This window comes from Oryctolagus cuniculus, chromosome 19, assembly GCF_051225735.1.
Source record: "Oryctolagus cuniculus isolate XC-2025 breed Fujian yellow rabbit chromosome 19, ASM5122573v1, whole genome shotgun sequence".
Taxonomy (NCBI): domain Eukaryota; kingdom Metazoa; phylum Chordata; class Mammalia; order Lagomorpha; family Leporidae; genus Oryctolagus; species Oryctolagus cuniculus.
The window spans coordinates 8912420-9056598 of NC_142885.1; the positions used below are offsets into that span (position 1 = coordinate 8912420).

The 144179-nt window shown below is 41.4% G+C and overlaps 3 protein-coding genes and 2 pseudogenes across 4 annotated transcripts; 4 read left to right on the forward strand and 1 right to left on the reverse strand.

Annotated features, from left to right (window-relative positions):
* Positions 1-6597: 6597 nt before the first annotated feature.
* Positions 6598-22697, reverse strand: LOC138848082 (vomeronasal type-2 receptor 116-like). The gene is made up of 6 exons (XM_089321949.1): positions 22564-22697; positions 15075-15366; positions 12229-13035; positions 11156-11383; positions 9154-9283; positions 6598-7520 (listed from the first exon to the last, which is right to left on the reverse strand). Exons 1-6 carry the CDS (start codon positions 22695-22697, stop codon positions 6598-6600), a joined length of 2514 nt encoding a protein of 837 aa, XP_089178075.1.
* Positions 22698-48855: 26158 nt separating this feature from the next.
* Positions 48856-72391, forward strand: LOC103345258 (cytochrome P450 3A19-like; annotated as a pseudogene). Its single transcript, XR_016226348.1, has 7 exons — positions 48856-48876; positions 52057-52116; positions 54140-54219; positions 57807-57963; positions 59258-59482; positions 60914-61070; positions 72171-72391. The product of XR_016226348.1 is annotated as a cytochrome P450 3A19-like (transcript).
* A 10896-nt stretch (positions 72392-83287) lies between these two features.
* Positions 83288-97890, forward strand: LOC138846889 (vomeronasal type-2 receptor 116-like). Its single transcript, XM_089321950.1, has 6 exons — positions 83288-83505; positions 90107-90398; positions 92452-93332; positions 94141-94348; positions 95578-95701; positions 96983-97890. Exons 1-6 carry the CDS (start codon positions 83288-83290, stop codon positions 97888-97890), a joined length of 2631 nt encoding a protein of 876 aa, XP_089178076.1.
* A 37-nt stretch (positions 97891-97927) lies between these two features.
* Positions 97928-109885, forward strand: LOC138846890 (mitochondrial inner membrane scaffold 2 pseudogene; annotated as a pseudogene).
* An 8128-nt stretch (positions 109886-118013) lies between these two features.
* LOC100350790 (vomeronasal type-2 receptor 116) lies at positions 118014-130771 on the forward strand. Its single transcript, XM_089321951.1, has 4 exons — positions 118014-118054; positions 123252-123543; positions 125223-125974; positions 129729-130771. Exons 1-4 carry the CDS (start codon positions 118014-118016, stop codon positions 130660-130662), a joined length of 2019 nt encoding a protein of 672 aa, XP_089178077.1. The 3' UTR covers positions 130663-130771.
* The last annotated feature ends 13408 nt before the right edge of the window (positions 130772-144179 follow it).

A 144179-nucleotide genomic window follows, 5' to 3' on the forward strand; every position in this document is an offset into this window, starting at 1 on the left:
TTTTTTTCACAGTCCCAGTTCAGAAGCTTCAATAGTCACAAGCTGCTAGCCCACTGTTATTTCTCCCCACCAATGGAGTCCCACCGGCTGGTTGCTAGGTAGATTCATGAGCTGGCACTGCTTTTATGTATGTCCAAAATGATGCCCACTCTATCAGCTTGTAAAGTACACATTTTAAAAGTGATTAGAGGCCAGCACTGTGGCTCCCTAGGCTAATCCTCTGCCTGCGGAGCTGGCACACTGGGTTCTAGTCCTGGTCGGGGCGCTGGATTTTGTCCCGGTTGCCCCTCTTCCAGGCCAGCTCTCTGCTGTGGCCCAGGAGTGGTGTGGAGGATGGCCCAAGTCCTTGGGCCCTGCACCCCATGGGAGACCAGGATAAGTACCTTGCCCCTGACTTCAGATCAGCGCAGTGTGCTGGCCGCGGCGGCCATTGGAGGGTGAACCAATGGCAAAGGAAGACCTTTCTCTCTGTTTCTCTCTCTCTCTCACTGTCCACTCTGCCTTTCAAAAAAAACCAAAGTGATTAGAGAGAGAAATGTGAAATGTGTATGTCCTGTCCTTTTTTTTTCTGCTCTAGTTTGTTACATTTTCCCCCATGGAGCTTCAAGCTTCATTCCCTCTAGGCTCTTCCTGCTGCTTTTTCACCTGTGGCTTGGGCTGCTGTGGCCTAGTCTCACCTCACTTTCCAGCGCTGGTGTGTAGGCTCCCTGCTGTTGCAGTTCCAAGCCATGGGCACCCATGCTTTCCATGTAGGTCCACCATGTTCCTCTAAATTCAATGGTGTTTCCTCTGCTGTTTTCTCGCTAACACTTCCTGAGACAACACTCCCTCCAATTTTTTAAAAAACTATCTTCCCTTGGGCTAGAGCAGTAAATTCCTCCCTACTCTGCCATCTTGGAAACTCTCCCAAGATTTTTTCAAAAACAATTTAAAATAAGCCAAACCATGAGAAACTTTGTAAAGATAAACATGTATTGACAAAGAACCACAATGACGAACATATTCTTCAGCTATTAGAACATGCTTGTTTTGTTATTGTTGAATTTCTTGAGTTCTTTATAGATTCTTTATATTAATCCTGTATCAGTTGCATAGATTGCACAAAAATCAACAGTCTTTGTATACACAAGCAATGCCATGGCTGAGAAAGAACTGCTAAGATCAATCCCATTCACAATAGCTACAAAAACAATCAAATACCTTGGAATAAACTTAACCAAGGATGTTAAAGATCTCTACGATGAAAATTACAAAACCTTAAAGAAAGAAATAGAAGAGGATACCAAAAAATGGAATTATCTTCCATGGTCATGGATTGGAAGAATCAACATCATCAAAATGTCCATTCTCCCAAAAGCAATTTATAGATTCAATGCAATTCCAATCAGGATACCAAAGACATTCTTCTCAGATATAGAAAAAATGATGCTGAAATTCATATGGAGGCAAAAGAGACCTCGAGTAGCTAAAACTATCTTGTACAACAAAAACAAAGCCGGAGGCATCACAATACCAGATTTCAGGACATACTACAGGGCAGTTGTAATCAAAACAGCATGGTACTGGTACAGAAACAGATGGATAGACCAATGGAACAGAATTGAAACACCAGAAATCAACCCAAACATCTACAGCCAACTTATATTTGATCAAGGATCTAAAACCAAGTCCTGGAGCAAGGACAGTCTATTCAATAAATGGTGCTGGGAAAACTGGATTTCCACGTGCAGAAGCATGAAGCAAGACCCCTACCTTACACCTTACACAAAAATCCACTCAACATGGATTAAAGACCTAAATCTACGACCTGACACCATCAAGTTATTAGAGAACATTGGAGAAACCCTTCAAGATATTGGCACAGGCAAAGAATTTCTGGAAAAGACCCGGGAGGCACAGGCAGTCAAAGCCAAAATCAACTATTGGGATTGCATCAAATTGAGAAGTTTCTGTACTGCAAAAGAAACAGTCAGGAGAGTGAAGAGACAACCAACAGAATGGGAAAAAATATTTGCAAACTATGCAACAGATAAAGGGTTAATAACCAGAATCTACAAAGAGATCAAGAAACTCCACAAAAACAAAACCAACAACCCACTTAAGAGATGGGCCAAGGACCTCAATAGACATTTTTCGAAAGAGGAAATCCAAATGGCCAACAGGCACATGAAAAAATGTTCAAGGTCGCTAGCAATCAGGGAAATGCAAATCAAAACCACAATGAGGTTTCACCTCACCCCAGTTAGAATGGCTCACATTCAAAAATCTACCAACAACAGATGCTGGCGAGGATGTGGGGAAAAAGGGACACTAACCCACTGTTGGTGGGAATGCAAACTGGTCAAGCCACTATGGAAGTCAGTCTGGAGATTCCTCAGAAACCTGAAGATAACCCTACCATTCAACCCAACCATCCCACTCCTTGGAATTTACCCAAAGGAATTTAAATTGACAAACAAAAAAGCGGTCTGCACCCTAATGTTTATTGCAGCACAATTCACAATAGCCAAGACCTGGAACCAACCTAAATGCCCTTCAACGGTAGACTGGATAAAGAAATTATGGGATATGTACTCTTTAGAATACTATACCACTGTAAGAAACAATGAAATGCAGTCATTTGCAACAAAATGGAGGAATCTGGAACACATCATGCTGAGTGAAATAAGCCAGTCCCAAAGCAACAAATACCATATGTTCTCCCTGATCGGTGACAACTGACTGAACACCACAAAGGAAACCTTTTGAAGTGAAATGGACACTATGAGAAACGGTGACTTGATCAGCATAGCCCTGACTGTTAATGAACAACTTAATACATTATCCCTCTTAGTATTTTTTTGTCTGTTCTACTTAATATGACTGGTTTAATTCTGTAATTAATACACAGTTATTCTTAAGTGTTGATATTTAACTGAAATGTGATCCCTGTTAAACATAAGAGTGGGAATAAGAGAGGGAAGAGATGTATAATTTGGGACATGCTCAAGCTGACTTGCCCCAAATGGTAGAGTTAGAAACATACCAGGGGACTCCAATTTAATCCCATCAAGGTGGCATGTACCAATGCCATCTCACTATTCCAAGTGATCAATTTCAGTTCACAATTGATCATAATGAAAGGACTAAGAGTCAAAGGGAGCACATAAACAAGTCTAGTACCTGCTAATACTAACCGATAGAATAAATAAAGGGGAGAGTGATCCAACATGGGAAGCGAGATACTCAGCAGACTCATAGAATGGCAGATGTCCTAAACAGCACTCTGGTCTCAGAATCAGCCCTAAAGGCATTCGGATCTGGCTGAAAAGCCCATGAGAGTATTTCAGGCATGGAAAGCCAAGACACTCTGGCAAAAAAAAAAAAAAACAAAAAAAAAACACAAACAAACAAACAAACAAAAAAACAACAAACAAAACCCTAAATGAAAGATCTCTGTGAGTGAGATCCCAGTGGAAAGAACAGGTCTTCAAAGAAGGAGGTACCTTTCTCTGAAGGGAGGAGAGAACCTCCACTTTGACTATGACCTTGTCTAAACAAGATAAGAGTTGGAGAACTGAAAAGGCTTCCATAGCCTTGGCATCTCATGACTGGAGCATAGGGAGATTACTGATGCCATAGACAGGAGTGTCAATTTGTAAAGTCAACAACAGGAGTCACTGTGCACTTACTCCTCATGTAGGATCTCTGTCCTTAATGTGCTGTACATTGAGATTTAATGCTATAACGAGTACTCAAACATTATATTTCGCTTTGTGTTTCTATGGGGGTGCAAATTGTTGAAATCTTTACTTAATGTATACTAAACTGATCTGTATATTAAGAGAATCGAAAATGAATCTTGATGTGAATGGAAGGGGAGAGGGAGTGGGAAAGGGGAGGGTTGCGGGTGGGAGAGACATTATTGGGGGGAAGCATTGTAATCCATAAGCTGCACTTTGGAAATTTATATTCATTAAATAAAAGTTAAAAAAAGAGCAACTGGTTTTGTTATTGTTGAATTTCTTGAGTTCTTTATAGATTATTTATATTAATCCTGTATCTGTTGCATAGTTAGCAGATATTTCCTCCACTCTTGGTTGCCTCCTGACTTTGCTGAGAATTTCTTGTGTAGTGCAGAAGCTTCTTAGCTTGAGTAATCCTGTTTATCTATTTTTGTTTTGATGTCTTGTGCTTCTGCAGACTTGTCCAAGAAGTCTTTGCCTATGCCAATGTATTCAAGAGTTTCCTCAATGTTCTCCCCTAGGAATTTGATGGTATCAAGTCATAGATTTAGATCCTTGATCCATTTTGAGTTGATATTTCTATAAAGTATAAGGTAAGGAACTTGTTTCACATGCTTCTACAAGCATAGATTTTTCACAGCACCATTTGTTAAAGAGACTTTCTGTTCTCCAGTGATTGATTTTAGATCCTTTATCGAGGATTAGTTGGTTGCCTTGAGCAGTTTTTTATATTTTCAATTTCTTTTTCTTTGTCTTGGTCTGAATAATATATTTCCAAAGATTTGTCTTCTAGGTCAGATACTCCTTTTTCTGCCTCATCAAGTCTGTTGTTAAGGCTTTCTCAGTATTTTTAAAGGTGCATTTGTTTATTGGAAAATCAGAGTTGCAGAGACAGAGAGAGAGAGACAGAGAGACAGAGACAGAGAAAGAAACAGAGAGACAGAGTATGCTTCAATCCACTGGTTGACTGAGCCGGAACATGAACCACCACCCATGTGGGATGATGGCACTACAAGTCTGTTGTTAATGCTTTCTCATGTATTTTTTTAAAAGATTTATTTATTTATTTAGTTATTTGAAAGGCAGGTTATGGAGAGGTAGAGACAGAGAGAGAGAAAGAGAAGTCTTCCATTCACTGGTTCACCCCCAGATGGCTGCAACACATGGAGTTGTGCCAATCTCAAGTCTCCTCCTGGTTTCCCACACAGGTGCAGGAGCCCAAGAACATTGGCCACCTTGCACTGCTTTCCCAGGCCAAAGCAGAGAGCTGGATCAGAAGTGAAGCAGCGGGGACTTGAACCAGCACCCATTAGGCATCCTGGCACTACAGGTGGTGGCCTTGCCCACTATGCCACAGCGCCAGCCCCTAAATTCTTCATTTCAAATGTTTCATTTGATTTCTCTTCAAAATCTCAATCTCAGGGCATAATTTTTCATCCACGTCATGTATTGAGTTCTGTAACATAGATTTGCTTCTCATTGCTTCTGAGTAATCCTATGATCATTGGTTGAATTGCTATTCAAGTGTTTCATCAGTCTCTTTTTCTTCACATTCTAATATTGAAATGTTGTTGTCTTCTTTGGGGAAGTCATGTCTTCCTATTCTTGTTGAATTTCTGTGTTTACTTTTAGATATTTGTGTAAATGCTTGTTGGTTGTCTCCTGAGATACCTTTTATCTTGGAACTGTGTCTTAGTGGGGCATCTGCTCTTTCAGTGAATACCCAGAGATGTGTGCTGGGAATGGCCAGGGAGCTCTAGTAAATGCTCTCTTATGGTTCGAGAATCTAGAGTGACACTCCAGTTAGACCTGGAAGATCTCCTTTATTTACAGTAAGGCCGAGGGTATGATCATGGCTGCTGGTATAATCCCAACGTCACCTCCTCTCTTCCAAGGTGATCAATACCTAGGGTTAGCCCACTGTGTGTACAACCCCCCATCCACCCTGGCACATGAGTTATTGACAGGATCTGTGTGGTCCTGAGTGTGCACGAGGAATCTCTTCATGACACACCCCATGTTGTCAGAGGTTGTGAAACATGTGGATTCATACAGAGTGATTGCCCAGAGATCCAGCTGCATCCTGTGCCCTATTGTGCAGTTACAGAATTCCCACAGTCACAGATGGCAGGGCTCCCACAGTCACGGGATACAGAGGATCTGCTCAGCCCCTCGAGCCTTCTCCATCCAGGAGAAGAATAGAAACATTCCCAGAGACAGCTGCCTGTGGGAGCTCTGCCTTGGCAGTTTGAGCCTTGGAGCCTGTGATATGCTGAGAGGACGGGGACCACGCACAGTCCTACATTGGTGCCCAGCTCCCTGTCAACCCTCCCAGCCAGATGCAGAGTCAGTGGAGAACACAGCTTTTTCCCTCTGGTCAATTCCTCTGGTCAGAGACATGCATAAGAGCTGCCACAGGCTCCATTGGTGTCAAAATGGGATCCTCTTCCTGCCAGTTGCTTGAGTGCCCTTATCGGTGTATGGCGAAAGATATGTGCTTTCTTTCCCTGGATTGGGCAGGTACTCTGCCCGCACTAGGGATCCAGGCTGGACTGAAAGGCAGTGTGGGACACAGGGCCCTCCCTCGGGCAGTATCACCATTGACAAGGGCTGCCACAGTCTGCCCTCCCCTTGCTCTACAATGCTGGCATCTCTTCAAGCTCCTGGCTGCAGGGTTGTGGGTGGTGTCTCTGATCATCGCTGTGTGTCTGCACCTTCCACACAGCTCAACGGCATCCGTCTTCCTCTGTAGAATTTCCACTGCAAGCATCTCCAACTGTCCCTGAGAATTCATTTCTTGCACTTTGCTTCTGCTATTTTCCCTAGTTTAAGAGCAGCATCTCTTGGGATCTCGAAATGTTTCATGAAATCGTTATACTGCTTCTTTTTGTCGAGACTTTGCTTTACTTCTTGATCCTAGCAGGATATTCCTCTCTGACTTGAGAAGAATAAAATAGCACTTGGGGGCAAAAATGCATACAAGTAACCCAGCACTGGAAGCCAAGATGGAAAAGACCTCCACAGCCACCATGAACTTCCCTTTGGTGCTGTTATACACAGGGAGGAATGCAATCCAAACGCTGCAGAACACCAGCATACTGAAGGTCAAGAACTTGGCTTCATTGAACGTGTCTGGCAGGCTCCTGGCCAGGAAGGCCAAAGTGAAGCTCCCCATAGCCAAGGAGCCCAAGTAGCCCAAGAAAATGTAGAACATAATCACAGAGCCCTTGTTGCAAACCATGATAAGGAGAGTAGGCTCAGAATGTGTGTCGGTGTCAATGAAAGGGGGAGCGATTACCATCCAGACAACACCGAAAGTCACTTGAACGAGTGAGCAGAGGGGAATGATAGAATTGGGTGCCCCTGATAGCAACCATTGCCTCATCTTCATCCCTGGCATTGTGGACTTGAAAGCCAGTACCACCGTGACGGTTTTAGCCAGAACAGTAGAAACAGCCACAGTAAATAACACTCCAAATGTCATTTGTTGGAGGATGCAGGTGGCAGTGTTGGGTTGGCCAATGAAGAGCAGGGGGCAGAGGAAGCACAAGATGAGGGACAGGAGCAGAATGTAGCTAAGAGTTCGGTTGTTAGCCTTGACTATGGGAGTGTCTCTGTGCTTCACAAAGACTCCAAGAACCACAGCTGTGAGGATAGACAGGGAAAGAGCTGCACAGGCAAGCACCATCCCCACAGGATCTTCATATGCCAAGAAAGTTACAACCTTTGGCAGGCAGTGATCTCTTTTGCTGTTTGGGTATTGGTCATCTAGACACTTGATGCATTGCTTCATATCTGGAAGAAAAGCAAAGTGCCATTATCTTGGGTTCCAGAATTCTGTAGAACTCTCAGAATTTGCTCAATGGCTGAGTTGCTGTAATTAGACGACAAATACAGGAATGTTCCAGAGAGGAAAACTACAAGTTCAATGATGTTTATTTTTTCTTGGCATATCAAGGAATAAAGAGCCCTAATATCACATCTTTTTTCATATTTCACGTGTAAGGCATTAGATTTTTTTTTTGACAGGCAGAGTGGACAGTGAGAGAGAGAGACAGAGAGAAAGGTCTTCCTTTGTGGTTGGTTCACCCTCCAATGGCCTCTGCGGCCTGTGCGCTGCAGCTGGAGCACCGCACTGATCCGATGGCAGGAGCCAGGTACTTATCCTTGTCTCCCATGGGGTGCAGGGCCCAAGCACTTGGGCCATTCTCCACTGTACTCCCTGGCCACAGCAGAGAGCTGGCCTGGAAGAGGGGGCCTGGAACAGAATCCAGCGCCCTGACCGGGACTAGAACCCGGTGTGCCGGCACCGCAAGGCAAAGGATTAGCATAGTGAGTCACAGCGCCAGCCTAAGACATTAGATTTTTCTTACAAACAAAACTTGTACTCAGTATCATTCAAATATCAGTATTAGGACATATCCTGGATTCAGTTACTCAAAGCCAAGTATGCATTGATAACCTGAGATGTAACCAGAAAATTTCCCACTCCTGCAGGTATAGAGATGACTGAGACTTCACTCTAAGCTTCCCAGTCAGATTCCAATCTGCCTTCTTCCATCTGCCCTCTTCATGGTCTCATTATGTTTCTTTTTTAATCCTGTCTAGGATTTGTCGATAGAAAGAAAAATAGGGAAGAGTCCATCTGCTTGGTCTTTTCAGAAGTGGCAGTCTATGAGCACTGCATGTAAATTATTTAATAGATTTCTATCCATTCATTTACGTTTCTATGGACTGCTTAAGTGCTCTTCTTCCTTGAGATATTTGGTCAATATCAACATTCATTTTTTTTCTGTTAGATAGTCCCCTACGTCATTACACTTACTGCACTTGAATCATGACCCTTGCCATGTAGCCTGAAATTTTTCATCACGTTTTTTCCTCTCCTTGCTTTAGAACTCTAGGAGCAGGGTCTCTTACAGCAGCTGGATAACTCTAATGTCTCCTCAGCACATTCCACAGTGGCTGACTCATAGCAGTAATACAGGATGTTCATTCATTTGTTCAACTGTGGAGCTTATTTCTGAATGCTTTGTGTCATGAATGGTGCTAGATGCTAGAGACATGAAGTTGAGTAGGATTCAAACCTTCAGTGTTCAGAGTGTAATTGAAATGGATGTGTACATTAAACCCTAGATACTCATAATACTGTGTAGTACGTTCTATGGTAGAAATAAATGCAGGTCACTCAGATTTGATCCTTCAAAATATTTTCTTGAAAAGCTAAAACCAAGGGCCAAAATGGAAAGTAGGTACAAGCAAGGTCTAAGGAAGAGTATCCTTCTCTGGGAAGGGTTGTTAATTTTTAATGAATTGATGGAAGAATTGAAAGAAGGGCTGAATTTTCAGTCTATTCCAGTTCCTCATTTTTTTGGACCAATGGGAATGTAAGCGGGAGGAGGAGGTGGGAATTCCTCTGAATCTATACCTGTGTCATTGGAAATCTCCCTCTCTGGGCAGGGCGTGCATTCAAAACAGCAGGCAGCCTTTCCCTCCTGAGGACTTTGCCTGAATCCAGGGCCACAGTTCTTGCTGCACAAAGAGCGAGGAGTCTGAAAGAATCAGACGTGTTAACCATCTCAAATATGGTCCAGTCTGTGGATAAGCAGATGTTTCCGACAGTACCTACAAGTCTCATTTACAGAAAAAGAGAATAGAGCAGTGGTCACTAGAGGCTAGACAGTGTGGCTGTGGGAGGATAACAGGCTACCAGAATACTCTTAGATGAGAAGAGTAAGTTCTGGTGTTGTGGTGCAAAGTAGGGGGACCATAGTTTATAATAATCTGTTATATATACACACATACACAGACATTCACATATATTTGCATTTTTTTGACAGGCAGGGTTAGACAGTGAGTGAGAGAGACAGAAAATTCTTCCTTCCATTGGTTTAACCCAAATGGCCGTGATGGCTGGTGCATTGCGCCAATCTGAAGCCAGGAGCCAGGTGCTTCCTCCTGGTCTCCCATGCCGGTGCAGGGCCCAAGCACTTGGGCCATTCTCCACTGCCCTACTGGGCCACAGCAGAGAGCTGGACTGGAAGAGGAACAACCGGCACCTGAACCAGGACTCGAACCTGGAGTGTTGGCGCTGCAGGCGGAGGATTACCCTAGTGAGCCGTGGATCTAGTCTACATGTAATTTTTAAAAAGACGTATTTATTTATTTGGAAGGCAGAGACACACACACACACACAGATCTTCCACCCACTGGTTTATTCCCCAAATGGCCACCTTGGTCAGAATTGGAGTGATCCAGAGCCAAGTTCCTGGAGCTTCTTCAAGATCTCCCACATGGGTGCAGAAGCCCAAGGACTTAGGTTGTCTTTTACTGGTTTCACAAGCCATAGCAGACAACAGGTTCTGAAGTGGAACAGCTGGAACTCGAATGGATGCCCATATGGGATCCCAGAACTCTGGTCATGGCATTAACCCGCTGTGCCACATCACTGGCCCTGATAATTTGTTATGTATTTTTATAAAGCATTTGAGAAGAGTTTGGAGGCCAAGAACCAAACATAAAGAAATTATAAATGCTTAAAGTGATGACAAAGCTAACTACCCTGATTTTTACATTGCATTTTGCATACAAATCAGATTATCACACTATATTGCATGTACAATTCATTATATGTCAGGTTAAAAAAAGTAACCCAGTTACTGGATTGGATGCTATTATTTGGGGTATTTCCAAAATATTTATATGCAAACGAATTTATAAGATAAATATAGTGCAGAAATTTTTTGAAAACCATGCATTCTTCAGAATATTCATGGGAGTTGCATATAATAAAAACTGCATGGATTACAAAAATTTTGCACACAGATATTTCTTTCCATCCTCCACAAAGCTTTTTTTTCTTTTTGAAAGGCAGAGTTGGACAGTGAGAGAGAGAGACAGAGAGAAAGGTCTTCCTTCCATTGGTACATCCCCGAAATGGCTGCCATGACTTGTGTGCTGCACCAATCTGAAGCCAGGAGCCAGGTGCTTCCCCCTGGTCTCCCATGTGGGTGCAGAGCTAAAGCACTTGGGCCATCCTCCAGTGCATTCCCGGGCCACAGCAAACCCCTGGACTGGAAGAGGAGCAACCAAGACAGAACTGGTGCCCCAACTGGGACTAGAACCTGGGTGCTGGCACCGCAGGTGGAGAATTAGCCAAGTGAGCTGCGGCGCCGGCCCTCTACAAACCTTTTGAAGTACTCTCCTGCTTTATGATGTGAACTCTCCCAGATTTTAGAAGCATGTGATTGATTATATGCAATTTTCCCAGGTCTCTGACACTGAGAAAGAAAGGAAAATTACTCAAGTTGTAACAGGCAACTGTGTTCTTTCACTGAGCGGAAGGAGATCACCAAAGTCCCCATGACTGGGTTCTTTTCTGAGTAGCTATGTGTCATACATATATAGCCAAGAAACTCTGTCCAACTAACCTCTTTAAACTCAAAAGCCCAATCTATCAACTCTTCATGTATGGAAAAATCTTGATCACGTGGAGCCAGTGGGACAAAATGTCCTACTTTCACTTGAAGCCCAAGTCCATCAGGAAAATTCCAGAAGTTGAGGATATCGTATTCTTCCACAAGGGTTGCTTGTTGGTCTAAAATTATCTGGTCGCCAGCACTGTTATTAAACTGCACTCTCTTCAGAATGGAGTGGAGCTGGAACAGATGCAGTTAGATGGTAGAGAGAATTCTGGATGTGGACTCAAGCTCTGTTAGCTGTGTGACATTGGATAACTCCTTTACTCTTTTATATATATATATTATATTATATTAGCCATAGGCATACCCATGAAATCAATTAGGAAATTAGCTATGAAAGCACCAGATGCAATAGAGTCACTTCCCTGTCAGTCACAACTTTTTGCTTCAGAACATGAGAACAACAATCACCTCTAGGTATTAAATTCAGAAAATACCACAAAGTCAAATTTAGCATGACCCATTTTCATCAGAAATCTTTCAAAACTCCTCTTTATTCATCTTCAAAATGGGGATAAAGTATTGCCTAATTATTATATAAAAAAGTCATACACATATACACAGGTATATCGCTTATTTCTCCTTTCTACATCTGTACAATGGATCAAAATACTAAATCAGTCACTCCATTGACAGTCTTGACATATTTACCTGAAACATGTATTCTCTTTACTGTCATTAAGAGCATCAGGAAATATAGACATATAATATTAAACTGAAAAAATCAGATTGGCAGGACTTGGAGCTTCTTTGTGACTACAGAGTCACATTGGCTCACAAATTTGAAAATACTGTGCCATTGGCACTTTCTCTTTGTGGCTGTTCCTACACAAGTTGAGTGTGAAACTATGTAGGCATCCCTCCCATGCAATAAAGCTCATAGGATACTGTAACCCTGAAGAGGAACTCAAAATTTTATTTCCTGTTTTTAAGTTCTGAAAAGGTTACATTTGATTATGTATTTGGGCTGAGTTGAGTATCAATAGATCATCAGGAAGCACCCGCCTGAACTGGAACATTACCTGCCAAGGGTGAACCACTGGCTTCTCTCCATGTCCAGGTGATTGCATTTCTGACAGTTGAAAAAGAAGTTCATGAAGGGTTTGGGCCACAGCATGCACAGCATTGTATACATAGTAGCTCCCATCAGACATGGTCATATCAAAGGTATGCAAAGGGAGAGACTCCAAAGAGACATTTGGGGGGCAGCTCTCCAATTTTCCACAGTCAATCTCAGAAAGCAAGCAATTAAAATGCAGGAACCACAATTTAGCAAGATAAAAGTCTTGTGGGTATTTAGCAGGGTTAACCCCCTGAAGAAACTGCTTGAAACCTGGGATCTCCTTATGGGATTGTGAAAAAGTCAGAGTCCCATGGAATGAGTCCAACAGGGAATAACTGTCAGAAAAGACAAAATCCCACTGTGACGTAGTGATCCAGACTTTCCCTGTCATCAGAATGTTCCACTTTGAAAAACTTAGTCCTAGAAGTGAGTCCGAGTCACCATAAATGACCACCACATTTGCTGAGGAATCTCGTATTCTGTAGTGGTATTGCCAGGCCAATGAGAAATACGCCCTCTCAGTGATAGGGATCATTTCCACAAAGGCCACACAGATGCCATTCTTGTCCATCTCTCCTGTCAAGTCCCAGAGAAACTGAATACTCTTCATGTCTTCTGAAATAGCCAGTCCAACCCAGGTCCACCCAAAATGTAGCATTAGCCGGACCATGCCAAGGGCCAGGGCTGTGTTTCTGGGGGCCATCTGATAGATAGATGGAAACTGGCTCCTGTCACTCAGGATGGGATCAAAAGAGCCATAAGTGAGCTAATTGGGAAAAGAAAAACATGGACCCATCAGCGAATCCCACTAAAGGTTAATGGTTACAAGAACTCATGGAGATTATCTGACTACTGTTTCAAGTGTTACTTGTGTTTTAAAGTAATCCTAGAGAAGCTTGGCTTGTTGCATTTTTTGCATTACTCTTAGTATGAGAGTTCCCTATAAAATGATTGTTCAAACTCAAAAGTCCCAGAAATTTAGGCAATTGTAGCTTCCCCCAATTATTCCTTCTTCAGAATTTTCAATAGGACATTGAATTACAGACCCAGGTTCTTAACATCTCACATATGAATGGCATTTTGATGTAATTTTGCATATTTTATTAATGGAAATATAATTTACTTCCCTATCCTTGACTGATACACATGTGACATGATTATGTCAAAGCATGTTAATGAACAAAATCAGAAACTTGCAATGTGTTCACTCAATTATGAAGGACTTTTTGCATTTCTTCTATTAGAACGGAAATTTCTTTCCTCATGTATTTGCTCTTCTTTCAGTCCAGGCTTCAAAAAGAACACATGTAGAGCAGACTTGAGCATGACCAAGAATAGAAGCAAATCCAACTACACCTGCACTTATCTTAGGCCAGCCTAGATCAGGTGACCACACCATCAACCCATAGATATATAAATGAAAATACATGTTGTTTTGAGTTAGAGTTTTAAGTATAGTTTTTTGATGCATGATTTATCATAGCGATAACACATTGATGTAGTAATTATTATCTAGAAGTAGGGTGCTGTTATAAAAAATGTAATAGTGCTTTGGGAAAATAGTCATATGGTGAGAAAAACTGTTATGGGATTTTGGAAAAACAGTCATAGAACTTCTATGTCTAAAAGATGTTTCCATGTTCTGTTGTAGAAAAAATGTGATAAAACTGGGGCTGGCGTGTGCTGCAGTGGTTAAGGCACTCCTTATGATGCTGGCATCTCATACAGGAGTGCTGGTTCAAGTCCTAGCTGTTCTGCATCCTATCCAGCCCTGCTAATGCACCTGGGAAAACACTGGAAGATAGTCCAAGTACATGGGCTCCTCCCAGCCATTTGGGAGAGCTGGATGAAGTTCCAGTTTACTGCCTTAGGCTTGGTCTAGTCATGGCTCTTGCAGCCATTTGGGGGAGTGAACCAGTGAATAGAAGATCTCTCTTTCTATCTCTCCCCACCAGTCTCTTACTTTGACTTTCAAATAAATAAATAAAGATTTTAAAAACTGTGGTAGAAGTGCCACCTATCATAACTAGGAAGGTAGAAAATGTACCATAATGAACTTATGGGTTTGGACAAATAGTTTTCCAGGCAGAAGGTTGAATTAATGAGATGACTTATAAATGTATATAATATGAAAGAGAGGGGCCAGTGCCGCGGCTCACTAGGCTAATCCTCCACCTAGCGGCGCCGGCACACCGGGTTCTAGTCCCGGTCGGGGCGCTGGATTCTGTCCCGGTTGCCCCTCTTCCAGGCCAGCCCTCTGCTGTGGCCAGGGAGTGCAGTGGAGGATGGCCCAGGTGCTTGGGCCCTGCACCCCATGGGAGACCAGGAAAAGCACCTGGCTCCTGGCTCCTGCCATCGGATCAGCGCAGTGCACCGGCCGCAGCGCGCCGGCCGCGGTGGCCATTGGAGGGTGAACCAACAGCAAAGGAAGACCTTTCCCTCTGTCTCTCTCTCTCACTGTCCACTCTGCCTGTCAAAAAAAAAAAAAAAAGAGAGGAACTTAGAAAAGAACTGGTAAAATTGCAAAACCAGGATTCATAGGGAATTAACAGGGTCTAAGAATTGCACTTTTAGAACATTCATCTACTTCTCACCAAATCAAATATGTTGCTATTATCATAGAGCCTCATAAAAATGTCCAAATCCCAATAAACATGGCTTCCAGGAAAGTAAAATGTGTGTGTTTAGGTTTGTTTTTTTAAGACCTCTGAAATGTAAGGTGGTTACTAGGCTCATTTTTTAGACATCCAAAAATGGCATCACAGCAGATAAGATTCCATTCTTCCCCACCCCATGGCATCTTACCTGTGGATATTTGTAGAGTTCCAGTATTGTTCCCATCTGAGCTGAAATCGCCCACGTGGTTCCTACAGTAACTGCCACAGACTTGCCCTCTCTCACACAGGAATAGTTAGGGATCACCTTGCCTAGTCCAGACAACCACATCAGGCAACTTTCCAAAGTCCTTTTCTCACTGTGCAATGCATTGTAGAGATCAAATCCTAGGGATATGTTGGGTAAAAGGTAGGGGTTCCTGTTGATCTCTTCAATGGCAAAAACAAAGGCTAGAACATACTGGTAGTTTGATGAGTAAAACCTGCATGGAAATCATAAATGTATTTAATAAAAGGTTCAAACAATGTGATTTAAGATTATTTTTTGAATTCAAGAAAAATAGAAAGAAATGGGAAAGAAATCCTAGTGTGCTTATTCACTGGTAGGAAGCAGATGTGTCTCCTCAGGCCTGAGAATTTGGACTTCAGGAATTATTTAACTGGGGCTCTAGAAGACCCTAACTTCATGGCATATATTCTAAAAGTAGGTATCAAAGAATAGGCTTAGTGAAGATTCAGTTCACAGTATAAATTTGACCCAAGTTTTTTTTTAATATAGGATAGTAAATGTATTATGTTCTAGTTAATGATCATGAAACACTGTGCTGGGGCCAGTGCTGTGGCATAGTGGGTAAAGCTACCGCCTACAGTGCTGACATCCCATATGGGTGCTGGTTTGAGTCCCAGCTGCTCCACTTCCAATCAGCTCTCTGCTATGTCCTGGGAAACCAGTGGAGGATGGCCCAGATCCTTGGGCCCCTGCAAGCGCCTGTGAGACTCAGAAGAAGCTCCTGGCTTCTAGCTTCAGATTGGCATAGCTCTGACCGTTGCAGCCAGCTGGGGAGTGAACCAGTAGATGGAAGACCAACCGACCTCTCTCTGCCTCTCCTGTCTTTGTAACTCCAACTTTTCAAGTAAATAAATAAATCTTTTAAAAAAAAGAAACACTGTGCTTTGGTGATGTATTAGCATAAATTTGGAGGTGAACACGTGAGGAGGCTATTTTTGAGTTACTGTGTATGGAGCTACATTAATTCAGTGCCAATGATCCAGGCAGAATGAGAAAGTTAGAACTAGAAATGAACTAGTTAATGAACTAGAAAGATATGAAAAACAGAGGTGGAGACCAGAAAAGGACCCAGGAAGAGGCAACAATCTCCTGCCTAAGTATTTGTGTCACTCAGAGGTGTGTAAATCTGCCAAGTACTAAAGGTGAAAAACTCAGGCAGTATTTCGTAGTCACCATGAAAGGAGTTGTGCAGTAACAGAGACTGTGAGGTAAGCATAAATAGGCACTGAAAGATTATGACCTTTTAACTAAGAATGTCAATTTTTAAATCAACAAAAAGAGTCACTGTGCACTTACTCCCCATGTAGGATCCCTTTCTTTAATGTGTATAGTATGAGAATTAACAGTATAACTAGCACTCAAACAGTACTTTATATTTTGTGTTTCTATGTTGTTGCAAACCTGTTGAAATCTTCACTTAGTACGTACTAAATTGATCTTCTGTATATAAAGATAATTGAAAATGAACCTTGATGTCAATGGGATGGGAGAGGAAGAGGGAGATGGGATGGTTGCGGTTGGGAGAGTGGTGGTGGTGGGATGCCACTATAATCCAAAAGTTGTACTTTGGAAATTTATATTTATTAAATAATAGTTTAAAAAGATTATGGTGTTTTTCTAGATGTAGAAGAGATAGGAACAACTGGGTGTTTCAAGCCAACACACTGTTATTTTTTCTATTGTTTATAAAATTTTATTTAATAAACATAAATTTCCAAAGTACACCTTTTGTATTACAGTGGCTCCCCCCCATAACTTCTCTTCCACCCACAACCCTCTCATCTCCCGCTCCCTCTCCCATTGCATTCACATCAAGATTCATTTTCAATTTTCTTTATATACAGAAGATCAATTTAGTATATATTAAGTAAAGATTTCAATAGTTCCCATCCACACAGAAGCACAAAGTGTAAAATACTATTTGAGTACTAGTTATACCATTAACTCACATTGTACAACACATTAAGGACAGAAATCCTACATGGGGTTCAAGTGCACAATGACTCCTGTTGTTGACTTAACAATTGACAATCTTATTTATGGTGTCAGTAATCACCCTAGGCTGTTGTCATGAGTTGCCAAGGCTATGAAGCCTTCTGAGTTTGCCAACTCCGATCTTAGTTAGACAAGGTCATAATCAAAGTGGAAGTTCTCTCCTCCCTTCAGAGAAATGTACCTCCTTCTTTGATGTCCTGTTCTTTCCAGTGGGATCTCACTCACAGAGATCTTTCATTTAGGTCTTTTTTTGCCACAGTGTCTTGAAAGCCAACACATTATAAACTCTTGCTGTCTATAAGTTAACCCCTTATAAAATAAAAAACCAAGCAAATTGAAAACTAAGCTAATTAATTGTAAATAACCCATTGGTTACAGAAGAAATTAGAAAATATTCTGAATTGAATATGAGAACATAGAACATATAAAACCTTTTGTGAAACAATTAAAACTGAGGTAAAATATGGCTGACACGTGGTGCTGTAGGTTAATCCACCACCTGTGGTGCCGAAATCCCAAATGGGCACCAGTTCTAGTCCCGGCTGCTCCCCTTCCAGTCACTCTCTCTGCTATCGCCTGGAAAAGGAGTGGAAGATGGCTCAAGTCCTTGGGCCCCTACAACTGCGTGGGAGACCCAGAAGAAGCTCCTGGCTCCTGGCTCAGATTGACGTAGCTTGTGGCCATTTGGGGAGTGAGCCAGTGGACTGAAGACCTTTCTCTCTCTATCTCCCTCTCACTGTCTGTGACTCTACTTCTCAAATAAATAACTAAAATCTTTTAAAAAATTGTGGTAAATTTCTCACCTTAAGTGCTTATATTAAAAGAGAAGTTCTCTGTGGTGAGCAGAATAGTTACCTCTAAAGATGTTTACATCCTAATCCCCAGAAGACCCCAATGTAATCTTACATTACATATGGAATTCAGATTGTTACCCAGTTGACCTTAAAATGGGAAGATTATCTTGTACTATGCAGGGGTCCAATCTAATCATAAGAGTCCTTGAAAGTAGAAGAGAAAGGCAGAAGAGTAGGTTAGAGGGAAACCAATGAGACAGAAAGAGGGGGAGAAGAGATTTAAGGTGTCAGAGGGGGCTGGTACTGAAGCATAGGAGGCTAAACCTTCATCTGCGATGCCAGCATTCCATATGGGCACCAGTTCATGTCCCAGCTGCTCCTCTTCTGATACAGCTCTCCTTTATTCTACTGCCTGGGAAAGCAGTAGAAGATGACCCAAATGCTTGGGCCCCTGCACCCGCATTGAGACCCAGAAGAAGCTCCGGGCTCCTGGCTTCAGGTCCCAGCTCTGGCCATTGCAGCCATTTTGGTATGAACCAGCAGATGGAAGATCTTTTTCTCTGTCTCTTCAGCTCCTCCTCTCTCTGAGACTTTGTCTCTCAAATAAATCAATGAAATCTTAAAAGTGTCAGAGGGACTCAAGTTACCTTTGCCTGCAAGATGGAGAGAGGAGGCCATGGACCCAGGAATGTGAGTGGCCACAAGAATCTGGGAGCAACCCTTAGCTCGTAGCAAGCAAGGAAATCGGGAGATCAGTTCTTCAACTACAAAGAACTGAATTCTGCTAACAGCGCAAATGAGCAAGGAAATGCTTCTTCTCTTAAGGCATCCAGGAAGGAACAGAGTTCTCTCCACATCCTAATGCTGATGCAGTGAGACTCACGTTGGGCTTGGACCTACAGAACTGTAATATGATAAATTTGTGCTGTTTGACTGTTAAGATTGTGGTAACATTAGAGAAGGAATAATTAAATTAACACATTCTCAATTGAATTATTATTTTTGTACCTGAAGGAACAGGAAAAGGAAGATCAGCTTAAAGTCAAAGCAAGAAGGAAGAAAGTAATAAAGAAGCAGCAATTAATGAAAGAGAAAAAAAAGAAAGGTGGGATTTTGAAAAAGGAAATAAAACTGTGAAGCCTCACATTAGCCTTACGGAGAAAATAAGAGATCAAAATTGCCATTAACAGGAGTTAAATGAGAATAGAAGATGCTACAGAGATAAAATGATAACGAAGGGATAATATGAACAAATTTATGGCAACATAATAGGAAAAATCTGTGAACAGGCAAATTCCTTGAAGACTCAAATTATTACACTTACTGAGTAAGAAATGGGAAACCTGCATAGCCTTGTATCTATTAAAGAAATTCAATTTATGGTTAAAATTGTTCCAACCCAGAAAGATCCAGTGTCAGATGGGTTTCACTGATGTTAAAAATTATGTACAAACTCTTAAAGAAATTTGAGAACATGTTCCAGTTCATCTTGTGAGGCCAGCATAGGCCTAATCTTAAAATCAGAAAAAATGCATTGTAAGAAAAGTAGAGACTAATCATCTATGTAGAGACTATCTTTCATGAACATAGATTAAGAAATCATTGATGAGATACTAGTCAATTGAATCCAGCAGTGTTTGCTAGTATTAGAAAACCAATCAACATAATTCAGCATCACAACACAATAAATGAGAAAAGTCATACAAGTTCTATCTCAATAGTGGCATTAGTTCAATGAAGGATTTGTTGCCCCAACTTCTTTTTTTTTTAACTTTTATTTAATGAAGATGAATTTCCAAAGTACGACTTATGGATTACAATGGCTTCCCCCCCCATACCATCCCTCCCACCCACAACCCTCCCCCCTCCCACTCCCTCTCCCCTTCCATTCACATCAAGATCCATTTTCAATTATCTTAACATACAGAAGATCAGCCTAGCACACATTAAGTAAGGATTTCAACAGTTTGCTCCCACACAGAAACATAAAGTGAAAAATAATAGATGATTTTTTTAAATGATGATGAAATCAAATCAGACCTATTGTCATGTTTAATCCCAGTGAGAGTCAAGTTGGGAATTGATAATTTCTTTTTTTTTTTTTTTACAGAAGATCAGTTTAGTATGCATTAAGTAAAGATTTCAACAGTCTGCACCCCCATAGAAACGCAAGGTGAAATATATTGTTTGAGTACTCGTTATAGCATTAAGCCTCAATGTACAGCACGTTAAGGACAGAGATCCTACATGAGGAGTAAGTGCACAGTGACTCCCGTTGTTGACTTTACCAATTGACACTCTTGTCTATGTGTTGCCCCAACTTCTGAGAGTGCTGTCATTCCCTTTAGGGATTGCCTCAGCTCCAGAAAGCCTCCTTATCCAAGGTTTCTGGGAATAAGAAGTAAAACTAGTAGCGATTAGTTGTGGAAACACATCCAAAGAATAAAGGGCATAAAGAGACTATATATATATATTTTCACAAACAGTAATCCTTAAAAGCAATCACTGTAAAAAGTAATCTTGCTTGAGTGTAAATGAAGCCCAGATATGAAAGTCACTTCATGAAGATCTCTGCAAGTGAGATCCCAGTGGAAAGAACGTGCCATCAAAGCAGGAGGTACCTTTCTCTGAAGGGAGGAGAGAACTTCCACTTTGACTATGACCTTGTCTAAATATGATCAGAGTCGGCGAACTCAAAAGGCTTCCATAGCCTTGGCAACTCATGAAAAGAGCCTAGGGTGATTAATGATGCCATAAATAAGATTGTCAATTGTTAAGTCAACAACAGGAGTCACTGTGCACTTAGTCCTCATGTAGGATCTCTGTACTTAATGTGTTGTACAATGTGAATTAATGCTCTAATTAGTACTGAAACAGTACGTTACACTTTATGTTCTGTGTGGGTGCAAACTGTTGAAATCTACTTAATATATACTAAATTAATCTTCTGTATATAAAGATAATTGAAAATAAATCTTGATGGGTATAGAATAGGAGAGGGAGCGGGAGATGGGAGGGTTGTGGGTTGGAGGGAAGTTATGGGGAGTAAGCCACTATACTCAAAAAAACTGTACTGTAGAAATACATAATTATGAAATAAAAGTTAAAAAAAAGAAACCAAAAAATTCACTTCATGAATGAAAACTTTTTTCATGCTGAAAGATGTAAAACATAGATGTAAATTTAATTTCGTTCTTCGTGGTTAATTGGTACAAATGGCAAATTATTTTCCTCAAGTAAGAAGAAAACAATTAGGTAAATAGATTATACTTTTTGATCTAAAGTGTCTAATTTAGTAGTTCACTAAGGAGAAAATCAGATTTGATATCTAATTTATTAAGTCATAAAAATAGTTTATATTGTACCCAAGATGAAGGAATTAATCTAATGTCTTGTAACATAAGAGTAAAATATACTATACTAATATATACTATACTATACTATACTATACTATACTATACTATACTATACTATACTAAAATCAGTTCTTTCATGAAGAACTCTTGGATTGGAGAGGAAACAAACAGAAGAATCAGCAAACAGTGTCAAAAAAGCCAGTAGAGAGAGGGGGAGCTGAAAGGTGGGTAGGAGAGGTACTGAGGGAAGCCACAATCTCACCAGTCTTCACTCACCCTTTCAGCAGCTCCAGCCAAACCTGGGGAATTGAGTACATGTAAATCAAACACAATAATCAAGATATATCTGAACTACATTTTATAAAATTATGGAGAGAAAGAAGTCCAAGGCAACATTGAAGAATGAGAGAAGGTTCAGGCAAATAATTGTTAATTTGAGGAGATGGTATCATTCTCAAGTGTGTCCCTATCATTTTATGAGCAGAACAAAATGTTGCCTCATCATGACATTAACGGTCCATAGATACAGATCTGTTTGAAAAAATATAGAAAGAAACAAAAAAGGAAGCTCAAGTTCCCATTGTCCCTTTACCCCTCAGTGAAACAGAACCTAATTGGAAAGATATTTACATATCTATTTATAAATGCCTCCCAGGCTATTTAGTCCAGGTTCCTGTCCAGGCCTCCCAGGTTGGAATCATTCCTGGTATGATATAATGAAAATCTAGAATCTGACTAAAAGTTGATATAAACTTATTCTGAAGGTAGCATTTTGCACTGAGTACTTTCCTGTAAGGTTATTAGCAGTGATCTTCCATGGCTTAGAAATATTATCAGATGTCAGCCTGTTGGCGAGCGTTTTAGGCAACCTGTCAGCACTGTGCTGTTGCCTAAGGACTGTTTGTGAGGATCACCAGGAAGGGATGGATCAGGGATAACAGTGGTTGATGGGGATTCCCTCTTCTCACTCATACCCTGGCCATGCAGTGAGGCAAGAGTTGTGAAAAGAGTTCTAATGTGTGTTTGGGGGGGATGGAAAATAGAAAGGAAGTAGGGCTGAAGGAAGAAAAGTTGATTTATCTCTCCACCTTTGAAGGACAAGAAGTCAGAGGATGAGAGAATGATAGGAGAAAGCTAGTTCAATGTGATTGGTTTAACCACCATAAGCTTCCCTAGACATTGTCCATAATTTTAAAACAAGTACACTTTATAAAAAGAAAGAAGAGGAAAAGAAAAGCCACTTACTTTGAAAAATGCACATTTTTGCTAGGGCGGCGTTGGAATTCCATCCAAACTCCTGGTAAGTCACCAATAAATGAGTAAATTGTGAAAAAACCACCTATAATCAGGTCTCCGTCCTGGTATACACTGGCATTCATCTTCGAAGCACAGGAGGCATACTCTGAATCACACACCAAGAGTGGAAAGTGCAGGGCCAGGAAGAGAAGAATCAGAAAGCTCATGACAGTAAAGTCTCCACCAGTTATAGCCAGAAGTCTGTGAGTGGAGATGAGCAAGCTGAGCAGCCGTGGTCCTCTGCAGGGAGGTAAGAGCTGATGGCTAAGTTTCCCTCTTCTGAGGAAACACAGTGGAGTAGATATGTGGGTCCATATCTAAGGCCAAGGCATATATGACTGCAGAAAGCATGCACACAATATTGAGTTCCCATAGAGGACCCTCTCAATCCTCTTATTGTGGATTAATGAAGCACCAGCTCCTCCCCAGCCAGTTAGGACTGAGACCATCTCTGTCCTGAGGCTACACATCTGAGGCTCTGTGCTCTGCTGAAACTCCCCAGGATGACAAACATGTTTGGCTGTCACCCACTCCACCTCTTGGCCCTATGATTTCATCCGAGAACCCAGAGGGCATCCCCAAGGACTGTCTTGTTCTGAATCAAAGGATCTTCCCTGCTGTGTTCATGAGCCGTGTTCACAATGATTGGCGCAGTCATCACATTTCAAAGTCAGGAATCATCAAGGAGAATCCCCACTTCATCCACATTCAGCTCCCAGCTGTCCTAACACAGTGACACTGGATAAAGAAGTGTTGAGTGGTCACCTGGTTAGGCAGCAAGTCTGGAATCACTCTTCAGTGTTAGCCCTTCTCGGAAGATACATAGTGACTTTCTTTTCCTTTTCATTCACTCTCTTCCTCATTCCCTTCTGGCATAATTAAGTCTTAAAGCCATCAGGCAGGGCAACACCCAGGTTATTGCCATATGTGTGGCAGAGTAATTCATGTTGGCTCCATGTTAGAGCTCATCCAGGGTGGGAAAGGTATCCAAGTAGAGGGTAGTTTTGAGAATTAAATGAGATGTACAAGAGGAAATTAGAAATCTAAAACATATTGTCAGGAATCTTCAGGATACTATTAAAAAAAACCAACATTCAGGTTCTAGGAGTTCCTGAAGGCATGGAGAGGGAGAAAGGATTAGAAGGCCTTTTTAGTGAGATACTAGCAGAAAATTTCCCAGGTTTGGAGAAGGACAGAGATATCCTAGTACAGGAAGCTCACAGAACCCCTAATAAACACGACCAAAAGAGACCCTCACCACGACACATTGTAATTAAACTCTTCACAGTGAAACATAAAGAAAAGATCCTAAAATGTGCAAAAGAGAAACGTCAGATTACTCTCAGAGGGTCTCCAATCAGACTCACAGCTGACTTCTCAGCAGAAACCCTACAGGCTAGGAGGGAATGGCGAGATATAGCCCAGGTACTAAGAGAGAAAAACTGCCAGCCCAGACTATTATATCCTGTAAAGCTATCATTTGTGAATGAAGGTGAAATAAAGACCTTTCATAGCAAACAGAAATTGAAAGAATTTGTCTCCACTCGTCCAGCCCTGCAAAAGATGCTTAAAGATGTGTTGCACACAGAAACACGGTCATCAACATGAAAGAAGGTAAAGGAAGGAAACCTCACAGCAAAAGATCACAGGGAATTCAAATCATATATTAGAAAATATCTTTGCCAAATGGCAGGGCAAAGTTACTACTTACAATAGTCACATTGAACGTTTTTTTTTTATATTTTATTTAATGAATATAAATTTCCAAAGTACGACTCATGGGTTACAATGGCTTCCCCCCCCCAATACCGTCCCTCCCACCCACAACCCTCCCCTTTCCCACTCCCTCTCCCCTTCCATTCACATCAAGATTCATTTTCGATTATCTTAATATACAGAAGATCAGCTTAGTATACCTTAAGTAAGGATTTCAACAGTTTGCTCCCACACAGAAACATAAAGTGAAAAATAATAGATGATTTTTTTTAAATGATGATGAAATCAGATCAGACCTATTGTCATGTTTAATCCCAGTGAGAGTCAAGTTGGGAATTGATAATTTTTTTTAAAGAAGATCAGTTTAGTGTACATTAAGTAAAGATTTCAATCGTTTGCACCCCCATAGAAACACAAAGTGAAATATACTGTTTGAGTACTCGTTATAGCATTAAGCCTCAGTGTACAGCACATTAAGGACAGAGATCCTACATGAGGAGTAAGTGCACAGTGACTCCTGTTGTTGACTTTACAAATTGACACTCCTGTTTATGGCATCAGTAATCTCCCTATCCACCAGTCATGAGTTTCCAAGGCTATGGAAGCCCCTTGAGTTCTCCGACTCTTATCTTGTTTAGACAAGGTCATAGTCAAAGTGGAGGTTCTCTCCTCCCTTCAGAGAAAGGCACCTCCCTCTTTGAAGACCTGTTCTTTCCACTGGGATCTCACTCACAGAGATCTTTTTGCCAGAGTGTCTTGGCTTTCCATGCCTGAAATATTCTCATAGGCTTTTCAGCCAGATCCGAATGCCTTTAGGGCTGATTCTGAGGCCAAAGTGCTATTTAGGACATCTGCCAGTCTATGAGTCTGCTGAGTATCTCACTTCCCATGTTGGATCACTCTCCCCTCTATTTATTCTATTGGTTAGTGTTAGCAGGTACTAGACTTGTTTATGTGCTCCCTTTGACTCTTAGTCAAATTATACCTCTCTTCCCTCTCTTATTCCCACTCTTATGCTTAACAGGGATCACATTTCAGTTAAATTTCAACACTTAAGAATAACTGTGTGATAATTACAAAATGAAACCAGTCATATTAAGTAGAACAGACAAAAAAACTACTAAGAGGGATAACGTATTAAGTTGTTCATTAACAGTCAGGGCTATGCTGATCAAGTCACCGTTTCCCATAGTGTCCATTCCACTTCAGGAGGTTTCCTTTGTGGTGTTCAGTCAGTTGTCACCAATCAGGGAGAACATATGATATTTGTCCCTTTGGGACTGGCTTACTTCACTCAGCATGATGTGTTCCAGATTCCTCCATTTTGTTGCAAATGACTGGATTTCGTTGTTTCTTACTGCGGTATAGTATTCTAAAGAGTACATATCCCATAATTTCTTTATCCAGTCTACCGTTGATGGGCATTTAGGTTGGTTCCAGGTCTTGGCTATTGTGAATTGTGCTGCGATAAACATTAGGGTGCAGACCGCTTTTTTGTTTGCCAATTTAAACTCCTTTGGGTAAATTCCAAGGAGTGGGATGGCTGGGTCGAACGGTAGGGTTCTATTCAGGTTTCTGAGGAATCTCCAGACTGACTTCCATAGTGGCTTGACCAGCTTGCATTCCCACCAACAGTGGGTTAGTGTCCCTTTTTCCCCACATCCTCGCCAGCATCTGTTGTTGGTAGATTTCTGTATGTGAGCCATTCTAACCGGGGTGAGGTGAAACCTCATTGTGGTTTTGATTTGCATTTCCCTGATTGCTAGCGACCTTGAGCATTTTTTCATGTGCCTGTTGGCCATTTGGATTTCCTCTTTCGAAAAATGTCTATTGAGGTCCTTGGCCCATCTCTTAAGTGGGTTGTTGGTTTTGTTTTTGTGGAGTTTCTTGATCTCTTTGTAGATTCTGGTTATTAACCCTTTATCTGTTGCATAGTTTGCAAATATTTTTCCCCATTCTGTCGGTTGTCTCTTCACTCTCCTGACTGTTTCTTTTGCAGTACAGAAACTTCTCAATTTGATGCAATCCCAATAGTTGATTTTGGCTTTGACTGCCTGTGCCTCCCGGGTCTTTTCCAGAAATTCTTTGCCTGTGCCAATATCTTGAAGGGTTTCTCCAATGTTCTCTAATAACTTAATGGTGTCAGGACGTAGATTTAGGTCTTTAATCCACGTTGAGTGGATTTTTGTGTAAGGTGTAAGGTAGGGGTCTTGCTTCATGCTTCTGCACGTGGAAATCCAGTTTTCCCAGCACCATTTATTGAATAGACTGTCCTTGCTCCAGGAATTGGTTTTAGATCCTTGATCAAATATAAGTTGGCTATAGATGTTTGGGTTGATTTCTGGTGTTTCAATTCTGTTCCACTGGTCTATCCTTCTGTTTCTGTACCAGTACCATGCTGTTTTGATAACAACTGCCCTGTAGTATGTCCTGAAATCTGGTATTGTAATGCCCCTGGCTTTGTTTTTGTTGTACAAGATTGCTTTAGCTATTCGAGGTCTCTTGTGCCTCCATATAAATTTCAGCACCATTTTTTCCAGATCTGAGAAGAAGGTCTTCGGTATTTGATTGGTATTGCATTGAATCTATAAATTGCTTTTGGGAGAATGGACATTTTGATGATGTTGATTCTTCCAATCCATGAGCATGGAAGATTTTTCCATTTCTTGGTATCCTCTTCTATTTCTTTCTTTAAGGTTTTGTAATTCTCATCGTAGAGATCTTTAACATCCTTGGTTAAGTTTATTCCAAGGTATTTAATTGTTTTTGTAGCTATTGTGAGTGGGATTGATCTTAGAAGTTCTTCCTCAGCCATGGCATTGTCTGTGTATACAAAGGCTGTTGATTTTTGTACATTGATTTTATACCCTGCTACTTTGTCAAACTTTTCTATAAGTTCCAATAATCTCTTAGTAGAGTTCTTTGGGTCCCCTAAATAAAGAATCATGTCATCTGCAAAGAGGGATAGTTTGAGTTCTTCCTTCCCAATTTGTATCCCTTTAATTTCTTTTTCTTGCCTAATAGCTCTGGCTAGAACCTCCAGAACTATATTGAATAGCAGTGGTGAGAGTGGGCATCCCTGTCTGGTACCAGATCTCAGTGGAAATGCTTCCAACTTTTCCCCATTCAATAGGATGTTGGCTGTGGGTTTTTCATAGATTGCTTTGATTGTATTGTGGAATGTTCCTTCCAAACCCAGTTTGCTTAGAGTTTTCATCGTGAACGGGTGTTGTGTTTTATGAAATGCTTTCTCGGCATCTATTGAGATAATCATATGGTTTTTCTTCTGCAGTCTGTTAATGTGGTGAATCACATTGATTGTCTTGCGCACATTAATCCATCCCTGCATACCAGGGATAAATCCCACTTGGTCTGGGTGGATGATCTTTCTGATGTGTTGTTGTATTCTATTGGCCAGAATTTTATTGTGGATTTTTGCATTTATATTCATCAGGGATATTGGTCTGTAATTCTCTTTCAGTGCTGCATCTTTTTCCGGCTTAGGAATTATGGTGATGCTGGCTTCATAGAAAGAATTTGGGAGGATTCCCTCTTCTTCGATTGTTCTGAATAGTTTGAGAAGAATTGGAGTTAGTTCTTCTTTAAATGTCTGGTAGAATTCAGCAGTGAATCCATCTGGTCCTGGGCTTTTCTTTGTTGGGAGGGCCTTTATTACTGTTTCAATTTCTGTCTCAGTTATGGGTCTGTTTAGGTTTTCGATGTCTTCCTGGTTCAATTTAGGTAGGTTGCATGTGTCCAGGAATCTATCCATTTCTGATAGGTTTCCCTGTTTGCTGGCATACAAGTCCTTGTAGTAATTTCTGATGATTCTTTTTATTTCTGTGGTGTCTGTTGTTACGTTTCCTTTTTTCATCTCTGATTTTATTGATTTGGGTCTTTTCTTTTTTTAGTTAGTGGTCCAATGGGGTGTCAATTTTATTTATTTTTTCAAAAAACCAGCTCCTCGTTTGGCTGATTTTTTGTAATGTTTTTCTTGATTCAATCCTGTTGATTTCTTCTCTGATTTTAATTATTTCTCTTCTCCTACTAGATTTGGGTCTGGTTTGCTGTAGGTTTTCTAGATCCTTGAGGTGAATTGAAAGCTCATCTATTTGGTGCCTTTCCAATTTCTTGATGTAGGCACCTATTGATATAAACTTTCCTCTTAGCACTGCTTTTGCTGCGTCCCATAAGTTTTGGTATGTTGTGCTGTTATCCTCTTTTACTTCCAGAAAATTTTTGATTTCTCTTTTAATTTCTTCTATGACCCATTGTTCATTCAGGAGCATGTTGTTCAATCTCCATGTGTTTGCGTATGCTCTAGGGATTCCTGAGTTGCTAATTTCCAACTTCATTCCTTTATGGTCTGAGAAGCTGCATGGTATGATTCTAATTCTTTTGAATTTGCTGAGACTTGCTTTATGGCCTAGTATGTCGTCAATCCTAGAGAAGGTTCCATGTACTGCTGAGAAGAATGTAAAATGTTTAGCTGTAGGATTGAAAGTTCTGTAGATATCTGTTAGATCCATTTGGGCTATAGTGTCGTTTAAATCTACTGTATCCTTGTTGATCTTCTGTCCTATTGATCTGTCTATTTCTGAGAGTGGAGTATTGAAGTCCCCCAGTACTATTGTATTTTGGTCTAAGTCTCCCTTTAAGTCCGTTAACAAATCTTTTAGATAAACTGTTGCCCTGTAGTTAGGTGCATATACATTGATAATTGTTATATTTTCTTGTTGTATTGATCCCTTAATCATTATATAGTGCCCCTCTTTGTCTCTCTTAATAGTTTTTGTGGTAAAGTTTATGTTGTCTGATATTAAGATGGCTACGCCCGCTCTTTTTTAATTTCTGTTGGCATGGTATATCTTTTTCCAGCCTTTCACTTTCAGTCTGTATGGATCTTTGTTGGAAAGATGTGTTTCTTGTAAGCAGCAAATAGATGGGTTTTGTTCCTTAACCCAATCAGCCAATCGGTGTCTTTTAACTGGACAGTTCAGGCCATTAACGTTCAATGTGACTAATGAAAAGTGGTAACTTTGCCCTGCCATTTGCCAAAGATAAGTTCAAATATATGCTTTGAATTCCCTGTGATCTTTTGCTGTGAGGTTTCCTTCCTTTACCTTCTTTCATGTTGATGACCGTGTTTCTGTGTTTCTGTGTGTAACACATCTTTAAGCATCTATTGTAGGGCTGGACGAGTGGTGACAAATTCTTTCAATTTCTGTTTGCTATGAAAGGTCTTTATTTCACTTTCATTCACAAATGATAGCTTTGCAGGATATAATATTCTGGGCTGGCAGTTTTTCTCTCTTAGTACCTGGGCTATATCTCGCCATTCCCTCCTGGCTTGTAGAGTTTCTGATGAGAAGTCAGCTGTGAGTCTGATTGGAGATCCTCTGAGAGTAATCTGACGTTTCTCTCTTGCACATTTTAGGATCTTTTCTTTATGTTTCACTGTGGAGAGTTTAATTACAATGTGTCGTGGTGAGGATCTCTTTTGGTCGTGTTTATTAGGGGTTCTGTGAGCTTCCTGTACTAGGATTTCTCTGTCCTTCTCCAAACCTGGGAAATTTTCTGTTAATATCTCACTAAAAAGGCCTTCTAATCCTTTCTCCCTCTCCATGCCTTCAGGAACTCCTAGAACCTGAATGCTGGGTTTTTTAATAGTCTCCTGAAGATTCCTGACAATATGTTTTAGATTTCTAATTTCCTCTTATTTTCTTTGGTCTGACTGTATCCTTTCCTGTTCTCTGTCTTCGAAGTCCGATATTCTCTCTTCTGCTTCACCCATTCTGTTTGTAAGGCTCTGTATTGTGTTTTTCATTTGATCTATATATTCTTCACTTCAGTCACTATCCCAGTTTCCTGTTGTACTAGTTGTTTCGTTTCATTTTGATTCCTCCTTAATATTTCATTTTCACGAGAGAGATTTTCTATCTTGTCCATTAAGGATTTCTGTAGTTCAAGAATTTGTTTTTGAGAACTTCTTAATGTTCTTATCAATTTTTTGAGATCTGCTTCTTGCATTTCTTCTATCTCATCATCTTCATAATCTTGAATTGGGGTGTCTTTTTCATTTGAGGGCGTCATGGTGACTTCCTTTTTTTTATTACCTCGGTTTTTGCATTTGTTATTTGGCATATTGGAGATATTTGGTTTCTTCACTGTGGTGCTTTTTCTTGTTATACTATGACTCTAGATTAAGTGGACTATCTGTTTTTGATGGAGCCTTAGGGCTTGAGATGGGTGTGGCCTGAGAGCTCTGTTTGGTGTGCCAAAGGTGACACTCCCAGGTTAGGCATGGTAAATCTCTCTCTCTCTCTCTCTTTCTTTTTTTTATTCAAAAGGGAAGTAATTCTGCACAGCTGAATGAAGTTGGAGGTAGTTAGCAGGCAAATGATATACCCACAGGAGCCAGAGATCAGAAGCTCTTTCCCAAGGACCACACAGGGAATCTGTTCGGCCCTCAGAGTGGGCTCAAAGTCTCCTTCAGTCTCCCACTGGGTTGCCAAAGTTACATAATTGTAGCGTCTCTGGAGAGTGCTCATGTGAATTCCGTGAGTTCTCTCCCCCACCGTCTCTTTTTTCACAGTCTCAGTTCAGTAGCACCACAAATTTACTAGGTCCTAATCTCCTGTTAATTTGCCCCACCCAGAGTCAGGTTTTTCTGCTAGGCTCAGGGCCGATGCAGACCTGAGGTCGCTCTGCTTATGACGTATGTCCAAGATGGCGCCTGCTCTTTGTCTTGCTCGCCCTTGAGAGGTGAGCGGAGAGAGAGAAACCCGTGTCCGTAGCAGTCACCTTTTTTTTTTCTCTCTCTCTCTCTTCCAGTTAGCCTGGTGAACTCCCCACCCCCCGGGGGTCGTTCCCTCTAGTCTCCTCTCTCCGCTTGCCTGCCGGTGTCTCGGGCTATTGAGGTTTGGCTCACCTCGCGTTCCAGCGCTGGTGTGTTGAGTCTGTCGCTGGTGTCCTGAACTGTGGGCTCCCACGCTCTCCACGCAGGTCCGCTGTGAATCACGCGTTCTGGAAGAGTTTCTTCTGCTGTTTCCTCCCCTACTCTACCTTGAACCTGCAGTTTCTCCACTTTTATTAAACTATCTCTCCCCGGACTATCAGTGTGCTCCCTTCCTATTCCGCCATCTTGCCTCTAGTCCCTCGATGATCTTTTTGATGCGTTGTTAGATCCTATTGGCTAGAATGTTGTTGAGGATTTTTGCATCTGTGTTCATCAGGGAAATTGGTAATACTTTTTCTCTGTTGCAGCTTTATCAGGTTTAGGAATTAAGGTGATGCTGGATTCATAGAAAGAATTTGTGAAGATTCCCTCCCTTTCAATTGTTTTGAGTAACTTGATAAGAATTGAGGTTAGTTCTTTAAATGCCTGGTAGAATGCAGCAGTGAACCTTTCTGGTCCTGGGTTCTCTTTGCTTGAAAGGTCTTTATTACTTATTCAATTTTCATCTTGATTATGTGTCCGTTAACTTTTCTATGTCTTCATGGCTCAAGTTAGGTAGGTTGTATGTGTCCAGGTAGCAATCCATTACTGCTAGGTTTTCCAATTTCTTGATATAGGCACCTGTTGCTGTAAACTTTCCTCTTAATACTGATCTTGCTGTATCCCGTAAACTTTGATATGTTGTGTTGTCATTTTCATTTGTTTCCAGAAAGATTTTGATTTCTCTTTTGATTCCTTGTATGACCCACTGATCATTCAGGAGCATGTTGTTCAGTCTCCATGTGTTTGCTTGTGTTCTGGAGATTCCTGAGTTGCTGATTTCCAGGTTCACTCTGTTGTGGTCCGAGATGATGCATAGTATGATTTTGATTTTTTGAATTTGCTGAGACTTGCTTTATAGCCTAGTATGTGGTCAATTCTAGAGAAGGTTCCATGCACTGCTGAGAAGAATATGTATTCTTCAAGTGTAGGATGAAAAGTTCTGTAGCTATCTGCTAGGTCCTTTTGGTCTATAGTGTCAATTATTTTTTTTTTCATTTTGCATGTTAGAATCACACATTGAATTTGACCTTTTTATGAAATAACCTGTGGATAATATAATTGCCTATTATAATGATAATAGTATATGTTTATACTATTTGATCCTAGACTATCTGATAGTAAAACCTGGAATATATAAAAGAAATTCACACAGCATGTTTTTGCACTTTAAATTAATCTAAGGATGCACCACATAATCCAGGCTTAGAAATAGTTCTTGATCTGATGTATATCATTGACTTTTTTTTAAAAATATTTTTTATTTTATTTTATTTAATGAACATAAATTTCCAAAGTACAGCTTATGGATTACAATAGCTTCCCCACCCCCATAACTTCCCTCCCACCCATGACACTCCCCTTTCCCACTCCCTCTCCCCTTCCATTCACATCAAGATTAATTTTCAATTATCTTTATATACAGAAGATCAATTTAGCATATATTAAGTAAAGATTTCAACAGTTTGCACCCACACAGAAACACAAAGTGTAAAATACTATTTGAGTACTATTATAGCATTAATTAAACACCCAAGAGTAATTGTGTATTAATTACAGAGTTCAACCAATAGTTTTAAGTAGAACATAACAAATACTAAAAGGGTAAAGTATTAAGTTCTTTTTTTTTTCTTTTTTTTATTTGTTATATAGTTATTTTTTATTTAATAAATGTGAATTTACAAAGTGCAACTTTTGTATTGTTGTGGCTTCCCCACCAACCTCCCTCCTTCCAGTGGCCCTCCTCCCCCCACTCCCTCTCCCATCTCGCCCTTCATCAAGTTTCATTTTCAGTTACCTTCATATACTGAAGATCAACTTAGTATATAGTAAGCAAGGATTTCAACAGGCTGCAGTCACACAACCGCACAAGGTATAGGATATTGTTTGACTAATGTTGTTTTTAAATTTCATAGTAGAACACATTAAGGACAGAGATCCTACATGGGGAGCATGTACCCAGTGACTCCCATTGTTGATTTAACAATTGGCACTCTTATTTATGATGTCAGCAATCACCCGAGACTCTTGCTATGAGCTGTCTAGGCTATGGAAGCCCCTTGAGTTCACCGACTCTGAACTTGTTTAGTCAAGGCTGTATCACAGTGGAGGTTCCTTCCTCCCTTCAGAGAAAGGTGCCTCTCTCCTTGATGGCCTGTTCCTTCTGCTGGGGTCTTGTTCACCAGGATCTTTCATTTAGATTGTTTTTTTTTGCCACCATGTCATGGCTTTCCATGCCTGTGAGACTCTCATGCACCTTTTAGCCAGATCCGAATGTCCCAAGGGTTGATTCTGAGGCAGGAGTGCTGCCATTCTGTGAGTGTACTGTGTGTCCTGTTTGCCCCACAGGATCATTCTCTCCCTTTTAATTCTATCCTTCATTATTTGCTTACACTGGTCTTATTTGTGAAATCTCATCGACACATACCCTTTCTTTTTGATTGGTTGTGTATTTATACTTATCACTTTACCAAGTGCATTGGCATTGGTACCTGCCTCCTTGGTAAGATTGAGTTGAAATCCCCTGGCACATTTCTAGTTCCACCATTGGAGGTAAGTCTGAGTGAGCATGTGCCAACCTATATATCTCCTCCCTCTCTTATTCCCACTCCTATGTTTAACAGAGATCACTTTTCTGTTAATTTTAAACACCTAAGAATGATTGTGCATTGATTACAGAGTTCAACCAGTGGTCTTATGTAGAACAAACAGAGCAACAACAACAACAACAAAAATACTAAAAGGAATAAAATAGTAAGTTGTTCCTCAACAGTCTAGACAAAGGCTGATCATGTCATTTTCTTTCATAGTGTCCATTTCACTTCAATGGGTATCATTTTAGATGCTCGTTTAGTTGCCATCGATCAGGGAGAACATATGATATTTGTCTGTTTTGTACTGGCTTATTTCACTCAGCATGATGTTTTCCATCTTCCTCCATTTTGTTGTAAATGCCCGCATTTCATTGTTTTTTACTGCTGTATAGTGTTCCATAGAGTACATATCCCATAGTTTCTTTATCCAGTCATCCGTTGATGGACATTTAGGTTGATTCCATGTCTTAGCTATTGTGAATTGAGCTGCAACAAATATTGAGGTGCAAATGGCTCTTTTTTCTCACCTTTAATTCCATTTGGGTAAATTCCAAGGAGTGGGATGGCTGGGTCCTGTGGTAGTGCTATATTCAGGTTTCTGAGGACTCTCCAAACTGTCTTCCATAGTGGCTTTACCAGTTTGCATTCCCACCAACAGTGGATTAGTGTCCCTTTTTCCCCACATCCTCGCCAACATCTGTTGTTGGTTGGTTTCTGTATGTAAGCCAATCTAACTGGAGTGAGGTGAAACCTTATTGTGGTTTTGATCTGCATTTCCCTGATGGCTAGGGATCCTGAGCATTTTTTCATGTGTCTGTTGGCCATTTGGATTTCCTCTTTTGAAAAATGTCTGTTAAGGTCCTTGGCCCATTTTTTTATTGGGTTGTTTGTTTTGATTTTGTGGTGTTTTTTGATCATTTTATAGATTCTAGTTAATCCTTTATCTGTTGTGTAGTTTGCGAATAACGTCTCCCATTCTGTTGGTTGCCTCTTCACTTTCCTGTTTCCTTTGCTGTAAAGAAACTCTTCAATTTGAGGTAATCCCATTTGTTTATTTTATCTTTGATTACTCGTGCCTCTGGGGTCTTCTCCAGGAATTCTTCGCCTGTTATAATATCTTGAAGGGTTTCCCCTATGCTCTCAATTAGTTTCATGTTGTCGTGGCGCATCTCTAATTCTTTGATCCATGTTGAGTGGATTTTTGTATAAGGTGTAAGGTAGGGGTCTTGCTTCATACTTCGACATGTGGACATCCAGTTTTCTCAGCACCATTTGTTGAAGAGGCTGTCCTTGTTCCAGGGGTTGGTTTTAGGTCCTTTGTCAAATATGAGTTGGTTATAGATGTTTGGATTGATCTCCGGTGTTTCTACTCTGTTCCATTGGTCTATCCATCTGTTTTTGTACCAGTACCAGGCTGTTTTGATTATAACTGCCCTGCAATATGTCTTGAAGTCTGGAATTGTGATGCCTCTGGCCTTGTTTTTATTGTAAAGGATTGCTTTAGCTATTCTCGGTCCCCTGTTTCCCCATATGAATTTCAGCATCGTTTTTTCTAGGTCTTTGAAGAATGAATTTGGTATTTTGATTGGTATTGCATTGAACTTGTAAATTGCTTTTGGGAGAATGGACATTTTGATAATATTGATTCTTCCAATCCATGAGCATGGCAGGTTTTTCCATTTTTTTTGTTGTCTTCTATTTCTTTCTTTAGTGTTTTGTAATTTTCATCATAGAGTTCTTTGACATCCTTGGTTAAATTTATCCCAAGGTACTTTATTGTTTTTGTGGCTATCGTGAATGGAATTGATCTTAGAAGTTCTTCCTCGAGGGCGGAGCCAAGATGGCGGAATAGTGAGGGCGCGCACCGATAGTCCGGGGAAATTTAGTTTAATAAAAGGGGAGTTACGGTAGCCGCAGAAAATAGAACCAAAAAAAATTGCAGGGGAAACCCTTCTGGATGGAGCAGGCGTGAATCGGAGGACCTACTGGGAGAACAAGGTCGCCCACCGCGCGGAAGCCAAGTCGCGGGACCCAGCCGCAGAAGCCCCAGGGTCTGCACGACAGTGCTCCAAGGGGAGTGCATGCCACACAGACAACAGCGGGGAGACTTGGGACGCTCAGGGCTTCGAGTCCACACATCGGCGCTGGAAGGGGAGGTGAGCTCAATAACCCGAGACATTGGTGGGGAAACGGGGGTCAGAATCTAGAGGGGGGCCGGAAAGTGCAGCAAACTCACTACCGGAAAGAAGGAAAAAAAAAAGCTTCGGGGTTTCTCTTCCCCCTAACCTTGCAAAGGTTACAAGGCTGCAAGGCTTGAAGAATTCCCAACAGACAAAGAGCAGGCCTCCTCTTTGGATTTACATATCAATGGGGGAGAGTTAAGGAACTGAGTCACTACAATTCAGTAGCCTAGGCAACCCAGTGGGAGTCCAGAGGAGCCAAAGACTGGAAGCTAAATACCATCAATTCTGCACAGCCCTGCCCTGCGGTGTTACTTACCCCCTGAATAAATAAAATAAATAAATAAATAAAAAGAGAGAGATTTACCACGCATAACCTGAGGGTGTCACCTTTGCACACCCTTAACCAGGAAGAACCAGGCAGAGCTCTCAGGCCGCACCCATCTCAAGCCTCCAAGGCTCCTCCAACAGCAGGCAGTCCACTTAACACAGACACAGTATAAAAAAAAAAAAAGAAAAAAAAAGCGCACAGTGACGCAAGAAGAATTAACTATGCCGAGTAACAAACACAGAAATAGAGGGAGCAAGATCAACGATGACACTATGATGCCTCCAAATAAGCAAAACACCCCAAGCCAAGAGTATGAAGATGATGAGATAGAAGAAATGCAAGATACGGATTTCAAAAAATTTATGATAAGAACATTTAGAAGTTTTCAAAAGCAAATCCTTGAACTACAGAAATCCTTAATGGACAAGATTGAAAATCTCTCTCGTGAAAATGAAATTTTAAGGAAGAGTCAAAATAAAACTCAGAAACTAGTAGAACAGGAAAGTGTAATAGTCAAGAGAAATCAAAATGAAATGAAGAGCTCAATAGATCAAATGACAAACACATTAGAAAGCCTTAAAAACAGAATGGGTGAAGCAGAAGAGAGAATATCGGACTTAGAAGATAGAGCACAGGAAAACATACAGTCAAACCAAAGAAAAGAAGAGGAAATTAGAAACCTAAAAAATATTGTTGGGAATCTACAGGATACTATTAAAAAAACCAACATTTGAGTTCTAGGAGTTCCTGAAGGCATGGAGAGAGAGAAAGGATTGGAAGGCCTTTTTAGTGAGATACTAGCAGAGAACTTTCCAGGTTTGGAGAAGGACAGAGATATCCTAGTACAGGAAGCTCATAGAACCCCCAATAAACATGACCAAAAGAGATCCTCACCACGACACGTGGTAATTAAACTTACCACAGTGAAACATAAAGAAAAGATCCTAAAATGTGCAAGAGAGAAACGTCAGATTACTCTCAGAGGATCTCCAATCAGACTCACAGCTGACTTCTCATCAGAAACCCTACAAGCTAGGAGGGAATGGCGAGACATAGCACAGGTGCTAAGAGAGAAAAATTGCCAGCCCAGAATATTATATCCTGCCAAGCTCTCATTTGTGAATGAAGGGGAAATAAAGACCTTTCATAGCAAACAGAAATTGAAAGACTTTGTGGCCACTCGTCCGGCCCTGCAAAAGATACTTAAAGATGTGCTACACTCAGAAACACAGAAACACAGCCATCAATATGAAAGAAGGGAAAGGAAGAACACCTACCAGTAAAAGAGCATGGGAAGCTCAAAGCATATACTAGAAAATATTTCCGGGAAAATGGCAGGGCAAAGTCACTACATATCAATAGTCACATTGAACATTAATGGTCTGAATTCTTCAGTTAAAAGACACCGTTTGGCTGACTGGCTCACAGAACACAACCCAACTATTTGTTGCCTACAAGAAACACATCTCTCTAACAAAGAGGCATGCAGACTGAAAGTGAAAGGCTGGAAAAAGATATTCCATGCCAACAGAAACCAAAAAAAAGCAGGTGTAGCCATATTAATATCAGACAAAATAAACTTTAATACAAAAACTGTTAAGAGAGACAAAGAGGGACACTATATAATGATTAAGGGTTCAATTCAACAGGAAGATATAACTATTATAAATGTATATGCACCTAATTACAGGGCACCGGTCTATTTAAAAGATATGTTAAGGGACTTAAAGGGAGATTTAGATTCCAATACAATAGTACTGGGGGACTTCAATACTCCACTCTCAGAAATAGACAGATCATCCGGACAGAAGATCAACAAGGAAACAGCAGATTTAATTGACACTATTGCCCAAATGGATCTAACAGATATCTACAGAACTTTCAACCCTACATCTACAGACTTCACATTCTTCTCAGCAGCGCATGGAACCTTCTCTAGGATTGATCACATACTAGGCCATAAAGCAAGTCTCAGCAAATTTAAAAGAATTAGAATCATACCATGCAGCTTCTCAGACCACAGCGGGATGAAGCTGGAAATTAGCAACTCAGGAAACCCCAGAAAGTATGCAAACACATGGAGACTGAACAACATGCTCCTGAATGAACACTGGGTCATTCAAGAAATCAAAAGAGAAATCAAAAACTTTCTGGAAGTAAATGAAGACAACAACACAACATATCAAAACTTATGGGATACAGCAAAAGCAGTATTGAGAGGCAAATTTATAGCAATAGGTGCCTATATCAAGAAATTGGAAAGGTACCAAATAAATGAGCTTTCAGCGCACCTCAAGGACCTAGAAAAACTGCAGCAAACCAAACCCAAATCTAGTAGGAGAAGAGAAATAATTAAAACCAGAGAAGAAATTAACAGGATTGAATCCAAAAAAATATTACAAAAAATCAGCCAAGCGAGAAGCTGGTTTTTTGAAAAAATAAACAAAATTGACACCCCATTGGCCCAACTAACTAAAAAAAGAAGAGAAAAGACCCAAATCAATAAAATCAGAGATGAAAAAGGAAACGTAACAACAGACACCACAGAAATAAAAAGAATCATCAGAAATTACTACAAGGACCTGTATGCCAGCAAACAGGAAAACCTATCAGAAATGGATAGATTCCTGGACACATGCAACCTACCTAAATTGAACCATGAAGACATCGAAAACCTAAATAGACCCATAACTGAGACAGAAATTGAAACAGTAATAAAGGCCCTCCCAACAAAGAAAAGCCCAGGACCAGATGGATTCACTGCTGAATTCTACCAGACATTTAAAGAAGAACTAATCCCATTTCTTCTCAAACTATTCAGAACAATCGAAGAAGAGGGAATCCTCCCAAATTCTTTCTATGAAGCCAGCATCACTTTAATCCCTAAGCCAGAGAAAGATGCAGCACTGAAAGAAAATTACAGACCAATATCCCTGATGAACATAGATGCAAAAATCCTCAATAAAATTCTGGCCAATAGAATACAACAACACATCAGGAAAATCATCCACCCAGACCAAGTGGGATTCATCCCTGGTATGCAGGGATGGTTCAACATTCGCAAATCAATCAATGTGATTCACCACATTAACAGACTGCAGAAGAAAAACCATATGGTTATCTCAATTGATGCAGAGAAAGCATTTGATAAAATTCAACACCCTTTCATGACGAAAACTCTAAGCAAATTGGGTATAGAAGGAACATTCCTCAATATAATCAAAGCAATTTATAAAAAACCCACAGCCAGCATCCTATTGAATGGGGAAAAGTTGGAAGCATTTCCACTGAAATCTGGCACCAGGCAGGGATGCCCACTCTCACCACTGCTATTCAACATAGTTCTGGAAGTTTTAGCCAGAGCCATCAGACAAGAAAAAGAAATCAAAGGAATACAAATCAAGAAGGAAGAAGTCAAACTATCCCTCTTTGCAGACGACATGATTCTGTACTTAGAGGATCCAAAGAACTCTACTAAGAGACTATTGGAACTCATAGAGGAGTTTGGCAAAGTGGCAGGATATAAAATCAATGCACAAAAATCAACAGCCTTTGTATACACAAGTAATGCCATGACTGAGAAAGAACTGCTAAGATCAATCCCATTCACAATAGCTACAAAAACAATCAAATACCTTGGAATAAACTTAACCAAGGACGTTAAAGATCTCTACGATGAAAATTACAAAACCTTAAAGAAAGAAATAGAAGAGGATACCAAGAAATGGAAAAATCTTCCATGCTCATGGATTGGAAGAATCAACATCATCAAAATGTCCATTCTCCCAAAAGCAATTTATAGATTCAATGCAATCCCAATCAAGATACCAAAGACATTCTTCGCAGATCTAGAAAAAATGATGCTGAAATTCATATGGAGGCACAAGAGACCTCGAATAGCTAAAGCAATCTTGTACAACAAAAACAAAGCCGGAGGCATCACAATACCAGACTTCAGGACATACTACAGGGCAGTTGTAATCAAAACAGCATGGTACTGGTACAGAAACAGATGGATAGACCAATGGAACAGAATTGAAACACCAGAAATCAACCCAAACATCTACAGCCAACTTATATTTGATCAAGGATCTAAAACTAATTCCTGGAGCAAGGACAGTCTATTCAATAAATGGTGCTGGGAAAACTGGATTTCCACGTGCAGAAGCATGAAGCAAGACCCCTACCTTACACCTTACACAAAAATCCACTCAACATGGATTAAAGACCTAAATCTACGACCTGACACCATTAAGTTATTAGAGAACATTGGAGAAACCCTTCAAGATATTGGCACAGGCAAAGAGTTTCTGGAAAAACCCCGGGAGGCACAGGCAGTCAAAGCCAAAATCAACTATTGGGATTGCATCAAATTGAGAAGTTCTGTACTGCAAAAGAAACAGTCAGGAGAGTGAAGAGACAACCAACAGAATGGGAAAAAATATTTGCAAACTATGCAACAGATAAAGGGTTAATAACCAGAATCTACAAAGAGATCAAGAAACTCCACAAAAACAAAACCAACAACCCACTTAAGAGATGGGCCAAGGACTTCAAAAGACATTTTTCAAAAGAGGAAATCCAAATGGCCAACAGGCACATGAAAAAATGTTCAAGGTCGCTAGCAATCAGGGAAATGCAAATCAAAACCACAATGAGGTTTCACCTCACCCCGGTTAGAATGGCTCACATACAGAAATCTACCAACAACAGATGCTGGCGAGGATGTGGGGAAAAAGGGACACTAACCCACTGTTGGTGGGAATGCAAACTGGTCAAGCCACTATGGAAATCAGTCTGGAGATTCCTCAGAAACCTGAATATAACCCTACCGTTCAACCCAGCCATCCCACTCCTTGGAATTTACCCAAAGGAGTTTAAATTGATAAAGAAAAAAGCGGTCTGCAGCCTAATGTTTATTGCAGCACAATTCACAATAGCCAAGACCTGGAACCAACCTAAATGCCCATCAACGGTAGACTGGATAAAGAAATTATGGGATATGTACTCTTTAGAATACTATACCGCAGTAAGAAACAACGAAATCCAGTCATTTGCAACAAAATGGAGGAATCTGGAACACATCATGCTGAGTGAAGTAAGCCAGTCCCAAAGGGACAAATATCATATGTTCTCCCTGATCGGTGACAACTGACTGAACACCAAAAAGGAAACCTCCTGAAGTGAAATGGACACTATGAGAAATGGTGACTTGATCAGCATAGCTCTGACTGCTAATGGACAACTTAATACATTATCCCTCATAGTATTTTTTTGTCTGTTCTACTTAATATGACTGGTTTAATTCTGTAATTATCACACAGTTATTCTTAAGTGTTGAAAATTAACTGAAATGTGATCCCTGTTAAACATAAGAGTGGGAATAAGAGAGGGAAGAGATGTATAATTTGGGGCATGCTCGGGCTGACTTGCCCCAATTGGTAGAGTTGGAAACATACCAGGGGATTCCAATTCAATCCCATCAAGGTGGCATGTGCCAATGCCATCTCACTAGTCCAAGTGATCAATTTCAGTTCACAATTGATCATAATGAAAGGACTAAGAGTCAAAGGGAGCACATAAACAAGTCTAGTATCTGCTAACACTAACCGATAGAATAAATAAAGGGGAGAGTGATCCAACATGGGAAGTGAGATACTCAGCAGACTCATAGAATGGCGGAAGTCCTAAACAGCACTCTGGCCTCAGAATCAGCCCTAAAGGCACTCGGATCTGGCTGAAAAGCCCATGAGAGTATTTCAGGCATGGAAAGCCAAGGCACTCTGGCAAAAAGATCTCTGTGAGTGAGATCCCAGTGGAAAGAACAGGTCTTCAAAGAGGGAGGTGCCTTTCTCTGAAGGGAGGAGAGAACCTCCACTTTGACTATGACCTTGTCTAAACAAGATAAGAGTCGGAGAACTCAGAGGGCTTCCATAGCCTTGGAAACTCATGACTGGTGCATAGGGAGATTACTGATGCCATAAACAGGAGTGTCAATTGGTAAAGTCAACAACAGGAGTCACTGTGCACTTACTTCTCATGTAGGATCTCTGTCCTTAACGTGCTGTACATTGAGGCTTAATGCTATAACGAGTACTCAAACAGTATATTTCACTTTGTGTTTCTATGGGGGTGCAAACGATTGAAATCTTTACTTAATGTACACTAAACTGATCTTCTGTAAAAAAAAAAAAAAAAGAAATTATCAATTCCCAACTTGACTCTCACTGGGATTAAACATGACAATAGGTCTGATCTGATTTCATCATCATTTAAAAAAAATCATCTATTATTTTTCACTTTATGTTTCTGTGTGGGAACAAACTGTTGAAATCCTTACTTAAGGTATACTAAGCTGATCTTCTGTATATTAAGAGAATCGAAAATGAATCTTGATGTGAATGGAAGGGGAGAGGGAGTGGGAAAGGGGAGAGTTGTGGGTGGGAGGGACGGTATGGGGGGGGAAAGCCATTGTAACCCATGAGTCGTACTTTGGAAATTTATATTCATTAAATAAAAGATAAAAAAAAAAAAAGAAGTTCTTCCTCGGCCCTGGCATTATCTGTGTATACAAAGGCTGTTGATTTCGTATCCTGCTGCTTTACCAAACTCTTCTATGAGTTCCAATAGTCTCTTATAGGAGTTTATTGGGTCCCCTATATATAGTATCATGTCATCTGCAAATAGGGATAGTTTAACTTCCTCTTTTCCCATTTGTATCCCTTTAATTTCTTTTTCTTTTTCTTTTTTTTTTTTTTTTTTGACAGGCAGAGTGGACAGTGAGAGAGAGAGACAGAGAGAGAAAGGTCTTCCTTTTGCCGTTGGTTCACCCTCCAATGGCCGCCGCTGCAGCCGGGCGCACCGCGCTGATCCGATGGCAGGAGCCAGGATCCAGGTGCTTTTCCTGGTCTCCCATGGGGTGCAGGGCCTAAGCACCTGGGCCATCCTCCACTGCACTCCCTGGCCATAGCAGAGAGCTGGCCTGGAAGAGGGGCAACCGGGACAGAATCCGGCGCCCCGACCGGGACTAGAACCCGGTGTGCTGGCACCGCAAGGTGGAGGATTAGCCTATTGAGCCACGGCCCCGGCCTTAATTTCTTTTTCTTGCCTGATGGCCCTGGCTAACACTTCTAGGACTATATTGCATAGCAATGGTGAGAGTGGGCATCCCTGTCTGGTGCCAGTTTTCAATGGAAATGCCTCCAACTTTTCCCCATTCAATATGATGCTGGCCATTGGTTTATCATAGACTGCCTTAATTGTGTTGAGGAATGTTCCTTCTAACCCCAATTTTCTTAGGGTTTTCATGATGAAAGGGTGTTGTATTTTGTCAAATGCTTTCTCTGCATCTATTGAGATAATCATATGATTTTTGTTTCTCAATTTATTAATGTGATGTATTACATTGATTGACTTTCTTTTCTTTTTTTTTTTTTGACAGGCAGGAGTGGACAGTGAGAGAGACAGAGAGAAAGGTCTTCCTTTGCCGTTGGTTCACCCTCTAATGGCTGCCGTGGCCGTTTACTGCAACCAGCGCACCGCGCCGATCTGATGGCAGGAGCCAGGTGCTTCTCCTGGTCTCCCATGGGGTGCAGGGCCCAAGCACCTGGGCCATCCTCCACTGCACTGCCGGGCCACAGCAGAGAGCTGGCCTGGAAGAGGGACAACCGGGACAGAATCCAGCGCCCCGACCGGAACTATAACCCGGTGTGCCAGCGCCGCAGGCGGAGGATTAGCCTAGTGAGCCGCAGCGCCAGCCAATTGACTTTCAAATATTGAAGCATCCCTGCATATCAGGGATAAATCCAACTTGGTCTGGGTGAATGATCTTTCTGATGTGCAGTTGGATTCGGTTTGCCAGAATTTTGTTGAGTATTTTTGCATCTATGTTCATCAGGGAGATAGGTCTGTAGTTTTCTTTCTCTGTTGTGTCTTTTCCAGGCTTAGGAATTAAGATGATATTGGCTTCGTAGAAAGAATTTGGGAGGATTCCCTCCCTTCCAATTGTTTTGAATAACTTGAGAAGAACTGGGGTTAGTTCTCTAAATGTCTGGTAAAATTTGGCGGTGAAGCCATCCGGTCCTGGGCTCCTCTTTTTCGGTAGTGCGTTTATTACTGATTCAATTTCTTCCACGGTTATGGGTCTGTTTAGATTTTCTATATCTTCACGGCTCAGTTTAGGAATGTTGTATGTGTCCAGGAATCTATCCATTTCTTCCAGGTTCCCCAATTTGTTAGCATACATCTTTTTGTAGTGGTTTCTGATGATTCTTTTTATTTCTGTTGTGTCTGTTGTTACATTTCCATTACTATCTTTGATTTTACAGATTTGGATCTTCTCTCTCCTTTTTTGATTAGTTGGGCCAATGGTGTGTCGATTTTGTTTATTTTTTCAAAGAACTAGCTCCTGGTTTTGTTGATCTTTTGTACTGCTTTTTGTTTGTTTGTTTCAATTCTGTTTATTTCTTCTCTGATCTTTAGTATTTCTTTCCTCCTTCTAGATTTGGGCTTGATTTGCTGCTGTTTTTCTAAATCCTTGAGGTGCATGGAGAGTTCATTTGTTTGGTTCCCTTCCAGCTTCTTGATGTAGGCACCAATTGCTATAAATTTTCCTCTTAGCACTGCTTTTGCTGTGTCCCACAGGTTTTGATAGGTTGTGTTATCATTTTCATTTGTTTCTAGAAAGCTTTTGATTTCTCTTTTAATTTCTTCGATGACCCACTGTTCATTTAGGATCATGTTGTCCATTCTCCATATATTTGCATATGGTGTAGAGATTCTTGGGTTGTTGATTTCAAGTTTCACTGTGCTATGGCCTGAGAAGCTGCGTGGTATAGTTTCAATTTTTTTGAATTTGTTGAGGCTCCCTTTATGGCCTAGCATATGGTCAATCCTAGAGAACATTCCATGTACTGGGGAGAAATATGTGAACCCTGTGGCTGTGGGGTGGAAGGTTCTGAAGATATCTATTAGGTCTATTTGGTCTATAGTGTCAATTAGCTCTGTTGTTTCCTTGTTGAATTTCTGACTGGTTGATCTGTCCATTGGTGAGAGTGGGGTGTTGAAGTCCCCTGTTACTATTGTATTTGAATCTATATCTCCCTTTAAATCCTTTAGTAATTCTTTCAGGTAGCCAGGTGCCCTGTAATTAGGTGTGTATACACTTATAATAGTAATGTCTTCCTGTTGGATAGATCCTTTAATCATTAAATAGTGTCCTTCTCTGTCTCTTTTTTTTTTTTGACAGGCAGAGTGGACAGTGAGAGAGAGAGAGAGAGAAAGGTCTTCCTTTTGCCGTTGGTTCACCCTCAGCGGCCGGCGCACCGCGCTGATCCGATGGCAGGAGCCAGGAGCCAGGTGCTTTTCCTGGTCTCCCATGGGGTGCAGGGCCCAAGCACCTGGGCCATCCTCCACTGCACTCCCGGGCCACAGCAGAGGGCTGGCCTGGAAGAGGGGCAAGCGGGACAGAATCCGGTGCCCCGACCGGGACTAGAACCCGGTGTGCCGGCGCCGCTAGGCGGAGGATTAGCCCAGTGAGCCGCGGCGCCGGCCCTTCTCTGTCTCTTTTAATAGTTTTTATGTTAAAGTCTATTTTGTCCGATATCAGGATGGCCACACCAGCTCTTTTTTGATTTCTGTTAGCTTGGAGTATCTTTTTCCATCCTTTCACTTTCAGTGTGCATACATCTTTGCTGATAAGTTGTGTCTCCTGAAGGCAACATATAGTTGGAGTCTCTTTCTTGATCGAATCAGCTAGTCTATGTCTTTTGGTAGTAGAATTAAGACCATTCACATTCAGTGTGATTACTGTTAAGTACTGTCTTTTCCCATTCATGTTTCCTAAACGAGCTGTTTATGTATTTTGAACTTTGTTTGTAGGTTACTCTACATTCGCTTTTTTTTTTTGTAGTGAAGTTCTTGTTTTTGTATTTCTGTGTGCAGCACGTCTTTGAGCAAGTGTTGTAGGGTTGGACGTGTGGATACAAATTCTTTCAGTTTCTGTTTGTCTTGGAAGATCTTTATTTCCCCTTCATTCATAAATGATAGCTTTGCAGGGTATATAGTATTCTAGGTTGGCATTGTTTGTCTTTTAAAACTTGAAATATATCATGCCATTGTCTCCTTGCCAGTAGTGTTTGTGATGAGAAGTCTGGGCTGGGGTGTCTGATTAACCTACCCCTGAATGTGATTTGTCGTTTTTCTCTGGCACATTTTAGGATTTGTTCTTTGTGTGTCACTGAGCTGAGTGTTGCCACAATGTGTCACGGTGAATTTCTCTTCTGGTCTACCCTGTTCGGAGTCCTGGCTATCTGTTGAATTTGCCTGTTATCCAGCTGCCTTTGTTTGAAGTTTTCTGATATTATTTCATTGAAAACACCTTCCAATCCATTCTCTCTTTCCACCCCCTCAGGGACTCCTATTATCTGAACATTACACCGTTTGATTGAATCTTGTAGGTCTCTGACCATATTTTTTAATTTTTTAATTTCTTCTTCCTGCATTTGAATTGACTGTATTATTTCTGGAAGTTTGTCTTCGAATTCTGATATTTGGTCTTATAGGTCATCTGCTCGATTTCCGAGGGATTCCATGGTGTTTTTTATATGGTCAACTGAGTTTTTCAATTCCAGAATTTCATTCTGGCTTCTCTTTAGGATCTCTAATCCTTGGGCTTGTTTTTCGTTCAGCTCTCGACACTGTTTCTCATTATTTCTAAGTATTTTGATTATTAATTTTCTTAATTTTTTTTCTGGCATAGTTTCAAATTCTTCTTCTTCTTCAGCCTCTGTTATGGTTGGTTTAGCCTGCTCCATTGGTGAGTTTATATGTTCTTCTATATTCTTATTGTGGTTTTTTTTTTTTTTGGCATTCCGTCTGGGTGATTTTTCAGGTAGACTGGTGTCAGGGCTTTGAGCTGCCCTCCCTCGCTGCCTGCCCCTGTGCAAGGAGTGTCATGTTGTTCCACTCCACCTTTGGGCTCCGCCTCCGAAGGTTAGTGCTGAGGCAGAGGCAGTTCTTCTTTAAGCCCAAATGTAAACAAACAAGATGGCTGCTTCTCGCCCACTGCAGCTCTGATTTGGGGGAGGGATCCTGGCCTGTTTAGACCCTCTATTAGTCCCCCTGAATCGCGCACTCTTTCTGCAGGTGCCACTCACTCTGTTCTGTTTCCTATTTCCTCCCCCACTCAGTTGTGCATATCTCAGTGTCCGTCCCAGGATGGGTTGGGGGAGGGGCAGCGGCGGCTGTTACAGTGGTGCTGTGTGAGCACCCTGTCTCACCTTGGCTTCCAGCGCTGGTGCATAGACACTCTTGCTGGTGTCCTGCTCTTCCGGCATCTGTGTCCTCCTCGCAGGTCCACCCTGTCTCCCCTGTTTCGGAAGAGCTTCCCTTTCCCCAAAACTACAAATTCTCACCCCTCTTTGACCCTTCCCTTCCCAGACCATCGGTGTGCTCCCTCCCTATTCCGCCATCTTCCTAAATTCCTCTCGGTTTCTTCTTCTTTTATCTCTCTCTTTTTTGCTATGGCAGCTTTTATTGTGTGCTGTGACCCTGTAGATAAGTGGAATAATGTCTACTTTCAGTGAACCTCTAGAGGCTTGTAGTGGATGTGGTCAGGTACTCTGTTCATTTCTCCAGATAAGGTAAAAGTGTGCCTAAGGTGACACACCCAGGTTTGTTGTAATTCTTCTCTCTTTGTCTCTCTCTCTCTCTCTCTCTCTCACTCTCTCTGTGTGTGTCTGTGTTTATGTGTCTCATCTCTGTCTCTCTTTTTCACATAAGGGAGGTATGTTCAGCTCAGCTGAGCTCCCCTCCTCAATGGAGACCAGTGCCTAAGTGCTAGCCCCAGTGGGTATAATGTTCATATGCTTGGTCTCAAAGACCACACAAAGGATCTGTTCTGTCCTCAGTGTAAGTACAGATTCCACATCAGTGTCTCTCACCAGGTAACCAGGAACACCTGAGTTTGTGGAGTCTCACACTGAGACTGCTCAAAGTCCCAGCCATACTCTGAGTGCTCCCACACATCCTCATTTTTTCACAGTCCCAGTGTAGAAGCTTCAACAGTCATAAGCTCCTAGCCCCCTGTTATTTCTCCCCACCAGTCAGGAGTCTCCACTCGTCTGGTTGCTGGGTAGAGTCACGAGCTGGCACTGCTTTTATGTATGTCCAAAATGACACCCACTCTATCAGCTTGTACCAGTACACATTTTTAAAGTGATTAGAGAGAGAAATGTGTATGTACTATCCCTTTTTTTTTCTGCTCTGGTTTGGCTGATACACTTTCCCCCATGGAGCTTCAAGCTTCATTCCCTCTAGGCTCTTCCTGCCTCTTTTTCACCAGTGACTTGGGCTGCTGTGGTCTAGTCTCACCTCACTTTCCAGCGCTGGTGTGTATGCTCCCTGCTGTTGGAGTTCCGAGCCATGGGCACCCACGCCCTCCATGTAGGTCCACCATGTTCCTCTAATTGCATTAGTGTTTCCTGATGATTCTTTTTATTTCTGTGGTGTCTGTTGTTACATTCCCTTTTTCATCTCTGATTTTATTGATTTGGGTCTTTTCTGTTCTTTTTTTAGTTAGTTGGGTCAATGTTATGTAAATTTTGTTTATTTTTTTTTAAAAACAGCTCTTCATTTTACTGATCTCTTGTAATTTTTTTTATTCAATTCTGTTGATTTCTTCTCTAATTGTAATATTTGTCTTCTCCTACTAGTTTTGGGTCTGGTTTGCTGAAGTTTTTCTAGATTCTTGAGATGCATTGATAGCTCATTTATTTGGTGCCTTTCCAATTTCTTGATGTAGGCACCTATTGCTATAAACTTTCCTTTTAACACTGCTTTTGCTGTATTCCATAAGTTTTGGTATATTTTGTTGTTATCCTCATTTACTTCCAGAAAGGTTTTGATTTCTCTTTTGATTTCTTCAATGACTTAGTGTTCATTCAGGAGTATGTTGTTCAGTCTCCATGTGTTTGCATATGCTCTAGCGATTCCTGAGTTGCTAATTTCCAGCTTTATTCCTTTATGGTCTGAGAAGCTGCACCGTATAATTCTAATTCTTTTGAATTTGCTGAGACTTGCTTTATGGCAAGTATGTGGTCAATCCTAGAGTAGGTTCCATGTAGTGCTGAGAAGAATGTGTATTCTTTAAGTGTAGGGTGAAAAGTTATATTGATATCTGTTAGATCCATTTGGGCTATAGTGTCGATTAAATCTGCTGTTTCCTTGTTGATCTTCTGTCTGGTTGATCTGTCTATTTCTGAAAGTGGAGTATTGAAGTCCCCCAATACTACTGTATTGGAGTCTAAGTCTCCCTTTAAGTCCTTTAATATACCTTTTAAATAAACCAGTGCCCTGTAATTAGGTGCATATACATTTATAATAGTTACATCTTCCTGTTCAATTGATTCCTTAATCATTATATAGTGCCCCTCTTTGTCTCTCTTAACAGTTTTTGTGTTAAAGTTTATGTTGTCCGATATTAAGATGGCTACGCCAGATCTTTTTTGGTTTCTGTTGGCATGGAATATCTTTTTTCACCCTTTCACTTTCAGCCTGCATGCATCTTTGTTGGAAAGATGTGTTTCTTGTAATCAGCAAAGAGATGGTTTTTGTTCCTTAATCCATTCAGCCAGTCTGTGTCTTTTAACTGGAGAGTTGAGTCCATTAATGTTCAATGTGACTATTGATAGGTAGTGACTTTGCCCTGCCATTTTCCCAAAGATATTTTCTAATATATGCTTTGAACTTCCTGTGATGTTTTACTGGGAGGTTTTCTTCCTTTCCCTTCTTTCATATTGATGGCCGTGTTTCTGTGTTTCTGTGTGTAACATATCTTTAAGCATCTTTTGCAGGACTGGACGAGTGGCGAGAAATTCTTTCAATTTCTGTTTGCTATGAAAGGTCTTTATTTCACCTTCATTCACAAATGAGAGCTTTGCAGGATATAATATTCTGGGCTGGCAGTTTTTCTCTCTTAGTACCTGGGCTATATCTTGCCATTCCCTCTTAGCCTGTAGGGTTTCTGATGAGAAGTCTGCTGTGAGTCTAATTGGAGATGCTCTGAGAGTAATCTGAGGTTTCTCTCTTGCACATTTTAGAATCTCTTTATTTTTCACTGTGTTGAGTTTGATTACAACATGTCATGGTGAGAATCTCTTTGAGTCATGTTTATTAGGGGTTCTGTGAGCTTCTTGTACTAGGATGTCTCTGTCCTTCTCCAAACCCAGGAAGTTCTCTGCTAGTATCTCACAAAAAGGGCTTCTAATCCTTTCTCTCTCTCCATGCCTTCAGGAACTCCTAGAACCCAAATGTTGGGGTTTTTAATAGTATCCTGTAGATTTCTGACATTATTTTTTAGATTTCTAATTTTCTCTTCTTTTCTTTGGTTTGACTGTATACTTTTCTGTGCTCTGTCTTCTAAGTCTGATATTCTCTCTTCTGCTCTACTCATTCTGTTTTTTTTTTTTTTTTTTTTTTTTTTTTTTTTTTTACCGGCAGAGTGGATAGCGAGAAAGACAGAAAAAGGTCATCCTTTTTCTGTTGGTTCACCTCCCAATGGCTGCTGCGGCGGGCGTACTGTGCTGATCTGAAGCCAGGAGCCAGGTGCTTCTCTTGGTATCCCATGTGGGTGCAGGGCCCAAGCACTTGAGCCATCCTCCACTGCACTCCCTGGCCACAGCAGAGAGCTGGCCTGGAAGAGGAGCAACCAGGACAGAATCCGGCACCCCGACCAGGAATAGAACCCGAGGTGAAGGCACCGCAGGTGGATAGAACCCGAGGTGAAGGCACCGCAGGTGGAGGATTAGCCTATTGAGCCGTGGTGCCAGCCACTCATTATGTTTTTAAGACGCTCTAATGCATTTGTCATTTGATCTATGGAATTCTTCATTTCATTTTGATTTCTCTTCGCTATCACAATTTCTTGTTCTACTAGTTTCTTCATTTCATTTTGATTCCTCCTTAAGATTTCATTTTCATGAGAGAGATTTTCTATCCTGTCCAGTAAGGATTTCTGTAGTTCAAGAATTTGTTTTTGAGAACATCTTGATGTTCTTATCATAAATTTTTTGAAATCCATATCTTGCATTTCTTCTATCTCATCATATTCATAATCTTGAATTGGGGTTGTTAGTTCATTTAGGGGCATCAAATATCTTCCTTGTTCTTGTTTCCTTGGTTTCCATGTTTGTTGCTTGGCATTGTGGAGATATTCTTTGGTTTATTCTTTTTTTTTTTCCCTCGCCGTGGTGGGTTTTCTCGGTATACTATGTCCTTAGATTAAGTGGACTGTCTGCTTTTGATGGATCCTTAGAGTCTTGTGATGGGTGTGGGCAGTGAGCTCTGTTGGGTTCTTCAGCATTAAGGGTGTGCCAAAGGTGACACACCCAGGTTAGGCATGGTCTCTCTCTCTCTCTCTCTCTCTCTCACTCTCTAGCTCTCTCGCTCTCTCTCTCTTATTCAGAAGGGAAGTATATCCGCACAGCTGAGCAGAGTTGAAGGCAGTCCTGAGCTCTGAGCTCTGGCCCCTGTGGGTATAATATTCTTCTGCTGTGTCCCAAGGACCACACAAGGGATCTGTGCAGACTTCAGTGTAAGCTCAAATTCCCCTGCAATCCCTCACAGGGTTGCCAAGGTTACCGAGTTTGTGGCATCTCCAGAGAGTACTCACTTCTCCGGTACTCTGTGAGTCCCCTCCCACACTCTCAGTCTTTTTTTTCCCACCGTCTCAGTTCATTAACTCCACACATTTACTAGGTCCTAACCTCCTGTTATTTCTCCCCACCAGAGTCAGGTTTTTCTGCTTGGCTGATGGCAGGCGCAGCTTTTACATATGTCCAAAATGGTGCCTGCTCTTTGTCTTGCTCGGCTTTGTAAGGTGATGAGTGGAGAGAGAGGCTCGTGTCTGTGCTGGTCCCCCTTATTTATTCATTTTTTTCTCTCCTCCAGTCAGCCTAGTGAACTTTCCCCAGCAGGGCTTCAAGCCTCATTCCCTCTAGGCTCTTCCTGCCGCTTCCCTGCCAGTGTCTTGGGCTACTGTGTTTTCGCCTCATCTCCCTTTCCAGTGCTGGTGTGTAGACTTGGCAGCTGGGGTCCTAAGCTGTGGGTGTCCGTGCCCTCTACATAGGTCCACAGTGTCCCACTAGTTCCGGAAGAGTTTCCTCTTCTGATTTTCCCCTAACTTTTCCCTGAAACTACAGTATCTCCACTTTTATTAAACTATCTTTTCCCGGACTATCAGTGTGCTCCCTCCCTATTCCGCCATCTTGAAATTCTTCCCCCTTCAATAAATTATCAAAGGATTATTCATATTTAATATTATATGGGGCTGGCACTATGGCACAGTGGGTAGAACTTCTGCTTGTGATGCCAGCATTCTATATGGGCACTGGTTCATGTCCCAGCTTCTCCTTGTCCAATCCAGTTCCTTGATAATGGACTGAGAAAAGTAGCAACAAATGGCCCAACTGTTTGGGCTGTTGCCACCCATGTGGGATACACAGAAGAAGCTCCTGGCTCCTGACTTCAACCCAGCCCAGCCCATCCCAGCACTGGCTGTTGTGGCCATCTGGGGAGTGAACCAGCAGATGGAAGATTTTTCTCCCTGTTTCTATCTTTTTCTGAAACTCTGACATCAAATAACTAAACCATTTTAAAAAATTTAACTGGTCCTATCATTTCCCTTGAACTTCAAATGGATAAAAATTCCTTCTGTTGCAAGTCTCTTATTTTCACATTCTCCAATAGAGGGCTCTATCAGCCTGCTGGAGGAGAATCTCTTAAATTTGAGCCGCTCATGGCCTGGAGTGTCAAGGGTCTTCTTTGAGCATTGAGGCCACAAACTGCTTACCCCAGGTCTGCACAAAGATATCCGCAGGTCAGAGAAGGAGGACTGGGTACCTCAGTGTTACTAAATATTTTATAACCTTCTCAGAGGGTGAAGTAATTGAGGATGCTTTCACAAACGCTACCAGGACACTCTAAGCATTTCAGATTAATCTGTGCGGGAATTGGCTTAAATTAAAGCAACAGGGGTGGGTATTTAGGCAGGAATTAAGGTGTATACTGGGACTCTAGCACACCATATCAGGTCACCTAAGTTAATGTCCTGCTACACTTCCAATTCCAGCTTCATGCAGCGTGCATGCCGGAAGGCATCAGGTGATGGGTCACATACTTGAGTCCCTGCCATCTACATGGGAGACCCAGGTTGAATCTCAGGATCCTGGCTTTGCCCTTGCCTATCCCTTGATGTTGTGTGCATTTGTGGTAGGAACCCATGGATGAGAGGTCCCTCTGTCTCATTCTGTCCCTCTGAGGTTCAAATAAAGAATTAACAAGAAGACTTGGGGTAGAACAAAAAGGACTGAAGCTCATGAGTTCTTCCTGAGTGAGCAGGCACGACAGCCAGAGGAGCTTGCAATTCTTTATCCAGGAAGCTGTGTTCAGAAGCCAGAGCAGCTCAGGATCAAGGAGGGCAGAGAACAAAAGGTGGCTGGGCTGTGCAGCTGGATTTCTCTCAGGGAAGTAATCCTGCTCACCAGTGTTTGTCGATGGGAGCTTTTTGTTCACTGGTGACTTGGTGGTTCTAGACTTCCAGATTTAAAGGGACTATATCCTTAGAAGGGGTGGGGTACAGTAAGTGCCACACTCCTATCTTGTGAATTCACAAGTGACTGTGATTTTGAAATTTTCTTTCTGCTTACAGAACCAAATAGATTTACATCAATGAATGATTAACTCCCAGAATTCCAAGGATACAGAGTCCCATAAAGATAACCAAGGAGTGCTTCAGGGTCCATGGTTGGGGAGGTCAGAGAGATACCGCTGTTCTGAAAGGATCAGCAAGTTTTCCAGCCAGATGAGCACTGCTCATCAGTTTCAGAAAGGCACATATTTAGACGGTATCAATGATATCTAGAGACTCTTTCTAGAAGTATTTCATGCCTGGAAATCAGTGGTCTGTGGATCTCCAGCTTCAGACCACATTCTGTGTCCCACCTTCTTCCTGATCTGCTGCCCATAAATTGGCATCTAGACAGTCAGTCAGAGGCACAGCGTCCTTACAGTGGTATTGTTAGCTGGAAACACTTGGTTAAAATATTATATTCACCGAATTAACTGAATTGTTCATAACAATTTTTCCTCATTGGTATAAATAATTAACCTCTATGGTTAGTTCTTGAGACTGTAATTATCTTCTTCCCCTTTTAACTTCTACCTACTTGTTTTTATCATCCATGGATTTTTAAATTGAATCATTAAGAGAATGGCTGAAAATTGATAACTTTCTATATCATATATTCTACATTTCGGGCCTGAAATTCCTTGTAAGGGAGACTATTTATTCTCCTTATTTAATAAATATATGTCTCTGTGTGTGTGCACATGCATCTCTATGGGATCTTATATATTACCACTGTATTTTTTTACTATCACCATTTATTTTGATGTTCAAATTCTCTCGGATTTGTCCCCAAGGGTCCTTTCAGGTCAGCTCATGAATCTTTTCTCATCCTCCTCCTTATGCTTACAGTGGTATTGTTAGCTGGAAACACTTGGTTAAAATATTATATTCACTAAATTAACTGACTTCAGTTTTCCCCATTGGCGCACACATAAACACACACATACACACACACATACAGAGTCTTATATTAAATAAATGAAGGAGAATGAATAATCTCCCTTAAAAGGGATAGCAAGTAATAGATGTAGAATAAATGATAGATTTAGAAAGTCATTAATTTTCAACCATTCTCTTAATGATTCAGTTTAAAAATCCATGGATGATGGAATCAAGTAGGTAAAAGTTAAAAGAGGAAGATGATAATTACAGTCTCAAAAATTTTCAATAGAAGTTATTTATTTATACTAATGGGAAAAACTTAATTTATTTAGTGAATATACTTTAACAAAGTGTTTCCAGTTATTTTCTTGTTCTTAAAACACACTTTATCTACTGAGTAGACAGACACAGAACAAGTTCCTGGCTCCTGGCTTCAGATTGGCTCAGCTCTGGCCATTGCAGCCAATTGGAGAGTGAACCAGTGGATGGAAAACCTTTCTCTCTCTCTCTCTCTCTGCCTCTCCTCTCTCTGTGTAACTCTGACTTTCAAATAAATAAATAAAGCTTTAATAAAAAGTGAAGGGGAGAAGGGGGAGGAGGAGAGGGAGGGTTAGAGGAAGGGAGAGGGAGAGAGAGAAACAGGGAAAAGGGAATAGCATTATATTCTTAGAATTGTATCTATGAACTATATTGAACCTATGAAAAGCTTAAAAAATAGAATTTAAAAAGAAACCAAAATCTGGGAACTCAATATGACCATTCCAACTGGAATTCCTTTACTTTTAGATCCTTCAGTGAACAAAGCTAGGAAAATCAAATCAAGTCTGTTTGGAGTGCTCTCTCTCTCTCTCTCTCACACACACACACACACACACACAATAAACCCCTAATTTACTGCCCATTTCTGTGACATAAATACAGTGTTCTTAGCATGGTCAGTTTGAAGTAACCAGTGGTTTGACATCTCAAAAAATAACAATATTTAACAATTGATTCCAGAGAACTGGGATAGGCTGACTCCCTCACACCAGTGTAAATATATCTGTCTGTATCTACTTCTATCCATCTGTCTATCTGTTTTCTGTATATAGTGTTAACACATCTTTAATAAAGAAGAATATTCTGTATCACTAGACATTGCTATTGAGCATTGGCCTGTGGCTATTGGTCCGTCGCTAATTAAACGATGTCTTAATTAATTAAATTTCAAGTTCAAATGGTTCTCTAAGATTAGCGCTTACAATAATTGACAGTAGAGCAATAAACTTTTGAGCTTTTTGGTTTTATGTGGAACATGCCAAAGGGAAAAAAGGATTTCATATTTGAATTTACCCCAAACATCAAAGCAATCACTAGTAGATCAGAACTCTGTATACCTTTTCCACACTCATTCTGCATTGTTTTTAGCTATGAATTACATAGTAGAAGCAGGCATGATGTACATTTCAGGGCTTTAGGGATGAAAAGCATCTAATCTGGTCTTCACAGACCAGTGCCTGACCATGCTTAGCTTCTCTATGGGGAAAAATTAAAAGTGAGGCCAACTTATGGTCATAAGGTCTGGTTGGTGCGCAAGAATTAGATCAATGATGGGGCAGATATTAGGGAAAACTGCACTCAGGTCATGACTGAATAAGCACTGTAATCTCTTCTCACTGAACCTCACTGTTTACATGCCGCGCAGTATCCCATCAACACACTGCTGCTTCAGTAGGCTCGTGTCAGCCACCACCCTGCCACATTAGCTCTTGTTCTGTCACTTCTGTGTATCCTGAGATGGCCCTGTTTAAAGATGTGTGCCTTGTGTCTCCTAGTACCTAATACCTCTCAAAGGAATAGCCCATGTGATTCAAGCTAGGTTGCGCCCACAGATCACATCTGGTCAAAGTGCAGATTTTGACTCTGTGGTTCTAGGTTGGGGGTTGAGACCAGCATTTCTACTGAGATCTGGTTTGCTGGGAATGCTGCTCCTCCCTCTGAGTAACCAGAGTCTATCTGTGGCCCATATTTAGATGAAAAAAAAATCCTTCAATTTCCCCTACAATGAAACCTTAGTATTAGAAACTCTCAAACTTTTTCAGTCCCTATTGTAGCTAGAATAAAATGATTTTTCCTGGGGAACAATACTACCTGCTACTTGTGGCTAAAGTATGTTTTTGCAAAAAGATTTATTTAAATTATTTATTTGAAAGGCAGAGTTAGAGAGAGAGGAAGATACAGAGAGATTTTCCATCCACTGGTTCACTCCCCAAATGGCTGCAAGGGCCAGAGCTGGGCCAGGCCAAAGCCAGGGCTTCTTTCAGGTTTCCCATGTGGGTGCAGGGGCCCAAGCACTTGCTCCATTCTCTGCTGCTTTCCCAGGCACATTAGCAAGGAGCTGGATCAAAAGTGGAGCAGCTGGGACATGAACTGGTGCCCATATGGGATGCCAGCATTGCAGGCAGCAACTTAACCCATCACACTACAACACTGGCCGAGCTAAAGTACTTTTACAATTGCCCATGAGACATATCAGTAACACTGAGTGTGTCAGAAATGCTCTCTCCTGAAATGACCCAGTTCTGGTGGCAGTGAGGATGGCACAGTGTGGGACAGATGACCAAGAGTAGCATAGATCTTGGGAAAAACAACTGAAATAATTCTTTCCTGGTGCTGTAAGAGAGACATCAGGCCGATTACCCCTCCCTGTGTCTCTTTCAATTGCTTTACCACTTTTACCTTTGTGGATCTCGGAACGTCTCTTCATCTACTTGGTGATGTTTTGCATTGACCTGCTGTACCTGAAAGGCGTTTCCTCTCCTTTTAGCTCTGATATGGAGCTTGTAGCCCAAGCAGTTACATTTGTTTTGGCTGGCTAGGAGACCACTGGCAGTACTCTTTCCAATATTTTGTATTTATTGGCCCCTCACCCTGATGCCCAACAGAAGCTGCAGGGGGAGACTGATGCAGTTTTACCCAATAGGGTGAGAGGAAGATCCTGGAGAGTGGTGAAGCCAGGAGCCTCCCTCAGGGCTCACTAGGTGACTGCTGCACAAAGTGTGAACATCAAATCTTTACTGATATTCCTTAGGAAGATACAAAACAAAGAAACACAGCTGATGGATACCACTCGCAGAAATGTAAATTCTTTGTAAAACAGTAGTGATCCTACTCTACTGGATATTTGTTCCTGCAATAATTGAAGGTCAGACACATCCACAGTAAGCATTTATTGATGCTTGCTGGTAGTTACTCTGCTAAATGTGGCTGGACTTGCTCTGCTTTGCTGCTGACTGAGCAAGGCGGCCCTGGCCTGCACTGTGCAGGCTGACTCTGCTCCACACCCCTTTCATCAACCAGTTATACAGCTGGTGGTGAAGAAGTCAAGATGTGAACAAGGGTGTATGGATCCTGAGAAAACTCCTAACTTCTACAATATGGACTCTCCAGTGCAACACCCAGCAATGGTTGTATACTGCATACACTGTTTTTATGTCTCTGCCCAAACTGGGATTCTCTGGGGTGTGAGGAGACCTGGTGTTTGAGAGTGGTGTGCCTGCTGTGGCAGTAAGGTGGACACAAGGATCTTCTTGAGGACTGCAGTCAAGTCCTGCAGCAGCAGCTGGGCGTCTAGAGGAGCAACACAGGATGGGGCGGAGTGTGGGTTCCTAGCCTCTGCAGAACTTCCACTAGAACTGAAGTTGCTGTCCTGGTAGATCTGTTTTTAACCTTCTATTGCTATACTTGGGATAGAATGGAGTTAGTTTCTCTGCAAATAATTGATAGCATTTTTATATAATATAGTATTTATCTCTAAATTTCTACATGTAATTCAAGTGTTTGCCAAGCAGGATTTTTCAACTAAGGAATCTGAGGTTTGCTTTTTCCATTTTCTTGATTGCTACAAATGTGTGAGGCCTTTTTTTTAAAGGATTAAAAGCACCTATTACTTTGGGTTATTTTACTTGACAGTAATATCCATAGTCTATTGGACATGATTAGTCACATGAGAAAGAAAAAGCTCTACAGGACTGTGCTAAGAATTTCAGGTGCTGGATAGTTGAATTGTCCCAAAGTTCTGCTATATTCTTTAACTGTTCCCCACATATTATTGAGCAAATCAAAGCCATGGTAGTTATTAACATGTTTATAAATGAGAAGATCCTTTACCAACATGAGCTTTCTTTAGAGGGCTTAACATTTCAATACTCTGCATCAACTGAGTTGAAACTTAATTCCAAATCTCAGTTTACCTAATTCTGCTTCCTTACTTCCCAGGGCCCTGTTGATTATGATGCCCTATTGCAGATAGAATATCTGGAAATGGTGGTGAATGAAACTCTCAGATTATTCCCAACATATAGCAGACTCGAGAGGAGCTGTGAGAAAGATATTGAAGTGAATGGGGTATTCATCCCCAAAGGGACATTAGTGAAAGTATTGATAGGTCCTTCACCGAGACCCAAAATACTGGACAGCGCCTGAGAAGTTCTGCCCTGAAAGGTACAGACCCCATGGGAAAGGGAGGCCCCTCTAAATTAGGCTAGTCCATGCACATTCTGATGTCTGTTTCTCTAGATAGAATAGAGGTGATTGTAAAACAACTTGCTTTTAAGTGTCTTTTTCCAGAGATTTGTTTTATTTACTAAGATGATAATCATGGCAACTTTACAGACTATAAACTAGAACAAAAGAACTATACCCACTCATATTCTCAACACATTAAAATAATGTGATATATATCCTTACAGTAACATATCTAGGTTTTTTTTTTTTTAAAAAACTAGAATAGTATCACATTTGACTTAGTTTGAACAGCTGCTAACTTCTCACAGTAACTCAGAAGCTATTCTATGTTGTTACATATACATGAGAGGGGTTCAAAAACCTGATGAAAACTCATTAATTCCACTTTTTCCATTAACATTTTGAAGCCCCCTCCTATACAAACACACATGTACAATCTCTATAAAGCTGTTTATACAATGTTTGTACCTTCAATCAATCTCCATGTGCCCATTACCTGTACTGATAATCACAGACCCATGTCAGCTGCCCCATCCGGACAACCACAATCCCCGAGTGCCATGACTGTGAAGCACATCTACTGTAAACAGTTCAGGATGTTTCCCAAGATACAAGGACTCTTAAAACACACAGCACGGTTTTATTATCATTTTCCCCAAATCAGCACTTTTTTCCTGAAAGTAAACTAATATGAGGAATCGAATTTGAGTAAACTATGGGTTTAATGTTCAAGGAATTTATAAACTAGTGTAAGAGTCAGGGAAGGAAATTTGTGATGATATTACAGTAACCTCACTGCCTGTGTAAACTATCTGACTTACACCTCTCTGTGAGTGTGTGGGAGTGGGGGCAGAGAGAGAAGGAAAGGGACACAGAGATTGAGAGAGAAGATAGAGGAGGAAGAGATGAAGGAGGAGTAAGACGAGGGGGAAGGGAGAAGAGGAGGAGAGGGCAGAAAAAAAGGAGAGCAAAGCATATATGGGAAGCAGAAATAACCATTACAACAGTGGGAAGCATTTTCTCCTGCTCTTCCTCATTGTGCATATGACCAATATGAAGTGTGAGTTGAGGCAGAAACTTACTGTCCCCTCATCTGTCTCATTTCCTGTGTGCTTTTCAGAATATGAACTTTTCACTACCATGAATATAATGCTCAAGTTTAAAGATAAATTTTCCTGTCAACAACCTTCATATAAATGCATCTCAGCAAGACTGAGGGATCCTCTAGCGTAAGGGAAACAGGAAGGATCTTCATCCAATTTTCATAGCCAAGTAACTGTAGCAGGATTACAATGACCACTCCACAAACCTTTACTGCATACTACAGGGAGTGTGAGAGCCTTGAGTACTTCAGTTTTGTGGTTCTCATGCTTTATTAACCTGTTTTATGTACTGTTGTGGAACCAGGTTCAAGAAGAATGAGGACAGCGTAGAGCCTTATACATACCTTCCATTTGGAGCTGGACCCCGTAACTGCATCGGCGTGAGGTTTGCTCTCATGACATTGAAAGCTGCTGTTGTCAGAGTCCTGCAGAACTTCTTCAAACCTTGCAAAGAAATACAGGTCAGACGTAAACTTTGTGAAGAATGTTTGATTGAAAGGGGTTTTAATTGAGAGAAAGAATACGCTCTCTTTTTCATTTTTTTAAAATCTGTTCTGTGCACCAAAGAATCTTTTAGAATACATCTGTAAATCTTTGGGGAATTTTGGTTCTGGTATTCTAAATCTGACTTTGTGGAACAAAATATAAAAATCACCCAGTGTCAATGCAGATTAACATCACTTTATTATTTGTAATCTTCTAAAACTACAGCAAAAAAACCTGTTTTCTTGTCAGTTAGAGATGGGAGTTTTGCACAGCTGTGTAGGACGATGGTTACCTCATCATGTTTTTTTTTTTAATTTTAAATCTTTAATTAGTCTTCACGTTTCTCCTTCTTTTGCTTCCAAAAGGAGAGAGCATGTGGCTCCCTCGCCTGTACATTGTCCGTGGTCCCTGGGCTGGGGCGGGTCCAGGCCACCTGTCCTCCGCCTGGGAACCTGGTGCCATGCAGCCCCAGGCCCCTCATCATGTTTTTTTCATGGTGCTCTCTTCCACCACACTTTGTACAGGCACTCTCATGACAGTGGCTCAATCAGTGGCTGTACATAGGAATCTCTGGGATGCTTTAGGAAACTCATGCTTGGGTCATTTCAAAAATCTTAAAGTAACTCACCTAGGGTGCGGCTTGAAGAGCCACACAGTGGTTCTAGTGTGCAGCCACGGTTGGAAGTCACTGATTTATGTCATTTCTGCCAGATATGAAGGGTACTCCCTGTTCACAGTAATATAACCTTACCAAAGCTCTGCTCCAGGAAAGCTGGCCTTTTTCCATACTAATAGTGATTCTTTGATACTTCTTCCCTCTCTCACTCTCTTCTCATCCTTCAAGTCCTAGTTAAATCCCATATCCCTGCAAGAGGACCTCCCCATGTGACCCAGTCCCATTCACTCCTCTGCATTTTTATTCATTACTGTATGCTATCATCATCATCATCATCATCATCATCTAAGTGGATATTCTGTTCTTAAACCTTCCAGTCTAGTTCTCCAATTTAAGACTATCTCTCCCTCTCTCCTCAACTTAACCTTAGCATTGGTTTTATTTTTCAATAAATTCCCAGTGGTGGCTTGCAGAGGACTCTGTTCATCTCAAGCATTAAGTAGCTGTATAATAAATTATTTGTAATTGATTGGGAGTTCTTATATGTGGATTTTAAGCTATTTTAATTTTTAAATTTAACAAATTACACTTGTATGTGTGCATGTGTTTGTCTTCCTATTTGGCTACAGAAAATATATATGCCATCCCATTAAAATTTAAACATAATACAGTGTAAATTTATATCAAGGCTTGGAGTCCCTCCTCTTAATAATTTAAAGAATAGATGTGAATGATTAATATCACATAAAGCCCAATGAGATTTATTTCTAGGGTTGTGCATTTAATAGTCAGCTCCTATCCTTTAGTAATCTTCTACATGATAGAGGAGGAAGATGCATTTGGTTTCTATCATCTTTATGCCTTTATCACAGTTGTGTAGCTATCATGTATGTACTTTTCTTTTTTTTTTTTTTTAACTTTTATTTAATGAATATACGTTTCCAAAGCACGAATAATGGATTACTATGGCTTCCCCCCCATAACGTCCCTCCCACCCACAACCCTCCCCTTTCCCACTCCCTCTCCCCTTCCATTCACATCAAGATTCATTTTCGATTATCTTAATATACAGAAGATCAGCTTAGTATACATTAAGTAAGGATTTCAACAGTTTGCTCCCACACAGAAACATAAAGTGAAAAATAATAGATGATTTTTTTTAATGATGATGAAATCAGATCAGACCTATTGTCATGTTTAATCCCAGTGAGAGTCAAGTTGGGAGTTGATAGTTTCTTTTTTTTTTTTTTTTACAGAGGATCAGTTTAGTATGCATTAAGTAAAGATTTCAACAGTTTGCACCCCCATAGAAACACAAAGTGAAATATATTATTTGAGTACTCGTTATAGCATTAAATCTCAATGCACAGCACATTAAGGACAGAGATCCTACATGAGGAGTAAGTGCACAGTGACTCCTGTTGTTGACTTTACCAATTGACACTCCTGTCTATGGCATCAGTAATCTCCCTATGCTCCAGTCATGAGTTTCCAAGGCTATGGAAGCCCCTTGAGTTCTCCGACTCTTATCTTGTTTAGACAAGGTCATAGTCAAAGTGGAGGTTCTCTCCTCCCTTCAGAGAAAGGTACCTCCTTCTTTGAAGACCTGTTCTTTCCACTGGGATCTCACTCACAGAGATCTTTTGCCAGAGTGTCTTGGCTTTCCATGCCTGAAATACTCTCATGGGCTTTTCAGCCAGATCTGAATGCCTTTAGGGCTGATTCTGAGGCCAGAGTGCTATTTAGGGCATCTGCCATTCTATGAGTCTGCTGAGTATCTCACTTCCCATGTTGGATCACTCTCCCCTTTATTTATTCTATCGGTTAGTGTTAGCAGGTACTAGACTTGCTTATGTGCTCCCTTTGACTCTTAGTCCTTTCATTATGATCAATTGCGAACTGAAATTGATCACTTGGACTAGTGAGATGGCATTGGTACATGCCACCTTGATGGGATTAAATTGGAGTCCCCTGGTATGCTTCTAACTCTACCATTTGGGGCAAGTCAGCTTGAGCATGTCCCAAATTATATATCTCTTCCCTCTCTTATTCCTACTCTTATGTTTAACAGGGATCACATTTCAGTTAAATTTCAACACTTAAGAATAACTGTGTATTAATTACAGAAATTAAATCAGTCATATTAAGTAGAACAGACAAAAAAAACTACTAAGAGGGATAATGTATTAAGTTGTTCATTAACAGTCAGGGCTATGCTGATCAAGTCACCGTTTCCCATAGTGTCCCTTTCACTTCAACAAGTTTCCTTTTTGGTGTTCAGTCAGTTGTCACCGATCAGGGAGAACATATGGTATTTGTTGCTTTGGGACTGGCTTATTTCACTCAGCATGATGTGTTCCAGATTCCTCCATTTTGTTGCAAATGACTGCATTTCGTTGTTTCTTACTGCAGTATAGTATTCTAAAGAGTACATATCCCATAATTTCTTTATCCAGTCTGCCGTTGATGGGCATTTAGGTTGGTTCCAGGTCTTAGCTATTGTGAATTGTGCTGCAATAAACATTAGGGTGCAGACCGCTTTTTTGTTTGCCAATTTAAATTCCTTTGGGTAAATTCCAAGGAGTGGGATGGCTGGGTCGAACGGTAGGGTTATATTCAGGTTTCTGAGGAATCTCCAGACTGATTTCCATAGTGGCTTGACCAGTTTGCATTCCCACCAACAGTGGGTTAGTGTCCCTTTTTCCCCACATCCTCGCCAGCATCTGTTGTTGGTAGATTTCTGAATGTGAGCCATTCTAACCGGGGTGAGGTGGAACCTCATTGTGGTTTTGATTTGCATTTCTCTGATTGCTAATGACCTTGAACATTTTTTCATGTGCCTGTTGGCCATTTGGATTTCCTCTTTTGAAAAATGTCTATTGAGGTCCTTGGCCCATCTCTTAATTGGGTTGTTGGTTTTGTTTTTGTGGAGTTTCTTGATCTCTTTGTAGATTCTGGTTATTAACCCTTTATCTGTTGCATAGTTTGCAAATATTTTTTCCCATTCTGACGGTTGTCTCTTCACTCTCCTGACTGTTTCTTTTGCAGTACAGAAACTTCTCAATTTGATGCAATCCCAATAGTTAATTTTGGCTTTGACTGCCTGTGCCTCCCGGGTCTTTTCCAGAAACTCTTTGCCTGTGCCAATATCTTGAAGGGTTTCTCCAATGTTCTCTAGTAACTTGATGGTGTCAGGTCGTAGATTTAGGTCTTTAATCCATGTTGAGTGGATTTTTGTGTAAGGTGTAAGGTAGGGGTCTTGCTTCATGCTTCTGCACGTGGAAATCCAATTTTCCCAGCACCATTTATTGAATAGACTGTCCTTGCTCAAGGAATTAGTTTTAGATCCTTGATCAAATATAAGTTGGCTGTAGATGTTTGGGTTGATTTCTGGTATTTCAATTCTGTTCCATTGGTCTATCCTTCTGTTTCTGTACCAGTACCATGCTGTTTTGATTACAACTGCCCTGTAGTATGTCCTGAAATCTGGTATTGTGATGCCTCCGGCTTTGTTTTTGTTGTACAAGATTGCTTTAGCTATTCGAGGTCTCTTGTGCCTCCATATAAATTTCAGCACCAATTTTTCCAGATCTGAGAAGAAGGTCTTCGGTATCTTGATTGGTATTGCATTGAATCTATAAATTGCTTTTGGGAGAATGGACATTTTGATGATATTGATTCTTCCAATCCATGAGCATGGAAGATTTTTCCATTTCTTGGTATTCTCTTCTATTTCTTTCTTTAAGGTTTTGTAATTTTCATCGTAGAGATCTTTAACGTCCTTGGTTAAGTTTATTCCAAGGTATTTGATTGTTTTTGTAGCTATTGTGAATGGGATTGATCTTAGAAGTTCTTCCTCAGCCATGGCATTGCCTGTGTATACAAAGGCTGTTGATTTTTGTGCATTGATTTTATACCCTGCTACTTTGCCAAACTCTTCTATGAGTTCCAATAGTCTCTTGGTAGAGTTCTTTGGGTCCCCTAAATAAAGAATCATGTCATCTGCAAAGAGGGATAGTTTGAGTTCTTCCTTCCCAATTTGTATCCCTTTAATTTCTTTTTCTTGCCTAATAGCTCTGGCTAGAACCTCCAGAACTATATTGAATAGCAGTGGTGAGAGTGGACATCCCTGTCTGGTCCCAGATCTCAGTGGAAATGCTTCCAACTTTTCCCCATTCAATAGGATGTTGGCTGTGGGTTTTTCATAGATTGCTTTGATTGTATTGAGGAATGTTCCTTCCAAACCCAGTTTGCTTAGAGTTTTCATCATGAACGGGTGTTGTATTTTATCAAATGCTTTCTCGGCATCTATTGAGAGAATCATATGGTTTTTCTTCTGCAGTCTGTTAATGTGGTGTATCACATTGATTGTCTTGCGCACATTAAACCATCCCTACATACCAGGGATAAATCCCACTTGGTCTGGGTGGATGATCTTTCTGATGTGTTGTTGAATTCTATTGGCGAGAATTTTATTGAGGATTTTTGCATCTATGTTCATCAGGGATATTGGTCTGTAATTCTCTTTCAGTGCTGCATCTTTTCCCGGCTTAGGAATTAAGGTGATGCTGGCTTCATAGAAAGAATTTGGGAGGATTCCCTCTTCTTCAATTGTTCTGAATAGTTTGAGAAGAATTGGAGTTAGTTCTTCTTTAAATGTCTGGTAGAATTCAGCAGTGAATCCATCTGGTCCTGGGCTTTTCTTTGTTGGGAGGGCCTTTATTACTGTTTCAATTTCTGTCTCAGTTATGGGTCTGTTTAGGTTTTCGATGTCTTCCTGGTTCAATTTTGGTAGGTTGCATGTGTCCAGGAATCTATCCATTTCTGATAGGTTTCCCTGTTTGCTGGCATACAAGTCCTTGTAGTAATTTCTGATGATTCTTTTTATTTCTGTGGTGTCTGTTGTTACATTTCCTTTTTCATCTCTGATTTTATTGATTTGGGTCTTTTCTCTTCTTTTTTTAGTTAGTTGGGCCAATGGGGTGTCAATTTTGTTTATTTTTTCAAAAAACCAGCTCCTCGTTTGGCTGATTTTTTGTAATGTTTTTCTTGATTCAATCCTGTTGATTTCTTCTCTGATTTTAATTATTTCTCTTCTCCTACTAGATTTGGGTCTGGTTTGCTGTAGGTTTTCTAGATCCTTGAGGTGAATAGAAAGCTCATCTATTTGGTGCCTTTCCAATTTCTTGATGTAGGCACCTATTGATATAAACTTTCCTCTTAACACTGCTTTTGCTGCATCCCATAAGTTTTGGTATGTTGTGCTGTTATCCTCATTTACTTCCAGAAAGTTTTTGATTTCTCTTTTGATTTCTTCTATGACCCATTGTTCATTCAGGAGCATGTTGTTCAATCTCCATGTGTTTGCGTATGCTCTAGGGATTCCTGGGTTGCTAATTTCCAACTTCATTCCTTTATGGTCTGAGAAGCTGCATGGTATGATTCTAATTCTTTTGAATTTGCTGAGACTTGCTTTATGGCCTAGTATGTGGTCAATCCTAGAGAAGGTTCCATGTACTGCTGAGAAGAATGTATAATCTTTAGCTGTAGGATTGAAAGTTCTGTAAATATCTGTTAGATCCATTTGGGCTATAGTGTCGTTTAAATCTACTGTATCCTTGTTGATCTTCTGTCCTATTGATCTGTCTATTTCTGAGAGTGGAGTATTGAAGTCCCCCAGTACTATTGTATTGGGGTCTAAGTCTCCCTTTAAGTCCGTTAACAAATCTTTTAGATAAACCGGTGCCCTGTAGTTAGGTGCATATACATTGATAATTGTTATATCTTCCTGTTGAATTGATCCCTTAATCATTATGTAGTGTCCCTCTTTGTCTCTCTTAATGGTTTTTGTGGTAAAGTTTATGGTGTCTGATATTAAGATGGCTACGCCTGCTCTTTTTTCATTTCTGTTGGCATGGTATATCTTTTTCCAGCCTTTCTCTTTCAGTCTGTATGGATCTTTGTTGGAAAGATGTGTTTCTTGTAAGCAGCAAATAGATGGGTTTTGTTTTTTAACCCAATCAGCCAAACGGTGTCTTTTAACTGGACAGTTCAGGCCATTCACGTTCAATGTGACTAATGATAAGTGGTAACTTTGCCCTGCCATTTGCCAAAGATAAGTTCTAATATATGCTTTGAATTCCCTGTGATCTTTTGCTGTGAGCTTTCCTTCCTTGGTTTCCTTCCTTTACCTTCTTTCATATTGATGACCGTGTTTCTTTGTTTCTGTGTGTAACACATCTTTAAGCATCTTTTGCAGGGCTGGACGAGTGGCAACAAATTCTTTCAATTTCTGTTTGTTATGAAAAGTCTTTATTTCACCTTCATTCACAAATGATAGCTTTGCAGGATATAATATTCTGGGCTGGCAGTTGTTCTCTCTTAGTACCTGGGCTATATCTTGCCATTCCCTCCTAGCTTGTAGAGTTTCTGATGAGAAGTCAGCTGTGAGTCTGATTGGAGATCCTCTGAGAGTAATCTGACGTTTCTCTCTTGCACATTTTAGGATCTTTTCTTTATGTTTCACTGTGGAGAGTTTAATTACAACGTGTCGTGGTGAGGGTCTCTTTTGGTCGTGTTTATTAGGGGTTCTGTGAGCTTCCTGTACTAGGATTTCTCTGTCCTTCTCCAAACCTGGGAAATTTTCTGCTAATATCTCACTAAAAAGGCCTTCTAATCCTTTCTCCCTCTCCATGCCTTCAGGAACTCCTAGAACCCGAATGTTGGGTTTTTTAATAGTATCCTGAAGATTCCCGACAATATGTTTTAGATTCCTAATTTCCTCTTCTTTTCTTTGGTCTGACTGTATCCTTTCCTGTTCTCTGTCTTCTAAGTCCAATATTCTCTCTTCTGCTTCTCCCATTCTGTTTGTAAGGCTCTCTATTGTGTTTTTCATTTGATCTATTGAATTCTTCACTTCAGTCACTATCCCAGTTTCCTGTTGTACTAGTTGTTTCGTTTCATTTTGATTCCTCCTTAATATTTCATTTTCACGAGAGAGATTTTCTATCTTGTCCATTAAGGATTTCTGTAGTTCAAGAATTTGTTTTTGAGAACTTCTTAATGTTCTTATCAATTTTTTGAGATCTGCTTCTTGCATTTCTTCTATGTCATCATCCTCATAATCTTGAATTGGGGTGTCTTTTTCATTTGAGGGCTTCATGGTGACTTCCTTGTTTTTATTACCTTGGTTTTTGCGTTTGTTATTTGTCATATTGGAGATATTTGGTTTCTTCACTGTGGTGCTTTTTCTTGTTATACTATGACTCTAGATTAAGTGGACTATCTGTTTTTGATGGAGCCTTAGGGCTTGAGATGGGTGTGGCCTGAGAGCTCTGTTTGGTGTGCCAAAGGTGACACTCCCAGGTTAGGCGTGGTAAACCTCTCTCTCTCTCTCTCTCTCTCTCTTTTTTTTTTTGATTCAACAGGGAAGTTATTCTGCACAGCTGAACAAAGTTGGAGGTAGTTAGCAGGCAAATGATATACCCACAGGAGCCAGAGATCAGAAGCTCTTTCCCAAGGACCACACAGGGAATCTGTTCGGCCCTTAGAGTGGGCTCAAATTCTCCTTCAGTCTCCCACTGGGTTGCCAAAGTTACGGAATTGTAGCGTCTCTGGAGAGTGCTCACGTGAATTCCGTGAGTTCTCTCCCCCACCGTCTCTTTTTTCACAGTCTCAGTTCAGTAGCACCATAAATTTACTAAGTCCTAATCTCCTGTTAATTCGCCCCACCCAGAGTCAGGTTTTACTGCTAGGCTCAGGGCCGGTGCAGACCTGAGGTCGCTCTGTTTATGACGTATGTCCAAGATGGCGCCTGCTCTTTGTCTTGCTCGCCCTTGAGAGGTGAGCGGAGAGAGAGAAACCCGTGTCCGTACCAGTCACCTTTTTTTTTTTTCCCTCTCTCTCTCTTCCAGTTAGCTTGGTGAAGTCCCCCCCGCCCCGGGGGTCGTTCCCTCTAGTCTTCTCTCTCCGCTTGCCTGCCGGTGTCTCGGGTTATTGAGGTTCGGCTCACCTCGCGTTCCAGCGCTGGTGTGTTGAGTCTGCCGCTGATGTCCCGAACTGTGGGCTCCCACGCTCTCCACGCAGGTCTGCTCCCCTTCCAGCGCCGATGTGTGGACTCGGAGCCCTGGACTTCCCAAGTCTCCCCGCTGTTGCACTCCCCTTCGAGCACTTGCGCGCCGACTCTGCAGCTTGCGCACCTCAGTCCCGCGGCTCGGCTTCCGCGGCTCAGTCCCGCGGCTTGGTCCTGCGGTTCGGCTTTCGCGCGCGGTGGGCGACCTTGTTCTCCCAGTAGGTCCTCCGATTCACGCCCACTGGATCCAGAAGAGTTTTGTCTGCAATATTTTCCTGGTTCTTTTTTCTGAGGCTACCGTAACTCCCCTTTTATTAAACTAAATTTTCCTGGACTATCGGTGCGCGCCCTCACTATTCCGCCATCTTGGCTCCGCCCAGCCATGTATGTACTTTTCAAAAAAGATTTATCTATTTATTTGAAAGTCAGAGTTACACAGAGAGAGTAGAGGCAGAGAGAGAGAGAGAGAGAGAGAGAGAGAGAGGTCTTCCATCTGATGGTTTACTCCCTAATTGGCCACAATGGCTAGAGCTGCACCAATCTGAAGCCAGGAGCCAGGAGCTTCTTCTGGGTCTGCTACACAGGTGCAGGGGCCCAAGGACTTGGGCCATCTTCTACTGCTTTCCCAGGCCATGGCAGGTAGCTGGATTGGAAGTGGAGCAGCCGGGTCCGGAACTGGCACTGAGGTGCTTCAGGCCAGGGCATTAACCCGCTGCACCACAGCACCAGCCCTTATCATGTATGTACTGATAGAAGGCTCACCTCCTAGATAAAGTGGGCTCCTTGTACACCAGGGACAAGGGGGCTATTCATTGGAAAGCTATCAATCATTTATAGCCTATTTCCAAATCTCCCTATGTCCTTGCCTTTCATTCAGTAGAGATCAGAATGTTACTCTGTGGGTGGCTCCTTCAACACTGTAGGAGTGGCATGATTATAAAGTGGGATCAGGGAAATGCAAATAAAAGCAACTGAGGTTCATCTCACCCCAAAAGAATGGCTCTCATACAGAAATCAACAAATGCTGACAAGGATGTAGGGGTAAAGGTACACTAATCCACTGCTGGTGGGAATGTACTCTAGAAGACAGTACAGAGATTCCTCAGAAATCTAAAAATAGATCTACCATATGACCCAGCAATCCCACTCCTGGGAATTTATGCAAGTGAAATGAAATCAGCATATGAAAGAGTGATCTGTACTCCCTTGTTTATTGCAGCTCAATTCACAATAGCTAAGACATGGAATCAACCCAGATGTCCATCGACTGATGATTGGATAAAGAAAATATGGCACATATACACTATGGAACACTACTCAGCCTTAAAAAAGAATAAAATCCTGCCTTTTACAAGAAAATGAATGCAACTGGAAACCATTATGCTTAGTGAAATGAGCCAGTTCCAAAAAAGATAAATGTCGCATGTTTTCTCTGATATGTGAAAGTTAATATAGAATAAAAAATTTATAGGAAGGAAAAAAAATGACTAGTAAAAACATTGTAAGACTTCAGGAGTTCCCCATGTACCCTACCCTGGAAATCCAAGAGAGTGCTGGGAAAGAAAAGCACAATGCTTCCTGAAGCCCCTTTTCCATCAGTAAACTGGACAGGTTCAGCAGGAAGAGGACCCGAGACTCTAAGTTGAAGACTTCCCATATAATTAAAATATGTATTACCATAGATCCAGCAGGTTGAGCCACTGCTTGGGATGCCTGAATCTTATATTGGAGTATCTGAGATCAACTCTCACCTCTACTTCCAATCCGGCCTCCTGATAATGTACCTGGGAGGCAGAATATAATGACCCAAGTATTTGGTTTCCTGCTGTCCCTGTGGGAGACCAGGATGGAATTCCTGGATCCTGGCTTCGGTCTGGTCCAGCTTTGGTTGTTGCAATAAAATGGGGAATGAACCAGTGAATGGAAAATCTCTCTGACACTCTGCCTTTTAAATAAATAAATATTTTAAATGTTATTACCTACTCAAGATCACCTTGTAATCTTTACCATACAAAAAGTTAAATGTATGTGACTGTTCACAAATGGTTTGCCATAATGCATAAGAATGCAGTTTAAGCTTTTCAAACTCACCCTTTTTGCTTACAATATAAGTCAAAAGAGCACAAGTCCATCATTATGTCTCAGGCCTAATGCAGATAGGTGTTCCATAAATAGCTTGTTCAATGAACAAATGGATCAATACTTTCCTTACACAATGCTGACACACTTCATTGGATAATTGTAAGGAATCCCAGATATATGAGGGTAAAGTAGCTTATATATTTGTAAAAAAGTATTAATTTTAATGGACTTTTTATCTTCTTTGCTTCTGTTGTTAGTGGTGCTTCAGTTATTTTGCTTCTCAATATGTTTGTTTCACTGTTGCAGATCCCCATGAAATTAGGCCATAGACTTCATTATGGACCAGAAAAACCCATAGTTCTAAAGGCTTGTATAAGATGGATCATACATGAAACCTAACATTTCTTTGAGGCTGTGCTTTGTTCTTCAAGGAAGCTGTATCCAGAAAAACAAATACTTCCATTCACTTTGTGACTAAATCACAGATGAGGATAAGCTCAACGTACTTCACTTGATGAAAGATCGGAGATTTGGTACATTCACTGAGCTTGGTTGGTTGAGGTGTAGAGTGTTACTTATTGTGTGCTATAAAAGAGTTGACTAAATTTATGCCACATATGTAGAATGGCTTCTCTGATTCTCATAGGATGATTTGCAATCATGTTCAGTTAGCACCTTCAACATATACAGTGAATAAATATTTCTCAACAATTTTAACAATCGTACTGATAATTAAAATTATTGTGATGACTTTTAGTAGTGATATTTATATCAAATGTTTATGTGTAATATAGTATTATTCTGAGAAAAACAATGGAACAGAATAAAGCCCCAGAAGTTAATTCATACATCTACAACTACATCTTTAACAAACAGGCTGAATGAAAATCAATCCATGGAGAAAGAATGGGAAGTCCAAGTACAGGAGGCACATAGACCTCCTAATAGACATGAAAAGATCCTCACCACAACACATTGTAGTCAGACTTTCAAAAGTAAAACATAAAGAAAGGATTACAAATGTGCATGAGAGAAATGCCAAATTACTTTCAGAGGATCTCCAATTAGACTTACAGCTGACCTCTTATGAGAAACCCTACAGCCTAGGAGAGAATGAAGAGACATAGCACAACTCTTAAGAGAAAAAAAATAGTGAACCCAGAATACAGTACCATACAAGGTTCACATTTATGAATGAAGGTGAAATAAAGACCTTCCATAACAAACAAATTGAAAATAATTTGCCACCACTCACCCAGCCTTACAAAAGCTGCTTAATGATGTGCTACACACAGAAACACAGAAAGATAGTTGGTAAACTCAAAAGACTTCCATAGCCTTGGCAACTCATGACAAGAGCCTAGGGTGATTACTGATGCCATAAACAAAAGTGTCAATTTATTAAGTCAACAACAGGAGTCACTGTGCACTTACTCCTCATGTAGGATCTCTGTCTTTAATGTTCTGTACATTGTGATTTAATGCTATAACTAGTACTAAAACAGTATTTTTCACTTTGTGTTTCTATGTGGGTGCAAACTGTTGAAATCTTTACTTAATATGGGCCGGCGCCGTGGCTCAATAGGCTAATCCTCCACCTTGCGGCGCCGGCACACCGGGTTCTAGTCCCGGTCGGGGCGCCGGATTCTGTCCCGGTTGCCCCTCTTCCAGGCCAGCTCTCTGCTATGGCCAGGGAGTGCAGTGGAGGATGGCCTAGGTGCTTGGGCCCTGCACCCCATGGGAGACCAGGAAAAGCACCTGGCTCCTGGCTCCTGCCATCGGATCAGCGCGGTGCGCCGGCTGCAGCGGCGGCCATTGGAGGGTGATCCAACGGCAAAGGAAGACCTTTCTCTCTCTGTCTCTCTCTCTCACTGTCCACTCTGCCTGTCAAAAAAAAAAAAAGAAATCTTTACTTAATATATGCTAAACTGATCTTCTGTATATAAAGAGAATTGAAAATGAATCTTGATGTGAATGAAAGGGGAGAAGGAGCAGGAAAGGGGAGGGTTGCGGGTGGGAGGGACATTATGGGGGGGAAGCCATTGTAATCCATAAGCTGTACTTTGCAAATTTATATTCATTAAATAAAAGTTAAAAAAAAGAATTTGTAACTACTTTCCCAGCCCTACAAAAGATGCTAAAGGATGCCCTACATAAACACAGAAACAGGAATATCACTATGCAAGTAGATGAACAAGAAAAATGATCCAGTTAAAGTATAAATGAAGTCCAAAATACATAAATAGAACTATTTATGGAAACATGGCAGGGCAAAGTCGGTCCTTAACAATAGTCACACTGAATGTAAATGGTTTCAACTCCCCAGTTAAAAGACACAGACTGGCTGAATGGATTAAAAAATAAAAATCCATCTATTTGCTGCCTACAAGAAACATATTTTACCAACAAGGATGCATGCAGACTGATAATGAAGAGATGGAAAAAGATAATCCATGCTAACACATAATAGAGCATCATTCCAGAGGACAAGAGGAGAGAAGATAATGACCAGCCACGAGCCGTAGGTTACTATCTTACCACATCAAGGTAGGAAGAAATTACTGTGCACCAGCTGATGCAATTTTAACTCAGAGGGAATTATACCCAACTGACTTTTTTTTTTTTAAGATTTATTCATTTATTTGAAGGCAGAGTTCCAGAGACGCAGAGGCAAAGATAGAGAGCAAGATAGGTCTTCCATCTATTGTTTCACTCCCCAAATGGCTTAACAGCTGGAGCTGTGGTGATCCAAAACCAGGAGCCTCCTCCAGGTCTCCCACATGGGTACAGGGGCCCAAAGGCCCAGGTCATCTTCCACTGCCTTCCCATGCCATAGCAGAGAGCTGAATTAGAAATGGAGCAGCCAGGACTTGAACCAGCAAACACTTGGGATGCTGGCACTGCAGGCAGCAGCCTCACCTGCTACACCACAGCACCAACTCCCACCCACTGACCTTTACTTCAGCCTGGAGATCTGACTGGGGTCTAAACAACTGACTGGCTTGGAGCAGGGAAGCTGCCTTGCTATCTTCCCCTCCACAACTCCAGCATAGTGGCATACACAGCAATGAAAAGTTACATAGAACACCTCTGGTCTATGAGCATCTCAGTCAGAGTCAGGGCAAAGAGTGGGGCATACGAAAGACCCCCTTGCCTCCTGCAACTGTGGGAGTTCTGGGGCATTAGCTTGAGTTACACTCACATACTCTACAGGAGCAAGGGGGATTCACCTTAGCTTCTGGGGACCAACACCAGAAGCATCCCATAAAAATATCTTCTCCAACACTGGGAGATCTGGGTAGTGACACTACTTTACCCTGCAATACCAGGACTGTAACAAGTCATTCTAAATTTCTTGGTGCCACTGGAATACACCCAGTGGACATAGAGAAGAACCTACCTGCATTGTACCTCTCAGGACTCATACCCAGTCGCCTGAAGGATTAGAACAGTGTTCAGTTCCCTCACCTAGACCTAAGACTATGGCTGTTGGTATTATAAGCCACAGCACCAGTTGGACTCTCCTAGCAGGACTTGAGGAAGAGTCCGTCCATATCACACAGTCCTAGAGCCATGGCACTTGGTGCCCCAGCATCACTCAGGCTTCCCAGCTGGACAAGGGAGTAACCACCGTTGTCTCGCTCAGCAAAAAATAAGGCTCTGGCTATCCAATTCGCCAAGGATACTGACAGCGAACTCTCTGTGGACCAAAGATACACACCCAAGGAGATGCTTATTCATGTCAATCCACACTTCTATCACTACAGACTACAGCAGACTAGTCCACTGTGTCACTTATAGACACAGCTGACATTGATTAAGACAAAAGAAATCATTGAGAAACTACACTCCTGGGCTCACCTAGAACTAAAGGCAAAGCAACAAGCCAAGTGATACCCTGCATTCAAGTTAATCCACAAACGCTTTTTCAATTAAAACCTACTCCATAAAGATGAAGGAACAAATACACCAGATGGGCAGACATCCATGTGGTGACATAGGAGACACGAAGAATCAAGGTAGTATAATGCCTAAAAAAGCTCTCAATACTCCTCCAGAATGAGATCCTGTACTGAAAGAAATCTATGAAATGACAGACATAAAATGCAAAATAATTACTGTAGGGGCTGGTGTTGTAGTATGCAGATAAGCTGAAGCCAGCAATGCCAGAATCCCATATGGGGGCCAATTTGTATCCCAGCTGCTCCACTTCCAATCCAGCGCCATGCTAATGGCCTGGGAAAGCAGCAGCAGATGTCCTAAGTACTTGGGCACCTGTACCCATGTGGGAAACCCAGAAGAAACACTTGGTTCCTGGTTTTGGCCCAGACCAGCCCTGCTAGGGAGTGAAACAGAGGACAGAAGATCTTTCTCTCTCTCTCTCTCCTTTCTTTAACTCTGACTTTAAAATAAATAAGGGGCTGGCGCTGTGGTGCAGGTTAATTCTCTGCCTGCAGCGCCAGCATGCCATATGGGCGCCAGTTCTAGTCCCGGCTGCTCCTCTTCCCATCCAGCTATCTGCTATGGCCTGGGAGAGCAGTACAAGATGGCCCAAGTCCTTGGGCCCCTGCACCAAAATGGGAAACTGGGCACCTGGCTCCTGGCTTAGGATCAGTGCAGCTCCGGCTGTTGCGGCCATTTGGGGAGTGAACCAATGGACAGAAGACTTTTCTCTCTGTCTCTCCCTCTCCCTGTCTGTAAGTCTACCTCTCAAATAAATTAAATCTTCAAAAAAGAACTGTTTAAAAAATAAAATGAATTAAATTAAATAAACAAATAAATCTTTAAAAAATAATAGGGGCCAGCACTGTGGTGCAGAAGATTAAGCTGCCATCTGCAGCACCGGCAACCCATATGGGCACCAGCTCAAGTCCTGCTGCTCCAGTTCCAATCCAGCTCCCTGCTAATGCACTTGGGAAAGCAGCAGAAGATGGCCCATGTATTTGGGCCCCTGCACCCATGTGGGAGACCTGGAAGAAGCTGCTGGATCCTAGCTTTGGCCTGACTCAGCCCTGGTAATTTCAGCCATTTGGGGGAGTGAACCAGTGGATGGAAGACGTCTCTCTCTCGCTCGCTTGCTTGCTGTAACTCTTTCAGTAAATGAATAAATCTTTATTATTATGATTATGATAATTATAAGGAAACTCAATGAGATGCTAAAGAATACAGATACACAGATTAAAGAAATGAGAGGAAATCAGTGACATGAATGAAAATATTACTAAGGAGAAGGAACTCATTAAGTAGAACCAAATCGACACTTTGGAGATGAAATCTTCCATCAGCGAAATAACAAATATGATTTACAGCTTTAACAGCAGAGCAGACCAAGTGGAGGAAAGAGTTTCTCAATGTGAGACAAAATTTTGAAACAGCCCAGACAAAAATAAAGAAAAATGAATGAAAAAGAATGAACAAAATCTATCTGAAATATGAGATGCCAACAAACAATCAAATATTTGAATCATAGGTATTCCTGAAGGAGAAGAAAAAGGCATTGAGAACCTGCTAAATGAAATGATAGTTCAAAGTTTCCCAGGTCTTGAAAGAGACATGGACATCCAGATACAAGAAGCTCAAAGAACCCCAGGCAGATTCAACTCAAAAAGGGCCTTTCCAAAGTATACTGTCATCAAATTGTCAAAAGTTAAAAACAAGGAGAGAATCCTAAAGGCAGTAAAAGAAAAGGATAAATTTACATACAAAGGAAAATCAATTAAATTAACGTGAAACTCTCAGCGGGAACCCTACAGGCCAGAAGAGAGCAAGGTGATATAGCAAAGGTCTGAAAAGAATAAACCTTCCAATGAAGAATATTATGCCCAGCAAACCTACCTTTAAAAAGTGAAGAAATAAAGTATTTTGCAAATGAGGAAAAACAGATTTTACCACTTTCAAAGCAGAATTACAAGGAATTCTGAAGGGCATCTTCAAGAAACAAGCATCATGAAAACATGACACCACCAAATTCACTAACTAAGCAAGTGGAATTTTTATGCAATCAACAAAATGACAGTTCTTATCTATACTTATCAATACTAATTTGAATGTAAAACAGGAAGATGTAACTATTATAAACATAAATGCACCTAAATACAGGGCACCTGGCTATTTAGAAGAATATTAAGGGGTTTAAAGGCAGGCTTAAACTTCAATAAAATAGTAATGGGGGACTTCAATACTCCACATCCAGCAATGAACAGATCAACCAGACAAAAAGTCAACAAGGAAACAGCAGATTTAATTGACACCATAGCCTAAATGGATCTAACAGATATCTATAGAACTTTTCACCCTACAGTTGCAGAATACACATTCTTCTCAGCAGTATATGCATGGAACCTTCTCTAGGATTGACCACATAGTAGGCCATAAAGCAAGCCTCAGCGAATTTAAAAAAAAATTGAAATCATACCATGTAACTTCTCGGACCACAATGGAATTAAGCTGGAAATCAGCAACTCAGGAATCTCTAGGACATATGCAAACATGGAGACCAAACAACGTGCTCTGGAATGAACAGTGGATCACAGAAAAAATCAAAAGAGAAATCAAAAACTTTCTGGAAGTAGATGAGGGTGACAATACAACAAATCACAATTTATGGGATATAGCAAAAGCAGTGTTAAGAGGAAAGTTTATAGCAATAGATGCCTACATAAAGAAATTGGAAAGGCACCAAATAAATGAGTTATCAATACATCTCAGGGATCTAGAAAAACAACAGCAAACTAAACCCAAAACTAATAGGAGAAAAGAAATAATTAGAGAAGAAATCAACAAAATTGAATCCAAAAAATTACAAAAGATTGGCAAATTAAAGAGCTGTTGTTTTGAAAAAATAAACAAAACTGAGACACCACTGGCCACCACCTGGCCCAACTAACAAATAAAAGGAGGAAGAAGACCTAAATTAATGAAATTAGAGATACCACTGGCCACCACCAAGCCCAACTAACAAATAAAAGGAGAAAGAAGACCTAAATTAATGAAATTAGAGATGAAAAAAAGAAATGTAACAACAGACACCACAGAAATAAAATGAATCCTCAGACATTACTACAAAGAGCTGTATGCCAACAAACTGGGAAACCTAGAAGAAATGGATAGATTCCTAGACACATACAACCTACCTAAACTGAGCCATGAAGATACAGAAAACCTAAACAGACACATAACCAAGAAGGAAATTGAATCAGTAATAAAGGCCCTCCCAACAAAGAAAAGCCCAGGACCAGATGACTTCACTGCTGAATTCTATCAGACATTTAAACAAGAACTAACTCTAAGCCGGCGCCGTGGCTCAATAGGCTAATCCTCCACCTTGCGGCGCCGGCACACCGGGTTCTAGTCCCGGTTGGGGCGCCGGATTCTGTCCCGGTTGCCCCTCTTCCAGGCCAGCTCTCTGCTATGGCCAGGGAGTGCAGTGGAGGATGGCCCAGGTGCTTGGGCCCTGCACCCCATGGGAGACCAGGAAAAGCACCTGGCTCCTGGCTCCTGCCAGGATCAGCGCGGTGCGCCGGCTGCAGCGGCGGCCATTGGAGGGTGAACCAGCGGCAAAGGAAGACCTTTCTCTCTCTGTCTCTCTCTCTCACTGTCCACTCTGCCTGTCAAAAAAAAAAAAAAAAAAAAAAAAAAAACTAACTCTAATTCTTCTCAAGTTATTCAAAACAACTGAAAGGGAGAGAATCCTCCCAAATGCTTTCTATGAAGTCAGAATCAGCTTAATTGCTAAACCTGAAAAAGAAGTAACAGAGAAAGAGAATCACAAACCAATTTCCCTGATGAACTTAGATGCAAAAATCCTCAACAAAATTCTAGCCAATAGAATCTAACAACACATCAGAAAGATCATCCACCCAGACCAAGTGGGGTTTATCCCTGGTATGCAGGGATGGTTCAATATTCACAAATAAATCAATGTGATATACCACATTAACAAGCTGCTGAACAAAAGTCATATGATATTCTCAACACATACAGAGAAAGCATTTGACAAAATGCAACAGCTGTTCATGATAAAAACTCTAAGTAAACTGGGTTTAGAAGGAACATTCCTCAATACAATCAAGGCAATTTATGACAAACCCACAGCTAGCATCATATTGAATGTGGAAAGGTTGGAAGCATTTCCAATGAGAGCAGGTACCAGACAGGGACGCCCACTCTCACTATTGCTATTCAATATAGTCCTGGGAGTTTTAGCCAGAGCCATTAGGCAAGAAAAAGAAATCAAAGGGATACAAATTGAGAAAGAGAAAGTCAAATTGTCTCTACTTGAAGATGACTTGATTCTACATATAGGGGATGCAAAAAACTACACTAAGAGACTCCTGGAACTCATAGAGGAGTTTGGTAAAGTAGCAAGATATAAAGTCAATACACAAAAATCAACAGCCTTTGTATACACAGACAATGCTATGGCTGAGAAAGACCTTCTAAGATCAATCCCATTCACAAGAGCTAAAAAACAATCAAATACCTTGGAATAAATTAAACCAAGGAATTCAAAGAGCTCTATGATGAGAATTACAAAACACTAAAGAAAAAAATAGAATATACAATGAATGGAAAAATCTTCCATGTTCATGGATTGGAAGAATCAATATCAAGAAAATGTCCATTCTTCTAAAAGCAATATAGAGATTCAATGTCATACCAATTGAAATACCAAAGACATTCTTCTCAGATCTAAAAAAAAAATGATGCTGAAATTCATATGGAGGCACAGAAGACCTGGAATAGCTAAATCAATTTTTTACAACAAAAACAAAGCCAGAGGCATAACAATACCAGGTTTCAAGACATACTACAAGGCATTTATACTCAAAACAGCCTCTTGCTGGTACAAAATAGATGGATAGACCAATGGATTAGAACAGAATTGCCAGAAATCAATCCAAACATCTACACCCAACTTAAGTTTAATCAAGGAGCTAAAATAAATTCCAAGAGCAAGGACAGTCTCTTCATCATACTGGATTTCCACATGCAGAAGTATGAAGCAAGATCCCTAACTTACATAAAAATACACTCAATGTGGATTAAAGATCTAAATCTATGACCCCACACCATCAAATTGTTAGAGAACATTGAGGAAACCCTGCAAGACCTTGGCACAGGCAAAGAGTTCTAGGGAAAAACTCCAGAGGCACAGACACTCAAAGCCAAAGTTAACAAATTGAGAAGCTTCTGTACAGCAAAAGAAACAGTGAGGAAAGTGACAAGGCAAACAACAGCATGGGAAAAATTTGCAAAGTATGCAACTGATAAATGATTAATAACCAGAAACTACACAACAGCAAAACAAACAACCCAGTTAAATGATGGGCCAAGGACTTAAACAGACATTTTTCTAAAGAGAAAATCCAAATGGCCAACAGACACATGAAAAAAATGTTCAGGATCACTAGCTGTCAGGGAAATGCAAATCAAAACCACAATGAGGTTTCACCTCACCCCAGTTAGAATGGCTCTTTTACAGAAATCAACAAACAACTAATGCTGAAAGGATGTGGGGAAAAAGGTATCCTAATCCACTGTTGGTGGGAATCAAACTGGTAAAAGGACTGTTAAAAGGACTAAGAGACAGTGTGGCGATACCTCAGAAATTTAATATAGTCCTACCACACAACCCAGCCATCCCACTCACTGGAATTTATGCAAGGGAAATTAAATCAGTAAATAAAAGTTATCTGCACCTCCTTGTTTACTGTAGATCAATTCACAATAGCTAAGAGATGGAATCAACCTAAATGCCTGTCAATGGAAGACTGATTAAAAAATTACAGGGGTGGCCAGTAAAGTGGCACAGCGGTAAAAGCCACTGCCTGCAGTGCCAGCATCCCATATGGATGCTAGTTTTAGTCCCAGTTGCTCCACTTCCAATACAGCTCTCTGCTATGGCCTGGGAAACCAATAGATGATGGCCCAGTGCTTGGGCCCCTATAAACACCTGAGAGATCCGAAAGAAGCTCCCGGATCTGGCTCCTGATGCACAGCTCGGGCCATTGTGGACATCTGGGGAGTGTACCAGCTGATGGAAGATCAATCCTTCTTTCTCTATCTCAGCCTCTGCCTTTTTGCAACTCTTTCAAATAAATAAATAAATCTTAAAAAGAGAAGTTATGGGATATGTGTGCTACTGAATACTACACCGTGGTTAAAAAATAAAATCCCATCTTTTGCAAGAAAATGGATTTATCTGAAAAACATGATACTTAGTGACAGAAGCCAGTCCCAAAGGGAAGAATACCGTATATGACATGGATGAGAATTCTACCAGAAGATAGATATATTAATGAAAAATCAATATAGAATAATATAAAAGAGAATTCAATATGCCAAAAAATACAGTGGAAAGCCTTAACAACGGACCACAGTATCTTGTTTTCTAATTTGGAAAATATCTAAGATTTGCATCTATGTCTGTGAACAAAATTAACAAAATATTCTTTCATTACTTTTGTGTAGTGAGATTAAAATCACATTTTCCTCTTAAGAACAATGTAGTTAAAGCAGCCAACATTCATTCTATGGAATGAGCTATTCCAAGCAGAGTATGTACTTTTTCTCATTTAATTCTCAAAACTACCCTCTACTTGGATACCTTTCAAACACTGGGTGAGCTCTAATGGAGCCATCATGAATTACTCTGCCACACATGTGGCCATAACCTGGGTGTTGTCCTCCCTGATGGCTTCAAGACTGAATTATTCCAGAAGGGAATGAGGAAGAGAGTGAATGAAAAGGAAAAGAAAGGCACTATGTATCTTCTGAGAAGGGCTAACACTTAAGAGTGATTCCAGACTTGCTGCCTCACCAGCTAACCACTCAACACTTCTTTATCCAGTGTCACTGTGTTAGGAGAGCTGGGAGCTGAATGTGGATGAAGTGGGGATTCTCCTTGATGATTCCTGACTTTGAAATGTGATGACTGTGCCAATCATTGTGAACACGGCTCATGAACACAACAGGGAAGATCCTTTGATTCAGAACAAGACAGTCCTTGGGGATGCCCTCTGGGTTCTCGGATGAAATCATAGGGCCAAGAGGTGGAGTGGGTGATAGCCAAACATGTTTGTCATCCTGGGGAGTTTCAGCAGAGCACAGAGCCTCAGATGTGTAGCCTCAGGACAGAGATGGTCTCAGTCCTAACTGGCTGGGGAGGAGATGGTGCTTCATTAATCCACAATAAGAGCATTGAGAGGGTCCTCTAGGGGAACTCAATATTGTGTGTATGCTTTCTGCAGTCATATATGCCTTGGACTTAGATATGGACCCACATATCTATTCCACTGTGTTTCCTCAGAAGAGGGAAACTTAGCCATCAGCTCTTACCTCCCTGCAGAGGACCACGGCTGCTCAGCTTGCTCATCTCCACTCACAGACTTCTGGCTATAACTGGTGGAGACTTTACTGTCATGAGCTTTCTGATTCTTCTCTTCCTGGCCCTGCACTTTCCACTCTTGGTGTGTGATTCAGAGTATGTCTCTTGTGCTTTTAAAATGAATGCCAGTGTATACCAGGACGGAGACCTGATTATAGGTGGTTTTTTCACACTTTATTCATTTATTGGTGACTCACAAGCCATTTGGCTAGAATTCCAACAGCGCCCTAGCAAAAATGTGCATTTTTCAAAGTAAGTGGCTTTTGCTTTCTTCTTCTTTCTTTTTATAAAGTCTACTTTTTTTTTTTTTTTTTTGCTGGAAATTTCTTTTTTTTTTTTTTTAACTTTTATTTCATGAATATACGTTTCCAAAGTACGAATAATGGATTACTATGGCTTCCCCCCCATACCGTCCCTCCCACCCACAACCCTCCCCTTTCCCACTCCCTCTCCCCTTCCATTCACATCAAGATTCATTTTCGATTATCTTAATATACAGAAGATCAGCTTAGTATACATTAAGTAAGGATTTCAACAGTTTGCTCCCACACAGAAACATAAAGTGAAAAATAATAGATGATTTTTTTTAATGATGATGAAATCAGATCAGACCTATTGTCATGTTTAATCCCAGTGAGAGTCAAGTTGGGAGTTGATAGTTTCTTTTCTTTCTTTTTTTTTTTTTTTTACAGAGGATCAGTTTAGTATGCATTAAGTAAAGATTTCAACAGTTTGCACCCCCATAGAAACACAAAGTGAAATATATTATTTGAGTACTCGTTATAGCATTAAATCTCAATGCACAGCACATTAAGGACAGAGATCCTACATGAGGAGTAAGTGCACAGTGACTCCTGTTGTTGACTTTACCAATTGACACTCCTGTCTATGGCATCAGTAATCTCCCTATGCTCCAGTCATGAGTTTCCAAGGCTATGGAAGCCCCTTGAATTCTCCGACTCTTATCTTGTTTAGACAAGGTCATAGTCAAAGTGGAGGTTCTCTCCTCCCTTCAGAGAAAGGTACCTCCTTCTTTGAAGACCTGTTCTTTCCACTGAGATCTCACTCACAGAGATCTTTTGCCAGAGTGTCTTGGCTTTCCATGCCTGAAATTAAAGTCTACTTTTTAAAAAAACAATTATGGACAATGTCTAGGGAAGTTATGGTGGTTAAACCAATTGCTCTGAATTAACTTTCTCCTATCATTCTCTCATTCTCTAACTTCTTGTCCTTTAAAGGTGGTGAGAGAAATCAACTTTTCTTCCTTCAGCCCTACTTCCTTTCTACTTTCCATCTCCAACCCCCCCCCCCCCCAAACACACATTAGAACTCTTTCCACAACTCTTGCCTTGCTGCGTGGACAGGGTATGAGTGAGAAGAGGGAATCCCCATCAACCACCGTTATCCCTGATCCATCCCTTCCTGGTGATCCTCACAAACAGTCCTTAGGCAACAGCACAGTGCTGACAGGTTGCCTAAAATGCTCGCCAACAGGCTGACATCTGATAATATTCCTAAGCCATGGAAGATCACTGCTAATAACTTTACAGAAAAGTACTAATATCAATATTCTACCTTCAGAACAAATTTATATCAACTTTTAGTCAGATTCTAGATTTTCATTATATCACACCAGGAATGATTCCGACCTTGGATGCCTGGACAGGAACCTGGACTAAATAGCCTGGGAGGCATTTATAAATAGATATGTAAATATCTTTCCAATTAGGTTCTGTTTCACTGAGGGGTAAAGGGACAATGGGAACTTGAGCTTCCTTTTTTGTTTCTTTCTATATTTTTTCAAACAGATCTGTATCTGATGGACCGTTAATGTCATGATGAGGCAACATTTTATTCTGTTCATAAAACGATAGGGACACATTTGAGAATGATACCATCTCCTCAAATTAACAATTATTTGCCTGAACCTTCTCTCATTCTTCAATGTTGCCTTGGACTTCTTTCTCTCCATAATTTTACAAAATGTAGTTCAGATATATCTTGATTATTGTGTTTGATTTACATGTATTCAATTCCCCAGGTTTGGCTGGAGCTGCTGAAAGGGTGAGTGAAGACTGGTGAGATTGTGGCTTCCCTCAGTCACCCCCCTACCCACCTGTCAGCTCCCCCTCTCTCTACTGGCTTTTTGACACTGCTTGCTGATTCTTCTGTTTGTTTCCTCTCCAATCCAAGAGCTCTTCATGAAAGAACTGATTACAGTATAGTATAATGTAGTATAGTATAATACAGTATAGTATATCATATTAGTATATTATATTTTACTATTATGTTACAAGTCATTGATTTATTTCTTCATTTTGGTGCTATTCTTTATGACTTAATAAATTAGATTCCAAATCTGATTACCTCCTTAGTGAACTACTTAATTAGACTCTAAATTAAAAGTGTGATCTATTTACCTAATTGTTTTCTGTCTTACGTGAGGAAAGTAGTTTGCCATTTATACAGTTTAAACCACAAAGAACCAAATTAAATTGACATCTATGTTCTACTTCTTTCAGCATGAAAAAATTTTTCATTCATGAAGTGACTTTCTCATATGTGGGCTTCATGTACACTCAAGCTAGAGTACTTTTTTCAGTGATTGCTTTTAGGAAGGATATACTGTTTGCAAATATAAATATATATATATATATATATATATATGCAATCTCTTTATGCCCTTTATCCATTTGATGTGTTTCCACAACTAATCACTACTAGTTTTACTTCTGATTCCCAGAAACCTTGGATAAGGAGGCTTTCTGGAGCTGAGGCAATCCCTAAAGGGAATGACAGCACTCTCAGAAGTTGGGGCAACAAATCCGTCATTGAACTAACGCCACTACTGAGATAGAACTTGTATGACTTTTCTCATTCATTTTGTTGTGATGCTGAATTATGTTGATTGGTTTTCTAATACTAGCAAACCCTGCTGGATTCGATTGACTAGTATCTCATCAATGATTTTTTATTCTATGTTCATGGAAGATAGTCTCTAGGTAGAAGATTAGTCTCTACTTTTCTTACAATGCATTTTTTCTGATTTTAAGATTAGGCCTATGCTGGCCTCACAAGATGAACTGGAACATGTTCTCAAATTTCTTTGAGTTTCTACATAATTTTTTTAAAAAATTATTTTTATTTGACAGAGTTAGATGGTGACAGAGAGAGACAGAGAGAAATGTCTTACTTCCGTTGGTTCACCACCAAATAGCCACCACAGTCAGAACTACGGCAACCTAAAGCTAGGAACCAGGTGCTTCTAAATTGTCTCCAATGGGGGTGCAGGTGCCCAAGCACTTGGGCCACCCTCCACTGCCTTTCTGGGCCACAGCAGTGAGCTGGACTGGAAGAGAAGCAACTGGGACTAGAACCCGGTGCCCATATGGGATGCCTGCACCACAGGTGGAGGATTTACAATGTAAGCCATGGCGCCGGCCCCTGTACATAATTCTAAACATCAGTGAAACCCATCTGATACTGGATCTTTCTGGGTTGGAACGATATTAACCATCAATTCAATTTCTTTGATACAAGGCTCTACAGTTTTCCCATTTCTTACTCAGTGACAGTAATAATTTGAGTCTTCAACGAATTTGCCTGTTCACAGATGTTTCCTATTATGTTGCCATAAAATTGTTCATATTATCCCTTCGTTATCATTTTTATGTCTGTAGCATCCTCTATTCTCATTTAATTCTTGTTAAAGGCAATTCTGACCTCTTATTTTCTCTGTAAGGTTAATAAGAGGCTTCAGAATTTTATTTACTCCTTCAAAATCCCACCTTTGTTTCTTATTGTTTTTTTCTTTTTCATTAATTGCTGCCTCTTTATTACTTTCTTCCTTCTTGCTTTGTCTTTAAGCTTATCTTCCTTTTCCTGTTCCTTCAGGTAGAAAAATAAATAATTCAATTGAGAATGTGTTAGTTTAATTATTCCTTCTCTAACATTACCACAATCTTAACAGTTCAAATAGCACAAATTTATCATATTACAGTTCTGTAGGTCAAAGCCCAACGTGAGTCTCACTGCATCAACATTAGGATGTGGAGAGAACTCTGTTCCTTCCTGGATTCCTTAAGAGAAGATGCATTTCCTTGCTCATTTGTGCTATTAGCAGAATTCAGTTCTTTGTAGTTGAAGAACTGAGCTCCCGATTTCCTCACTTGCTACGAGCTAAGGGTTGCTCCCAGATTCTTGTGGCCATGCACATTCCTGGGTCCAGGGCCTCCTCTCTCCATCTTGCCAACAAAGGTAACTTGAGTCCCTCTGAAACTTTAAAATTCCATATTTATTTGAGAGACAGAGTTGCAGACAGAGACAGGAGGAGCTGAAGACGGAGAGAAAGATCTTCCATCTGCTGGTTCACTTCCCAAATGGCTGCATGGCCAGAGCTGGGACCTGAAACTAGGAGCTTCTTCTGGGTTTCCTGTGCAGGTGCAGGGGCCCAAGCACTTTTGTCACCTTCTGGAGCTTTCTCAGGCAGAACGGCAGTGAGCTGTTAGATCAGCAGAGGAGCAGCTGGGACATGAACTGGTGCCCATATGGAAGGCCGGCATCACAGATGGAGGTTTAGCCTACTACACCGCAGCACCGGCCCCCTCTGACACCTTAAATCTCTTCTCCCCCTCTTTCTGTCTCGTTTGTTTCCCTCTAACCTACTCTTCTGCCTTTCTCTTCTACTTTCAAGGACTCTTATGATTAGATTGGACCCACCTGCATAGTACAAGATAATCTTCCCATTTTAAGGTCAACTGGCTAGCAATCTGAATTCCATATGTAATGTAAGATTACATTGGGGTCTTCTGGGGATTAGGATGTAACATCTTTAGAGGTAACTATTCTGCTCACCAGAGAGAACTTCTTTTTTTAATATAAGCACTTAAGGTGACAAATTTACCTCAATTTTTTTTTGACAGGCAGAGTGGACAGTGAGAGAGGGAGACAGAGAGAAAGGTCTTCCTTTGCCATTGGTTCACCCTCCAATGGCCAGCACGGCCGGCACGCTGTGGCCAGCGCACTTCGCTGATCCAATGGCAGGAGCCAGGTACTTATCCTGGTCTCCCATGGGTTGCAGGGCCCAAGCACTTGGGCCATCATCCACTGCACTCCCTGGCCACAGCAGAGAGCTGGCCTGGAAGAGGGCAACCGGGACAGAATCCGGTGCCCTGACCGGAACTAGAACCTGGGGTGCCGGCGCTGCAAGGTGGAGGATTAGCCTAGTGAGCCGTGGCACCGGCCTACCTCAATTTTTTAAAAAGATTTTATTTATTTGAGAGGTAGAGTCTCAGACAGTGAGAGGGAGAGACAAAGGTCTTCCATTGGTGGTTCACACCTCAAATGCCCACAATGGCTGGAGCTGCGCCGATCTGAGCCAGGAGACAACAGCTTCTTCCAGTTCTGCCACGTGGGTGCAGAAGCCCAACAACTTGAGCCATCTTCTCATGCTTTCCCAGGCCATAGTAGAAAGCTGGTTGGGAAGAGGAGCAGCCGGGACATGAACCAATGCCCATTTGGGATGCCTGCACCACAGGCCGAGGATTAACCTCCTGCGCCACAGCGCTGGCCCATTTACCTCAGTTTTGTTTCACAAAAGGTTTTATATGTTCTATGTTCTCGTATTCAATTCAGAATATTTTCTAATTTCTTCTGTAATCTGTGGGTTATTTAAATTGCTTAATTTACAATTTGCTTGGTTTTTTACTGTATAAGGGGTTAGCCAATAGACGGCAAGAGTTTACAATGTGTTGTTCCTATGTCTTCCACATCTGGATAAAGTCAAAATCTTTCAGTGCCTATTTATGCTTACCAAGAGTCTCTGTTGCTGCACAACTCCTTTCGTGATGACTATGCCATACTGCCTCAGTTTTTTTTCTTTATTTATTTGACAGGTAGAGTTATAGACAGAAAGCAGGGAGAGATAGAGAGAAAGGTCTTCCTTCCATTGGTTCATTTCTGAAATGGCTGCTACGGCCGGCACTGCACTGATCTGAAGCCAGGAGTCAGGTGCTTCTCCCAGTTCTCCTATGCAGGTCCAGGAGCCCAAGCACTTGGGCCATCCACCAGTGACCCCCAGAGTCACAGCAGAGAGCTGAACTGGAAGAGGAGCAACTGGGACTAGAACTGGCGCCCATATGGGATGCTAGTGCCACAGTTGGAGGATTAACCAATTGAGCCATGGTGCCAAAAAGCTTAGATTTTCAACTTTAGTACTTGACAGATTTATACACATCCGAGTGATGTAAATACTTAGGTAGGAGGATTGTTGCCTCTCCCTGGGTCTTTTTTTGGTCTCTACCTCTGTTTTCCATATTTTTCTAGTTCATTAACTAGTTCATTTCTAGTTCTAACTTTCTCATTCTGCCTGGATCATTGGCACTGAATTAATGTAGCTCCATACACAGTAACTCGAAAATAGTCTCCTCACATGCGCATCACCAAATTTATGCTAATACATAACCAAAGCACAGTGTTTCATGGTCATTAACTAGAACATATATAATATAGTATAATTAATAAATGATCATTCACTAGAACATAAACACTTACTATCCTATATTAAAAAAATGGGTCAAATTTATACTGAGTGTGAACTGAATCTTCACTAAGCCTACTCTTTGATACCTACTTTTAGAATATATGCCATGCAGTTAGGGTCTTCTAGAGCCCCAGTTAAATCATTCCTGAAGTCCCAATTCTCAGTCCTGAGGAGGCACAGCTGCTCCCTACCAGTGAATAAGTTCACTGGGCTTTCTTTCCCTCCAGCATACTCTATTTTTCTTGAATTAAAAAAAATCTTAAATCACATTGTTTGAACCTTTTATTAAATACATTTATGATTTCCATGCAGGTTTTACTCATCAAACTACCAGTATGTCCTAGCCTTTGTTTTTGCCATTGAAGAGATCAACAGGAACCCCTACCTTTTACCCAACATATCCCTAGGATTTGATCTCTACAATGCATTGCACAGTGAGAAAAGGACTTTGGAAAGTTGCCTGATGTGGTTGTCTGGACTAGGCAAGGTGATCCCTAACTATTCCTGTGTGAGAGAGGGCAAGTCTGTGGCAGTTACTGTAGGAACCACGTGGGCGATTTCAGCTCAGATGGGAACAATACTGGAACTCTACAAATATCCACAGGTAAGATGCCATGGGGTGGGGAAGAATGGAATCTTATCTGCTGTGATGCCATTTTTGGATGTCTAAAAAATGAGCCTACTAACCACCTTACATTTCAGAGGTCTTAAAAGAAAAAACCTGGCCGGCGCCGCGGCTCACTAGGCTAATCCTCCGCCTAGCGGCGCCGGCACACCGGGTTCTAGTCCCGGTCGGGGCGCCGGATTCTGTCCCGGTTGCCCCTCTTCCAGGCCAGCTCTCTGCTGTGGCCCGGGAGTGCAGTGGAGGATGGCCCAGGTGCTTGGGCCCTGCATCCCATGGGAGACCAGGAAAAGCACCTGGCTCCTGGCTCCTGCCATCGGATCGGTGCGGTGCGCCGGCCGCAGCGCACCGGCCGCGGCGGCCATTGGAGGGTGAACCAACGGCAAAGGAAGACCTTTCTCTCTGTCTCTCTCTCTCACTGTCCACTCTGCCTGTCAAAAAAAAAAAAAAAAAAAAAAAAAAAAAAAAAAAAAAAAAACCTAAACACACACATTTTACTTTCCTGGAAGCTATGTTTTATTTGGATTTGGACATTTTTATGAGGCTCTTTGATCATAGCAACACCTTTGATTTCCTGAGAAATAGTTGAATTTTCTAATAGTGCAATTTTTAGACTCTGTTAATCCCCTATGAATCTTGATTTGCAAATTATCCAGTACTTTTCCCTGTTCCTCTCTTTCATATTATATGCATTTGTAAGAGTCATCTCATTCATTTAACCTTCTGCCTGGAAAACTATTTTTCCCAAACCCATATGTTCATTATGGTTCATTTTCTACCTTCCTAGTTATGATAGTGACACTTCTATCATAGTTTTTATTATTTATTTATTTGAAAGGCAAATTAAGAGACTGGCAGGGAGAGATAGAGAGATCTTCCATTCACTGGTTCACTCCCCCAAATGGTAGCAAGAACCACGGCTAGGCCAGACCTAAGCCAGTAAACTGGAACTTCATCCATGTCTCCAGGATGCCTGGGAGGGGCCCATGTACTTGGACTATCTTCCAGTGCTTTCCCAGGTGCATTAGCAGGGCTGCATAGGATGCAGAACAGCTAGGACTTGAACCAGCACTCCTGTATGAGATGCCAGCATCACAAGGAGTGGCTTAACCACTGCAGCACATGCCAGCCCCAGTTTTATCACATTTTTTTTCTACAACAGAACATGGAAACATCTTTTAGTCCCCTATAGAAGTTCTATGACTACTTTTCCAAAATCCCCTAACAGTTTTTATCACCACAATTCCATGATCCCAAACCACTAGTACATTTTTATAACTTCACCCTACTTCTACATACCAATTTCCATATCCATAAGTTATTGCTTGACATGATAATGCTTGCATCAAAAAACTATAGTTAAAACTCTAACTCAAAACAACATGCATTCTCATGTATGTATCTATTGGTTTATGGTGTTGTCACCTGATCTAGGCTGGACTAAGGCTCATTAGGATTTGCTTCTTATTCTTGGTTATTCTCACGTCTGCTCCACATGTGTTCCCTTTCAGCCCAGTCTGATGAGATAGGAAATACATGTGGAAATTTTCCATTCCAATAGAAGAAATGCAAAAATTCCATCATAATTGAGTGTGCACATTGCAAGTGGGTGTCTATGTTCATTAATATCCCTTAAATAATCAAGTCACATGTCAAGCACAGTCAAGGAATAGGGAAGTAAATTATATTTCCAGGAATAATAATTGCAAAATTACATCAAAATGGCCTTCATATGTGAGATGCTAAGAACCTGGGTCTATAATTCAAATTCCTATTGAGAATTAGGAGGAAGGAATAATTGAGGGGAGCCACAATTGCCTAAAGTTTCTGGGACTTTTGAGTTTGAACAATCATTTTATAGGGAACTCTCATACTAAGAGTAATGCAAAAAATGCAACAAGCCAAGCTACTCTAGGATTACTTTAAAACACAAGTAACACTTGAAACAGTAGTCAGATAATCTCCATGAGTTCCTGTAACCATTAACCTTTAGTGGGATTCGCTGATGGGTCCATGTTTTTCTTTTCCCATTTAGCTCACTTATGGCTCTTTTGATCCCAACCTGAGTGACAGGAGCCAGTTTCCATCTATCTATCAGATGGCCCCCAGAAACACAGCCCTGGCCCTTGGCATGGTCCGGCTAATGCTACATTTTGGGTGGACCTGGGTTGGACTGGCTATTTCAGAAGACATGAAGAGTATTCAGTTTCTCTGGGACTTGACAGGAGAGATGGACAAGAATGGCATCTGTGTGGCCTTTGTGGAAATGATCCCTATCACTGAGAGGGCGTATTTCTCATTGGCCTGGCAATACCACTACAGAATACGAGATTCCTCAGCAAATGTGGTGGTCATTTATGGTGACTCGGACTCACTTCTAGGACTAAGTTTTTCAAAGTGGAACATTCTGATGACAGGGAAAGTCTGGATCACTACATCACAGTGGGATTTTGTCTTTTCTGACAGTTATTCCCTGTTGGACTCATTCCATGGGACTCTGACTTTTTCACAATCCCATAAGGAGATCCCAGGTTTCAAGCAGTTTCTTCAGGGCATTAACCCTGCTAAATACCCACAAGACTTTTATCTTGCTAAATTGTGGTTCCTGCATTTCCATTGCTTGCTTTCTGAGACTGACTGTGGAAAATTGGAGAGCTGTCCCCCAAATGTCTCTTTGGAGTCTCTCCCTTTGCATACCTTTCATATGACCACATCTGACGGGAGCTACCTTGTATACAATGCTGTGCATGCTGTGGCCCAAACCCTTCATGAACTTCTTTTTCATCTGTCAGAAATGCAATCACCTGGACATGGAGAGAAGCCAGTGGTTCACCCTTGGCAGGTAATGTTCCAGTTCAGGCAGGTGCTTCCTGGTGACCTATTGATTCTCAACTCAGCCCAAATACATAATCAAATGTAACCTTTTCAGAACTTAAAAACAGGAAAGAAAATTTTGAGTTCTTCCTCAGAATTACAGTATCTTATTAGCTTTATTGCATGGGAGGGATGCCTGCATAGTTTCACATTCAACTTGTGTAGGAACAGCCACAAAGAGAAAGTGCCAATGGCAAAGAATTTTGAAATTTGTGAGCCAATGTGAACTCTGTTGTCACAAAGAGGCTCAAACTCCTGCCAATCTGATGTTTTCAGTATATTATTATATGACTGAATTTCTTGATGCCCTTAAATAAATAATAAGTAAAAGGAATATCAGTTCCTGAGGTCCATATGTCAAGACTGGCAATGGAGTGATTGATTTAGTATTTTGATCCTATATACAGATATAAAAAGGACAAATAAGTGATATACCTGTATATATGCGTATGACTTTTTCTTATCTAATAATTAGGCAATACTTTATCCCCATTTTGAAGATGAATAAAGAGGAGCTTTGAAAGGTTTCTGATGAAAATGGGTCACGCTAAATTTGACTTTGTGGTGTTTTCTGAATTTAATGCCTAGAGGTTGTTGTTGTTGTTCTCATGTTCTGAAGCAAAAAGTTGTGACTGACAGGGAAGTGACTCTATTGCGTCTGGTGCTTTCGTGGCTAATTTCCTAACTGATTTCATGGGTATTCCTATGGCTAATATAATATATATATATGTATATATAAAAGAGTAAAGGAGTTATCCAACGTCACACAGCTAACAGAGCTTGAGTCCACATCCAGAATTCTCTCTACCATCTAACTGCATCTGTTCCAGCTCCACTCCATTCTGAAGAGAGTGCAGTTTAACAACAGTGCTGGCGACCAGATAATTTTAGACCAACAAGCAACCCCTGTGGAAGAATACGATATCCTCAACTTCTGGAATTTTCCTGATGGACTTGGGCTTCAAGTGAGAGTAGGACATTTTGTCCCACTGGCTCCACGTGATCAAGATTTTTCCATACATGAAGAGTTGATAAATTGGGCTTTTGAGTTTCAAGAGGTTAGTTGGACACAGTTTCTTGGCTATATATGTATGACACATAGCTACTCAGAAAAGAACCCAGTCATGGGGACTTTGGTGATCTCTTTCTGCTCAGTGAAAGAACACAATTGCCTGTTACAACTTGAGTAATTTTCCTTTCTTATCAGTGTCAGAGACCTGGGAAAATTGCATATAATCAATCACATGCTTCTAAAATCTGGGAGAGTTCACATCATAAAGCAGGAGAGTACTTCAAAAGTGTGTGGAATATGCAAAGAAACATCTGTGTGCAAAAGTTTTGACTCCATGCAGTTTTTTATAATATGCATTTTCCATGAATATTCTGAAGAATGCATAGATTTCAAAAAATTGCTGTACCATAATAAATTTATCTTTTAATTTCATTTTCCTTATAAATGTTTTTGAAGTACCGCAGATAAGAGCATCCAATCTAGCCATTGGGTTACTTTTTTAACCTGACATATAATGAATTGTACATGTAATATAGTGTGATAATCTGATTTGTATGAAAGTGCAATGTAAAAATCAGGGTAGTTAGCCCTGTCATCACCTTAAGCATTTATAATTTCTTTATGTTTGCCTCTTGGCCTCCATACTCTGCTCAATGCTTTATAAAAATATATAACAAATTATCAGGGCCAGTGATGTGGCACAGTGGGTTAATGCCCTGGCCAGAGTTCTGGCATCCCATATGGGCATCCATTCGAGTTCCAGCTGTTCCACTTCGGAACCTGCTGTCTGCTATGGCTTGGGAAACCGGTAAAAGATGGCCCAAGTCCTTGGGCTTCTGCACCCACGTGGGAGACCTGGGAGTAGCTCCAGGATCTTGGCTTTGGATCAGTCCAACTCTGGCTGTTGCAGCCATTTGTGGAGTAAACTAGTGGAGGCAAGATCTCTCTGTGTGTGTCTTTCTGCCTTCCAATTGAATAAATAAATCTTTTTTAAAAAATTACATACATGCATACATATATATAAATACATATATATATTACAAAATATTATAATCTGTGGTCCCCCTACTTTGCACCACAACACCAGAACTTACTCTTCTCATCTAAGAGTATTCTGGTAGCCTGTCATCCTCCCACAGCCACCCTGTCTAGCCTCTAGTGACCACTGCTCTATTCTCTTTTTCTGTAAATGAGACTTGTAGGTACTGTCGGAAACATCTGCTTATCCACAGACTGGACCATATTTGAGATGGTTAACAAGTCTGATTCTTTCAGACTCCTCGCTCTTTGTGCAGCAAGAACTGTGGCCCTGGATTCAGGCAAAGTCCTCAGGAGGGAAAGGCTGCCTGCTGTTTTGACTGTACGCCCTGCCCAGAGAGGGAGATTTCCAATGACACAGGTATAGATTCAGAGGAATTCCCACCTCCTCCTCCCGCTTACATTCCCATTTGTCCAAAAAAATGAGGAACTGGAATAGACTGAAAATTCAGCCCTTCTTTCAATTCTTCTGTCATTTCATTAAAAATTAACAACCCTCCCCAGAGAAGGATACTCTTCCTTTCAGCTTGCTTGTACCTACTCTCTTTTTGGCCCTCAGAATTACCTTTTCAAGAAAATATTTTGAAGGATCAAATCTGAGTGACCTGCATTTATTTCTACCATAGAACGTACTACACAGTATTATGAGTTTCTAGGGTTTAATGTACACATCCGTTTCAATTACACTCTGAACACTGAAGGTTTGAATCCTACTCAACTTCATGTCTCTAGCATCTAGCACCATTCATGACACAAAGCATTCAGAAATAAGCTCCACAGTTGAACAAATGAATAAACATCCTGTACTACTGCTATGAGTCAGCCACTGTGGAATGTGCTGAGGAGACATTAGAGTTATCCAGCTGCTTTAAGAGACCCTGCTCCTAGAGTTCTAAAGCAAGGAGAGGAAAAAACGTGATGAAAAATTTCAGGCTACATGGCAAGGGTCACGATCCAAGTGCAGTAAGTGTAATGACCTAGGGAGTATCTAACTGAAAAAAATGAATATTGATATTGACCAAATAGCTCAAGGAACAAGAGCACTTAAGCAGTCCATAGAAACGTAAATGAATGGATAGAAATCTATTAAATAATTTACATGCAGTGCTCATAGACTGCCACTTCTGAAAAGACCAAGCAGATGGACTCTTCCCTATTTTTCTTTCTATCGACAAATCCTAGACAGGATTAAAAAAGAAACATAATGAGACCATGAAGAGGGCAGATGGAAGAAGGCAGATTGGAATCTGGCTGGGAAGCTTAGAGTGAAGTCTCAGTCATCTCTATACCTGCAGGAGTGGGAAATTTTCTGGTTACGCCTCAGGTTATCAATGCATACTTGGCTTTGAGTAACTGAATCTAGGATATGTCCTAATAGTGATATTTGAATGATACTGAGTACAAGTTGTGTTTGTAAGAAAAATCTAATGCCTTACATTTGAAATATGAAAAAAGATGTGATATTAGAGCTCTTTGGTCCTTGATATGCCAACAAAAAATAAACATCATTGAACTTGTAGTTTCCCTCTCTGGAACATTCCTGTATTTGTCGTCTAATTACAGCAACTCAGCCATTGAGCAAATTCTGAGAGTTCTACAGAATTCTGGAACCCAAGATCATGGCACTTTGCTTTTCTTCCAGATATGAAGCAATGCATCAAGTGTCTAGATGACCAATACCCAAACAGCAAAAGAGATCACTGCCTGCCAAAGGTTGTAACTTTCTTGGCATATGAAGATCCTGTGGGGATGGTGCTTGCCTGTGCAGCTCTTTCCCTGTCTATCCTCACAGCTGTGGTTCTTGGAGTCTTTGTGAAGCACAGAGACACTCCCATAGTCAAGGCGAACAACCGAACTCTTAGCTACATTCTGCTCCTGTCCCTCATCTTGTGCTTCCTCTGCCCCCTGCTCTTCATTGGCCAACCCAACACTGCCACCTGCATCCTCCAACAAATGACATTTGGAGTGTTATTTACTGTGGCTGTTTCTACTGTTCTGGCTAAAACCGTCACGGTGGTACTGGCTTTCAAGTCCACAATGCCAGGGATGAAGATGAGGCAATGGTTGCTATCAGGGGCACCCAATTCTATCATTCCCCTCTGCTCACTCGTTCAAGTGACTTTCGGTGTTGTCTGGATGGTAATCGCTCCCCCTTTCATTGACACCGACACAAATTCTGAGCCTACTCTCCTTATCATGGTTTGCAACAAGGGCTCTGTGATTATGTTCTACATTTTCTTGGGCTACTTGGGCTCCTTGGCTATGGGGAGCTTCACTTTGGCCTTCCTGGCCAGGAGCCTGCCAGACACGTTCAATGAAGCCAAGTTCTTGACCTTCAGTATGCTGGTGTTCTGCAGCGTTTGGATTGCATTCCTCCCTGTGTATAACAGCACCAAAGGGAAGTTCATGGTGGCTGTGGAGGTCTTTTCCATCTTGGCTTCCAGTGCTGGGTTACTTGTATGCATTTTTGCCCCCAAGTGCTATTTTATTCTTCTCAAGTCAGAGAGGAATATCCTGCCAGGATCAAGAAGTAAAGCAAAGTCTCGATAAAAAGAAGCAGTATAATGATTCCAATGAACATTTCGAGATGCCAAGAGATGCTGCTCTTAAACTAGGGAAAATAGCAGAAGCAAAGTGAAAGAAATGAATTCCCAGGTGCAGTTGGAGATGTTTGCAGTGGAAATTCTACAGAGGAAGTCGGATGCCCCTGCTGACAATAAAGGAGATCTACCAGGTCCAACTGGAGTGTCACTCTAGTTCCCGAGCCATCAGAGGCACTGACCACAGTCCCCTGGCCACACCCAGCACACATCTCTGGGTATTCACTGGAAGAGCAGATGCCCACTAAGACACAGTTCAAGATAAAATTTATCAGAGGAGATAACCAACACGATTTTACACAAATGTCTAAAAATAAACACAGAAATTCAAGAAACAAGAATAAGAAGACAACATGACTTCCCCAAAGGAACACAACAACATTTCAATATTAGAATGTGAAGAAAAAGAGATTGATGAAACACCTGAAAAGCAATTCAACCAATGATCATAGGATTACTCAGAAGCAATGAGAAGCAAAACTATGTTACAGAACTCTATACATGACGTGGATGAAAAATTATGCCCTGAGACTGAGATTTTGAAGAGAAATCAAAGTGTAACATTAGAAATGATGAATTCATGGGGCTGGCGCTGTGGCATAGTGGGTAAGCCACCACCTGTAGTGCCAGCATCCCATATGGTGCTAGTTCAAGTCCCAACTGCTTCACTTCTGATCCAGCCCTCTGCTTTGGCCTGGCAAAGCAGGGGAAGATGGCCCAAGTCCTTGGGCTCCTGCTCCTGTGTGGGAAACCCAGTGAAGTCTTGAGATTGGTGCAGCTCTAGCTGTTGTAGCCATTTGGGCCTGAGCCAGCGAATGGAAGATCTTTCTCTCTCTCTGTCTCTACCTCTCTATAACCCTGCCTTTCAAATAACTAACTAACTAACTAAATAAATCTTGAAAAATACATGAGAAAGCCTTAGCAACAGATTTGTAGTGCTGTCATCCCATATGGGTGGTGGTTCAAGTCCCAGCTCAGTGAACCAGTGGATGGAAGTACTTTCTGTCTGCCTCTCAATCTCTCTCTCTCTCTCTGTCTCTGCAACTCTGATTTTCCAATAAATACATACACCTTGAAAATACAGTAAAAGCCTTAACAATAGACTTGATGAGGCAGAAAAAGGAATATCTGACCTAGAAGACAAATCGTTGGAAATATATTATTCAGACCATAACAAAGAAAAATAAATCAAAATATAAAAACACTGCTTGAGATTTATGGGATACTATCAAATGACTCAACATTTGGGTCTTTGGAGTTCCTGAGTGTATACAAAGAGAGGATGACTTAAAAAGGCGTATTTAGGAAATGATAACAGAAAACTTCCCAAATTTGCAGAAAGCGAGGCACATCCACATACAGGAAGCTCACAGAACTCCAAATAAACATGACCACAAAAGATGTTCAGTTCAACATATTGTAGTCAACCTTTCAACCATAAATATAAACAAAGATTTAAAAAATACATGAGAGAAATACCACGTCCTTTCATGATAAAAACCATAAGCAAATTGGGTATAGAAGGAACATTCCTCAACACAACCTAGGTATTACACAAGCAAACCACCAGCATCATATTGATGGTGAAAAGTTGGAAGCAATCCCACTGAGACCAGAAACAGACAGGATGCCCACTCTCAAGTTTTAGCCAAGCTATTAAGAAAGAAAAATAAATCAAAGGCATACAAAATAAAAAGGAGGAAGTCAAGTTATTCCTGTTTTCAGATGACATGATTCTACACATAGGAAAAAAAATACTCCACTCCACTAAGAGACTATTGGAACTCACAAAGTCTTTGGTAAAGTAGCAGGATACAAAATTAACAGGCAAAAATCAATAGCCTTTGTAAACACAGAAAATGCCATGGCTGAGAAATAACTTTTTTTTTTTGACAGGCAGAGTGGACAGTGAGAGAGAGAGAGACAGAGAAAGGTCTTCCTTTGCTGTTGGTTCACCCTCTAATGGCTACCATGGCCGGCGGGCTGCATCCAGTGTATGGCGCTGATCCGATGGCAGGAGCCAGGTACTTCTCCTGGTCTCCCATGGGGTGCAGGGCCCAAGCACCTGGGCCATCCTCCACTGCACTCCCTGGCCACAGCAGAGAGCTGGCCTGGAAGAGGGGCAACTGGGACAGAATCAGCACCCCAACCAGGACTAGAACCCGGTGTGCCGGCACCGCAAGGTGGAGGATTAGCATAGTGAGCCATGGCGCCGCTCGAGAAATAACTTCTAATATCAATTTCATTAAAAATAGCTACAAAATAATTACAAACTTTGGAATAAAATTAGCAAGGAAGTGAATGAAAGATCTCTACAATAAAAATTATAGGCTGGTGCTGTGGTGCAGAGGGTTTAAGACCTGACCTGAAGCAGTGGCATCACATATAGGCACCGGTTCTAGTCCTGGAAGCTCCTCTTCCAACCCAGCTCTCTGTTATGGCCTGGGAAAGCAGTAGAAGATGGCCAAAGCTCTTGGGCTCCTGCACTCATGTGGGAGACCCGGAAGACACTCCTGGCTCCTGGGTTTGGATCTGCGCAGTTCCGGTCATTGTGGCCATTGCAGATGGAGGACCTCTCTCTCTGTCTCTACCTCTCTAACACTGTCTTTCTACTAAATAAACAAATCTTTTGGAAAAATAAAAATTATAAAGCATTAAAGAAAAAAAGGAAGAAGAAAGAAAAAAAGAGAAAAATCATCCATGTTCTTGGACTGAAAATATGTATATCAAAATTTCTATATAATTTGCAGATTCAATGATCCCAATCAAAATACCAATGATATTCTTCTCAGGTGGAGAAAAAATGATACTAAAATTCATATGGAAACACAAGAGGCTTTAAAAAGCCAAAGCAATCTTATACAACAGAAACAAAGGTGGACACAGCACATCAGTTCTCAAGACATACTACAAGACTTACAACAAGACATACTACATACTACAGCGATCACCAAAACAGCCTGGTACTGGCAAATATTGGCATGTCCCAATGGAACGGAATAGAAAATCCCAAAATCAATCCACATATCTACAACCAACTAATCTTTGATAAAGGAGCTAAAATCAATCCCTGAAGGACAGTCTCTTCAACAAATGGTGTGGGAAAATCTATGCATGCAGAAGCATGAGAAACAAATCCCCTGCCTTATACTTTATACAAAAATCAACTCAAAATGATCAAGGATCTAAATCTATGACTTGATACCATCAAATTACTAGGGGAAAACATTTAGGAAACTCTTGAACACATCGGCATAGGCAAAGACTTCATGGACAAGTCAGCAGAAGTGCAAGCAATCAAAACAAAAATAGATAAATAGGATTACTGAAGCTAAGAAGCTCCTGCACTGCACATGAAATGCTCAGCAAAGTCAGGAGGCAACCAAGAGTGGGAGAAAGTATCTGCAAACTATGCAACTCATACAGGATTAATATAAAGAATCTATAAAGAACTCAAGAAATTCAGCAATAACAAAACAAGCATGTACTAATAGCTGCTAGAACATGTTCTTCATTGTGGCTCTTTGTCAATACATGTTTATCTTTACAAAGTTTCTCATGGTTTGGCTTATTTTAAATTGTTTTAGAAAAAATCTTGGGAGAGTTTCCAAGATGGCAGAGTAGGGAGGAATTTACTGCTCTAGCCTAAGAGACATACATAAAAGCAGTGCCAGCTTGTGACTCTACCCGGCAACCAGCCAAGTGGGACTCCTGACTGGTGGGGAGAAATACAGGGGGCAGGGTGCTTGTGACTGTTGAAGTTTCTGAACCCGGACTGTGAAAACAACAGGGTGTGTGGGAGCACTCATGCTGCGGCTGGGACTCTGAGCAGTCTCAGTGTGAGATTCCACAAATGCAGGGGTTCCTGGATACCCAGTGAGAGACATAGCTGCGGAATCTGTACTTACACTGAGGATAGCACAGATCCTTTGTGTGTTCTTTGAGACCAAGCATATGAACATTATACCCACTGGGGCTAGCATCAGGCACTGGTCTCCACTGAGGTGAAGAGATCAGATAAGCAGAACATCCTTCCCTTATGTGAAAAAGAGAGAGACAGAGAGAGAGAAGACTCAACAGGACAAACCTGGGTGTGTCACCTTAGGCACACTCTTCTCTTATCTGGAGAAAGGAACAGAATTCCTGACCCCATCCATTACGAGGCTCTAGAGATTCACTGAAAGTACACATTATTCCATTTATCTACAAAGTCATAGCACACAATAAAAGCTGCCACAGCAAAAAAAAAAAAAAAAAAGAAGAAGAAGAAACCAATAGGTAGCTCCACACAACAAATGCACCAATAAAGAAACAAGAATAAGTAAGAAAACATGATGCTCCCAAAAGAACATGACACTTATATACTTGATTGTGAAGATGATGATAGATGAAATGCAAGAAATGGAACTCAAAAATTCCCGAGTGTAGCTCCAGTAGGTTCAGGGGCTCCCAAAGGTGCGGGAGGCATCGGGGTTGGGAAGAATGAAAGACATGCTCACAGTAAGGCTGATGGCATAGCTCTGATGAGAGAGCACCAGACTTTATTTTTATACCTTAAGTTATATCCACTGTTCATTTTATACATTCTTTACTGTTCTCATAAATTTTGTAAATGTCTACTCCTGCATGACCCTTACAGACTTAATGATTCTTCCTTAACATAACAAAGTCTGTTTCCCATCCACTTCAAACCATTGATCTCCTATTACATGTAAACCCTCCCTGGCCGGCGCCACGGCCAATAGGCTAATCCTCCCCCTGCGGCACCAGCACACAGGGTTCTAGTCCTGGTCGGGGCGCCAGATTCTGTCCTGGTTTCTCCTCTTCCAGGCCAGCCCTCTGCTGTGGCCAGGGAGTGCAGTGGAGGACGGCCCAAGTCCTTGGGCCCTGCACCCGCATGGGAGACCAGGAGAAGAACCTGGCTCCTGGCTTCAGATCAGCTCGGTGTGCTGGCCACAGTGGCCATTGGAGGGTGAACTAACGGCAAAAAAAGGAAGACCTTTCTCTCTGTCTCTCTGTCTCACTGTCGCTCCCCGTCTTCGTGGAGGAACGACACAGGACCCTGCGCTGTTCTTCTGTCTGCTCGGCCCTCCCCGGGTTTGCTGCTGGTTCTTCCCGGGTTGGCTACCGATGCTTCCACCTCCGTGGAAGGGCGGTTCCCCCTAGCCACATTCCCCACTGCCGCGGGGGAGCGGCACACCGCCGGCCGGCTCTCTCGGGGGCTGCACAGGTGTTCCTTCAGATAGATGTTCCCCTTAGATGTTCCTGGTGCATGTTGTCTCTCTCCTCCTTTATAGTCCTCCTCCGCCAATCCCAACTCTGCTACCCACACGCCGAGTACGCTGCTCTCCTCCAATCAGGAGCAGGTCCTACAGTTTATTGGTTGAACTGGAGGCAGCTGTGTAGAGGCTGTTTCTCCCTTCTCAGCGCCATATTGTGGGAGAGCAGATGCATAGAATAAGTCTTAATTCCAGTAACAGTCTAGTCCGAGTTGCTCCCCACAGATCTCCCTTTCTTTTTATTTTTTGTCGTTGATACGCGCCTGTCTTCGGTGCCCCGCAGCACACACTCTGCTCTGCTTGCTAGAGTTGCCCACAGGTGCTTACAAGCCCTATCAATCAGGCAAACCGAATCCGGGTCCTCTCTTCGCCATGTTGTGAGGAGGTTTTTAGGCGCTGATGTGTGCCTGTATTCGGTGCCCTGCAGCACATGCTCTGCTCTGCTAGAACTACCTGCAGGTGCTTACAAGCCCTATCAGGCAAACCTAATCCAAGCCTTCTCATTGCCGTATTGTGGGGAGACTTATGTTGATAACGTGCCTGTCTTCGGTGACCTGCAGCCGCCCACAGGTGCTTACAAGCCCTACCAATCAGGCAAACCGAATCCTAGCCTTCTCATTGCCGTATTGTGGGAAGACTTATTGATGTTAATTCGTGCCTGTCTTCGGTGACCTGCGGTGCATAAGCTGCTAGCCGCCCGCAGGTGCTCACTACCTCCCTAATCAGGCAGACCGAATCCAAGCTCTCTCATTGCCATGTTGTTTGGAGGCCTTATTTTTCTCTATTTCTCTATCTCCGGGCACTCCTATTTCTCCCATTTTACTTCTATCTTCCAGCATTCCTATTTCTCTCATTTTACTTCTAAACTTCTGTTTCTCTTATCCCTGCAGCTTCCTGGCACCCGCCCCGAGGCTGCTTCTCGGCGGCCTCCCGGCTCTGAGCCACTTCAGCCCGCGCTTCTCTCATCTGCGCGGCTTCCCGGCGCCCGCCCCGCGGTGGGTTCCCGGCTCTGCGCGCACGCTCCGCGGTCTCCACGCCCCTTCGCGCCCGCACCACGGCCTCCGCGCCAGCCCCACGTTCCCTATCTATTCATGCCCCGTACTCTCTCTGCACGCGGCAGCTTCCGCGAATCACACAGCGTAGCTCACGTTTCCGCCACCGGCATTCAGTCCAAGTTCCCCGGACTAACCTGGCGAATTCCAACCTGGCGGCCCATGTCTCTGCCTCTGGTTCCAGATTTTCGCCTTTTGCTCCCCGGGCTGACTTGAAGAATCCCAAGATAGCTTACGTCTCCGCTTCAGCCTGCACTCGCGGCTTCATCCTCCCTAACATTTTTCTCTACCCGGTATGTTTCCCTAAGTTTTCTTCCAACAATATTCCTCCCTCATTTCTCCTGGCCTCTCCCCACAGTCCGTATCCAAGTCTAAGTTTCTCATAGGTTTCACTTTCACTTTCAACCTGCAGTCCGTATCTAAGTCTAAGTTTCTTCTTGCTTTCACTTTAAATCCTAACTTCTTTCCCACAGTCCGTATCCGAGTCTATGCCTAGGCTTTCGATAGCTTCTTCCGGCACCTTTTCTGTCCAGCTTTTCCCTAGGCTCTTTGCTAGTCTCTCTCTCCGGTATTTTTCCACTTCTTCCCGTTTCTACCCTCCTAAGTTTCCTATCCGAGTCACGGCACCATTATGTCGCTCCCCGTCTTCATGGAGGAACGACACTAAACCCTGCCTAGGCTTCCTATCCGAGTCACGGCACCATTATGTTGCTCCCCGTCTTCGTGGAGGAACGACACAGGACCCTGCGCTGTTCTTTTGTCTGCTCGGCCCTCCCCGGGTTCGCAGCTGGTTCTTCCCGGGTTGGCTACTGACGCTTCCACCTCCGTGGAAGGGCGGTTCCCCCTAGCCACTTTCCCCACTGCCGCGGGGGAGCGGCACACCGCCGGCCGGCTCTCTCGGGGGCTGCACAGGTGTTCCTTCAGATAGATGTTCCTCTTAGATGTTCCTGGTGCATGTTGTCTCTCTCCTCCTTTATAGTCCTCTTCCACCAATCCCAACTCTGCTACCCACACGCCGAGTACGCTGCTCTCCTCCAATCAGGAGCAGGTCCTACAGTTTATTGGTTGAACTGGAGGCAGCTGGGTAGAAGCTGTTGCCTTCTCTCCCAGCGCCATATTGTGGGAGAGCAGATGCATAGAATAAGTCTTAATTTCAGTAACAGTCTAGTCCGAGTTGCTCCCCACACTCACTGTCCACTTTACCTGTAAAAGAAAAAATTAAACCCTTCCTAATCCCAATTACCATAGCCATATAAAAACTTTTATTTTAAAGATTTACATGATACATGAGATACAATAGATCAGAGATTCAAAGTGATGCTAAATTATTTAATAACTGATTAGAAAAAACACAGTGGTTATTTTGCAAAGAATCAGACCATCTGCTTGTAACAACTAATATGAAAATTGGAACACTGACCTTTTAGTTTTTTTCTACTTGCAACCATTAACACCCAGTTCAAACAAACCCATTCATTACAGGTGTCCTTTTCATAACCCTTCACTGCTATTGGTTCTAGTAGTTCATTTAAGACTCACTCACTGATTTTGGTAATGACTTTTTGTTCTTTCCATCAGACCACACATTCTAAGGTATGTACAAGTCACTAGTCTATGTTAAGACATGATCTCATGTGGATTATAGTGGGAGACCGAAGATCTCCAAGGTCCTTCTTATCCCTAATTCAGGTCTGACTGCATTCCATATACCCTACAGTTTGCAGTTCCCTCTGGGGTTTTTTGCAGATAACTGAAGCATCAGAAGGGGTTGAATTACTCTAGGAGGATGTAGTCTGCCAACCAGCTCAACCATCAGTGCAGTAATTTTGAGCAGAGTCCGTTTCTCATAGATTTCCAAGAATAAAGAATCATCAGCAAGATCACCAGGAAACTCTGGCTTTTTTCTATCAATAAATCTAAAACCACCAAGACACGCCCTGCGGAAACAGACCTCCTGCTGGGACCTTTCAGATAGCTGAAGTCGCCTTGGCATCTTCACAAAAAAGTGATCTTAAGATTACACAGAAGTGATCAAAAGCAAATGCATGAACTACTGAAATCCATGCAGGACATGAAAGAAAATTTCTCCCACGAAATTGGGATCTTCTTGAGGAATCAAAATGAAATGAAGAATTCAATAGAACATGAAATAGAGATCTTAAAAAGAAATAAAAAAGAAATGAAGAATTCAGCAGAACAAATAAAAATGCAGTCCAGAGCCTTAATTGGTGAGAAGAGAGAATATTGAACTTAGAAGACACAGCAAAGGAAGTACACAGTCAAAGCAAAGAGAAAATCAGAAATCTAAAAACACTGTTGGGAATCTACAGGATACTAAAGGAATATATATATATGTATGTATGTATATATATGTATATATAATATATATATGGGTTCTAGGAGTTCCAGAATGTGTGGAGAAACAGAAAGTCATAGAAGGCCCTTTTAGTGACATAATAGCATGAAACTTCCCAGGTTTGGAGAAAGAAAGGGTTGTCCAAGTACAGGAAGCACACAGAATTCCCAATAGACGTGACCAGGAAACAACCTTACCATGACACGTTGTAATCAAACTTCAGCATAGTGAAACGTAGAGGTCATAACTAAGAGTGTCAATTGTTAAATCAACAACAGGAGTCACTGTGCACTTACTCCCCATGTAGGAGCTCTGTCCTTAATGTGTTATACTATGTGAATTAACAGTATAACTAGTACTCAAACAGTACTTTACACCTTGTGTTTCTGTGTGGGTGCAAACTGTTGAAATCTTTACTTCATATATACTAAATTGATCTTCTGTATATAAAGCTAACAGAAAATGAATCTTGATGAAGAATGGGATGGGAGAGGGAGTGGGAGATGGGATGGTTGCAGATGGGAGGGAGGTTATCGGTGGGGAAAAGCCCCTATAATCCAAAAGTTGTACTTTGGAAATTTATATTTATTAAATACAAGTTAAAAAAGAATAGATTCTAAAATATGCACGAAAAATGCCAGATTACTTTCAAGGATCTCTAATTAAATTCACAGCATAATTCTCATTAGAAACCCTGCTGGCTAGGGGAGAATGGCGAGATATAGCTCAAGTCCTAAGAGAGAAAAAAAGTCATCCTAGAATATTACACCCTGCTAAGCTCTCATTGGTGAATGAAGGTGAAATAAGTAACTTCCATTACAAACAGAAATTGAAAGAATTTGTCACCTGTCATCCAGCCTTGCAAAAGATGCTTAAGGATGTGTTACACACAGAAACATGGTGATCAATATGAAAGAAGGTAAAGGAAGAAAATCCCTCAGTAAAAGAACAAAGGGAGTTCAAAGTATAAATTAGGAATATCTTTGGAAAATGGCAGGGCAAAGTCATTACTTATCAATACCCACATTGAATATAAATGGTCTCCACTTCCAAGTTTCTTTTTAACTTTTATTTAATGAATATAAATTTCCAAAGTACAGCTTATGGATTACAATGGCTCCCCCCCCATAACTTCCCTCCCTCCCGCAACCCTCCCCTTTCCTGCTCCCTCTCCCCTTCCATTCACATCAAGATTCATTTTCATTTCTCTTACATACAGAAGATCAGTTTAGTATATATTAAGCAAAGATTTCAACAGTTTGCACCCACATAGAAACACAAAGTGAAAAATACTGTTTGAGTACTAGTTATAGCATTAAATCACAATGTAAGGCACATTAAGGACAGAGATCCTACATGAGGATAAGTGCACAGTGACTACTGTTGTTGACTTAACAAATTGACACTCTTGTTTATGGCATCAGTAATCTCCCTAGGCTCCAGTCATGAGTTGCCAAGGCTATGGAAGCCTTTTGAGTTCACCGACTCTTATCTTATTTAGACAAGGTCATTTTCAAAGTGGAGGTTCTCTCCTCCCTTCAGAGAAAGGTACCTCCTTCTTTGATGACCTTCAACTTCCAAGTTAAAAGGCACAGACTCGCTGAAGGGATTAAAAAACAAAACCGTTCTATTTGCAGCCTGTAAGAAACACGTTTTACCAACAAAGATGCATGCAGACTGAAAGAGGAGGATTGAAAAAGAAGTTCCATGCCAACAGAAACCAAAAAAGAGCTGGTATAGCCAGCCATCTTACTATCAGACAAATAAACTTTAACAAAAAAACTGTTAAGAGAGAAAAAGAGAGGCACTATATAATGATTAAGGTATCAATTAAACAGGAAGATGTAACTATTCTAAAATAGCTACCTAATTACAAGGCACCTGGCTTTTTAAAAGATATGTTAAGGGATTTAAAGGGAGACTTAGACTCCAATACAATAGTATTGAAGGACTTTAATACTCCACTGTCAGCAATGGACAGATCAACCAGACCAAAAAAAAAAAAAAAAAAGAAATCAACGGCAGATTTAATCAACACACAGACCAAATAGACCTAACAGATATCTACAGAACTTTTCACCCTACATTTAGAGAATACACATTCTTCTAGCAGTACATGGAACCTTCTCTAGGATTGACCACATACTAGGCCATAAAGCAAGTCCCAGCAAATTCAAAAAAATCAAGATCATACTATGCATCTTCTCGGACCACAACGGAATGAAGCTGGAAATCAGCAACTCAGGAGTCTCCAGAACACATGCAAACACATGGAGACGGAACAACATGCTCCTGAATGATCAGTGGGTCATACAAGAAGGCTTTTTGGAAACAAATGAAGATGACAACACAACAAATCAAAGCTTATGGGATACAGCAAGAACAGTGTTAAGAGGAAAGTTTACAGCAGCAGGTGCTTACATCAAGAAACTGGAAAACCTAGCAGAAATGGATTGCTACCTGGACACATAAAAACTACCTTAATTTAGCCATTAAGAAATAGAAAACCTAAACAGACTCATACACAAGACGGAAACTGATTAGTAATAAGGACCCTCCCAACAAAGAGAACCTGGGACCAGAAGCTTCACTGCTGAATTCTACCAGACATCTAAAGAACTAACCTCGCCCTCTCGGGTCTGCGGGTCAGGCCGAAGTGCCTGGCCGGGCTGCTGGCGCTGCTAGGCCCGGCGGCCAGGGTGGGCGCCCGGGTTCGGCCTCGCGACACCTGGCTCCTCGACGGCGCCGCCCCATGCACCCCTTGCGCCCCTTGCGCCCCGCCGCCTCTGCCTCTGGCCCCACTCCGGCCCGGGCCGGGTGCCCGGCTGCTGCGCTCGGCCCGCGGGCACTGCCGCGGGCACCAGGACCCCAGGAGAGTGACCGCGGTCCCAGGCAGCGCTGTGGGCAGCACAGGAGGTAGCAAGCAAAGCAAGGCACAGCAGCTGCGAAAGATCTTCCAGCAGTACGGAGCTGTTGGCGTGTCACTGCACGTTGGGATCTCGCTCATCTCCCTGGGCTTGTTCTACACGGTGGTTTCAAGAGGTGTGGACATGTCTGCAATCCTGCTTAAACTCAGATTTAAAGAGTCGCTGGTCCAGTCCAAAATGGCAGCAGGCACGCGCACTTTCGTGGTGGCCTACGCAGTACACAAGCTGTTCGTGCCTGTGAGAATCAGCATCACCTTAGTCTCTGTGCCCTTCATTGTCAGATATTTTCGAAAAGTAGGATTTTTTTAAACCTCCAGCTGCAAAACCTTAATGAGCTTTTCAGTAGGGAGCACTGAAAACCTTCCTTTTAAATGACAGTTTTGATAAGTTTTAGCATTATAGGGTGGGGGCGGGGAACAGAGCTATAATTGTGTTCCCATGAATTTTACCTTTGCCAGCAAAAGTCAGGATTTGTATTATATTTTTTGCTTCATAAGTTTTGTTAATGCTTCCTATCCTACGGCTTGCATATATAATTTTAAATGTCAGCAAGACATCGCAGATGAGCCAACATCTCAACTCAAAGCCTAAGAGATGTTCCTTTTGGGACATCATTGGTCAGGGGCCCCTGCAAAAGCCCCAAGGGGCTGATCCTTGCTCAAATCCTTAAGCAAATGAGTTGATTAAGGTAAAGGTTCCCCTTCATCTGATGTTTGTCAGCTGCCTGCAGTTTAATATGCAGTATTCTGCAAAACAGCTGCCAGTGCTACAGTGAATGAAGTGAAACTTAACAGTATGCAATCGGGATCCAAATTAGCACCATCACATTCATTACACTTGTTTCAAGTAAAGAAACACAAGTGTTTCTAGAAACACTTTCCAATCTGGACGTAAGGCCCTATCTGATGGTTTTCCAGCAACCTCGCTACCAGCGATCAGCATTGTTTGCCTGTTTAGGGAAACATGGGATCCCTGCCAAGAGTAATGGCAGCACGTGGCTCCTATGCCTGCCTTCACAGAGCAGTCTGGGTACCACACATACAGAAAGCTAAGGTGATCTTAGCTTTTCTTAGACTGAAGAACCTTAAAAATCAAACCAAGATGGAGTGACCTAAGCCAATACCATTAAAAACAAGAAGTCTCCTTTGCCCCAAATAAAAATTAAAGTTTAAAATTACAGCCCTAAACTTTTTCCCCCAAAGCTAAAATTAGGTGCAGTTATAAAATAAGGGACCCTATGCTTAGCTAGCTGCAACACTTGTGCCTGGCTGTGCTAAGACCTAACCCAGTTTGTATACCTCCTAATACTCAAATAATGGTGTGGGAAGCGGGACACCGCTCTCCCACAAGGGGAACAAAGGGAGCAAGACATCGTCTCCTCTCAGGGTGAACAAGATGGCGCTGGCAGGGAAAGGAACTACTAAAGAAGTAAATAACAAAATGGCGATGAGGTGCATGCCTCCCATGTGATCCCATAGCTGATTGGATAGAAGACACATGCCCTTCACATGATCTGCTCGCGGATTGGACTGCTGTGTGCATGGACTCTATAGTGCTTTTGATTGGTTGCTGCGGGTATATAAACCGTGTGGCTTTGTACAGGGGGCGCTCTCTGGACTCCCGAGTTCAGGAGGCCCGTCTGCGCAGACGCTGAATAAATCCTCTTGCTTTTGCATCAGTTGGTCTGGAGTCTGAGTCTTTGGGGTGTTCCTCTCGACGTGTTACCATCCTCACTCCGAGGGTCTAACAAGACAATCCACTTTATCTCAAACTCGACATTCCAGAACTATCAATGTTTACATTGTATCACTTTTTTTAGTTAATTATGCAGAAAGATTTTGTACTACCTCTTAAAAAGGAAGATTCACCCATTGTTGACACTGGGAGGCAACCATGACATAATTCAAACTGGAGAGGAAGGGGGAACAGGCAGGTGTAATTATAGGCTACCAAGCCAGCTTTACCCCATTAGGGAGGGGGTGTGTGTTAAGAATAGAAATTCAAGCATAGAGACCCACTGAGTCATCTTCTGGGAGGAGCCGGGAGCAGACAGATGGAAGAGGAATTTCCATTCTGCCCACATCATTTAAGTCTCTCCTCCCAGCCCTGCCAGGCACTGGCTCCAGACTCCCAGAGCAGGACTGAGCTGCATTGGCCTTCCTGGCTCCTAGTTCCTTTACAGGTTACACTGTGGCGATCAGAAAACTTACCTGCCCTGCTCTTGAGATCTGACTGCTGACAGTTCCTTACTTCGTCCAGCTGTCCGTGTCACTGACCTTAATTTTGTGTGGGACAAGTTCATTTGCAAAATCTTTAACATGGGACAATACTTTCTTTTTTTCTAAGCCAGTTAGCCCATTGCCAGAAGGTTTAATGACGTAAACCTGGAATGCCTTTCTGGGATCTAATTCCAGGGACCTTGCAGCTGAGAGTGCCAGTGCCCATACCAGGCTATGGCTTTTGCACTGGGTAGAGCTTTTGCCTCCCATCCTGTGTTTAAGCAGTGATTTGTTAGCATCAGGCTCCTAACCACTGTCTGCCAGTTTCCCTTTTGGATCCCTGGGAATGCCTATGCAAAAAAAAAAAAAAAAAAAAAGAGCCTACAAGAGGTCTACAGATTAAGGGCTTAAATCTCAAGCTCGGAAGTAATGGGAGTGGACTCAAAGGACAAGCAATAAGACTAATAGCAAACAGCCATATCACCGTCTCCCAGGCCCCAGCCCCCCCCCCCCCGACTCCTGTGGCCACACCAATAACTGAAAATACCTGGGGAGGACCAGGTAACTACTGTGGGAGTTCACCAGCAAGATGTACAGACTGCTTGTATTCATTGTTTTTATGGAACTAGGAAATAAAACAGCTATTTAAAAAAAAAAGAACCTCAAAACTTCTCAAGTTATTCAAAACAACTGAAAGGGAGGGAATCCTCACAAATTCTTTCTATGAAACCAGCACCACTTTAATTCCTAAACCTGAAAAAGATGCAACAGAGAAAGAGAATTACAGACCAATTTCCCTGACGAACACAGATGCAAAAATCCTCAAGAAAATTCTAGCCAATAGAATCTAACAACACATCAGAAGATCATACACCCAGACCAAGTGGTACGCAGGGATGGTTCAATATTCACAAATAAATCCATGTGATTCATCACATTAACAAACTGCTGAACAAAAGTCATATGATATTCTCAACACATGCAGAGAAAGCATTTGACAAAATACAACACCCTTTCATGATGAAAACTCTAAGTAAATTGGGTATAGAAGGGACATTCTTCAACACAATCAAGGCAATTCATGACAAATCCACAGCTAGCATCATATTGAATGGGGAAAGCTTGGAAGCATTTCCAATGAGAGCAGGTACCAGACAGGGATGCCCACTCTCACAATTGCTATTCAATATAGTCCTGGGAGTTTTAGCCAGAGCCATTAGGCAAGAAAAAATCATACATATACAAATTGAGAAAGAAAAATTCAAATTGTCTGGGGCTGGCAAAGTGACCCCCTTGGTTTATCCTCTGCCTGTGGCGCAAGCATCCCATATGAGTGCTGGCTTCCTGTCCCAGCTGCTCCTCTTCCAGTCCAGCTCTATGCTCTAGCCTGAGAAGTCAGTGGAGGATGGCCCAAGTGCTTGGGTGCCCAACCCAAGTTGGAGATCTGGAAGAAGCTCCTCGCTCCTGGTTTCAGATCAGCATAGCTCCAGCCTTAGCAGCCATTTGGGGGGTGAACCAACGGAAGGAAGAAAGACCTTTCTTTCTGTCTCTCTCTCTCTCTGTAACTCTAGCTGTCAAAAAAAAGAGGGGCCACCTCCATGGCTAATGTTCTGCCTGTGGATCTGGCATCCAAAATGGTGCCGGGTTCTGGTCCCGGTTGCTCCTCTTCCAGTCCAGCTCTTTGCTGTGGCCCAGGAAGGCAATGGAGGATGGCCCAAGTGCTTGGGCTCCTGAACCCGCATGGGAGAGCAGGAGGAAGGACCTAGCTCCTGGCTTTGGATTAGCGTAGCTCCAGCTATAGTGGCCATTTGGGGGGTGAATTAACAGAAGGAAGACCTTGCTGTCTGTCTCTCTCTCTCATACTGTGTAATTCTGTCAATAAATTTTTAAAAATTTAAAAAAAGAAAAAGCTCTATGGTGAGAATTACGTTTTGTTAAACAAAAAATAGAAGATAAAACAAATGGAAAAATCTTCCATGTTCATGGATTGGAAGAATCTATATCATCAAAATATCCATTCTTCTAAAAGCAGATTCAATGAAATGCCAACCAAAATACCAGAGACATCATCACAGATCTAGAAAATTGATGCTGAAATTCATATGGGACACAGAAGAACTCCAATAGCTAAAACAGTTTTACACAACAAAACCAAAGCCAGAGGCATCACAATACCAGCTTTCAAGACATACTACAGGGAAGTCATAATCAAAACAGCCTGGTACTGATACAAGGACTGATGGCTAGTTCAGCAGAACAAAATAGAAACACCAGACATCAATTCAAACTTCTACAACCAACTTTGATTAAGGAGAGAAACTCAATTCCTGGAGCAAGGACAGTCTCTTCAACAAATGGTGCTGGGAAAACTGGATTTCCACATGCAGAAGTATGAAGCATAACCCGTACCTTACACCTTACACAAAAACCCACTCATTACGGATTAAAGATCTCAATCTCTGACCCGACAACATCAAATTATTAGAGAACATTGAGGAAACCCTGTAAAACATTGGCAAAGGCAAAGACTTCTTGGAAAAGACCCCAGAGGCACAGGAAGTCAAAGCCAAAATTAACAAATGTGATTACTTCAAACTGAGAAGCTTCTGTACACCAAAAGAAACAGGAAAGTGAAGAGGCAACCAACAGAATGGGAGAAATTATTTGCAAACTATTCAACTGATAAGAGATTAATAACCAGAATATCAAAAGAGAACAAGAAACTCCACAACAACAATACGAACAACCCAGTTAGGAGATGGACCAAGGACTTAAACAGACATTTTTCTAAAGAGGAAATCCCAATGGCCAACAGACGCATGCTCAGGATCACTAGCAATCAGGGAAATGCAAACCAAAACCACAATGAGGTTTCACCTCACTCTGGTTAGGACAGCTTTCGTACAGATATCAACAAACAATAAATGCTGGCAAGGATGTTGGGGAAAAGGTACTATATCCACTGTTGGTGGGAATGCAAACTGGTATGATGACTATGGAAGGAAGTTTGGAGATTCCACAGAAATCTGAATATAGTCCTACCATATGACCCAGGCATCCCACCCCTCAGAATTTGCCCCAATGAAATGAAATCAGCAAATAAATGTTATCTGCATCTTCTTCTTTACTGCAGCTATTCACAATAGCTAAGAGATGGAATCAACCTAAATGCCCCCTCAATGCAAGTGTGGTTAAAGAAATTAAGGGGCAGAGAGTCCTGTGGCTTAGCAGGTAAAAGCCGCCATCTGCAGTGCCAGCATGCCATATGGGTCCTGGTTGTAGTCCTGGTTGCTCCACTTCCAATCCAGCTCTCTGCTATGGCCTGAGAAAGCAGTAGAAGATGTCCCAAGTGCTTGGGCCCCACGTGGGAGACCCGGAGGAAGCTCTTGGCTCCTGGCTTTTGATTGGCATAGCTCCGGCCTTTGCGGCCATCTGGGGAATACACCCGCAGATGGAAGGTCTCTCTCTGTCTCTCTCTCTTTCTCTCTGCCTCTGCCAACTGTACCTCTTTCAAATAAATAAATACTTAGAAAAAGAAATTATGGGATACTTACTCTGTGGAATGATAAACAGGACTAAAAAAAATGAAATCCGGGGGCTGGCACTGTGTCACAGCAGGTTAACACCCTGGCCTGAAGCGCCGGCATCCCATATGGGTACCGGTTCAAGATCTGCCTGCTCCACCTCTGTTCCACCTCTCAGCTATGGCTTGGGAAAGGAGCAGAAGATGGCCCAAGTCCTTAGGCCCCTAAACCGCATGGGAGACCTGGAAGAAGCTCCTGGCTCCTGGCTTCGGATCAGCGCAGCTCTGGCCACTGCGGCCATCTGGAAAGTGAATCAGCAGATGGAAGCTGGATCCTTCTCTCTAATTCTCAGTCGAGTCACTGTCTCTCTCTCTTCTACACTTTCAATAAAAATAAATCTTCATAAAAAATGAAATCTGGTCCTGTACAAGAAAATGGATGAGTCTAGAAAACATCATACTTAGTGAAGTAAGACAGCCCCAAAAGGACCAATACCATACATAACCTGGATGAGAAATTCTACCAGAAGATAGATATATTAATGAAAAATCAATCTGAAGTAATAGAAACAAAGAATTCAATATGCCATATAAAAACAGTGGAAATCCTTAACAACAGACCACAGTGTCTTGTTTGCTACATTGGAAAATATCTGAGGATTTGCATTTATATGTCTGTGAACAACATGAACAAAATATTCTTTCAATACCTTTGTGTAGTGTGAGATTAAAATCACATTTTCCTCTTAAGAACAATGTAGTTATAGCAGCCAACGTTCATTCTATGCAATGAGCTATTCTAAGCAGAGTATGTACTTTTTCTCATTTAATTCTCAAAACTACCCTCTACTTGGATACCTTTCCCACACTGGGTGAGCTCTAACATGGAGCCAACATGAATTACTCTGCCACACATGTGGGCATAACCTGGGTGGTGCCCTGCCTGATGGCTTTAAGATTGAATTATTCCAGAAGGGAATGAGGAAGAGAGTGAATGAAAAGGAAAAGAAAGGCACTATATATCTTCTGAGAAGGGCTAACACTTAGGAGTGACTCCAGACTTGCTGCCTCACCAGCTGACCACTCAGCACTTCTTTATCCAGTGTCACTGTGTTAGGACAGTTGGGAGCTGAATGTCGATGAAGTGGGGATTCTCCTTGATGATTCCTGACTTTGAAATGTGATGACTGCGCCAATCATTGTGAACACGGCTCATGAACACAACAGGGAAGATCCTTTGCTTCAGCACAAGACGGTCCTTGGGGATGCCCTCTGGGTTCTCGGATGAAATCATAGGGCCAAGAGGTGGAGTGGGTGACAGCCAAACATGTTTGTCATCCTGGGGAGTTTCAGCAGAGCACAGAGCCTCAGATGTGTAGCCTCAGGACAGAGATGGTCTCAGTCCTAACTGGCTGGGGAGGAGATGGTGCTTCATTAATCCACAATAAGAGGATTGAGAGGGTCCTCTAGGGGAACTCAATATTGTGTGTATGCTTTCTGCAGTCATATATGCCTTGGACTTAGATATGGACCCACATATCTATTCCACTGTGTTTCCTCAGAAGAGGGAAACTTAGCCATCAGCTCTTACCTCCCTGCAGAGGACCACGGCTGCTCAGCTTGCTCATCTCCACTCACAGACTTCTGGCTATAACTGGTGGAGACTTTACTGTCATGAGCTTTCTGATTCTTCTCTTCCTGGCCCTGCACTTTCCACTCTTGGTGTGTGATTCAGAGTATGTCTCTTGTGCTTTTAAAATGAATGCCAGTGTATACCAGGACGGAGACCTGATTATAGGTGGTTTTTTCACACTTTATTCATTTATTGGTGAGTTACCAGGAGTTTGGATGGAATTCCAACGCCGCCCTAGCAAAAATGTGCATTTTTCAAAGTAAGTGGCTTTTCTTTTCCTCTTCTTTCTTTTTATAAAGTCTACTTTTTAAAAAACAATTATGGACAATGTCTAGGGAAGCTTATGGTGGTTAAACCAATCACACTGAATTAGCTTTCTCCTATCATTCTCTCATCCTCTAACTTCTTGTCCTTTAAAGTTGGAGAGAGAAATCAATTTTTCTTCCTTCAGCCCTACTTCCTTTCTACTTTCCATCTCCAACCCCCCTCCCCCCAAACACACATTAGAACTCTTTTCACAACTCTTGCCTCGCTGCGTGGACAGGGTATGAGTGAGAAGAGGGAATCCCCATCAACCACTGTTATCCCTGATCCATCCCTTCCTGGTGATCCTCACAAACAGTCCTTAGGCAACAGCACAGTGCTGACAGGTTGCCTAAAATGCTCGCCAACAGGCTGACATCTGATAATATTCCTAAGCCATGGAAGATCACTGCTAATAACCTTACAGGAAAGTACTAATGTCAATATTCTACCTTCAGAAATAGAAGTTTATATCAACTTTTAGTCAGATTCTAGATTTTTCATTTTATCCCACCAGGAATGATTCAGACCTTGGATGCCTAGACAGGAACATGGAATAAACAGCCTGGCAGGCCATTCAATTAGATATATAAATATCTCCCCAATTAGGTTCTGCTCATAAAAAAGATAGGGACATACTTGAGAATGATACCATCTCCTCAGATTAATAATTATTTGCCTAAAACATCTCTTCATTCTTCAATGTTGCCTTGCACGTCTTTCTCTCCACAATTTTACAAAATGTAGTTCAAATATATCTTTTTTATTGTGTTTGATTTACATGTACTCAATTCCCCAGGTTTGGCTGGAGCTGCTGAAATGGTGAGTGAAGACTGGTGAAATTGTGGCTTCCCTTAATCCACCCACCTACCCATCAGTCAGCTCCCCCACTCTTTACTGGCGTTTTGACACTGCTTGCTAATTCTTCTGTTTGTTTCCTCTCCAATTCAAGAGTTCTTCATGAAAGAACTGATAATATTATTTTTATTTTTTTATTTTATTTTATTATTATGTTATGGGACATTAGATTTATTCCTTCATTTTTGTGCTAAACTATTCTTTATGACTTAATAAATTAGATACCAAATCTGATTACCTCCTTAGTGAGCTACTGAATTAGACACTTTAGATCAAAACATGTGAACTACTTACCTAATTGCTTTCTGTCTTACTTGAGGAAAGTAATTTGCCATTTATACAGTTTAAACCACAAAGAACCAAATTAAATTGACATCTATGTTCTACTTCTTTCACCATGAAAAAAATGTTCATTCAAGAAGTGACTTTCTCATATGTGGGCTTCATGTACACTCAAGCAAGAGTACTTTTTTCATGGATTGCTTTTAGGAAGGATATACTGTTTTCAAAAATATATATGCAGTCTATTTATGCCCTTTAATCTTTTGATGTGTTTCTACAACTAATCACTACTAGTTTTACTTCTTATTCCCAGAAACCTTGGATTAGGAGGCTTTCTGGAGCTGAGGCAATCCCTAAAGGGAATGACAGCACTCTCAGAAGTTGGGGCAACAAATCCTTCATTGAACTAACAACGCCACTACTGAGATAGAACTTGTATGACTTTTCTCATTCATTTTGTTGTGATGCTGAATTATGTTGATTGGTTTTCTTTTTTCTTTTTTTTTTAATCTTTTATTTAATGAATATAAATTTCCAAAGTACGACTCATGGGTTACAATGGCTTTCCCCCCCCTACCGTCCCTCCCACCCACAACCCTCCCCTTTCCCACTCCCTCTCCCCTTCCATTCACATCAAGATTCATTTTCGATTATCTTAATATACAGAAGATCAGCTTAGTATACCTTAAGTAAGGATTTCAACAGCTTGTTCCCACACAGAAACATAAAGTGAAAAATAATAGATGATTTTTTTTTAAATCATGATGAAATCAGATCAGACCTATTGTCATGTTTAATCCCAGTGAGAGTCAAGTTGGGAATTGAAAATTTCTTTTTTTTTTTTTTTAACAGAGGATCAGTTTAGTATACATTAAGTAAAGATTTCAACAGTTTGCACCCCCATAGAAACACAAAGTGAAATATATTGTTTGAGTACTCGTTATAGCATTAAATCTCAATGCACAGCCCATTAAGGATAGAGATCCTACATGAGGAGTAAGTGCACAGTGACTCCTGTTGTTGACTTTACCAATTGACACTCCTGTTTATGGCATCAATAATCTCCCTATGCACCAGTCATGAGTTTCCAAGGCTATGGAAGCCCTCTGAGTTCTCCGACTCTTATCTTGTTTAGACAAGGTCATAGTCAAAGTGGAGGTTCTCTCCTCCCTTCAGAGAAAGGCACCTCCCTCTTTGAAGACCTGTTCTTTCCACTGGGATCTCACTCACAGAGATCTTTTTGCCAGAGTGCCTTGGCTTTCCATGCCTGAAATACTCTCATGGGCTTTTCAGCCAGATCCGAGTGCCTTTAGGGCTGATTCTGAGGCCAAAGTGCTATTTAGGACATCCGCCATTCTATGAGTCTGCTGAGTATCTCACTTCCCATGTTGGATCACTCTCCCCTTTATTTATTCTATCGGTTAGTGTTAGCAGATACTAGACTTGTTTATGTGCTCCCTTTGACTCTTAGTCCTTTCATTATGATCAATTGTGAACTGAAATTGATCACTTGGAATAGTGAGATGGCATTGGCACATGCCACCTTGATGGGATTGAATTGGAATCCCCTGGTATGTTTCCAACTCTACCAATTGGGGCAAGTCAGCCCGAGCATGCCCCAAATTATACATCTCTTCCCTCTCTTATTCCCACTTTTATGTTTAACAGGGATCACATTTCAGTTAATTTTCAACACTTAAGAATAACTGTGTATTAATTACAGAATTAAACCAGTCATATTAAGTAGAACAGACAAAAAAAAATACTATGAGGGATAATATATTAAGTTGTCCATTAGCAGTCAGGGCTATGCTGATCAAGTCACCATTTCCCATAGTGTCCATTTCACTTCAGGAGGTTTCCTTTTTGGTGTTCAGTCAGTTGTCACCGATCAGGGAGAACATATGGTATTTGTCCCTTTGGGACTGGCTTAATTCACTCAGCATGATGTGTTCCAGATTCCTCCATTTTGTTGCAAATGACTGGATTTCGTTGTTTCTTACTGCGGTATAGTATTCTAAAGAATACATATCCCATAATTTCTTTATCCAGTCTACTGTTGATGGGCATTTAGGTTGGTTCCAGGTCTTGGCTATTGTGAATTGTGCTGCAATAAACATTAGGGTGCAGACCGCTTTTTTCTTTATCAATTTAAACTCCTTTGGGTAAATTCCAAGGAGTGGGATGGCTGGGTCGAACGGTAGGGTTATATTCAGGTTTCTGGTTTTCTAATACTGGCAAACCCTGCTGGATTCGATTGACTAGTATCTCGTCAATGATTTCTTAATCTATGTTCATGGATGATAGTCAACATAGAAGATTAGTCTCTACTTTTCTTACAATGCATTTTAATATGAGGCCTATGCTGGCCTCACAAGATGAACTGGAACATGTTCTCAAATTTCTTTAAGAGTTTGTACATAATTTTTAACATTTATCAGTGAAACCCATCTGATACTGGATCTTTCTGGGTTAGAACTATTTTAAACATAAATTCAATTTCTTTAATAGATACAAGGCGGTGCAGGTTTTCCATTTCTCACTCAGTAAGTGTAATAATTTGAGTCTTCAAAGAATTTACCTGTTCACAGATGTTTTCTATTATGTTGCCATAATATTGTTAATATTATCCCTTCGTTATCATTATTATGTCTGTAGTATGTTTTGGTCTCATTTTAACTCCTGTTAATGGTAATTTTGATCTCTTAATTTCCCAAAAAGGTTAATGAGAGGCTTCAGAATTTTATTTACTTTTTCAAAATCCTACCTTTCTTTCTTTCCTTTTTTCTCTTTCATTAACTGCTGCTTCTTTATCACTTTCTTCCTTCTTGCTCTGACGTTAAGCTGATCTTCCTTTTCCTGTTCCTTCGGGTACAAAAATAATAATTCATTTCATAATGTGTTAGTTTTGTTATTCCTTCTCTAACATTACCACAATCTTAATAGTCAAATAGCACAAATTTATCATATTACAGTTCTGTAGGTCCAAGCCCAACGTGAGTCTCACTGCATCAACATTAGGATGTGGAGAGAACTCTGTTCCTTTCTGGATGCCTTAAGAGAAGATGCATTTCCTTGCTCATTTGCGCTGTTAGCAGAATTCAGTTCTTTGTAGTTGAAGAACTGATCTCCCGATTTCCTTGCTTGCTACGAGCTAAGGGTTGCTCCCAGATTCTTGTGGCCATGCACATTCCTGGGTCCATGGCCTCCTCTCTCTATCTTGCCAACAAAGGTAACTTGAGTCCCTCTGGCACTTTTAAGATTTCATTTATACATTCAAGAGAGAGTCATACAGAGGGGGGAACTGAAGAGACAGAGAAAAAGATCTTCCATCTGCTGGTTCACTACCCAAAGGGTTGCAACAGCCAGAGCTGGGACGTGAAGCCAGGAGCCAGGAGCTTCTTCTGGGTTTGCCATGCGGGTGCAGGGTCCCAAACACTTTGGTCATCTTCCTCTGCTTTCCCAGGCAGTAGAATAGCAGAGAGCTGTATCAGACCACTGGTTTATTCTCCATTGGCTGCAACGGCTGGAGCTGCACCAATCTGAGCCAAGACCAAGGAGCTTCTTCCAGGTATCACATGCAGGTGCAGAGGGGAAGGACTTGAGCCATTTTCTACTGCTTCCCTAGGCCATAGCAGAGAGACGGATTGGAAGAGGAGCAGCCAGGACTAGAACTGGTGTCCCTTTGGGTTGCATGTGCTGCAGGCAGAGGATTAACCTACTGCACCACAGTGCTGGCTGCATTTCACTTCAGTTTTAATTGTGTCTCAAAAGGTTTTATATGTTAAATATTCTCATATTCAACTAGAATATTTTCTATTTTTCCTGTAACCAATGGGTTATTTAAAATTAAATTCCTTAGTTTTCAATTTGCTTGGTTTTTTTGAAGATTTATTTTATTAATTTGACCAGCAGAGTTACAGAGAGAGGTAGAGACAGAGAGAGGTCTTCTATCTGCTGGTTCATTTCCCAGATGGCTGCAACAGCGGGGCCAGGAGCCAGGAGCTTCCTCCAGGTCTCACATGCTGGTACAGGGGCCTAAGGACTTGGGCCATCTTCTACTGCTTTCCCAGACCATAGCAGAGAGCTGGATCAGAGAGGAGCAGCCGGGACTAAAACTGGCGCCCATATAGGATGCCGGCACTTCAGGCCAGGGCATTCACCCACTGTGACACAGCTCCAGTCCTTCATTTTTTTTTTTTGTATAAGGAGTTAACCAACAGACAGCAAGAATTTACAATGTGTTGGCTTTTAAACACCCAGTTGTTCCTAACTATTCTAGGTCTAGAAAAAAGTCATAATCTTTCAGTGCCTATTTATTAATTCTCTGTTACTGCACAACTCCTTTCATGATGACTATGAAATACTGCCTGAGTTTTTCACCTTTAGTACTTGACAGATTTACACACCTCTGAGTGACACAAATACTTAGGCAGGAGATTGTTGCCTCTTCCTGGGTCCTTTTCTGGTCTCCACCTCTGTTTTTCATATCTTTCTAGTTCATTAACTAGTTCATTTCTAGTTCTAACTTTCTCATTCTGCCTGGATCCTTGGCACTGAATTAATGCAGCTCCATACATAGTAACTCAAAAATAGCCTCCTCACGTGCTCACCTCCAAACTGAAAATTCATCAAGCCTATTCTTTGATACCTACTTTTAGAATATATATCATGAAGTTAGGGTCTTCTAGAGCCCAAGTTAAAATAATTCCTTAAGTCCAAATTCTCAGTCCTGAGGAGGCACAGCTGCTCCCTACCAGTGAATAAGTTCACTGGGCTTTCTTTCCCCCCAGCATACTCTATTTTCCTTGAATTAAAAGAAAATCTTAAATCACATTGTTTGAACCTTTTATTAAATACATTTATGATTTCCATGCAGGTTTTACTCATCAAACTACCAGTATGTCCTAGCCTTTGTTTTTGCCATTGAAGAGATCAACAGGAACCCCTACCTTTTACCCAACATATCCCTAGGATTTGATCTCTACAATGCATTGCACAGTGAGAAAAGGACTTTGGAAAGTTGCCTGATGTGGTTGTCTGGACTAGGCAAGGTGATCCCTAACTATTCCTGTGTGAGAGAGGGCAAGTCTGTGGCAGTTACTGTAGGAACCACGTGGGCAATTTCAGCTCAGATGGGAACAATACTGGAACTCTACAAATATCCACAGGTAAGATGCCATGGGGTGGGGAAGAATGGAATCTTATCTGCTGTGATGCCATTTTTGGATGTCTAAAAAATGAGCCTAGTAACCACCTTACATTTCAGAGGTCTTAAAAGAAAAAACCTAAACACACACATTTTACTTTCCTGGAAGCCATGTTTTATTGGGATTTGGACATTTTTATGAGGCTCTATGATAATAGCAACACCTTTGATTTCCTGAGAAATAGTTGAATTTTCTAATAGTGCAATTTTTAGACTCTGTTAATTCCCCATTATTCCTGATTTTGCAAATTATCCAGTATTTTTCCCTGTTCCTCTCTTTCATATTATATGCATTTGTAAGAGTCATCTCATTCATTTAACCTTCTGCCTGGAAAACTATTTTTTCCAAACCCATAAGTTCATTTTGGTACATTTTCTACCTTCCTAGTTATGATAGGTGACACTTCTAACACAGTTTTTAAAAACTTTATTTATTTATTTGAAAGGCAAATTAAGAGACTGGTGGGGAGAGATAGAAAGAGAGATCTTCTATTCACTGGTTCACTCCCCTACATGGCGGCAAGAGCCATGACTAGACCAGGCCTAAGCCAGTAAATTGGAACTTCATCCAGCTCTCCAAAATGGCTGGGAGGGGCCCATGTACTTGGACTATCTTCAGTGGCTTTCCCAGGTACATTAGCAGGCTGGATAGGATGCAGAACAGCTAGGACTTGAACCAGCACTCCTGTATGAGATGCCAGCATCACAAGGAGTGGCTTAACCACTGCAGAACAACACCAGCCCCAGTTTTGTCACATTTTTTCTACAACAGAACATGGAAACATCTTTTAGTCTCCTATAGAAGTTCTATGACTGTTTTTCCAAAATCCCCTAACAGTTTTTCTCACCACATGACTATGTTTCCAACCCACTAGTACATTTTTTATAAAAGTACCCTACTTCTAGATACAAATTTCTATATCCATGTGTTATTGCCATGATGATGCTTTCCTCAAAAAACTATAGTTAAAACTCTAACTCAAAACAGCATGTATTCTCATTTATTGTTGTGGTCACCTGATCTAGGCTGAACTAAGAGGAGTGCAGGTACAGTTGGATTTGCTTCTATTCTTGTTCATTCTCAAGTCTGCTCTACATGTGTTCCTTTTGAAGCCTGGACTGAAAGAAGAGCAAATACATGAGGAAACAAATTTCCATTCTAATAAAATAAATGCAAAGGGCCCTTCATAACTGAGTAAGCACATTTCAAGTGTGTGACTATGTTCATTAACATCATTTTGACATAATTAAGTCACATGTCAAGCACAGTCAAGGAATAGGGAAGTAAATTATATTTCCAGGAATAATAATTGTAAAATTACATCAAAATGGCCTTCATATGCAAGAGTAAAGAATTTGGGTCAATAAGTCAAATTCCTATTGAGAATTAGGAGGAAGGAATAATTGGGGGGAGCCACAATTGCCTAAAGTTTCTGGGACTTTTGAGTTTGAACAATCATTTTATAGGGAACTCTCATACTAAGAGTAATGCAAAAAATGCAACAAGCCAAGCTACTCTAGGATTACTTTAAAACACAAGTAACACTTGAAACAGTAGTCAGATAATCTCCATGAGTTCCTGTAACCATTAACCTTTAGTGGGATTCGCTGATGGGTCTATGTTTTTCTTTTCCCATTTAGCTCACTTATGGCTCTTTTGATCCCATCCTGAGTGACAGGAGCCAGTTTCCATCTATCTATCAGATGGCCCCCAGAAACACAGCCCTGGCCCTTGGCATGGTCCGGCTAATGCTACATTTTGGGTGGACCTGGGTTGGACTGGCTATTTCAGAAGACATGAAGGGTATTCAGTTTCTCTGGGACTTAACAGGAGAGATGGACAAGAATGGCATCTGTGTGGCCTTTGTGGAAATGATTCCTATCACTGAGAGGGCCTATTTCTCATTGGCCTGGCAATACCACTACAGAATACGAGATTCCTCAGCAAATGTGGTGGTCATTTATGGTGACTCGGACTCACTTCTAGGACTAAGTTTTTCAACGTGGAACATTCTGATGACAGGGAAAGTCTGGATCACTACGTCACAGTGGGATTTTGTCTTTTCTGACAGTTATTCCCTGTTGGACTCATTCCATGGGACTCTGACTTTTTCACAATCCCATAAGGAGATCCCAGGTTTCAAGCAGTTTCTTCAGGGGGTTAACCCTGCTAAATACCCACAAGACTTTTATCTTGCTAAATTGTGGTTCCTGCATTTCCATTGCTTGCTTTCTGAGACTGACTGTGGAAAATTGGAGAGCTGTCCCCCAAATGTCTCTTTGGAGTCTCTCCCTTTGCATACCTTTCATATGACCACATCTGATGGGAGCTACTATGTATACAATGCTGTGCATGCTGTGGCCCAAACCCTTCATGAACTTCTTTTTCATCTGTCAGAAATGCAATCACCTGGACATGGAGAGAAGCCAGTGGTTCACCCTTGGCAGGTAATGTTCCAGTTCAGGCAGGTGCTTCCTGGTGATCTATTGATTCTCAACTCAGCCCAAATACATAATCAAATGTAACCTTTTCAGAACTTAAAAACAGGAAATCAAAATTTTGAGTTCTTCCTCAGAGTTACAGTATGTTATGAGCTTTATTGCCTAGGAGGGATACCTACATGGTTTCACATTCAACTTGTGTAGGAACAGCCACAAAGAGAAAGTGCCAAAGGCAAAGAATTTTGAAATTTGTGAGCCAATGTGAACTCTGTTGTCACAAAGAGGCTCCAAGCCCTGCCAATCTGATTTTTTCAGTATATTATTATATGTCTGAATTTCTTGATTTCCTTAAATAAATAAAAAGTAAAAGGAATATCAGTTCCTGAGGTACATATGTCAAGTCTGGCAATGGAATGATTGATTTAGTATTTTGATCCTATGTACATATATAGAAAGGACAAATAAGCGATATACCTGTGTACATGTGTATGACTTTTTCTTATCTAATAATTAGGCAATACTTTATCCCCATTTTGAAGATGAATAAAGAGGAGTTTTGAAAGATTTCTGATGAAAATGGGTCACACTAAATTTGACTTTGTGGTGTTTTCTGAATTTAATGCCTAGAGGTTGTTGTTGTTCTCATGTTCTGAAGCAAAAAGTTGTGACTGACAGGGAAGTGACTCTATTGCGTCTGGTGCTTTGTTGGCTAATTTACTAATTGATTTCATGGGTATGCCTATTGCTAATATAATATATATATATATATATATATAAGCACATATAAAAGAGTAAAGGAGTTATCCAACGTCACACAGCTAACAGAGCTTGAGTCCACATCCAGAATTCTCTCTACCATCTAACTGCATCTGTTCCAGCTCCACTCCATTCTGAAGAGAGTGCAGTTTAACAACAGTGCTGGCGACCAGATAATTTTAGACCAACAAGCAACCCCTGTGGAAGAATACGATATCCTCAACTTCTGGAATTTTCCTGATGGACTTGGGCTTCAAGTGAGAGTAGGACATTTTGTCCCACTGGCTCCACGTGATCAAGATTTTTCCATACATGAAGAGTTGATAGATTGGGCTTTTGAGTTTAAAGAGGTTAGTTGGACAGAGTTTCTTGGCTATATATGTATGACACATAGCTACTCAGAAAAGAACCCAGTCATGGGGACTTTGGTGATCTCTTTCTGCTCAGTGAAAGAACACAGTTGCCTGTTACAACTTAAGTAATTTTCCTTTCTTTCTCAGTGTCAGCGACCTGGGAAAATTGCATATAATCAATCACATGCTTCTAAAATCTGGGAGAGTTCACATCATAAAGCAGGAGAGTACTTCAAAAGTGTGTGGAATATGGAAAGAAACATCTGTGTGCCAAATTTTTTGACTCCATGCAGTTTTTTATAATATGCATTTTCCATGAATATTCTCAAGAATGCATGGATTTCAAAGAATTGCTGCACCATAATAAATTTATCTTTTAATTTCATTTTCCTTATAAATATTTTTGAAGTACCGCAGATAAGAGCATCCAATCTAGCCATTGGGTTACTTTTTTAACCTGACATATAATGAATTGTACATGTAATATAGTGTGATAATCTGATTTGTATGAAAGTGCAATGTAAAAATCAGGGTAGTTAGCCCTGTCATCACCTTAAGCATTTATAATTTCTTTATGTTTGCCTCTTGGCCTCCATACTCTGCTCGATGCTTTATAAAAATATATAACAAATTATCAGGGCCAGTGATGTGGCACAGTGGGTTAATGCCCTGGCCAGAGTTCTGGCATCCCATATGGGCATCCATTCGAGTTCCAGCTGTTCCACTTCGGAACCTGCTGTCTGCTATGGCTTGGGAAACCGGTAAAAGATGGCCCAAGTCCTTGGGCTTCTGCACCCACGTGGGAGACCTGGGAATAGCTCCAGGATCTTGGCTTTGGATCAGTCCAACTCTGGCTGTTGCAGCCATTTGGGGAGTAAAATAGTGGGGGCAAAATCTCTCTGTGTGTGTCTTTCTGCCTTCAAAATGAATAAATTTTTTTTAAAATACATACATGCATACATATATATGAATATGTATATTACAAATTATTATAATCTATGGTCCCCCTACTTTGCACCACAACACCAGAACTTACTCTTCTCATCTAAGAGTATTCTGGTAGCCTGTTATCCTCCCACAGCCACACTGTCTAGCCTCTAGTGACCACTGCTCTATTCTCTTTTTCTGTAAATGAGACTTGTAGGTACTGTCGGAAACATCTGCTTATCCACAGACTGGACCATATTTGAGATGGTTAACAAGTCTGATTCTTTCAGACTCCTCGCTCTTTGTGCAGCAAGAACTGTGGCCCTGGATTCAGGCAAAGTCCTCAGGAGGGAAAGGCTGCCTGCTGTTTTGAATGCACGCCCTGCCCAGAGAGGGAGATTTCCAATGACACAGGTATAGATTCAGAGGAATTCCCACCTCCTCCTCCCGCTTACATTCCCATTGGTCCAAAAAAATGAGGAACTGGAATAGACTGAAAATTCAGCTGTTCTTTCAATTCTTCCATCATTTCATTAAAAATTAACAACCCTCCCCAGAGAAGGATACTCTTCCTTTGACCTTGCTTGTACCTACTCTCTTTTTGGCCCTTTGAATTACTTTTTCAAGAAAATATTTTGAAGGATCAAACCTGAGTGACCTGCATTTATTTCTACCATAGAACGTACTACACAGTATTATGAGTATCTAGGGTTGAAAATACACATCCATTTCAATTACACTCTGAACACTGAAGGTTTGAATCCTACTCAACTTCATGTCTCTAGCATCTAGCACCATTCATGACACAAAGCATTCAGAAATAAGCTCCACAGTTGAACAAATGAATGAACATCCTGTATTACTGCTATGAGTCAGCCACTGTGGAATGTGCTGAGGAGACATTAGAGTTATCCAGCTGCTTTAAGAGACCCTGCTCCTAGAGTTCTAAAGCAAGGAGAGGAAAAAACGTGATGAAAAATTTCAGGCTACATGGCAAGGGTCACGATCCAAGTGCAGTAAGTGCAATGACCTAGGGAGTATCTAACTGAAAAAAAATGAATATTGATATTGACCAAATAGCTCAAGGAACAAGAGCACTTAAGCAGTCCATAGAAACGTAAATGAATGGATAGAAATCTATTAAATAATTTACATGCAGTGCTCATAGACTGCCACTTCTGAAAAGACCAAGCAGATGGACTTCTCCCTATTTTTCTTTCTATCGACAAATCCTAGACAGGATTAAAAAAGAAGCATAATGAGACCATGAAGAGGGCAGTTGGAAGAAGGCAGATTGGATACTGGCTGGGAAGCTTAGAGTGAAGTCTCAGTCATCTCTATACCTGCAGGAGTGGGAAATTTTCTGGTTACATCTCAGGTTACCAATGCATACTTGGCTTTGAGTAACTGAATCCAGGATATGTCCTAATACTGATATTTGAATGATACTGAGTACAAGTTTTGTTTGTTAGAAAAATCTAATGTCTTATACTTGAAATATGAAAAAGATGTGATATTAGGGCTCTTTGGTCCTTGATATGCCAACAAAAAATAAACATCATTGAACTTGTAGTTTCCCTCTCTGGAACATTCCTGTATTTGTCGTCTAATTACAGCAACTCAGCCATTGAGCAAATTCTGAGAGTTCTACAGAATTCTGGAACCCAAGATCATGGCACTTTGCTTTTCTTCCAGATATGAAGCAATGCATCAAGTGTCTAGATGACCAATACCCAAACAGCAAAAGAGATCACTGCCTGCCAAAGGTTGTAACTTTCTTGGCATATGAAGATCCTGTGGGGATGGTGCTTGCCTGTGCAGCTCTTTCCCTGTCTATCCTCACAGCTGTGGTTCTTGGAGTCTTTGTGAAGCACAGAGACACTCCCATAGTCAAGGCTAACAACCGAACTCTTAGCTACATTCTGCTCCTGTCCCTCATCTTGTGCTTCCTCTGCCCCCTGTTCTTCATTGGCCAACCCAACACTGCCACCTGCATCCTCCAACAAATGACATTTGGAGTGTTATTTACTGTGGCTGTTTCTACTGTTCTGGCTAAAACCATCACGGTGGTACTGGCTTTCAAGTCCACAATGCCAGGGATGAAGATGAGGCAATGGTTGCTATCAGGGGCACCCAATTCTATCATTCCCCTCTGCTCACTCATTCAAGTGACTTTCGGTGTTGTCTGGATGGTAATCGCTCCCCCTTTCATTGACACCGACGCACATTCTGAGCCTACTCTCCTTATCATGGTTTGCAACAAGGGCTCTGTGATTATGTTCTACATTTTCTTGGGCTACTTGGGCTCCTTGGCTATGGGGAGCTTCACTTTGGCCTTCCTGGCCAGGAGCCTGCCAGACACGTTCAATGAAGCCAAGTTCTTGACCTTCAGTATGCTGGTGTTCTGTAGCGTTTGGATTGCATTCCTCCCTGTGTATAACAGCACCAAAGGGAAGTTCATGGTGGCTGTGGAGGTCTTTTCCATCTTGGCTTCCAGTGCTGGGTTACTTGTATGCATTTTTGCCCCCAAGTGCTATTTTATTCTTCTCAAGTCAGAGAGGAATATCCTGCCAGGATCAAGAAGTAAAGCAAAGTCTCGATAAAAAGAAGCAGTATAACCATTTCATGAAACATTCTGAGATTCCAAGAGATGCTGCTCTTAAACTAGGGAAAATAGCAGAAGCAAAGTGCAAGAAATGAATTCCCAGGGACAGTTGGAGATGCTTGCAGTGGAAATTCTATGGAGGAAGATGGATGCCGTTGAGCGGTGTGGAAGGTGCAGACACACAGCGACAATCAGAGACACCACCCACAACCCCTACAGCCAGGAGCTTGAAGAGATGCCAGCATTGTAGAGCAAGGGGAGGGCAGACTGTGGCAGCCCTTGCCAATGGTGATACTGCCCAAGGGAGGGCCCTGTGTCCCACACTGTCTTTCAGTCCAGCCTGGATCACTAGTGCGGGCAGAGTACCTGCCCAATCCACGGAAAGAAAAGCAAATTTCTTTTCCCCATACTCCTATAAGGACACCCAGCAACTGGCAGGAAGAGGGTGCCATTTTGACACCAATGGATGCTGTGGCAGCTCAAGTGCATGCCTCTGACCAGGGGAATTGACCAGAGGGAAAAAGCTGTGTTCTCCACTGACTCTGCATCTGGCTGGGAGGGTTGACAGGGAGCTGGGCACCAATGTAGGACTGTGCGTGGTCCCCATCCTCTCAGCATATCACAGGCTCCAAGGCTCAAACTGCCAAGGCAGAGCTCCCACAGGCAGCTGTCTCTGGGAATGTTTCTATTCTTCTCCTGGATGGAGAAGGCTCGAGGGGCTGAGCAGATCCTCTGTATCCCGTGACTGTGGGAGCCCTGCCATCCGTGACTGTAGGAATTCTGTAACTGCACAACAGGGCACAGGATGCAGCTGGATCTCTGGGCAATCACTCTATATGACTCCACATATTTCACAACCTCTGACAACGTGGGGTGTGTCATGATAACTCATGTGCCAGGGTGGATGGGGGGTTGTACACACAGTGGGCTAACCCCAGGTATTGATCACCTTAGAAGAGAGGAGGTCAGGTTGGGATTATACCAACAGACTTGATCATACCCTCTCACCTGCTGACAAGTAAGGAGATCTTCCAGGTCTAACTGGAGTGTCACTCTAGATTCCCGACCCATCAGAGAGCACTGACTAGAGCTCCCTGGCCACACCCAGCACACATCTCTGGTATTCACTGAAAGAGCAGGCACCCACTAAGACATAGTTCAAGATAAAATTTATCAGAGGAGATAACCAACAATCATTTACACAAATGTTTAAAAATAAACACAGAAATTCAACAAGAATAAGGAAGACCTGATTTCCCCAAAGGAACACAACATTTCAATATTAGAATGTGAAGAAAAAGAGGTTGATGAAACACCTGAAAAGCAATTCAACCAATGATCATAGGATTACTCAGAAGTAATGAGAAGCAAATCTATGTTACAGAACTCCATACATGATGTGGATGAAAAATTATGCCCTGAGATTGAGATTTTGCAGAGAAATCAAATGAAACATTAGGAATGAAGAATTCATGGAGTTGGCATTGTCACATAATGGACAAGGCCACCATCTACAGTGTAGCATCCCATATGGGTGCTGGTTCAAATCCTAGCTGCTTCACTTCTGATCCAGCTCTCTGCTTTGGCCTGGGAAAGCAGTGCAAGATGGCTCAAGTCCTTTGGCCCCTGCACCTGTGTGGAAAACCCTGAGGTAGCTTCAGGTTGGCGCAGCTCCAGCTGTTGCAGCTATTTGGGAGTGAACCAGTAAATTGAAGACTTCTCTTTCTCTCTCTCTCTGCCTATATCTCTCCGTAACCCTGCCTTTCAAATATATAAATAAATAAATCTTTAAAAAAAATACAGGTGAAAACCTTAACAACAGATTTTGTGAGGCAGAAAAAAAAATCTGAGCTAGAAGACAAATCTGTGGAAATATCTCAGTCAGATCAAAACAAAAGAAAAATAAATTAGAAAATTTAAAAATACTGCTTGAGAGTTATGGGATACTATCAAATGACTCAACATAGGGGTCTTGGGAGTTCCTGAGGATATCGAAATAGAGAATGACTTAAAAAGGCATATTTAATGAAATAATACAAAAAACTTCCCAAATTGCAGAACGCAGGGAATATCCACATAGAAGAAGCACACATAACTCCAAATAAAATGACCACAAAATATCTTCAGCTTGACACATTGTAGTCAACATTTAAACAGTAAACATTTTTAAAAAAAGATTCTATCTTGATGAAGAATGGGATGCGAGAGGGAGTGGGAGATGGGAGTTGGGATTGTTATGGGTGGGAGGAAGATTATGGGGGGAAAAGCCGCTATAATCCAAAATTTTTACTTTGGTAATTTATATTTATTAAATAAAAGTTGAAAAAAGATTCTAAAAAATACATGAGAGAAATGCCAACATCCCTTCATGATAAAAATCTTAAGCAAATTGGGTATAGAAGGAACATTCCTCAACACAATCAAGGTAATAAACAAACCAACAACCAGCATCATACTGAATGGGCAAATATTGGAACCATTCACAGAGAGACTTGAACCAGACAAGGATGCCTACTCTCAAGTTTTAGCCAGAGCCATTAAGCAAAAGAAAAAGAAATAAAAAGAATACAAATTAGAAAGGAGGAAGCCATATTATTCCTGCTTTCAGATAACATGATTTTATACATAGGAAAAACAAAATACTTCACTAAGAGACTACTGGAACTCATAAAAGAGTTTGGTAAAGTAGCAGGATACAAAATTAATAGTAAAAATCAATAGCCTTTGTAGACACAGAATTTGCCATGACTAAGAAATAACTTCTGATTTATTTATTTATTTGAAAGAGTTACACAGTGAGAAGAATGGCAGAGAGAGAGAGAGAAAGAGAGAGGTCTTCCATCCAATGGTTCACTCCCCAGATGGGTTTGGTTTGCTGTATTTTTTCTAGATCCTTGAGATGCATTGATAGCTCATTTATTTGGTGCCTTTCCAGTTTCTTGATATAGGCCCATATTGCTATAAACTTTCCTCTTAACACACTGCTTTTCCTGTATCCCATAAGTTTGGGTATGTTGTGTTGTCATCTTCATTTGCTTCCAGAAAGTTTTTGATTTCTCTTTTTATTTCTTCTATGACCCATTGTTCATTCAGGAGCATGTTGTTCAGTCTCCATGTGCTTGCATATGCTCTAGGGATTCCTGAGTTGCTAATTTCTAACTTCATTCCATTGTATTCTGCGAAGACACATGGTATGATTTCCATTCTTTTGAATTTGCTGAGACTTGCTTTCTGGCCTAGTATGTGGTCAATCCTAGAGAAGGTTCCATGAACTGCTAAGAAGAATGTGTATTCTTCAAGTATAGTATCAAAAGTTCTGTAGATATCTGTTAGATCCATTAAGTCTATAGTTTTGATTAAATCTGCTGTTTCCTTGTTGATTTTCTGTCTGGTTGATCTGTCCAGTGCTGAAAATGGAGGATTGAAGTCCCCCAATACTATTGTATTGGAGTCTAAGTCTCCCTTTAAGTTCCTTATCTTTTAAATAAACCAGTGCCCTGTAATTAGGTGTATATACGTTTATAATAGTTACATCTTCCTGTTGAATCCCTTAATCATTATATAGTGTCCCCTCTTTGTCTCTCTTAACAGTTTTTGTGTTAAAGTTTATTTTGTCTGATAGTAAGATGGCTATGCCAGCTCTTTTTTGATTTCTGTTGGCATGGAATATCTTTTTCCAGCCTTTCACTTTCAGTCTGTATGCATATATGTTGGAAAGATGTGTTTCTTGTAAGCAGCAAAGAGATGGGTTTAGTTCCTTAACCCATTCAGCCAACCGGTGTCTTTTAACTGGAGAGTTGAGGCTTTACATACAATGTGACTACTGATAAGTAGTGACTTTGCCCTGCCATTTTCCCAAAGATATTTTCTAGCATATGCTTTGAGTTTCCCTTGCTCTTTTACTGGTAGGTTTTATTCCTTTACCTTCTTTCATGTTGATGACCGTGTTTCTGTGTTTCTGTGTGTAACACATCTTTAAGCATCTTTTGCAGGACTGGACAGGTGGCAACAATTCTTTCAATTTCTGTTTGCTATGAAAGGTCCTTATTTCACCTTCATTCACAAATGAGAGCTTTGCAGGATATAATATTCTGGGCTGGCAGTTTTTCTCTCTTAGCACCTGTGCTACGTCTCGCCATTTTCTCCTAGCCTGTAGGGTTTTTGATGAGAAGTCAGCTGTGAGTCTAATTGGAGATCCTCTGAGAGTAATCTGATGTTTCTCTCTTGCACATTTTAGAATCTCTTCTTTATGTTTCACTGTGGTGAGTTTGATTAGGATGTGTCGTGGTGAGGATCTCTTTGAGTCATGTTATTATTAGGGGTTCTATGAGCTTCCTGTACTAGGATGTCTCTGTCCTTCTCCAAACCCAGGAAGTTGTCTGCTAGTATCTCACAAAAAGGCCTTCTAATCCTTTCTCTCTCTCCATGCCTTCTGGAACTCCTAGAACCCAAATGTTGGTTTTTTTAATAGTATCCAGTAGATTCCCAACAATATTTTTTAGATTTCTAATTTCCTCTTCTTTTCTTTGGTTTGACTATATACTTTCCTGTGCTCTGTCTTCTAAGTATATTCTCTCTTCTGCCTCACTGATTCTGTTTTTAAGGCTCTCTAATGCGTTTGTCATTTGATCTATTGACTTCTTCATTTCTTTTTTTTTAATTTTTTTTTGACAGGCAGAGTGGACAGTGAGAGAGAGAGACAGAGAGAAAGGTCTTCCTTTGCCTTTGGTTCACCCTCCAATGGTCGCCATGGCCGGCGCGCTGTGGCCGGCCCACCACGCTGATCCGATGGCAGGAGCCAGGTGCTTCTCCTGGTCTCCCATGGGGTACAGGGCCCAAGCACTTGGGCCATCCTCCACTGCACTCCCTGGCCACAGCAGAGAGCTGGCCTGGAAGAGGGACAACCGGGACAGAATCCAGCGCCCCGACTGGGACTAGAACCCGGTGTGCCGGCGCCACAAGGCGGAGGATTAGCCTAGTGAGCCGTGGCGCCGGCTGAATTCTTCATTTCTTTATGATTTCTCTTCAATATCTCAATTTAAGTACTATTAAATTTGTCATTTCACTTTGATTCCTCCTTAAGGTTTCATTTTTATGAGAGAGATTTTTTTTAATGTCCTGCACGGATTTCTGTAGTTCATGCATTTGTTTTTGGTTACTTCTAAGTATTCTTCTCAATTTTCTGAGTTCCATTTCTTCTCTCTCATTGTCTTCTTAATTTTGTGTTGATGTGTCATGTTCTTTTCTTTTCTTTTTTCTTTTATTTGGACAGGCAGAGTTAATGAGAAAGAGAGAGAGAGAGAGGTCTTCCTTTTCCGTTAGTTCCCCCTCCAAGTGGCCGTTACAGCCAGCGCATTGCGGCCGGCACGTTGTGCTGATCCGAAGCCAGGAGCCAGGTGCTTATCCTGGTCTCCCATGGGGTGCAGGGCCCAAGGACCTGGGCCATCCTCCACTGCACTCCCGTACCACAGCAGAGGGCTGGACTGGAAGAGAAGCAACTGGGACAGAACCGGCACCCCAACCGGGACTAGAACACGGGTGCTGGTGCCACAGGTGGAGAATTAGCCTAGTGAGCCATGGCACCGGCCTTTGTGTCATGTTCTTTTGAGAGCATCATGTTGTCTTCCTTGTTCTTGCTTCCTCAGTTGTTGCGTTTCTTGTTTGGCATTTGTAATTGGACTGTCTGCTTTCAATAACTCTCTAGAGGCTTGTGGTGGGTGTAGCCAGAGAGCTCAGTTCAGGTTCAGGGTTAAGGGTGTGCATAAAGTGACACACCCAGGTTTGGTGTGGTAAATCAATCAATCAATCAATCTCTCTGTCTCTCATTTTTTTAATCAGAAGGGAAGTAATTCCCTTCATCTGAGCTCTTCTCTTCGATAGCAATCAGTGCCTGAGTGTTAGCCCCAGTGGGTATAATATTCATCCGCTCTGTCCCAAGGACCACACAAAGTATCTGTGCAGTCCTCGGTGTAAGCTCATATTCCCCTGCAATGTGTCTCACCAGGTAGCCAAGGCCACCCGAGCTTGTGGCATCTCCCACCAAGACTACTCAAGTCTCAGACACATGGTGAGTTCTCTCATACACCCTCAGTTGTTTTTTTTTCATAGTCCCACTTCATAAGCTCCACACATTCACTAGATCTTAGTCTCCTGTTATTACTCCCCACCAGAGTCAAGTTTTTCTGTTTGGCTGATTGCCGTGTGCAGCCCCAAGTTGGCACAACTGTTATGTAGGTCCAAAATGGTGCCTGCTCTATTGACTCCTAGGCTTTTGTAAGGTGATTGGAGAGTGAGAATCGTGTCCATACCGTCCCTTTTATTTTTCTCTCCTCTAGTTAGGCTGGTATACTTTCCCCATGGAGCTTCATGCCTCGTTCCCTCTAGGCTCTTCCTGCTGCTTTTCCACCAGTTTCTCGGGCCACTGTGGTTTCAGCTCACCTCTCTTTCCAGCACTGGTGTGGAGGCTCTCGGCAGCTGGGGTCCCAAGCTGTGGCCTCCGTGCCCTCCACATAAGTCCACCATGTCCCTCTAATTACAGAAGCATTTCCTCTGCCATTTTTTCCCTAATTCTTCCCTGAGACTACACTATATTCACTTTTATTAATCTGTCTTCTGCTAGATTATCAGTAAGCTCCCTCCCTTTTCTACCATCTTCACTCGAGAGCAGGGAAATTGGTTTGTGATTCTCTTTATCTGTTGCATCTTTTTCAGGTTTATGAATTAAGGTGATGCTGGCTTTATAGAAAGATTTTGGGACGATTCCCTCACTTTCAATTGATTTGAGTAACTTGAGAAGAATTAGAGTTAGTTCTTTAAACGTCTGGTAGAATTCAGCAGTGATGTCAACTGACTTTTCTTTGTTGGGACGGTCTCCATTTTTTAAAGATTTATTTATTTATTTGAAAGTAAGAGTTACACAGAGAGAGGAGAGGCAGAGAGAGAGAAAGAGAGAGTTCTTTCATCTGATGATTCACTACCCAATTGGTTGCAATGGCCAGAGCTGCACCGATCCAAAGCCAGAAGCCAGGAGCTTCTTCCAGGTCTCGACAAGGGCACAGGGGCCCAAGGACTTCAGCCATGCTCTACTGCTTTCCCAGGTCATAGCAGAGAGCTGGATTGGAAGAAGTGCAGCCTGGACTAGAACCAGCGGCCATATAAGATGTCGGTGCTTCAGGGTGTTAACTCGCTGTGCCACAGCACAAGCCCAAACAGCCTTTGTATACAAAGATAATGCCACAACTGAGAAGGAACTTCTAAGATCAATTCCATTCACAATAGCTACAAAAACAAATACCTGTGAATAAACTTAACCAAAGATGTCAAAGATCTCCATGATGAGAATCACTAAACCTTAAAGAAAGAAATAAAGAGGATACCAAAAAATGGAAAAATCTTCCACGCTCATGGTTGGAAGAATCATCATCAAGATGTCCATTCTCCCAAAAGCAATTTATAGATTTAATGCAATACCAATCAAGATACCGAAGACCTTCTTCTCAGATCTAGAAAAAATGATGCCGAAATTCATATGGAGACACAGGAGACCTCGAATAGCTAAAGCAATCTTGTACAACAAAAACAAAGCCGGAGGCATCACAATACCAGATTTCAAGACTTATTATAGGGCAGTTATAATAAAAACAGCATGGAACTGGAAAGAAACAGATGGACTGACCAGTGGAACAGAATAGAAACAGCAGAAATCAACCCAAACATCTACAGCCAACTTATATTTGATCAAGGTGCAAAAACCAATTCCTGGAGAAAGGACAGTCTGTTCAATAAATGGTGCTGGGAAAACTGGATTTCCACGTGCAGAAGCATGAAGCAAGACCCCTACTTACACCTTACACAAAAATCCACTCAACATGGATTAAAGATCTAAATCTATGACCCAACACCATCAAATTATTAGAGAACATTGGAGAAACCCTGCAAAGATATAGATATAGGCAAAGATTTCTTGGAAAAGACCCAGAAGCACAGGCAGTCAAAGCCAAAATTAACTGTTGGGATTGCATCAAATTGAAAAGTTTCTGTACTACAAAAGAAACAGGAAAGTGAAGAGGCAACCGATAGAATGGCAAAAAATATTTGCAAATTATGCAACTGATAAAGGATTAATAACCAGAATCTACAAAGAGATCAGGAAACTCCACAACATCAAAACAAATAACCAACTTAAGAGATGGGCCAAGGACCTCAGCAGACATTTTTCAAAAGAGGAAATCCAAAGGGCCAACAGACACATGAAAAAATGTTCAAGATCACTAGCAATCAGGGAAATGCAAATCAAAACCACAATGAGGTTTCACCTCACCCTGGTTAGAATGGCTCACATTCAGAAATCTACCAACAACAGATGCTGGCGAGGATGTGGGGAAAAAGGGACACTAACCCACTGTTGTTGGGAATACAAACTGGTAAAGCCACTATGGAAGACAGTTTGGAGATTCCTCAGAAACCTGAATATAGCCCTACCACATGACCCAGCTACCTCACTCCTTGTTATTTATGCAAAGGAAATTAAGTTGGCAAATAAAACAGCTGTCTACACCTCAATGTTTATTGCAGCTGAATTCACAATATCTAAGACATGGAATCAACCTAAATGCCTATCAACAGAAAAATGGATAAAGAAAGTTTGGGATATGTACTCTATAGAATACTATACAGTAGTAAAAAAAAATGAAATCCAGTCATTTGCAACAAAATGGAAAATCTGGAAAACATCATGCTGAGTGAAATAAGCCAGTCCCAAAAGGACAAATGTCATATGTTCTCCCTGATCTTTGATAACTAACTGAGCACCTAAAAAGAAACCTGTAAAGTGAAACAGACCCTATGAGAAACAATGACTTTATCACCCTTTTCTGGACTGTTGAAAACAACTTATACTTTTATTCCTTTTAGTATTTTTTTTTGTGCTACTTAATACCACTGGTTGAACTCTTTTTTTTTTTCACATACAATGCACAATTTATTTTTTATGAACTTTTTAAACTTTTATTTAATAAATACAAATTTCCAAAGTACAGCTTATGGATTACAGTGGCTTTTCCCCCCCATAACTTCCCTCCCACCTGCAACCCTCCCATCTCCCGCTCCCTCTCCCCTTCCATTCACATCAAGATTCATTTTCAATTATCTTTATATACAGAAGATCAATTTAGTATATATTAAGGAAAGATTTCAACAGTTTGCATCCACATAGAAACGCAAAGTGTAAACTACTATTTGAGTACTAGTTATAGCACTAATTCACATTGTACAACACTTTAAGGACAGAGATCCTACATGAGAAGCAAGTACATAGCGACTCCTGTTGTTGACTTAACGAAGTGACACTCTTGTTTATGGCGTCAGCAATCACCCTAGGCTCTTGCATGAGCTGCCAAGGCTATGGAAGCCTTTTGAGTTGCTGACTCCAATCTTATTTAGACAAGTTGATAGTCAAAGTGGAAACTCATTCTTCCCTTCAGAGAAAGTAACCTCCAACTTTGATGGCCCGTACTTTCCACTGGGATCTCACTTGTGGAGATCTTTCATTTAGGTCCTCTTTTTTGTTGTTGTTGCCAGAGTGTCTTGGCTTTCCATGCCTAAAATACTCTCATGGGCTCTTCAACCAGATCTTTTTAATTCTATCAATTAGTATTAGCAGATACTAGTTGTGTTTATGTGATCCCTTTGACTCTTTGTCCTATCAGTATAATCAATTGTGAACTGAAATTGATCACTTTGACTAGTGAGATGGCATTGGTACATGTCACCCTAATGGGATTGAATTGGAATTCCTTGGCATGTTTCTAACTCTACCATTTGGGGCAATCAGATTGAACATGTCCCAAAGTGTACATCTCTTCTCTCCCTTATTCCCACTCTCATAAAACAGGGATAACTTTTCAGTTAAATTTAAACAATAATTGTGTGCTATTTAACTGCATTTAAATTTAACTGAAAAGCTATCTCAGTTAAATATAAGAGTGGGGGCCGGCGCCGCTGCTCACTAGGCTAATCCTCCGCCTAGCGGCGCTGGCACACCGGGTTCTAGTCCCGGTTGGGGCGCCGGATTCTGTCCCGGTTGCCCCTCTTCCAGGCCAGCTCTCTGCTGTGGCCAGGGAGTGCAGTGGAGGATGGCCCAAGTGCTTGGGCCCTGCACCCCATGGGAGACCAGGAAAAGCACCTGGCTTCTGGCTCCTGCCATCGGATCAGTGCGGTGCGCCGGCCGCAGCACGCTGGCCGCGGCGGCCATTGGAGGGTGAACCAACAGCAAAGGAAGACCTTTCTCTCTGTCTCTCTCTCTCACTGTCCACTCTGCCTGTCAAAAAATATATATATAAGAGTGGGAATAAGAAGGAGAGGAGATGTACATTTGTCACATGCTCACTCGGACTTACCCCTAATGTTAGAGCTCAAAACGTGCCAGGGAATTCCAAACCAATCCCATCAAGGTGGCATGTACCAATGCCATTTATTAGTCAAAGTGATTAGTTTCAGTGCATAATTAATCATAATGATAGGAATCAATGTCAAAGTATTCAAATAGTACTTTATACTTTGTGTTTCTGTGTGGGTGCAAACGGTCGAAATGTTTACTTAGTATATACCAAGTTGATCTTCTGTATATAAAGATAATTGAAAAGGAATCTTGATGATGAATGGGATGGGAGAGGGAGTGGGAGATGGGATTGTTGCAGGTGGGAGGGGGGTTTTTGCAGGGAAAAGCCACTATAAACCATAAAGTGTACTTTGGAAATTTATATTTATTAAATAAAAGTTTAAAAAAAAAACAATTTATCTGATGAACAAATATGCAAAAATCCTCAACAAAATTTAATCAACAGAATCCAACATCAGTAAGATCATCCACCCAGACTAAGTGGGATTTATCCCTGGGGTCCAGGGATGGTTCAATGTTTGTAAGTCAATCAATATGTTACACCACATAAACTGTGGAAGAAAAACCATATGATTATCACAATAGATGCAGAGAAAACATTTGATAAAATACAACACTCTTTCATGATAAAAACTCTAAACAAATTCCGTCTAGAAAGAACATTCCTCAACAAAATCAAAGCAATTTATGAAAACTCCACAACCAGAATCATATTGAATGGGGAAAGGTTGGAAACATTTCCAATGAGAGCAAGTACCAGACAGGGAAGCCCATTCTCACCATTGCTATTCAATAGAGTCCTGTGAGTTTTAGCCAGAACCTTCAGGCAACAAAAAGAAAGCAAAGGGATACAAACTGAAAAAGAGGAAGTCAAATTATCTCTACTTGCTGATGGTTTGATTCTACATATAGGGGATCCAAAGAACTCCACTAAGAGACTACTGGAACTCATGGAGGAGTGTGGTAAACTATCCCACTGTTGGTGGGAATGCAAACTAGTCAAGCCACTATGGAAGTCAGTCTGGAGATTCCTCAGAAACCTGAATATAACCCTACCGTTCGACCCAGCCATCCCACTCCTTGGAATTTACCCAAAGGAATTTAAATTGGCAAACAAAAAAGCGGTCTGCACCCTAATGTTTATTGCAGCACAATTCACAATAGCTAAGACCTGGAACCAACCTAAATGCCCATCAACGGTAGACTGGATAAAGAAATTATGGGATATGTACTCTTTAGAATACTATACCGCAGTAAGAAACAACGAAATCCAGTCATTTGCAACAAAATGGAGGAATCTGGAACACATCATGCTGAGTGAAATAAGCCAGTCCCAAAGGGACAAATACCATATGTTCTCCCTGATCGGTGACAACTGACTGAACACCAAAAAGGAAACCTCCTGAAGTGAAATGGACACTATGGGAAACGGTGACTTGATCAGCATAGCCCTGACTGTTAATGAACAACTTAATACATTATCCCTCTTAGTAGTTTTTTTGTCTGTTCTACTTAATATGACTGGTTTAATTCTGTAATTAATACACAGTTATTCTTAAGTGTTAAAAATTAACTGAAATGTGATCCCTGTTAAACATAAGAGTGGGAATAAGAGAGGGAAGAGATGTGCAATTTGGGACATCTCAAGCTGACTTGCCCCAAATGATAGAGTTAGAAAAACATACCAGGGGATTCCAATTCAATCCCATCAAGGTGGCATGTACCAATGCCATCTCACTAATCCAAGGGATCAATTTCAGTTCACAATTGATCATAATGAAAGGACTAAGAGTCAAAGGGAGCACATAAACAAGTCTAGTACCTGCTAACACTAACCGATGGAATAAATAAAGGGGAGAGTGATCCAACATGGGAAGTGAGATACTCAGCAGACTCATAGAATGGCAGATGTCCTAAACAGCACTCTGGCCTCAGAATCAGCCCTAAAGGCATTCGGATCTGGCTGAAAAGCCCATGAGAGTATTTGAGGCATGGAAAGCCAAGACACTCTGGCAAAAGATCTCTGTGAGTGAGATCCCAGTGGAAAGAACAGGTCTTCAAAGAAGGAGGTACCTTTCTCTGAAGGGAGGAGAGAACCTCCACTTTGACTATGACCTTGTCTAAACAAGATAAGAATCGGAGAACTCAGAGGGCTTCCATAGCCTTGGAAACTCATGACTGGAGCATAGGGAGACTACTGATGCCATAGACAGGAGTGTCAATTGGTAAAGTCAACAACAGGAGTCACTGTGCACTTACTCCTCATGTAGGATCTCTATCCTTAATGGGCTGTGCATTGAGATTTAATGCTATAACAAGTACTCAAACAATATATTTCACTTTGTGTTTCTATGGGGGTGCAAACTGTTGAAATCTTTACTTAATGTATACTAAACTGATCCTCTGTTAAAAAAAAAAAAAAAAGAAAAGAAAGAAAGAAATTATCAACCCCCAACTTGACTCTCACTGGGATTAAACATGACAATAGGTCTGATCTGATTTCATCATCATTTAAAAAAATCATCTATTATTTTTCACTTTATGTTTCTGTGTGGGAGCAAACTGTTGAAATCCTTACTTAATGTATACTAAGCTGATTTTCTGTATATTAAGATAATCGAAAATGAATCTTGATGTGAATGGAAGGGGAGAGGGAGTGGGAAAGGGGAGGGTAGTGGGTGGGAGTGACGGTATGTGGGGGAAGCCTTTGTAATCCATAAATCGTACTTTGGAAATTTATATTCATTAAATAAAAGTTAAAAAAAACTAGCAGGATATAAAGTCAGTTACAAAAATCAACAGCCGGCCGGCCGGCATTGTAGCTCACTAGGCTCATCCTCCACCTTGCGGCGCCAGTACACCGGGTTCTAGTCCCAGTAGGGGCGCCGGATTCTGTCCCGGTTGCCCCTCTTCCAGGCCAGCTCTCTGCTGTGGCTAGGGAGTGCAGTGGAGGATGGCCCAAGTGCTTGGGCCCTGCACCCGCATGGGAGACCAGGATGAGCAGCTGGCTCCTGCCATCGATTCAGCGGGGTGTGCCGGCTGCAGCACACTGGCCGCGGCAGCCATTGGAGGGTGAACCAACAGCAAAAGTGTCGCTCCCCGTCTTCGTGGGGGAA

Coding starts and splice junctions, on each gene's coding strand:
- LOC138848082 (XM_089321949.1), bottom strand. CDS start 22,697: ATGAATGCCAGTGTATACCAGGACGGAGACCTGATTATAGGTGGTTTT. Junction 15,367..22,563: donor AAAAATGTGCATTTTTCAAA/GTAAGTGGCTTT, acceptor ATTTCCATGCAG/GTTTTACTCATCAAACTACC. Junction 11,384..12,228: donor CAGTGGTTCACCCTTGGCAG/GTAATGTTCCAG, acceptor CATCTGTTCCAG/CTCCACTCCATTCTGAAGAG.
- LOC138846889 (XM_089321950.1), top strand. CDS start 83,288: ATGAGCTTTCTGATTCTTCTCTTCCTGGCCCTGCACTTTCCACTCTTG. Junction 90,399..92,451: donor AACTCTACAAATATCCACAG/GTAAGATGCCAT, acceptor TTTCCCATTTAG/CTCACTTATGGCTCTTTTGA. Junction 93,333..94,140: donor GCCCAAATACATAATCAAAT/GTAACCTTTTCA, acceptor CATTCTGAAGAG/AGTGCAGTTTAACAACAGTG.
- LOC100350790 (XM_089321951.1), top strand. CDS start 118,014: ATGTACTCAATTCCCCAGGTTTGGCTGGAGCTGCTGAAATG. Junction 118,055..123,251: donor TGGCTGGAGCTGCTGAAATG/GTGAGTGAAGAC, acceptor ATTTCCATGCAG/GTTTTACTCATCAAACTACC. Junction 123,544..125,222: donor AACTCTACAAATATCCACAG/GTAAGATGCCAT, acceptor TTTCCCATTTAG/CTCACTTATGGCTCTTTTGA.